The following is a 144,179-nucleotide window of genomic DNA, read 5'->3' as shown; positions in this document are numbered from 1 at the left end:
TTCGTGTTTTAAAAAATGTTGTATATGTTTTGTTTACACACCGGGTCACTCATTTGTGGTCGCATACTCTCTGCTGCTGTAATGTGGAGTAATTAAATCATTATCATATCATGAATGGAACCTCGCACAGGTAGATTAGCTCGAGAGCGACTAGAGTTAATTAAGAAATATATCCCTGTTCGGGATGTTGTCAAGCAGCAACTACATGCACGTCAGGAGTCTCAGGTGAATATGCAGACGGTACAGAACAGTTATTCAAACCATATATCGAACCAACCAAGAAAATTATTACAGCAACTGAAGCGGCTCAAAAAGCACTTGAGACATTGCCTGTTAATACTGCTGGCCGACTTCAAGCAGCTCAACCACCACCCCAGCAACCCCCTCAACCACAACCTGAAGTTCAACCACAACCTCTGCCAAGAGTTAGAACTAACATTACAGATAAATTTACGCCTGAAGGTATTTCTGCTATCAAAGACCCAAACAAACAAAATACTTGATATTGCTGCGTTTGAATATCATGCTAGAGATAAATATGTAAAACCCAAATATATAAAAAATTTAAAAGAATCTGATTGGATTAGGGATGTATATTGCATCGCTACTAATACTCAAAAAATCAGATCTGAGGAAGATGTTAATAATTTCAATACTTTTAACCAGACAGTAGATGAGTGTATTAGACGATCAATTCTGGAAAGGAAACGAAAAGAAAAAGAAATGAAGTCAAAACTGAAAGAGGTTGAACGAGCAGGGAAACAAAAAGATTTGGAATTTTAAACAATTAGAAGATGTAAAAAATTATATTCTTTAGCAAGTAAGAAAAAAGAAGCAGAAGAAAAAACCGGAAGTGGTTTCGTTATTCAAGGAAGTGGTCTTGTTACCTCATACATGAATAATCTTCTTGCATATGTTGAATACAGGCCACCATGTATAGCCTATCGTGTGTTGAAAAATGGCGTTAAACCCGAGAACAACAACAATTAGATCAGTGACAAGAAAATAAGATGATTATACATAATGCTCAGCGTGGACATGTAATGGTCAGGCTGATAATTTCGTGATTACCAACATGCAAAGTTACTTACGGAGATGGACTCGGTCATGTTGCACAAGGTCTATTTGGAAAGATAACCCCAAAAGCAATACCGTTTGCAAAACAATTATCAGTGAAAGCTACTGACGTTGTTCGTGATAAAGGTATTGGTGATATTGGTGATGCTCAGCAATCAAGGATAGACTAACACGATAAATATGAAGAAAACATAAGCCAGTAAAATTATCCAGCGCTGTTGTTATGCCTGGTTGAACGAGCAGGGAAACAATAATAACAAAACTATTAGTAAAATAATAAATCAAGCTGCTAATATTATTTTTAGCAGAGTTGGCTTGTGTACCCATGTCAGAAAAAGAAAAAAAAAAAAACAAACGTAACGTCAAGTTTAATAGCAGGAAGTGGTCTTCCTCTTAGACGATAGTAATCTTAATAAAATATTTGACATGAATGCGCCAGTCCTCAAAGATGAATCTGTGCGCGATTATGAGTATTATTCTGATGACGCACGTGTACCTAACGCACGTGGACGAATCGAATTACAAGTTCAAGATACAAGTATATATTTTTACCTGCTGAAGCGTTTATTGAAGTAGAAGGTAGACTTTTGAAAGCAGATGATACTGTATACTGACTTTTAGATCTACCTGGTTTTGTTAACTATGGTGTTATGGCATTATTTAACAGTGCCATGGTTGACAGAAAAAAATATTGAATCATGCCTGGAAAAGGTCGACGTTGCCACGACGATACTGGGTCTGGCAAGATACAGCGATGATTACTCGAGGTCAGCTGGTCCGTCAATGATGTTTGCCAAGGATACCACTGATCACCCTAAGAGTAGCAACGTGAGACTAAATGCAGTTGGGAACGTAGTTGCATCGATGAATAACGATTTCAACTTAGGATTTGCAGCACGCAGACAAATGTTAAATGGAGAAGAAAATTTTTCATGTATGATTCCACTAACACATATATTTGGATGTAGAAATGTTAGAAAAGTTATATTTTGCGCAAAACACACTGTGGTGCTTGTAAGAAAAACCACCGACAATGATGTAATCTGGCGAACCAACGCAGTTGGTGTTGGTAAAGTTATAATAACAAAACTATCACCGTGGATACCAGGAATCACTCCATCGATCGACGAAGAACAACGATTGTTATCTTTCATGGGTCAAGGCGGTAAATCAACAGTATCATGGTTAATAATGACTACAGATAGCGTTCAAAGTAATGCTGCTGGGTTATTCACATAGCAGATAACATCACAACAGGGAGTTTCTTAACCACGAAATATATTCATCGCATTTCAGTAAAATGCCAGAGAAGATTCGCAGGAACAAAATCCAATGGTGTTTGACACGCTTGGGGTTAGTGAAGTTGCTTTGAAGATAAACGGATATCAAGAACCTTCTGAAGAAGTTTTGCTAAATGTTGATCAAAATCATGTTGCACGAGCTTAGCATCGGTTGATGACATTTATGGGTCGTGATCAGAATGTTGATTCTGGTTTTTGTCAGATATCTCAGCAGGATTTCACAACATTTTGACCAATTTATTACTTTTCGTTTGAACATTTATATTTATTCAGGCAATCTGTCGTTGATATACATTTTCGAGCTCGTGTAGCTCGACTACCTGCTGATGATTACAGAGCAATCGCTGTTATACTCAGCGATAAAACAATGTTACTTGAAGGTGTTGGTTGACGAATGAGAGTTATTGACACCCCAGTAGAAAACATGTAATTGAATCGATCATGATATTATAAATGTCGTATCATCATGTTAGTGTCGATCTGACTCCTGGTCAGATTAAAAAGCCTCAATCAAATTCAGTGAAGAACTGTGGAATAAAAATAACACTAAAAAATGATCAGATCACAGGTGGTCAAAATAAACTATCATTGTCAGAACGTTAACTCAGGCATTTCATTGACGCCAAAACAATCAAAAACAGGTATTAAACTTAATCTTGCTGCGAGGGCCATTACAGATTTAATCAAGACTGGCTGTATATTTCCACTTCTTGCAGCTATACCAGCGTTAATATACGCTGCGGCTCCAGCTGTTGCAAAAGCAGCTGCACTTGGTGCTGCTGGAATGGCATTAAAGAAAGCAACAGGAAAAGGAATAAAGACTTCTATATAAAAAAGGGCAAGGGCCTAAGATTGCCAGGAACCCTTCATTGGTACGGAAAAGGGCTGAGACTTCCAGGAATACTTCGCTGATTCTTCCTATGTCAAATCTTGATTTAATTGATGCTGATAAAAAAATTAAATATAACAAATTTCAGAGGTTTTTTTATGCATGATCAATTACCGAAACAACCAAACAATTTTGGAACAGGCATTATTAATCTCGATAAAAGTTATGGTCCAGGTACTCATTGGGTGGCATGCGTAATTGATGCACGTGGAATCGTTTATTTTTATTCGTACGGATTGGCTCCACCAAAGAATTTTTAAATTACGTAAACACAATAAAACTCCAGTCTGGTATTCAACATCACCAACACAGACAATAATAGATCCGCCAATATGTGGGCGTGAAGTAATAGCTGTAATCGATGATGCGTCGTCATCAACAGTACCATCTCATGAAGTCGTGCACAAGTATACAAGCAGACGGTATCACCGTACACAGTCGTTTTAAACAGATCTTTAACTATAATGTCAGATATTTACGGAAGATCTTCTCTGAGCAAGATTCAGGGCAAACCTCAAGGCCACTTATCTAAATATGCAACCCATGATGAGGTCAAGGATGAACTCGCTAATCTTTTGAGTCTTGCAAATGTGGACCACGATGAAGTCGTGGTTTTTCAAGATAAACAAGGACGATTAAAGACGAGTAATATCCCGTTGACGTATATTATTCTGCGGGTTCCAGAAGTAACAGAAGATAACTTAGTGGTGCTTACTAAAAACGGTAAAATTCAAAAAATCAGAGGAATCAGTCTATTAATCATGGGAGAAATTGCAATACGTATCAGAAGAATTGGATATACTATATATGGCGATCTCAGTTTTAATTAAAATACAATTATATGTGTAACAGGACCAAAATCAGATGATGATATGGTAACGAAAAGATATGTAGACAGCAACAACAACATGATCAGAACTGAGATCAAAGATCGTTTATTAACCGCAGGTGATAAAATGATTGGTTCTCTCAATATGAATAATAATAAAATTAATGGTCTTGGAGAACCGGAATCAAGCGATGACGCTGCAACGAAGAAATATGTCGATGATAGCAACATTCCAATGATGAACTCGTTAATGAAAATCAATGACGGAATGACTACATTTAGATCTGAATACCCTAGTCACGTAAGCGCGTTTGTAAATTTTCGTAGAAACACAAACAGAACCATTAATTATTTTTTTTGGGAAATCCAGCGGTTATTGATATTAAACTCTGTGTCATAATTTTTTTTTTACCGACAGTGTAGTGTGTACGGTAGCATCTGGATCAACATTATGGTCCCCACTTAATAAATCCATTAAACATCGCGCTGAGGTTACCGGTTTATACAGATGCTCAGTACTACGACATTCAAGATATCCACCACAATACCATGGCGTTATCCAATTAACGAGTTTACTGGATATAAACGATAAGGGAACATTCGTGGTGGAACCCGAAGAAAAAGGCAACCCCGTGTTGTTGTTTTGCTTTCTTAAATTAGTTACTAAACTACCACCTACTTAAAATATAATGAGCCCAAAATCAACGTTCAACATTACAGATACAATCAGGCATGTGAATGGCAAACAAAACTTAAAAAATTCGTTGACCAGTATACAGTTAAAGTAAAAAAATATCGCAGACGTATAGTTGCTGTTGATGTAATTATTTATTCAGTGTCTGCTATTATCGCTGGAACCGGCGTATAACTACCAACAATAACAATGACATCACCAGTAGTTGTAATAATTTGTGTTTCGGCTGCAACATCAATTGCTGATATTCTTAATATCATCGCCTTAAAAAAATATGCACGTTTACAAATACAAAATTACACGAGTTTATAAAAAAAACAAAAAAAAAACACACGCATCGACTTTAGCATATTCTAAGTTATCTTAGTTAATATCTGCAAGCCTTAGCGATGGAATAATATCAGATACTAAGTTCACGGAGATCATTAAGATTTACAAAGAAATAATGATTGTGATAGAATCCACGCCCGATTTAAATAATGATAACAATAACAATAAATCCAATGCCGAAAAAGGTTACTAAAGAAGATTGTCCTTAATACAACTCCGTTAAAAACTACGATGATGTCAGCAAGTTCTTTATTTTGATAGTTTGCTAATTAGATCGTAGTAGCTGGCTTCTCACCGATAGACAGCTGAAGTACTCTGACATACATTGTTCCAGAAACGAAAGAAAATGACGGAAAAATGAAGAAAATTAAGGGAAACCGAATACTTCGCTCATCCTTAACAAGCTGGAACCAAACATAAACTGAAAATAACATAAATTAATTACAATGGAAAATAAGAATTTAAACGAAACACACAACTATTTTTGTAAATACGTAACGTGAATGTTATTTTGAGGTTTTGTGAAATATCAGAAATGAGCCAGTGCATATGTTATATCACAGTTGCATGCTGTCTTGCGGGCAGACTTTGGCCAAATGTACACATCATTTACATAATCATCTGATCCATATTTATTTTAATAATTAATCAATGTTTACTATACCCAAATTAGTCTAAGAAATGAAGATAATTAGTAGAGAGTTATGATGTGTTTCCAATTTCCTTATTTGGCGATAAATGTAAATTGACCAATATTCATTTTTGACTATCGAAATTGTCTTTAAATTAATTACAATAATTAAAGTTATACAAAAGAAGTAAACGTGGTTTTACTTACAAGAAGATACTTTTCAAATGTGTATTGAATATGGAATGAAGGATTTGTAATCGTTTAAACGATTGTATAAATGGCACACATTTGCCCCTCTCCGCGGATCGACTTTTGATCACATCTTTGGAATAGAACCCAACCCAACCCCCACCCTCGTAATGTCGTTGCATATGCGTCGTTTGGAAACCTGTTGTTTATTAAACCCCAATTTGCATAAGGCTGTGCGTTATTTTCGGTAAAGTGTTACTGGTCAGAATTCACATGGACCGACCTTTCATTTCAAATTAGCTGCTACTATTAAAAGCATTACTGGAAACAACTAATGTTCGACAAGGCACTAACAATAGAGCTAAGAATCTTTGTCTCATTTCAAAGAAATTCGCAGAGCTGGATGAAAGAAACCTATGGTAATATCAAGTAAAGAGAAAGAAAGAAGAAAGAAAATAAAAACGGTTTGATAAACATTTTGGAGCGGAATTTTCAATGGTGGGAGACAGCAACATTTTTCCATCACCCTCCATCTCCACCTGAATCCACAACCTGTATATAGCAAGAAAGTTGAACGATTCCTCTGCAAGGGATACCGACGTGTAACTGTTTTATATGTTAATCGGCACGTGTGGTTTCTACTGACAATAACAAACATCATATGCAATAATAGTATGTTCTTCTGTAAATTTTCAACCTTTATTATAGCATACAAGGGATCTCCCTGACGAGCGAATCAAACAATTCCTGCATGAGACTTGCTTCAGGTCCATGTCTGCCATATTTCCATGAACTTTAAGACAACGGTAGTTGCAACGTGTAATCTTGTAAAACGCGAAAATGTCAAAAGTAGGTTATTTCTGATCGCCTAATGACCACACATCAATAAACTCAAAATTTCACAATTTCGTCGGTTTTCTTCATGTTTGTATAACCAATCAATAAGCTTTTCCAGGACAAAGATTATTATTTTACGCCATGCACCAAACACGGGACCAAAACATCGAATACAAAGAATTATCCCTATATCAAATTCCTACCCATATACATTGTAGTCTGATAATTCTTTATATTTTCAAATTAAGTAAGGTCCATTTTACACAACTAATCCATCCTACCACAAAGGCTCTTGACTGCCGTACATTATGGCGTCTGCTCCAAGATAATAATAGAGAGAGAGATATATATACATAACATACGCCCCCCCCCCCCACAAACAACAAGAAATTTCAGGGAAGAAAACAAGAAGCTAAAAATGGAATCGTGAATAGCAATAAAACATACCCTAGGTTTATTACAGCTGTCAACTGTTTTAAGGAACTGATAGGGCTGGTTCTGATTCTCCTATTCATTATTCCGTGGATGTTTAGAGTGCTGATTTTCTTCATGTACGACGAGGAAGAAGTCACCAAACGCAGACAGGCCTCCGACAGGGTTGGTCTTAACATGGGTTACTAAGAGACACAACGATAACTCTAACTCTGCTTGCTACACGTGCTCTTTCATGGTCGTATACGTTTGTCTGGGTTTCGAATAAGATTCAGCACAAATTGCATGGCTAACTGAGATAATCATTTTGTGAGGTAAGTGAAATCAGTATATCTGAAATTCTAGTATCGTTCCCAGCCAAACTTTGTTAAAAACCGTTATTTTCCATTCACTTAGTTATATTTTAAATTCCTTCCCATCACATTACTTCGACAGTAAGTAAATTGCTTGATGTTAGATTTAGTTATATTATAATCTTTTCTTTATTCAAATGAATTCTTTTTATGACATGAACTTTTATTTTACTTCAAATCACGTTTTAAAATATACATCTTTGATTAGCATGCTGTTATTTCAATTTGAATATCAGTTGGTCATTCAAATTTTGAATATCAGTTGGTCATTCAAATTGGTTTGTATAGATGATTCCATTTTCGTGTACTTCATTTTATTTCATGTTTAATAAAGTTTAATGCTGCAACATATTTCATTAGGATTACATTTAATTTTGAATTAAAAATTTTCATTCTGTTTTGTTTCTTCAAATCATTTCATTTTATAATATGTCGTTTGGAATCTGCATTCATCATTTCATTTCATAATATGTTATTTGATTAATGTAATTTTGGTGCTGATGGCTACCCATAGTATTTAAGAATCGTCTAGAAATCCTATGAATGAAAAGCACATTTGCTAGTTTCTTGGTTGTTGTTGTTGTTGTTTTAGGGTTTAACGCCATTTTCAGCACACGATAGGCTATATATGGTGGCCAGTATTAATGGTGGAGGAAGAACCCGGGAAAACCCCTGAAAGAACCACCGACCCACGAGAAGCTACTGGCAAGCTTTCTCACATACCCACATTGGCTGAATCCGAGACTCGAACCCACGCAGAAAGAGGTGAGATGGCAGTGATCTGTAACGGAGAGCGCTTTAGACCACTCGGCCACTCGGGGCCCCAGTTTCTTGGTAAATACCTTGCACTGAATGCCTCAGTAACATATAAATGCTGAAACAAATGATACACATAATATAAACAAAACAGATAAAACAATTTAAGTGTTTAATTGAACATGTGAGAGAGAGAGAGAGGAGAAGGAGGAGGAGGAGGGAGAGGAGAATCAGGCGATGAGTTTGTGAAATGTGCAAAAGTTTAAAACAAAAACTTGTATTTTTCTGTTTTCGAAGAGTCACACTGGGAGAATAGTGTTTATACCTCTAGCTATGCTAACCTCTTGAAATATATTATTATTATTATTATTACCCTGTCTTGTTGTGATTTCAAATTCAACTTTCAGTATCAATTGAACAGGTTTTACAATACTGATGTACCCCTCCAGAATATTTTGTCCACTTCAGTTAAAGATTGTATAATATGTATCAATCAGCCAAGTAAAATATCAAAATGAAAATATCGGCATGATTGGGAGACAACTAATGCTGAAAGAAGAGACAGGAGAAAGAACACATGTGATTTACATGGGCGCAGCCATAATGAATACACGTTTCCGGTCTGTCGATGCATCACCCCACACGTAAGATTAAACTAATTACAGCTTATTTCCTAAAATCAAATTAAATTTCATCAATTGATCTTAATTTATACACTACATTCATTAAAATAATATATGATTCATCAATATATCTTGCGTTTAGCTAATTTTATAATTTTATGAATATTTTACCTATTTAAGAAAATAATGCTCCAGCCTCAGAATCAAGAATGGGTCAAATGTATATTTAGAGTCAGGTCTCTTTAATTGGTTTATTTATTTATTTATTTTTGTTTAAACATATTTTATTGTCACTGTATGATACAATGATATTGGCCACAAGTTCTAACAACTTAAATTAGTCCTCTCCCTACATAATACAAGTATTACAACATGCTGAACATGACAACATAATAATAATACAAAATCACGAGAGAGAGAGAGAGAGAGAGAGAGAAACAATGACAGTAATCACTATTTTAGTAAGTTGTTTTAATTTCCTGTAGTGTTTATATGTTTGCATACAAGATGTAAAATTCTATATTTTTCATTTGCATCGCCCATTCCCAAAACAGTAGATTAAAGGTAATGGTTGTATATAACATTGAAAGTAAATTTCTCATCAGCTCATTTCGTTGTCTACTCTGCATGGGATAGAACATGAAGAAATGCATAGTTGTTTCGATCCCACCGCAGGAACAGCAAGGGTTGTCAGCAAGTTGAACACGGTAAAGCAGAGGCGTAGCTATGATATTTTGCGCCCGGGGACGAACTATAAAATTGGCTCCCCAGCCCCCTCCCCGTTTAATCACATTTTTGAATATTACCCTTGTTTACTTATGATAATGTAACGTTGTAAGCCTCATTTTGGCGCCCCTGTACCTTGGCGCCCGGGGACATATGTACCCCCCTGCCCCCCCCCCCTCCAGCTACGCCTTTGCGGTAAAGATCATCCTTTAATAAACTTACATTATGTTGTTACCGAATATGTATACTATCCAGGTTCAGAGTAGTAAACTTGGCATTTAAAATATAATTTTGGCAGATAGGATAGTTGGACATAAACACCTTTTCAGAGCACTGTAAGACATACGACATCGATTCGAGGTTGTTCCACAAAGATTCGGTTGAGGGTATAAAATATGAGTTGGTAGCATTTAGCCGTATTGTTTGGATGTCGATGGTTATAATTTGTTTTATTTGGACACAGGGGGATGGAGTAATTCAATAAAATAGTCTAGAGTTCGGCTCATTTGCAGGTTGCAGAGTATTACTAATTTTTATGTTTTTCTTCTAGACTGCAGACTTTCGCATCCTGTTTCAAATAAGAGAGATTGCCTAGTAGTCTATGTTGGAAGTCCTGTAACTATTCTTGCTGCTTCAAGCAACTGTGTTTCCAATTCGTCTGAATGGATCACGAGCATGTGACACAGACTAAAATGGCATAGTCCAAGATATATGTTATATACAGTTTTGATAACATTTTCCTGATAAGTTTGTAACAACACGGGTATTATTTTTTCTATCCAATCACATGTTTCGATAAAAGAGAAGGTTATCACTAAATACAGCACATATTTTGGTAAGAAAGTGCCTACATACGTAATTATGCAATAGATATATAATATGTGCTTTCGTTTTCGTTCTCGATTAGAACTTTCACGGGCTTTTCCATGTAGTTTTGGTAATAGCTCTGGTTATACAATGCCATCTTCGCTAGCCAAGGTTCTGATAGGATAACCCTATCTAGGGTTATTATATTGGAACCTTGGCTAGCAAAGATGGTCTCATGCTGCTGAATAAGAAAATTGCCTACGTGCATCTCAAAACCTTGCACCGCCACTAAAAAGTGGTAGCAGGTTGATTGGGACCAGATGTATTCGGTCCAACTTGCGGGCTGATTGGGACCATGTGCAAAATTGTTAAGTTTCGTCTGGGATTTAAATGTGTCGTTTACATTTGTTTAAAAGATAATATTTCTCTTTTTTTCCACAGATACTATGAACAGTTTACATATGTATTGAAGGTAACAAAAACTCGATTGTACGCGTGATAATGGGGTTGTTATGTATGATATATATATATATATATATATATATATATATATATATATATATATATATATATATATATATATATATATATATATATATATAATGAAATGAACTAACGTAAGACTGTTTGATCTTACATAAGCCAATTCAGCAGTGAAATATTTTTAAAGCAGCCCATTTACCTTTATGCAAAATTCAAATAGTTAATTTTATTGAGAATTAATACAATTACTAACACTGACAATTATCGTGAAACCAGGGCTCGTGTGTTAATTTTTTTCTATACATGTTGGTCTGAGAATGTTAATTCTTCAGTTAATTTATTTAGAATTAATCTTTATCATATACATTGTACTATATAAATAACAAATATATAGTTAAAAAGGTAACCTGGGATCCTATACAATTTATGATTTAATTCAATACAATATTATACATTTACGGTGTTCTTTAAACAACAAAGTAAAAGAACCAGTATTGCTTTAAAATTCTTTATTGCGACTTGTCTGATTCTACGACCATTGGTGTGGTACTAAATAAATAAGTGAGTAAACCCAATAATGGAGTGAGGGAGTAAATGGAAAGAGTAAGGGAACGTGCAAGAAAGGAAGGGAACACGCCAAAAAAGCAAGGAACACCGTTCCCACAGCACTACACCCCTGATTACAACCCAGAATACCCAAATAGAGCACAAGGCACGTGTTTTAGCTGGGGATCAAATGAATAAGATATGATATCAATCATTTGTCTGACATTAGCGCCAAACTTATCATTATGGTATTAACGAGAATAGCTTTGACGTTAAAATTAAAATAAATATTCAACCCACACAGCCCTGAACTGGCTGCAACTTAGCTGACACATGTTCATCCTCTATTCTAGAAACGTGTATCACTATAGTCTTCTCAAAATAACATTTTAACACATACGCCATAGTCCGATAATCTTGAGGACCTCATAACTATTAAAACAAAGAAAGGAATCAAGTAACAAAAATGGTGGTGTTCTTTCTGTTGAAAGTTGAGATACATTTTTCGAATCTCTCTCTCTCTCTCTCTCTCTCTCTCTCTCTCTCTCTATATATATATATATATATATATATATATATATATATATATATATATATATATATATATATATATATATATATATCTGTGTGTGTGTGCTTATGCTTTTGTTGCATTATTGTTTCTACACATACTGGTTTGGGTTTGTGCTTATGCTTTTGTTGCATTATTGTTTCTACACATACTGGTTTGGGTTCGTCAACGCCTTTATTTGATTAATGTAGAATGTATCGTTATACAGTAGATTGTACTAAATACTAATAGTACTAGATAAAACTTGTATACTAAAAACTGGAAAGTGGGGTCCTATAAAATGTATGTCACACGTCAATAGCATGTCTATATTCTCTTAATGTTGTACACCTCCTAAGACGAAATAGATTTCAATAGCCTTTGTTTAAAAGACCCTTTGTTAATTGTTATTCTCTGAATGTATCATTTAATGTTCTGCCGAATAACTAGTAGCACTAAAAAGTCAGTGCAGTTGATCTGTTTTCATCTATATGTGGGTCTCAGTGTGCTAATGTTTTAATTCTGTTTTTGTTTTCGTCGAGATATACTGGTCTGGGTATTATAATTCCTTTCTTCAAACAGATTTATGTAGAATAATTATTTTTTACTAAAACTTTGCAACCATTAATTACATGGAAGAGTTATTATATGCATAATATAAAAGCATATCTTCAGAATTCAACAATTAATGGATTTAATAAGTGCTTTAAATTAAATATTTTCCAATGTTTCAAAGGTTAAATTGAAAATAAGTATGTTTACTGGTTCGAACATTTACTCACAAGACAACAATTTAACGAGAACAGAAGATATAAATTTAACGATAGCAGAAGATACAAATTTAATGATAACAGAAGATACAAATTTAATGATAACATCGAAGTACGTTATAATATCTTTTCACTCATCAATACCATTTTACAATTTTTTGGGGTAAATCTAATGCGAATAATTTGCAAGTAGTGAATGGGGATACCCTAGGGACAATGGGAATGACCATTAAAAACACCCTTGGGTCAATCTGGGGACTATGTAAATTTAACATTAACCACCCTGGGTCACTCTAGGGACAATGGAAATTTAACATTGGCAAAAAATCCTGGGTCACTCTGGGGACAAGGGAATTTAACATTGGAGAAAGGAAATATCCATGCCAGGGACATTTTAGGGACAAAGGCATTCGAACAATGGAAATTTAACATGGGAGATATTGCTGGGTCACTCTAGGGACAATGGGAATTGAACATGGGGAATAGAGTTTGGGCCTGTATAGGGACAAGGGGAATTGAACATGGGATTTTTTTATTTTTTTTTTTTTTTAAAAAATTTTAAAAAAGGGCTAGGCAATGGAAAGTCAATCTCTTACGAGAAATGTGGGTGGCCCTGAAAAGGGCCTTTGGTTTCACCATCATCTTCTTCTTTTATTTCCTCCACTTCTGTAGCCATCCTCTTATTTTTTCCATCATTCCTTTCTTCTTCTTCTTTTCTGTTTCCGGTATCCAGTCCGGGTGACCCATGGCTCGGAACTTCTGTTGGATTTTTATCCAGTTAGCGTTCAGTTTCTCTAGTTCTTCCTTTTTCTTTCTATTTTCTTCTTCTTTTCTATCTCTTGCCCACCTGTCCTTTATTTTCTCCACTTCTTCATCTATCACCTTTCTCATCTTTTCTTCCCCTTTTTCAATCTTTCAACACTCCTTTTGACAAAGGGCCACTCTGACCTTTTTTCTATCTCTTCCAAAAACCTTCTTACTTCTTCTACCTTCTCCAGGGCCTCTTTTAATGTTCCCGCTCTGACATAAGGGGTATTTATTAGCCCTCTCAGTCTCTTCACTTCTTCTTCAATTAATCCTTCTATCATCTCCCTGGCTAATTTTAGTTCGTTCACATAGTGCACACGGGTTCTTAACCTCCAATCTCTTTCAATCCTTTCAACTCCATATTCACCATCCACCATCCAAAAATAAACATGCCTTAAATCATTGAACAGTTGGGACACTTCCATCTTCTTTTTATTCTTTGTAGAATGGTTTGAACATGAAACCTTGTGGGTTCTTATAGTGAAAGCGCGGACGTGAAGGAAAACATCTCCTACTTTTCTCATTTCATATAATATACTATCCACATAAGTGAAGCAACATTTAACAAACCCCAAATCTACTATTTACACACGCAAATCTTTAAAACCAAATCCATAATCTACTATCCACACAATCGTACGTGAGTGGTTACAAAACCCAAACTATACTCCCCACATACGCTAAGAAACAATAAACAAATCCATAATCTACTATCCACACAATCGTACGTGAGCGGTTACAAACACAAACACACAAACACAAACACACAAACACATACGCTAAGAAACAATAAACGAAATCCATAATCTACTATCCACACAATCGTACGTGAGCGGTTACAAGACCCAAACTATACTCGCCACATACGCTAAGAAACAATAAACAAATCCATAATCTACTATTCACACAATCGTACGTGAGCGGTTACAAAACCCAAACTATACTCTCCACATACGCTAAGAAACAATAAACAAACCCATAATCTACTATTCACACAAACTTACGTGATCGGTTACAAACACAAACACAAACACACAAACACATACACTCACACTATGAAAAAAGAGTCAGTGTTTATATTCACACTACTCTACCTACACACATTGGCAAATCGATTGTTATTTCTTTCCTAGAGTATTGGGGTAGCCCTGAAAAGGGCTGTTGGTTTTTAACTCCAGATGCACCTATCTAATGCTGGCACTTTCCTGGCCTGGCGCCACACACACATCTTCTTCCCCAGTCTCTTTTCACTCTTTTTTGGGGAAGAGCAGAGGCGGGATATGTGGCTTCAGAATCCCAATTTTCTGTCTCTGGGATTCTGAAATTTCTTCTCTCCTTTTCCTCCTCTTCTTTTTTTCTTCTTTCCTCCTCCTCTCTCATCCTTCCTTCTTCGACAATGGCCTCCGCGGCCAGTTCGTTCAACAGGCGCCTGGCATATTCCAGGTGCATCTGGAGTTCTAGAAGCTTTACAATTCTGGTATTCATTCTCTTCATCAATCAACAAGGGTAGCTAGACTGCCCAGCGAGTTTCAATTTATAGTAAAAGCGCGAACGTGAAGGAAAACATCCCCCTAAAACAAAACTGATCTTACCTAGATCATGACCAAAACAACGCGCGGACCTAAAAGAAACACTCACTCACTTTTTTATACTACCCATTACTATTCTAAAAAAAATTTCATTAGTCACTTCAATATACTATCCACATACGCAAAGCAATCCAATCAAACCCCCAAATCTATTCTCCCCACACCTCAAACAGTCAAAAACATGATCTTAATCTACTATCCACACCAACGTACGTGAGCACTTACAAACACACAATCCTATACACAAACACATACCCTCTCACTATAAAAAAGAGTTAGTGTTTATATTTACACTACTCTACCTACACACATTGGCAAATCGATTGTTATTTCTTTTCTAGAGTATTGGGGTAGCCCTGAAAAGGGCTGTTGTTTTTTTTTTTTTTTTTTTGTTTGCTATGGCAATCTTTTAGTTTCTAAGAATGCGACGTCCTCTGAGGATAGACTTTCTGACGATAGGTCTGCTTCTTCGGAAAGAGAAAAAGAACTCTTTGGTGTCGATACGACAATCGACAAAGCCTCTGTCAGGTTCAGGTTCCTGCTGCTGCTGTTGTTGTTGTTGCTGTTGCTGCTGTCTCTGAAGTCTGTACTTCTCTGTCCATTCTTCTTTCTCCCTGTTCACTTCTTCTCTGAAGAGCTCTTCTATCAGGTCTTCAGTGACTTTTAGCATTCTCACATTCTCTATCTCTTCTGGCTTCGGTATCAGACTGTGTCTGACCCTGTGCAAATTCACGTAGGCTTCGTTTAGCTTAGCTAGTTTGGAGCACATCTTCGTAGGAGGATGAGTCGACAATGGATGGTTAGACTAGAAACTGCCCCGGTTCTTAAAGTCGAAGCGCGGACGTGAAGGAAAACATCCCTCTACGGTTTTCGAGCCGCAACGTTCAATGAGTGTCATGAGAGGGATAGTAAGAAGTCAAAGAGCATAAATCAACATTCTTATAGCCAAACAAACCACAAAGGCATTTGTTTCAAAACACAACATTTTTTATTCAAAATCACTTAACATTAACCAACAACTCTAACATTTTTTAACAATAATCCAACAATATAACATCAAACATTTTTTTTCAAATGACAAACATTTTTTCAATTTACACTCTACTTTAAACAGGGTTGGCAACGTTGTGAATGAAATTGTGATTTCCACTGTTGCAAGTCATTGAGTCATGGATGGACACTACGTTTCCTAGCTGAAGACAACAAAATAAGCATACTAGTCACAAAATCAACGATTTACTTTCTCATCGTTTCTAGAAAAATCACGATCAAAATAAGTCACTAAATGTTCTTTTGCTGATAATAAGTGATCAATTTCGATCTCGACTTTCTCTTTGAATCTGTCAAAGAGGGCTTTGATGTAATGGATGTCTCGAGTCGTTAATGGAGGACAGAAATGTTCACGCAAGTCTTTATACCACCAACGTAACACGTCTTTTTTAAACAGACTCCAAGCTTCGTCCAGATATTCGTTGAATTTTTCTTCTTGACTGATGTTTTGACATCCATTGTAATCATGCTTCATCCATATCGTAATTGTGTCTGCCAGGTATGTAGCACAGTAGGAGACCAATTGCTGTTCTTGTTCTGGACATCTCGACTTGATCACGATGTCCTTTTCGTCTTTGTGTTGGGATTCTCCTTCCACGGTCTCCTCACATTCCATCTTCAAAGCTTCTCCACTAGGTAAAGAGGGAGAACAGTCTTCCATAGCTTCTAATAGTCTAGAATGACTTCTCTCAAACTGTTGATTTCTATCGTATTATCGAATTCTGCATACAGGATGACGTTCACTGTCTTGTCCAGTGGTTCTGTAAACTGAAGTTCCACACGAATCTGGCCAGATTTTATAGGGTGGAAATGTCCCTCGTCGCTGCCCTGGTCTGGAGTGAAATCGAAAGCCCACAAAGCATAGCCTCCTGCGTAATCTTCGTACGTAATGCCGTGACTGGTGTTGGTTCCTAACTGTCCGGTGGCTTCGTACAAGGACAAGTACGATCTCAAGAAATTCATTTTATTGAGAGAAAAGTTAGGTTCGAAAGGTCTGGTACACAAGGTCTTGCCATCGCGACTGACTTCGATTTTCTTCACGTTGAAGTGTTGAAAGTTGAAAGGATTTTCTTTGAAGGCTCCGTTGAAGGCTGAATTCAGGACCATACCAAGGATTAAACGCTTGGGTAACTGTCCTTGAAACGGATGATCTTCGATCATGGAATGATGGTTAGCGGGAATGGTGAACGTTTTCACTTCTACACGTCGTATGGGATACTTGGCGGTCGTTCTGCTCAACGTTTGACTGATGTCATTTCCCACTTTGGGTAACACTTCCACGCGTCGTACGTAGAGTTTGACGTCCTCGATTTGGCTTTTAGGATTGCCAGCAGCAGTATCAGCCAACAAATGGAAAGCGGTACTGCTGCGATTCAGTCTCAAGCGAACATTTACCCCGTTCAGCAAATATTTCTCTTGCAACCACATGTCCAAATGCAAACGATCCATCAGTTCATAAACTGTTCTTATTTAAGATTTTTTTTTGTCTTTCCTCAAAGCCGTCATTGCTTCCATCTATTTTGTCGAACTTGCCCGCTTCGTCAGGTTCCCATAGCACACAGGCATTGAGATAAGTATTCTTGGCATCTATTCCGTACATCAAGAGATTTTCCAGGTAGGCACGATAAGGGTAAGTATCCATGCTGCTGCTGACCAGTTTGTTATTAAAGTACAAGTCCAATGAGCTGAACAAGGAATGCATGAAATTGTTGACGGGAGCTATATTCTCAGTGTCTTCTACTGCACCATCATCCTTATCTAGAACTTTGACTTTCAAGTACAAGTAATTGCTATTCAGATCGATGTAATCTTCGGGCTGACCCTTGATTTCAAACTCGATGGGAGCGGAATCGGTCAGTGAGGAGACGGGATGAAATTCCACCCATTGGGATTCTTGCATGGTCATCATGGTGGGCGGCATGGCAAACAGATCCAGTTCCGACTTGGAACAGGCGCATGACTCTCGGTACATCATTTTTTTGTTGCTGTGTCTCAATAATCGAAAACGTCTAAGTCTCGAACGGTTCTTCTTTTCTTGGCCTTTCTAGTTTTAGAAGTGTGAAGTCTGGTGAAAGGGTGTTTTCTTCGTCGTCTCTTTCTGCCTTGTCCTTGCTGAATGCCTGACTCGGTAGCGTGCAGGGCATTTATAGGTGTGTCTTGTTGGCCCAAAGGTCTTTACCCGTTTGCAGCAAGACATTTTTGCCTGCCCTCATGAAAGTTTCTTTAGGGTTTTGTTTGTCGATGATGACATTTTGGAGAAATTCTTTGCCTTGCGTCAGTGCCGCATCTTTCAAGGCGTGTAATCCGCGTGTCACCATCGGTTTCAACACCGGAGCCACCGAACGAAAGGCCGATTTTAACATATCTCCTAAACCGTGTCCTCGCTGTCGAGCAACCCCTCGGTACACTGGATACATGACTTACGAATCGTGAGAGAACCGTTTTCGAAAATGGAGTTTCACCGTGACTTTTCCTTTGGTGAATGGAATATTTTGTCCCAAATCTCCTTTTATAGCAATGTTGACCGTGTCCAAATACGACTTGCTGACAGGCAAATAGTGAGGATGTACAAATTCGCGGTGAACGTGGTAAGTTTTTCCACCTTCCTCGTCAGTGGCCGTGGCAGAATTTACTTTGAAAGGAATGACACGCAGTAACGGCACGGATGTGTGTCCCACCACGTTGTACTCCACCACATCGGCGCTCAAACACAAGCACTTCGTTCTCGGGAGTCACTTCTTGCGGGGCACGTCCGATGCTTCGATGGTAAGATTGGTTGTACGCTTGCACCAGGTGCGGTAAGATGTCGATGTACTTCTACCGGGAAACGAAAATACCTCGCAAAATGCCCGTTGTTGTCAATGTCTGCTATGTGAATCTTTTTGGTCTGCTTATCCGTGACCAAAGTGAGGTCTCCACCCAAAATGTCATACAATTCTGGGCAAAATTTAATACGTATACTTCTATCCCCACTTTCAAATTTGATGAGTAGACGGTGAGACTGTTTGTGGTACTCCATGGTGACACGTTTATTTAGTTTGGTCAGAACTTTGTCAAATGCTGCATAGAATTTGTCAGCGATGGCCTCCACCAGATGTTGACCATTAAAAAATGGCCTGAGTTAATTTTAAAGTGATAAATGTAAAAAGGAGGAGAAGTGTCACTGCTGTGGAGTATTGGGGTCTTGGGAAGTGATTTATGTTGAGAAGTGGTCGTCATGGTTTGCTGCACTGTTGGGTCCAGAATTTCGACGTCAAAAGTGTTTTGAGTTTCAGTGATGTTTTTGATTTGTGTTGGGTGAATCATTTCTACCAAAGCCACTTCCCAATGGGCTTCGTGATCTAATGGGATGGCCTGAGATAATTTGGCCGTGTAACAGCACAACGTGTTGTGGGGAAACACCTCCATGGAACTGTCACTGGGTAAGGTTAAGTAAAATTGGTTTTGGTGACTCATAATTCCAGAGTTCTGTGGCTGTCCGATGGGTTACTGGACGTCAGAGGCGTGTCTCCGCCCAAAATGGGGTTCTGGTTGTGGTTGGAGTGGTGACTGGCACTGGCACTGGACAGAAGGTTCCCCTGGTTCCCGTTCGAGGAGAATTTCAGGGAGGGATTGGGAAGCAGGTAACCGATGCAACTGCTCAATAAAATGGTCCACAATTGTTTGTCTCCTTGTTGCAAACTCAAATTGGCGATGGCTGCCCCGATGACACAATACACGACGAAGATTTGGCAGAAAAAGACGATTTGCGTTTTAGGCACACGTTCTCCACACCACATCCACAAAGGTTGTTTTTGTAAATCTTGCACAGAAGAACTAGGTGAAGGAAGGAGTGGTCGACGTAGCTGCGTCTGTGTGAAAGGGCATGATGGTCACTTCTTTTTATAGTCGATGACTTGCGAAGCGTCGATCCAAGAATCAAAACTGGGTAGATATCCTTTCCAGCGTACTTTGACTTCTTTGACACATCGTTTGCCTACTTTACGGGTTCTGCGTTCGAGAATGCTTTCGATGTCGTACACGTCGTCTTCTTTTTTGGTCACACGTTGTAACTCGGGAAAATAAAACGTTCCTTTGAGCACTTCTCCGTTCATGTGTTCCAATTTATAGACGGCAGGATGACGGCCATGCACTCGTCCAGTGACACGAAACAATTCGGTCGTCCAGTTAGGTAAGTAACCTTTGTCGAAAGTGCGTTTGGTTTTGCCAATGCGCACCCAATCTCCTACGGCCAACTCTCCACTTTTCTTTGGGACAGCCATCGTCGGGGACGTACCAAACAGGCGCTCAAACACAAGCACTTCGTTCTCGGGAGTCACTTCTTGCGGGGCACGTCCGATGCTTCGATGGTAAGATTGGTTGTACGCTTGCACCAGGTGCGGTAAGATGTCGATGTACTTCAGAGTGTGGTGATGCGTAAAATATTTCCACATGCGTTCTTTCAAAGTACGTTGAAAACGTTCCACGAAGCTGGCTTTGGTTTCGGGATTCTCGGTGGTAAAAAAATGAATGTCACGTTTCTTTAATTCTTTTTGGAAAGCTTGGTTCAGAAATTCGGTGCCTTTGTCCGTTTGCCATCGAAGAGGGTGACGACCACTTTGTTTCAACACCCGTTGCAGGGCTCGCACTAACTCGCTGCTCGATTTGGAAGTCAAGGGCACGACCCAGGCAAATTTGGAAAAGACGTCGATGACACAAAACAAATATTTGTAGCCACGATTGTAGCTGGCCAAATGAGAGACATCGGCTAAATCGGCTTGCCATTGATGATCGATGCCTTCCACTCGGGTGCGACTTCTGGCAAACTTGCGTCGAATGGGTTTGTGTAAAGTGTAGGTAGCTTGTTCTTGTAACCATCGTTGCACTTGAGGTAAACGGAGACTTTTCAGTCGCATTTTGGCAGCACGATACAATTTTTGAACTCCTGCGTAACCTGCAGGATGCGAGGGATCGTAGTAAATGCTGGCTAAGACTTTTTCCATTTTTTTTGTGTTTGTGTGTTAATAAGACACCCGCTCTTGGAGGATGCTACTCTTTTTCTCTTGGGGTATTTTCTTGGATTGCAATGCTTTGCGTGTGCGACCGGCAATAGGTGTCGAAGAGGAGGATGTCTGAGCGGGGGATATCGGTTCTTGTTTCACTTCTGTCTTCACTTCTGTCTTCACTTTCTTTTTCTCTTGTGATGAAGAAGGGGTGGCCATCATCTTTTTAATCCATCCAATTCTGGAGGTAGGTGGTGTTGTTAACTTGCATACTTTTTCTGGTGGAGTTTGAAACCCTTCTTCTTCTTCTTCTCCGTTTTCTGTCTTGGTCACTGGTACTGGTGGTACTGGTACTGGTGATGGTGCTGGACTTTTCATCAAGGTCTTAAAATCTTTCAGAGTGGGTAGAGCTGTTTCGTCTAAAGCTTTCTGGTGAAAGAGTTGCAGTCGTTGCAAGAGTTGACCGTACTTTTGCGATTTTTCTGTTTCGGACAAATCTTGGCGATCCATCAAGGACTGCAGTTCGTGTTGTAACTGGGACATCTCGCTCAAATGGGGATTGGGAGGTAAATGCGGGGTGCGTTGTTCTTGCCACCGATGGTATTCCATCCATCGTTTGTAAGGCACTAAAGCTAGTGTTCGTCCTTCCATGGGGTTGTCAGGGGTCGATTCTGAGATCTTGGGACTTCCGAGGGCCTTTTTATCTTGCTCCCACCAGTCCTCCCAACATGGTTCCCAAGACTCCTTTCAGTAAGGGGCCTAACAAGAGGGGTAAAATGCCTCCACGTTGGACCAACATCTTCTTTTTTTGACGAATGGGAATTTTCTTTTGAACCATTTGGCGAAGAACGTGACGATGTTTGCCTAAGCATTGTTTCTGGTGTTTGGACAAAGGGATCGTGCCTTTCAAGACGTTCAAACAGCATTCGCATACGGTATCGATGACCTCTTTGGAGGCCGATTGAATGAGTTTTTTTCGTAGGGGTGGAGAAGCTTTGGACAGGACAGATAACATGTCCCCATGTTTGACTAAACGAGGAGGTAGTCCTTTCCTTTTCTTTCCTTGGGGTTGTTTAGAAGAGGTATGTTTTCTGGAGGGTGACATCTTTGAGTCTTCAGGAGCACCAAAAAAACACTGATACCCTACTTGGTCACACAGCTTTTTTATACTGGAACGCGTCGCCACTGATTGTCTTTACGTCGTATCAATTTGAGGACAGGCATGACACGTCGTGCAGGGGTACGTAACGGACTAAATCGAGCCAGTTCTTGCTTGGACAAATCCAGTAAACTTTGTAACATGCCCGATCTTTCTTGGACTTTGATTTTGGGAGAAGGTACTTTGTGAGCAGCAGCCACTGCCACTAAATTGGAGGGTCCTGCCAATGGGGAAGTTCTTCTTGGGGTCATCAACGGAGAAGTTCTTGGTGTGATCAACGCCTCCAAGTACTCTTCAGTTCTTGGTGTCATCAACGGAGAAGTGGATGAACTTGAGGCTGCCGGAGACGCGGTCACCGTCGTGGCAGGTCGTGGTTTGCGAGTGTAAAGTTGCGTCCTGGCCGAAGTGCCTCTCTTGCGACTAGTTTTCTTCTGTGGACTTTTCTTTATCTGGGGGCTTCTTTTCTTTTTCCGGGGTGGTGTCTGGTAAGAAGAGGGTCCCGCCACTGGAGAAGTTCTCCTTGGGGACCTGGTCTTTTTCTTCTTCTTGGAGCTTCGCTGGAATTTTTTCTTGGGGAGAAGTTTGGGGGCATTAGGATCCCATCTTAAGAGAGAGCGAATGATGACCCCTCCTAGAGTACCGCTCCCTCCAGGTTTCAAAATGATTTGTTTTTTGGTTTGAGTGTCGATGCGGGGATCGGCCAGTTGGGTCAAAGCGACTTTGTTTCGATCAAAAAAGCGTTTGGTTTGATGAGGAATCTGAATGATTCCTTGGAGTAATTGACGTGCCGTCACCGTGAACCATCGTAAGACTTCTTTGAGACTAGCTTCTAAGACACGAGCTCGTGTTTGTGGATTTTTTTGTCGACTGATGCATACAAGGCACGAATCAATTTGACGGGAAGATGCGATTGAAGGGACGTCATGTTCAAAATGTGTGTGAGACAGACGAAAAGGGTCTGAGGTTTTCATAGATTTTTTTGTGGAGTGAAATTAAGTCGAGGACGGAGACGTGTACAGGACAGGCCCTCCGTCTTGGCCCCAGTGGTGAAACAAGTGGGTACGAAATCGCAAATCATCGGGGGTCGTAGGTTTCAAATCGACGAGTAAATAGGCGTGTGGAGTTTGAGTGGCATCGTCGTACGCCTGAGTCAGCCAAGGTGTCCCTAACTGTTTGGCTAAGACTTGCACTTGCGATTTATCTCGAGGGCTTTTAAACAAGACCACGTAATGCGCATTGAGACTGATGGTGCGATGGGCTTTACTTTGTTGAAACAAATTTTGGGTGATGTAAACGACACTGGCATTACGGTGATGCCCTTTGCGCGTGAACCACAGTTTAATTTCTTCTTCGTCTTCTCCTAACATGTCGTAAAAAATGACCAAATGGGTTTGACGGGAGTCAGAGACGATGCCGTCGTCTTCTTTAGGAATGCCTTCCACAAACACGATGGAATCGCCTTGACTTTCTCGCAAGAGGCTGTACGCCGATTGCCACTCTTTGTAACACCACACGATTCGCTGAGGTGGCCAATCGAACAAATGATGTTTATGTTCGATCAAACGTTTGACGAATTCGGTTTTGCCTGAACCGTTACTTCCAGCAATGAGCATGTTAAAGGGATGGCGAAGATACAAAGCCTCCCAACTGGCACGATCTAAGTGTTCGTCGATGACTTTGACAGTAGAGGAAGAGGGAGCAGAGACAGCAGAGGTAGCCATAGTGTCAGGAATGTCACTTGTGACACGAAAACAAACAAGACGAGAGTTTATATACTTTTTTTCAGAACACGTTTATTGAATGTTTTAAACATGAATACGAAAGACAAAAAATACATAAAAGCCAAAGGCTTAAGTACAACGATAAAAGGCACATGATAACCATCAACGTGGAATAAACATAATGTCTGTACAACATGTTTTGTGTAATGTTCTGACCAGTTCTATAGGGGGTAAGGTCATACAAGTGTCCTCCCGAAAAGGCCTTTCAGGCCTGTCCACGACAGTCCTGGGTGACGGGTTCTTCTGGCACCGTCACTACCACAGGTTGAAAAGTCGCAAGGCTCACAATCGCATTCCACTTCAGAAGCCCCACACTTGAATTGTGCCTTTATAAACTTATTTTATGTTTCTCTGAAAGTATTCATCTTGTTCACTTGGTCTTGGTAGTCACAATGAACTATCGATCTTGCCTAGGGTTCCTTTTTTATATACAGACCAATACCGACGTGTTCATACGGTAAGGTGAAATGATTGGAAAGTCGCACTCGCTTGTGGTACACGATTTGATAGACTTTTTCCAAGGGTCGACTGACGATGTGGTGAGTGGGTAAACGTACAATCTTGTTCGGTTGATAGGTGGTCACTTTAAAGTGTTCATCTTCTCCCGATTGCAAGGCTTCTTTCAATACCCCAAAGTTGACCACACGACTGGTACGATAATTCAGAGTCAATCCTTTCACTTTACACGTCGTGTGCACTTCTCCTTGTGGGTCCCGGTATTCGTAGCCGTAATTTTTGGGACCGCCACTGACGAAACTTAGAATCTCGTCGTCGGGATGCTCGTCTGTCCAGGCTCCTAAACGGTCTCCTTCGATGTCAGGGTGATGTTGACTCGGGTGATGGATGTAAATGCAACTGTCCGTGTCAAAGTACAGGACACGTTCCCCTAACAGTTCCAAAGCTTCGTACAATTTTAAGCGAGCATGAGCTGTCACGTAAGCCGCAATGATGACATTTCCAAAAGGGTCGTCTTGTACAAAGTCCAAATCTTCTTCGTAATTGACCAAGATCAAATCCTCTCGAACGACGTCCACGTGTTTCATGTATTTGGTTTTGTCGTGAATCATCTGGAAGTAGCGGGAAGGTTCTGTCAAATTTTCCGTCTTGGGTAAACACGGTCGTTGTGCCATTTTACCCCACAAGCAATTTAACATCACTTTGGCAAACGATCACCTGCCTTCGTTTTTCTCGATGTGGTCTAAAGAGGTGCCTTCTTGTTCATAGTATTTCTCTTTGAATGTCTTTTCGTCTTCGGAAGTGTGACACCAGGAAGGATAGCCGCTGGCTTCTTGCTTCAGTTTCAAAAAGGCATCCACGTAGTCTGCGAAAATGCCTTTCTGAGTGGGGTCACCCTTGTGGTATTGTTGTGTCTTGGGAAAGTGGCAAATTTCGTACACTTCTAACAGTTGGTATCCCATGTCCAGAGCTTTGAACAATTCTACGCTGACCCACGTCCCCGTCAAGGCCCGTTCTTCCTGGGTGTGCTGACAAGGTTGGTCTTGGTTGCACGTTTCGGCACAAGTACGACACAAAGGAAACATCAGTTTGCCTTGGCAGTGGTGAGGTAAGACGGGATGGTACAAGTCCGTGGGAGGCAAAACTTTACACTTGATCAAGCCTTCGTATTGTCGAATGTTTTTCAGGTCGATGTGTTCCGTCAGCAATTGCGGGTGCCCTACAGGAAAGCGACAATATTTGCACACGTAGGGATACAGCGAACACACGTCAAGTATTTCATTTCTTCTCCTTTCTCTTCGTCGGCTTGGTCCAGCAAACAGGTGGCATTGGTCCTTCCTCCATACAAACTATCCCTCGGGTTCAGCGGGTCCATGAACTGGTAACTTTCCACGAGGCGTTTAAATTCGGGATCGGTTTTCATACGGTGATCGTATTCGTGTTCCCACATTTCCACCACTTGGTATCCTTCCTGTTCCAACTTTAGGCGTCGCTGACAAGTGGCCTGGTACAAGTCTTCCATGGTTCGTTGTAAAAACTGATTTTTAGTGCTACGATCAGGGTAACAGACGGGAAATCCGTGAAATAAGCAACCGTTAAACTCGTACACGATCTTGGGGTTTTCTAAGTCCCACCATCGACCGAATACGTTCCGATGGTCTTTTCACCCCCTCCGTTGCGGGCATGCTGAATCCACTTGTCTTCCTTGTCGCACAAGTAATGTAACCAACGTAGGGCTTTGACCGAGTATTGACGTTTGACAAAGTTGGTCGTTTGAGGGCTGATGACAGCCATGGTGTTTTCAGGCATGAATCGTTGTCGATACACTAAGGAACACGCTTTGGCAATGGTGCAAGCTTCTTTCAAAGGATCGACCCCTCCGTGTTCCATGAACAGTTCTCGAAATTTTCCACAGCAACGCCGTAAAATGTCCACGTCGGAACGACAATACTTTAGCATTTCTTCCTGAAAGTCGAAAGGGTCCGAGGCGTGAGCCTGGTACCAAGCGTAGAAAGCTTCTCGTTGTTCGGTACGCATGTTGTCGGGGTCGTAATAGTGAGCCTCAGGCAAATGGGGTAGAACGGCGTGTTGATTGGCTTCCGTATTGAAAAAGTGTGGGAAGTACCCTTTAGCCATTTCTGTCATTCCAAACGTTTTAGGCATTCGACTCAAAGGCATGGCCAAATAGCTCATCGAATCTTTAAACTGCACTTGTCCCACTTGCATGAAAATGATTTTGGCTCCGTTCAAAGTGACTTTAGGACGTTCGGTGCCTTGTTCCGTATAGTATCTCAAAAGAAACTGTCCATCGTATCCGGAGAAATTGTGAGCCATCACTGTGGCATGACGATGACAATCTCCATAACGTTCGATGTCCTCTTGGCTCCACGTCTTGTCGATGGGGTCTAAGACCCATTGGGCAAAATCGGCTAACGTGTTCGGTCCTCGAAAGATTTTTTCACGCCCTCCGGGAATCTTACTGCAGTGAGGACAATGACTGAAGATAGGTTCCTGAATGCACTTCTCGCACGCTCGATGAGCCACGCAGAAATTAGGAATGTGAATGCCGGTCTCTTGCATGCATTCGAAATCGAAAAAGATGAAATTGCCTTTCTTCTTGTGACCGTCCTCTTTCTCTGGTGGGGGTTGGTATTTTTGCATGGAGCATTCGTGTTCCAAGTCCACGATGTGGTGAGAAATGTGACATTTTTTTTCCCTGAACATACGTGTGTCTTGGTACTGTTGGTACGTAGGCCTTGTCCACACGTAGGGCACAATCTCAGCAGTTGACAAGCACATTTCTGCTGTGAACCTTGCGTCTTCAGATGTTGTTGGTAACAGGCAGGGCTGACAAACGTGCGCAGACAAGCAGGACAATGTACTCTTTCTTGTCCTTCGCTCAGACAGGGTGGAGAGGCCAAACATCCTGGGCATTTCCATCCACAATGTTTGTGTTGCTCTCGATTGTTATAGCCATAGTCACATTTCTCACAATAATAACCATATCCCAGGAATCCGGTGATACTGGTAATGGTATCGAAATGGTCATCGTGATAATAGACATGAATGTATTTTCCGTCCTTAAAGTCTTTCCCTCGAAACAACAGAGGTCCGCGCATTTCTTGAGGGTGCACTTTCAAGGTGTAGAGTGGAGCTAGGATATCTTGCAATTTTTGCATCTCAGGAATGCCACAGGGTGTGTCTTTGGACAGTCCGGCTTGTTGTAACAGGAGTTCTGCTTCATTTCGTTGTTTGGCTCGGTCCGATTTTCGAATATTCTCCCAGGCTCTTTTCCATTCTACCGTGTCGTTCTTGTTGGCATAGGTTCGTCCCACCACGATGGCTCGGGCTAAACACATCTGGTCTTGAGAATTGTGAATTCGGACGAGACTTGTTTTGGTGTTGCGAAGGCCGTCCATCAATAAGACCTTTTTGCGTCCAGTCCCTTGAGGAGGAGAGACGTGGGCCATTTTCAGTGTGGCTTTACCATCGGTGATGTCAAACTGATCATTAGATTGTTGTACGTGTTGAATCTTGTCCATGACTTTGGAAGGGGTTAGTTCTGCGGGTCTGGTAAACTCGATCCAAACAGGGGATTTCAAGCTGTCGTGATCTATGGATAGTGTCAAGCGATCGTCTTCTTTTGGGTTGACATTGTCGGTTGAGTGCGGTGAGCAAAGAATTCCACATCTCGGTGATAAACCCTTCTGCTTTCTCCAATGGTACGTCGGACTTGAAATCTTTAAACTTCACTGTGTAGGTGTAAGCCGTGGTTCTAAATTTTCTAGCGGAGCGCTTTTCCGTCTCTCGAATGGAATAGTACTTTCCAGGGTTGACTAAGGGTGGTGAACTTTGTTTAGAGGGTTCGGATTCTGGTTCACTCATGTCCTCTTCAAAATCACTGGCATGAATTTATGCCAAGACTTCAGCTCTGGTACGAGGCGATAGATCACGTTTCTGCCTGTTACTTTCTTCTTCTTTCTTCTCGAATGAATAGGATCGTTTCATCTTGAGTGCAAAACGTCAAATGACTCAAGTTTAAACACCATAGAGTAATTTATAGTCATGGCAAACCAGCGTATATAAAAGGGTGTGTGTCTTGTCCTTTCACTGTTCATTTCACTCTCAAACCGAGCACAACGATGGAAGAGACTACCCAGATGGAACGTTTCATCAGAGTTTTGCGAGGGGTTATTAGAAAATTCTCTTCAGACCAGCCGACGGACTACTCTCCTTCCTTTCGAGATAAAAGTCAAGATACTTGCTATATCTGTCAGAAGAAAGGGCATTGGTCTTCAGAGTGTCCAGACCGTCAAAAAAGAAAAAAAAAAACAGGGGCTAGAAAAGACAAGTCAAGATACCTGTTATTATTGTCAAGAAAAAGGACATTGGTCTCCAGATTGCCCAAAAAAGAAACAAGAGGAGTCAGAAGAAAAGAGGGATTCTTCAGAAGAAGAGAGAGATTCTTCGGAGGAAGAAAGCAGCCAGGTGAAGAAAAAGAAACAGGAGAAGAAAAGAAGAAGGGAAGAAAGTGAGGAGGAAGAGGAGGAAAAGACTGTGACGGTGAAGAAATTAAAAAAAAGAGAGAGTGAAAAAAAAGAAACAGAAGAAGTGAATGTAATTTATAGTGTTCTGTTGTAAATTGTGAATTGGATTGTAACTATGGAGAAAAGAATACATTAATTATATAAGGTAAGTGTCTTTGAGTTTTGATTTTAAATAAGAAGCTACAGTCACGCACTCATACACAGACACGTACTATAAGGGTAAAATGTTTTTTTTTGTTGATTTTTGAGTTATTGGCAAATTGAAAGGCTATCTCTTTTCGAGAGAAGTGGGTGGCCCTGAAAAGGGCCTTTTTTGGTGTAGGGGTGAGTTTAAGCAATCAACTTTGACTGCCTTAAGCCTTTGCCACGGCCGAGGCCTACTTCTGATGATGATGATTGGGTTGAAATCACTAAGGGTGGTACGGTAGGCTTAGTCACAGGGTTGGGGTGTTTAGCTCGGGAAGGTCGTATTCTCTTCGGTCGTGATAAAAGAAGTCTGATACATTTGTTTCAGACTTGTTAACTCCGCTAAAATGTCCAACAGTACCGTGGCCGTTTGATTTTCACCCTCTTGTTTCTTTGCTGCTACTTCTTCTTCTTCTTGTTTTTTTTTCTTACCTCTTCTTGTTGCTGTTGCTGTTGCTGTAGGAGAAAAGCTTGTTCCGCTTCCTTTTGTCGTTGCATAAATTTCTCCAATTCTTCTTTCTGTCTCTGTCTAAAATTCTCCACTTGCGGTAATGAAGAATGAGACGAAGGTTCCGGAACAAATTCTTGCGAGGTAAGAAAATCCACAAAATCCCAATGTACCTCTTCTGAAAGTAAGTCCGAGTTCCCTTGGGCGGTCTCCACTGCTGATGCACCGCAGTGAATCGTTTTCTGAGTTTCCGTCATGTTGAATCACTGTCGCATAGATTGACTGCACACGGGCGCTAGTGAATCTATATAGACCACGTGACGTCACAGACTGCTCTCTTCGGATTGGATGCGGGCTGACTGAATTTTGTCACGCGTGTTTGGATTGGTCAATGAACTCAATCCGTTTCAATCCTGCCTCTCCCTATAAATAAACGCAGTTCAGCGCAATCACTCACCTGTTCTCGGAGCCTCAAGATGTGGACCGACGTTCAATCTTCCACCCTTGTGTCAACAATGATGTTCAGGACGGACATACCCATGTATGTCCGGTCCAAGTGGACTGTTGTCGATAGGACAGATACTAGTCTGTGGATGAGAAGAGTTTACATAGAAAGACAAGGATGCCTCAAGAGAGTACTTGTGTATGGACCTGCAGTTAGAAGGAGTTTAAGAAGAAGAAGATGTGACAGATGCCGTCTATGTTAATATTAACATAAAACCAAAGGCCCTTTTCAGGGCCACCCACATTTCTCGAAAAGAGATTGACTTTCCATTGCCTACCCCTTTTTTAAAATTTTTTTTAAAAAAAAAAAATTTAAAAAAATCCCATGTTCAATTCCCCTTGTCCCTATACAGGCCCAAACTCTATTCCCCATGTTCAATTCCCATTGTCCCTAGAGTGACCCAGCAATATCTCCCATGTTAAATTTCCATTGTTCGAATGCCTTTGTCCCTAGAATGTCCCTAGCATGGATATTTCCTTTCTCCAATGTTAAATTCCCTTGTCCCCAGAGTGACCCAGGGTTTTTTGCCAATGTTAAATTTCCATTGTCCCTAGAGTGACCCAGGGTGGTTAATGTTAAATTTACATAGTCCCCAGATTGACCCAAGGGTGTTTTTAATGGTAATTCCCATTGTCCCTAGGGTATCCCCATTCACTACTTTTGCATGAGAAATCAATAAATATATTCGGTCAATTTATATGCATTACTGTTTCATTCAAGAGTACTCTTAAAACTCGTCTATTTCGACTGCTGCAAGAACAAACTTAAAGACTTAATAATGTTTCCTACCTTAAATATTTTCAGCATGTTTTATGTTTTCTAATTTCATGGCGTTTATTTTTGTAATCATATCATTATATATGTTTGTTTTTTTTTTAAAAAAAATGTTTTAGGTGTTGTCTAATGTTATAAAGCGCATAGAGCTTCTAAAGACTAGGCGCTATGCAACTTTCTCATTATTATTATTATTTGACAGTGTTGATACTGGTCTAATTTTAATGAAAAATAAACTTATATTTTTTTTATTCCAATATTTACAGATAATTTGGTTATAAAATCTAGATGCGATAACTCATAGGTTTTGTTCTGATTTCAGCTAATAACTATCTGATGCAAATTTAAAAGAAAGAATAAACCTCTTACATTCTCTTACCATGCTTGTGAAAGCAGTAAAAAAAAAAAAAACTAGTATAGTAAATCAGGTATGTGTGCTTTATTGTTTTTCTTTTAATATTTCACGTGTTCCCAATAAGCCAGGCTCTATTCCCGGCCCAGTCATACCAAAGACTTATTATTTATTTTTTTTTGTAAAAAGGATACTAACAGCTTCCCCGTTTGGCGATCAGCATTACGAGGTTAGTGTTAGGACTGGTCGGCCTGGTGTCAGGATAATGTGACTGGGTGGGACATCATGCTACATGTCTGCGGCATGATGCCCCAGTGCTAGACATCAGTATAAACTGTCACACTGCAGACATCGTAGCGATATGACTGAAAAATTGTTAAAGCTAGGTTAAAAATCCAAATCACACACACACAAACACACACACTCAGCCAAGCACTTGTGCCGCATCAGCCCGTAATTTGTGCAGAATCAGCCACGGTCCGAATCAGCCAGCATTCCTAACAAGCATATGGTATTCATTAAACTCCACTATGATGCATATTAAACTTTAAGCTATCGTCTGATTTCATTAAAAAATTTTACTTAAATTTCCTTACTCATCTGCTTTAAAAGAAAAAGTTAATGATCAACATAAATGTATTAAAACGGAAGACTGATTACGGACTTTAAAAACATGTGGAAAAAGTTACGGACTTCAAAAACATGTGGAAAAAGTATCATTGAACACCGTTTGTAATGAGCTGGAATAGAAGTTTGAACGCTTTTGTCGCAAATTATTTTGGTTTTATCAGAGAATCAGTGCAAGGGATTATGACGCAAACAGCTGCAGGGAATATCCTAGGTGACCATCTTTACATCGTATTCCCAGACAGATATGTCAAACTCCAACGACATCGACGTTTGCAAGAATCTGCATGCGAAACTGAAACTAAAGCACGACGGCTTTCCTCTTATCTAGATAAAAACTTAAAGTCCTATTTGATCATTCCGAATGGATCATTCATTGACGAAGATAGTTATGTGAAATCTGCAGTTATAGCACACAAACTATACAGAGGATCGAGTGTTTGGACGGATTTTACTTTTGCATTTGTGTTATCATGTCCCACAAATTTAAAAAGCGCGCTCGACAATGGGGCAGTAAAGAGAGGTTTATGGGCTGTTAAAAGCGGTGTAGGTATAAAATCAAACAGCGAGGATGATATACTTAAGTATGTACAACAGACGGAAAATCTATCCGCTTTTGAAGTTTACTTGGAAGCCGAGAGCACATGCATATTTCGAGCAGTGTCAGAGAAAGATGGAGAAAAAAGTTTTAAATTTCATGTTGAAATTACCAGTGAAGAAGACGAGTCATCTTGGATATTTAACAACCCAAGTTTAAGCCCTGTTTTTCACAGCTATGAAGAAGCCAGATATATATTACAGAAGGTGATATAAATTATTCTTTTTATTTATTCATTAATTTAGCAAATGATTTTTATTTACTCAGAAATTTAGAAAATGTTTCTTACTGAGTAATTTAGCAAACGTTTTTATTTAGTACGTTAGCAAAGGTTTTTATTTAGTAAGTTAGTACATGTTTTTTATTTACTCGGTAATTTAGGAAACTTTTTCAGTTAGTAAGTTAGTAAATGTTTTTTATTTACTCGGTAATTTAGCAAATGCTTTTTATGAACTTATTAATTTAGCAAATGCTTTTAATTTATTCAGTCATTTAGCAATGCATTTTACTTACTCAAAATTGTGATAAAAAACAGCACAAGTGCCAAAAATTCTGTGCAACTAGTTTCACATTTATGCTTTTTGAGGCATGAAATTTTTTGAAAGTAATTGATGATGTATTAGAAAATAAAAGATGTCATCCATTTCTTTCAAAACATTTTGTGCATGAAAAAGCAAAACGGTGAAAGTAGTTGCACAGACTTTTCGGCATTTGTGTTGCTTTTGTAATCCCAATTCTGAAATTTTTCAACTAAAGAATGGCATCAGATTGTGATCAGCTGAGAGTAATGACATCTTTGAAATATCAAACATTAATTTACTATCTGAAAAACAAATGAAAAGCAGCCTTCACAGCAGTTTCTTGAACAAAATGTGTTGAGGAGGGGATTGTTCAATCAGGTTTACGACTGAAACTGAAAATATGCATAGGAAATGGAAATAAAGAATTCCAAAATTCAATCAACAGTCTGTTACATAAAGTTTCGCTAAACATATGCAAGCGATTAGCAGAAGAACAACAAAAAATATCACTAAACATAGGAAAACAGATGGAAAATGTTTGGGATGAATTGAAGAAGAAACTAGATGGGCAAAGCCTTTTCAGTTTTGATCAAGAAGTATATCAGAAAACAGAATTAATGAAAAATAATACACCTCTGAAACAGAATAAAAAGCTGAACAATTTACAAAAGAGTAAAGAAGAAAAAGTCAACAAGTTGAAATAACTAGAAAATAGCATATAATCCATAAACAGCTGAAAAAGCAGCAGTAGAAAAGCAGCAAATCATCACAACAACAGAGTAAGCAGCTGCAGAAAAGTAGCATTGAAATCATCGCAACAACAGAGTAATGAACAGCAAGAAAGGAAGTATTCAAAACCCAAAGAAACTACAGCAAGGAACAGTAATACACATATAGCACCTCCCAAAACATCAGTAAACCAGAGTCAACATAAATAGAAATCAACATGATGAACAAGAGAGAAAAAAACTTGACTCCCCAGGGCACAACAATGAAAACTTAAACATAAGCCGTAAAATGGGGCGAATCAGAAACAGTGACCATGAGAAAGACACTAACTAACCTGGTAAAGATTTTATAAGGGCTAATAGAAACAAGATCACAAGACAAAAGAATAGGAGGTTCCGCAGATTCAAAAGTAGAGAGTTGAAGAAAGAAAAAAAATAGAAGAAAACAAATTAAGAGAGGTAAGAAACCGTGTTAAATCTCTTACGTTGAAGATTAATTGATAATGACTATATTCTGATAGGCAAAGGGCTAAAAATTTGTCCCAAACCAATGTCTCAATAAAATTAAATTAGCTGAAGAAATTTGTAATTTTTCTAAATGCCTAAAATTAAAGGAAATTTTTTATGATAAAGCATACAACATTTCAGAGAGTAAATCAAATTCTTTTCATTCTAAAAAATGGGTTATTTTAACACAATTAAATCATCTTATACACCACCTAGTGGATGTGATTCATATTTAGATTTTTATATTGACATGATCACGAAAGAGATATTAACTGGTAATCATCAAAAGCAATATCATAGTAATATTTCTAAGGATAAAATTAAGTCTATATTTAATCAAATGAATGACAACAATATAGTGATTAAAAAGGCTGATAAATCAAACACTGTTATTTTTATGAATGAAGAAGATTACGTTAATGAAGTTGAACGTCAATTAAATGATGAAAAATACTACAAACATTAACGAAGACCCGTCAATAAAAATTAAATAAAAAATTTCAACATGCAGTAATGAGATTGCTAAAAATAATAATTCCGTATATGAGAAATTTGATACTTTCTCACTTAAGATACATACACCTCAATTCCACATATTACCCAAAACTCATAACAATTCTGACTATAATTTACCTTTAAATTATCCAGGACAACCCAATATATCAGGTTGTAATTCATATACTGAAAACCTATCCAAATTTATTGATAGTGTTTTACAACCTTTAATGAAATCACTTCCTTCATACATTAAAGATACTACTGATTTCATTAAAAACTATAGTCTATTCCATAGCAACCTGATAACTCAAATAAAACTCTATCCTGGTGTCTTTAGATGTAACATCACTATATACCAACATTCCACATGCAGATAACAATCCTAATAATAGCACACTATCTAGTGAAGATATTTGTAAAATAATAGAACTTTTCTTACCTCTACTGTTTATAGACCAACTTGCTAGAACGCCTGTAATCCTACATCAGTCTGTCTGTTAGCATGAGTTTAATATCACTTCCAGGGGCCCCGAGTGGTCTAAAGCGCTCTCCGTTACGGATCACTGCCATCTCACCTCTGTCTGCGCCGGTTCGAGTCTCGGATTCAGCCAATGTGGGTATGTGAGAAAGATTGCCAGCAGCTTCTCGTGGGTCGGTGGTTCTTTCCGGGGTTTTCTTGGGTTCTTCCTCCATCATTAATACTGGCTGCCATGTATAGCCTATCGTGTGCTGAAAAATGGCGTTAAACCCCACAACAACATCTCAGTTCCTCCTTAATTATGTGGAGGATTGCCATGGAACTTTAAACACAGTCATCCCAAGGACTAGTTTTTCATAAATGAAAGCAGTGCTGCTCAGACATTCATTGTGTCTGCCATGGTAGCCATGTTGAAAGTCTTGTTATTGTTATTTTTCCTGTACAGAAACCATATCAACATGGAGCTTCACCAGAAGACTACTTATGATGTATATTTGGTCATAAATGGTTATACCCAGACATCCAGTATGGCTGCCACAGGTGCCATCTTGAAAATCTTGTCGAAGTAAATCCTCCAGAATGGATGGTCATCTTAACATTGGTTTTTACTTAAAGATATATTATAATGTCTGGCTGGTCACAAATGAAAATGATGCTGATGTAATGTTCAATATGGCTGCTACAGAAGAAATTGTATTGCTATTCCTCATAAATGGAAAGTCATACCAACATGTGATTTTCACCAGGTAAGTTCTTATAATGTCAAGTTGCTCCTGCATGAAAATGGTTTTGATCTGGTATTTAATATTCCACCACAGCAGCCATCTTGAAACTCTTGTTATCTTATGTCCTTGTAATACCACATACCTGTGATTTATTATTTCAGTGTTATGACATGCCAGATGTAAAAGAGTTATTGGAGATAGCCGACAGGAATCTTCTTGCTGATTTCAAGAAGCAGTCAGCAGAAATGAGCTTAAAGCATCCCTTTGTGGTAGTTGAAGGGCTGGATGCCACAGGTAACAGTAGCTGTGCTTTTTAGTTTTAAAAACAAACTCAGAACATATTCTTTAGGCCAGAAATTGAAATCTGTAAAATTGCCATGACGTAATCAGCAATTTTCCTTTTTAAACTGCCCACCCACCATGATCTACAAAGGAGATGCAGATACAGACAACTTGAACTTTAACAAACATTCATGCTGAGGTGGCTACACAAGTACATATTCTTGGAACCATTGAGCTAAAATGTCCAGGAAATTCCCTCACGTTTTATATATATATATATATATATATATATATATATATATATATATATATATATATATATATATATATATATATATATATGATGCATGCAATTTGACTTGTTTCACAAAATTTGTAACTTGTCTTTGGGCAGTCAGAACAGGTTTATTTTTCTTTCTTCTTTTCAGCACTGATACGTATATTTTTAGGTTTTACCTCTGATTTGTTGGCACTACTAGTCATAGATCAGGAGGGCTTATAGAACGGTCTGTTGTATGTTTTCCATCCATCTGATGGCGCAGGTTTGTTATTACTACTCCTCCATAACTACATGGTGGATTGTCATGAAAGTGGCACCACTTGGCCACCCAATATGGCCACCACAATAGCTATCTTGAAAATCTTGTTATTGCTTCTCCTTCTCCAATGTTGGCTTTTCACCAAAAGACTATTTTTCATGTCATATTGATCTTAAATGAAAATGTCTGATATCCAATATGGCTGTCACATAAGCCATTTTGAAAATCTCTGGCATTCCTCCTGAATTAAAAAACATAGTGGCATGTGGTATGGGATCAAAAAGTTGAGATCCTGATTGCAATATAAAAAAAACTGGTATTCACACTATGACATTAATTTTGCCCCACAGACCTGAACCAAACTTTATAGATAACTTAGCATTAGGAAGAAGCCTGTTGATTTGGGGGTTAAAAGGTCAAAGATCAAGGTCACTGACAGTAAAAGGAGGCATCCCTTTGGAATAAAAATTGATGTTATTGATTTTGGAGTCTGGTCAAAGTCACTTTGACTAAAAGTAGAAACATATTTTTTACAGAATACCTATCATTCTAGACTTAACCAAAGATTCTGAAGGGCTTTGACTTATGGCTGACTGATATTGTTGTCAAACGGTCAGTGGTCATGGTCATTGTAGCTCAGTGAAAAATGGGTTTAGAGAATAAATATTTCCTGAGTAAGTTCTCCGATGCATAATACTTTGTGCATGATTTGCATTTAGAGTAATAAACATACCTATAGCTTCTGGGATTTAAAGGTCAGAGGTAAGGGTTATATTAAGAGTAATAAGAAAATAATGGCTTATGCATTATACGTTTAGTTCATGGCAGCACTCAAATTTTGTCACTACTTCCATTTTTTCATGATTGGGGAAGATATCAGTTTGCAAGGATCAATTTCAACTGGCAGTTTATTTTTACCAGTTACTTTAATAATCTCTATTGTGACCCAAGCATTTTGGAGAGAGAAGGAACGATGTAAGAGAGATGTAATATATTTCTATCACTCTCATTTGTCACTTTAATCATTTTGACAAGAAATTTTTTAACAGGTGCAGATGAATTCCTCTTGTTTACAACTGAAGTCAGCTTTATAATGGACATGAAAATAGGCTGTGTGATTCCAATGCTAAAAATGCAATAAAATGCAAATAAAAAAACTCATAAAATTAATGTCCTATTGCTTGGAAGAAACTTTAGAAAAACTCAACCAAAAAAATTTGTAGACATCATGATTGCTAGTGATCTAAAATGAACTGCAATATTGAAGAAATATGCCTCAAGGTACCACTTTATTTGATGGTTTGATACATAACTTGTCATTTGCTCACAAAATATGAAAGAACAGGCTTTCAGAAGTTGAGTTAGATATGTTTGGACTGTTGGACAGTTAGATCTGTTTGGACAGTTTGAGAGTTAGATCTGTTTGGAAAATTGGACAGTTAGATATGTATGGACAGTTAAATCTATTAGGACAGGTGGAAAATTATATCTGTTCAGACAGGTGACAGTTAGATACGTTTGTAGAGTTGGACAGATAGATATGTTTGGACAGTTTGAGAAACCCTAGTAGTACAAGCTGAAACTTTAATAAATCCAGAAGTGAGCAACTAGGTTATAACTAAATACCAGGAAGTACGTCAGAGAGAACAGTAAACATTAAACAAACACACTCACTTAATAAACGAGAAAATATTTAATAGCTAGAGGAATTATGTAAAATTCAAATATAAAACAGATGCTCTCCTGAAAATCCTGGGAAGATTCCTTGTCCTACAAAGGCATACATGTACTTAACAAATTAACATTTGCAAGTAAATAATTGAAAAATAAAATTTTTTTTCTTTATAAGATCTGAAATATTTACAAAACTTTAATTTGGCATGAATATCTTTCACAACATCCCATTCACCTGTCATATTTGCATACATGACATGTGTCAAACCAATTCAAGGTTAATAAATCATAATTATTTTTGTATCATTCAATAGTCTGTGACAAATTCGTCCATTTTTAAATATTTTTGGAATCACTGACACAAAGTACTGGTGTTGTGGAGAAGTACTGTGACCAGAAAAAGAAGCACTGCAATAAATTGGTATCTGGGCTATACTGCTCACCTGTACCAATGTTACATTGTAAGAGGCAGCGGTATATTTGGGGGTGTTATAGTTAGGGATTATTGTAATGTTTCATGTTACTTAATGCATAGACCGCTCCGGTGGCCTAGTGGTTAGAGCATCTGCCTTGGATGTGGGAGGTCGCGGGTTTGATCCCTAGCTATGTCATACCACAGAATTATAAAAATGGTACTAACAGCTGCCTTGCTAGGTGCTCAGCATTAAGAGGTTAGTATTAAGACTGATTGGCCTGGTAACAGGATTTTGACTGGGTGGGACAATATGCTACATGTCTGTGTTAAGATGCCCCAGTGCTAGAGATGACTTTGAACTGTCACACTGCAAATATTTGATCAAAGAAAATTTTCAGCATTGAAATGTATCCTATTGAATAGTATGATTTTTTTTGTGTGTTCATGCTCAGAATGAAATCACAGACACACTTGAGAAATGTATCATTTCAATTTCAGGAAAGACAACTCTTACTAAGATTCTAGAGGACAAGTTAGGTGCTGCCAGATATTATACTCCGCCACCACTTGTCCAGCATTTGAGGCAGCCTTTTGATGCTGTACCGGAGATTGTAAGACGAGCTTACTACAGTGTTGGCAATTACCTTGTTGCCATGGAAATAGCCAAAGAGTGTCAGACAAGACCTGTTATAATGGACAGGTAATGGATCCAGAGCCCTCTTTAAGATTTTGAAAGCATGTGTTGACATTGTTAAATGAAGGGGAGTGCAGTATGTAAACAAGAGGCCTGACTCACAGTAGTGCTAATTAATTGGCACCATTAACCTTAACATGGAGTTTTTATCCTGTCAGTTAATTGGTTCCCTTCTTGCTACAAAGACAAATCATTGTAATCTTTATGAAGTTTGTGGAAAGAAGATGACATAGAATAAAAACGGTTTAATAATGTTGAAATGAATTTTCTGTATTTGGGTCATTGTGACCTTGACCTTTAAGTTGTCATGCCAAATATCTATAGCTTATTTCTTTCACATGAAAGAAAGAATCTTGATAGTTTGGTGCCATTGTATGGATTGTAGTTAAAGAGTACTGTACATTCAAAGGATAATTTTTTGTTTCTTTTTTTTTGGTCTAATGTTTGAAAAATCAATATTTTAGAAAATATTAGATTTAAAGCATTCAGAATATAGTTATTGTGCTGGAAGAATGTTTTCTAAAAAGTGTTTTTAGTGAGTGTTAAGTAAAAAGTATTTAAAAAAAATGATTTCCAGACAAAATTTTCAAAATTTTTTTGTTGTGAGGGTCACAATATTAGCCACCATATTGAGTGATTGTTTGCTGCCATTGATTTGCCATACCTTCATATCAGTATAAATAATTTTAATATAGGACAACTTATATGAGGTTTGTTCCATTTAAGTATAGATTGTTCCCATTGAAGGCACTTTTTTAAACATATATATGCCAGGGTGGTCTGGTTACTCATAGTTCAAATTAAAATGATAAAAAATTCTAAATTGCATCTTGGGGTGACTACTATACAATGAAAGTTCCTTCCCTGGGTCCCAAGTTAGTTTCACTGGAACAGCCTTGAGAATACGTATGACTGGAACATAATTAATATAGGCCATTTGGGTTATTATTCCTGATGATTTTCATTCTAAAATATGTTAAGATTATTTGGTGAATAGTCAGTAAGTGAGTCTCATTAAATTCAGTTAACTTGACTTAATCCAAGGATCAGTTCAAATTTGGGGGTTTTTGAGTTCAAGTTTTTTTCCCTCAAAATATTTGAGAACTTGGGGCCATAAATAGCAACTAACGTTATTATCTTGTGTTCATGCAGGTATTGGCACAGCACAGCTGCATATGGTATTGCCAATGAATCGAGTACTGCCGATTTACCTGAACTGGGTCATATGGTGTATAAGTGGCCCAAAGACCTGCTTCGGCCCAGTGTGGTTCTCTTCCTTTCTGTGACAGAGGAAGTCCGCAAGCAACGACTTAGTGGAAGGGGAGAGGAGAGCACATTTGAAGAAAAACATCTTGACAGGGACAAGTTGTTTAGAAAAAGGTTAGAAGAAATCTTTTCCATTTATTTCACCAAAAATAATTCATAAAATATCTTCAGTACAGTATTGTTATTGTTCTATCAATATTTATAATAAACCTACTATTTTATACAAGAGTATATATAGCTGGCTTGGTTGACCTATTAATTCCTAGTAACTTGTACATACAATGTAGGTTACTATGATTTACCTACAACAGAGATAGTCAAAATGATGGTGGAAATACCAGGCTAGCTTACACAAGATTACTGTAAATGGAATCAGTTGGTGTTATTGTATTTTTTAAAAAAATCAAATAAATTCAGGATGTCATTATTCATCTCTTTACGATTTTGAGTAGGGGCCCCGAGTGGCCGAGTGGTTAAAGCATTCTCTGTTATGGATCACTGCCATCTCACCTCTGTCTGCATGGGTTTGAGTCTCGGATTCAGCCAATGTGGGTATGTGAGAAAGCTTGCCAGTAGCTTCTCGTGGGTCAGTGGTTCTTTCCGGGGGTTTCCCAGGTTCTTCCTCCACCATTAATACTGGCCGCCATGTATAACCTATCGTGTGCTGAAAAATGGCGTTAAACAACAGCAACAACAACAACAATGATTTTGAGATATAATGCCTGTTTGTTATTCACATATGATCGACATGCCATTTGTGCAGAATCACAATGTTTGATAAGTACAGCATGTCCCAGATGATACAAATTCACTAGTCTAGATAGTTTGTCAATAAAGGTGGATCATTCTTAAATTTTCAGCCAGTCAATTTGTAAAAAAAATACATAATTCATGATGAATCTTTAAATAGGCTGCAATTTTACACATTATAATTGTAAATTACAAAATAGAAACCAATGCACAAATGCTTTGATTACAAAACATTTCAAACTCTTCAATAGTGATAGCAATGTAAAAGCCAAAGATTGAGGAAAATTATCAATAAAAGTTCTGAAGCTTTATTTTTCTGGCTTTGGTACTGATGATTTATCTAGCGATCTGGACAACTCTGAACCCAAATCATAGATTTTATCTATGTAAACACCGAAAATGAGAATGTGCAAAATGACAGCCATCACAAACTACTTGGATGTAATCTTTCTTGGGATCCCAAATAGCTGGCAGAATTTTAATCTTTATTACTTTTCTCCTTCATAGACGACAACTTATCTGAGCCCATAAAGCAATTTAGATGCATGCTGAAAGAATGATAATCACTGGTTACCTGTAACACCTGGCATAATTATAGCTTTTGTACAGTAAAGTATCATCATTGGTATTTTGAAAAAATGGTGAACGTTGCTACCATGACCCCACAAAAGTACTTTTTTGCACATGGTTTTCATTAGGTTAGCCAAGTGGTATAGAAAGCGCATGAACTATGCAAATTAAAGACATCTGGTCATTTTAATTATTTATTAATTATCTTTATTTTCTTTATGTTTAGGAATAAACTCAAAACATACTGTATCAGATTTGTAATAAATATGCTCACCATGGAGATACCTCGTAACTATTGTATGTCCAAAACGTCAAAAATATTTTAAAACCTTTAAAAAACTAAAAATAACCTAAACTTTTAAAATTCAGTTTCACTTCTAACCTGTCTGTGTGACATGATAGGATAGACAAACTCGCTGCCAGTCTGACCTAATTCCTTCCTAAATGAGGTTGCCAATTTCTTGCTTGAATGGTCTGTCGAATACCCGAAAGGCATAAAGATGCGAGGCCTTGTGACATTACATTCAAGATGTGACATCAGTTGCATAAGGTTGTGTGTACTGAACAGACATGTTAACAGAAAGTCTTAGTCCTTTTATATTATTTCCTTTAATGGCAGCCCTATTCCTCATGTTACATGTGGTTTTTTATGCATGCACATGTTACATGCGGATTTTTATGCATGCACATATTACATGCGGATTTTTATGCATGCAGCCAGGTTTTAAAATAATTAAATTGCTGTAACAACAAAAACACAGTACTTGTGTAACGTGTTGATTATTATATTTTATTATAAAGTTTACCATAAAAGTAAACTGATTACTTCAGATTTGAATGTTTTTGTTATTTGCATGTCATTTTTTATGGAAATATACACGAAAGTTGTTTTGGTAATCAAATTGTCTACATATAGTGTATTGTTCATCAACCAATCCTCCGTTGCAATTTCCGTATTTAAGTTTTATTGTTGGTCTATCTTAACAAGGGAAAATACTCTTGAATAAAGTTTTTCTTTGAAAAGTGAAATAACTAAATCTTTTAAAATTAAGTTTTTAAATGTATTATTTTAAGATTTTTTTTTACATGCATTTAGGATATTTTTTGTAAAATTACATTTATTGCTCAAAATGATTAAGCTTAGGAGTAGTATATGCATTTGTATATGTGTATGGTATCAATAGTTCATTGTAGGCAAAAGATATACGCATTTGTATATGTGTGTGGTATCAATAGTTCATTGTAGGCAAAAGATATATGCATTTGTATATGTGTGTGGTATCAATAGTTCATTGTAGGCAAAAGATATATGCATTTGTATATGTGTGTGGTATCAATAGTTCATTGTAGGCAAAAGATATATGCATTTGTATATGTGTGTGGTATCAATAGTTCATTGTAGGCAAAAGATATATGCATTTGTATATGTGTGTGGTATCAATAGTTCATTGTAGGCAAAAGATATATGCATTTGTATATGTGTATGGTATCAATAGTTCATTGTAGGCAAAAGATATATGCATTTGTATATGTGTGTGGTATCAATAGTTCGTTGTAGGCAAAAGATATATGCATTTGTATATGTGTGGTATCAATAGTTCATTGTAGGCAAAAGATATACGCATTTGTATATGTGTGTGGTATCGATAGTTCATTGTAGGCAAAAGATATATGCATTTGTATATGTGTGTGGTATCGATAGTTCATTGTAGGCAAAAGATATACACATTTGTATATGTGTGTGGTATCAATAGTTCATTATAGGCAAAAGATATATGCATTTGTATATGTGTGTGGTATCAGTAGTTCATTGTAGGCAAAAGATATATGCATTTGTATATGTGTGTGGTATCAATAGTTCATTGTAGGCAAAAGATATATGCATTTGTATATGTGTGTGGTATCAATAGTTCATTGTAGGCAAAAGATAGACGCATTTGTATATGTGTGTGGTATCAATAGTTCATTGTAGGCAAAAGATAATCAGATACACTGTGGCACTAGCAATAAAGAATCGCAATAAAACTTTTCATCTATGAGTTCATTTCATTATAAACATTTGGCTGGTGAAAATTTTGAATTGTGCTGATGTCTACAGATATTTGCCTTGATGTTGATGACATAAGCATGTGTCAGGTATTTTTCAGTTTGCATAAACAATGTAGGGTGTTATATATACAGTAAAAGCTGTTATGAGAGACCGTCCCTTCTGCCAACAACAAATGGTCTCTCAAGACAGGTGGTCTCTCATAACAGTTTTGTACAAAAAAAAACAGTTTCTAAAGTCCAGTTTCAGTACAATATAAGGAAAACTAACTACAATCACTGTACATGTCAGAGGTCTTGGAAATGCTTAATCACCTGTATTTGGATGCCAGTTTTGTCGGTGGGAGTCCTTCAAATGCATGTAATAGGTGTGCAGCAAAATTTAAAGACTTGCCACCTGCTGAGTGGGAAAATGTGTTGATCAGTTAGCTGTGCTGATATTTGCAATGACATAATTCACTGGCTGAAAGACCCTATGATGTACATGTTGCCATTATAAGAGTACATCAAAAGAACATGATGCAATAGCTGGGCAGTAAATTAAAAGGCTTTGACTGGCAGATGGGTGGGCTCACCTCTGTCTGCGTAGGTTCGAGTCTCGGATTCGGCCAATGTGGGTATGTGAGAAAGCTTGCCAGTAGCTTCTTGAGGGTCGGTGGTTCTTTCTGGGGTTTTCCCGGGTTCTTCCTCCACCATTAATACTGGCCGCCATGTATAGCCTATTGTGTGCTGAAAAATGGCGTTAAACCCTACAACAACAACAGCAGATGGGTGGGAAAATGTACTGATATTTACAGTGATTGAATTCAGAGGCAGAAAGACCCAGAGATGTACATGTGGTTATTTATAAGAGTACATCAAATAAACAACTTTAGCTTTCATTATTGTGTTAATTTCCGAATGTAGCGGAATAAGCAGTGCATGTGACCTCAGAATCAAGATATGCTTAGGCTTAGACAAAATGCCATTCAAAAATTTCGATAAGTGTTTTGGGGTTAAATGGCAAACTGATGAAGATTGTAACAAGATTTGAAAGAGTGCTAAAGTTGCTAGAACTGTTAGTTTGGGTGGAACAGTAGCTAAGTGTAAGAAAGTGTGTGATGCCTTAGGTTAGTATTTGAAATAAGTCTTTACATGGATTGACAAAATTCAGTCTCACTCTGAAGGACAAAGAAGAGCTATTTCTGTTATAAAGAATGTAGAAATTAAACTCAATGGCAAGCAATAGTTCTTCTAATTTTCTTAGTTTTTGGGAGGGGACTGCAATTTTTGCTGGTGGGACTCCTATTTTTACCAAAATGTGAGTCCTGGACTCCTAGTTTTTAAATCCTAGCAAGATCTGTGCATAATACTCTATTCTTTATTAATAGTTCTTTCTAAAGTATTGTATTGGCAATTAGCGATATGTACATTAGCTTGGTTTACAGACTGTATTCTCTCACTATATATAAACTGGTAGCCAGACTCCGACTCTTACTGTATTTAATTTGTATTGTGTTGTTTGATGCTTGATCTTTGTCCATAATTGAAGGCAGGAGTTTTGGGCCTACCTGACTAATGCTATTTTTATTTAAAGATATTTACTTGAATTTGAATTAAAGACCTAGCCCTTTTTATGACCTTAGAAGGTTCTGGAAGAGAACTTGTTTACAGGTTTTTGTAGTTTTCCATTGAGTTTTTTCAGAAAATGCTATTGTGACATAGATCTAGTGGGGATGCATATAATTAGGCTTTTGTCAAGAAATACTTCATTCCTATTTTAACAACAGTCTGGAATCACATTTAGTTGTGTTCAGATATAATTAGAGAGGAATGACTTACATTATTCATTGGAATTACAAAGTGCTCATGGACTTTTCAGACTGAAACACTACTTTGGGATTATTGAGGAATCATTCAGAGACATTCTGGATTGTATCATTATGATACACCCAGACTTTGGTACATCAGAACATTCAAGATTATTGGAATTCATTTGGAATATTCTAAACTTTTGTCTTGTGATAGAACCTTTAGGATTATCTGGGACTTAAAATCACAAGACTGTAAGTTCCCTTTAAATTTTCACTTTATTTTCTAGGGAAATAATAAAAAAGTTGTTGAATTTTACAAAACTGATTGGTTTCACTTTTTTCTATTACTTAGTTTAACATTATAGAGTCATAACAGGGGGTTTAATATTTTTTATAAAGGAAAATGCACACGTTAGCAATAAATCAAACTGTTTTATTTGTTTGGAAAGAAAAATTTCAGAGATTGAGGGAAATTACATTATGTAATATACTTGCTACTAATGGTTTATTAAGACTGAATTTAAATAGGAGCTTGAGTCTTCAGAGAAAATTCCATAGTGCAGCCCTTGTTTGTTATAGTCAAATATGTTAGTAGTGTTCTGGAAAAGGTTTTGTATCTGCATGTACTTAAATTAGAATTATATGTTTTCATGTAGCTGGCAATACTAATCATCAATTCTTCATTTACAGATTGTGTGAGGCCTACAGGAGAATGGAGGACCCATCCTGTATAGAGATAGATGCATGTGGTTCAGTGGAGTCAGTTGTACAGTCAGCTCTAGAAGTGCTCAGCAAACATGACATTACCTTTAGTCAGAAGACTTAGCTACTCAAAACCCTTATTTATTTACTTGGTCCAATTTCAAATTAGGCCTGGTTTAATGATGATTTGTCACTGCAGCTTGTTTTCACATAACTGGTCACATGAGCGGTCACGTGAGCTAACCCAATAAATAACGTATGGTGTATTTATAGTACTGTTTATATAATTTAGAATAAGACTGCACACATATTGCATTTTATCTGTTAATGCTATTCAGATGGAGAAACAAAATGGTGCCAAAATCCAGTGATGATTTTTTTAGAAAAAAAAAACTAATTAAATATATCGTTTAAGATAATAATAAGTTACCAGTTGCATGTTTTTGTTGGTTTAAAATGTAAGCACATTTAAGCAAAATTTACTTTGGGAGAACACAAAATTTGGTAGCCATTTTCTATTAATATAAAGGTGACCTCATAAGATTTTTGGGTCATTGGTACTTGTTTACTCTTCGGTCATGCCTAGCATCCTTGGTTATGACGTAAAGGGCATTGATGTTTAACGGACAAGACATCATAATACAAACGAATATGTGTTTGTTACTTACTGAGTGTAAACAGACAAGTGATGCTTATTAAATTGTATGATAACTCTCAGTTTTTGTCACTGGTTACAGAGTACCTTTTTGGCATTCTGAACAAGCATTGATTGGTCAGAATTGTCACATGACTATTTTCCAGAGAGCATACATAGGAGCAAAAGTTGAAGATTAGCAGATACCTGTAGAAGGTCATAGCATCCATAGTTGTATATCTCCATCTAAAAAAAAGATAACTGTCTTGAGGTAGTTTTAATTACAAATTTACTAAGTCACATTAGTTAATTTTTATTTCTTTATTATCAGAATAGACTAAAATTAGATCTATAGTACAATACAGTAGTCCCCCTCTTATAAGGCCACCCCTAATGCAGCAGGGATGTGGCCTTATAATGCGGGTGGCCTTTCTAGAGGGGGATGACAAATGTGAATAGTAAATACATATGAAAAAAGTCACAAGTACATTTAATTTTAAATATTTAATATTTTAATTAAAAAATCACATGCATGATGTGAAAGAAATGTAAAACAAACTTTGTCATCATTTTCAAAAGATTGCTATGAATAACCATTGATATAGTTTTAAAACTGTCTTTATAACTATGTTACAGCTCACATCATCTGTCACTTTGTTGGTAACAGTCTAAAAAAACAAACCAGTCTCGCCACATTAAAAATATCCTTGCTGTCATATCCCCTGCATATATCGTTTAGTCTTTTGTTCCAATCTTTGACAACTTCATTATTAACATCAGCCGATTCGCCACTTAGGAAAGAACACTTGATATTGTGTCGCACTTGAAATCTGTGCAACCATCCGTTACTTGCGGTAAAGTCGTCATATCCCAATTCAACTGACAAAATTTTTGCTTTTTCTTGTCTTTCAAATCAGGATACAAACGTCTCCTGGCTCAAACAATCTTCCTTTCTCCGTCCATTTCACCTTTCCACTTCTGCAGAATTGTTTCATTATCTTTCACGATATTGTTTATCTTAGTCTTCCCGACGTTAGTTTTCTACAAGGATCCTCGACGACCCCCCCCCCCCCCGTTAGTTGAATTACTTTCACGTTCTCCTCTAAACTGAGAATTTTTATTTTCCTCGATGACATGTTGATCTTTTTGCATGAAGTTATTCATGTTGCCAACTACAATACTGATAAAACAATTTTGTATGCATCTAAACAAATTGCCGTATGATTTTAAAGGAAGTTATCTTGTCACGTGATTCGTTAGTCGCAGTCTGGTACCCTATTGTTTTTATACATTTCTTTACACTAAGTGAAAGAAGCCAAAACGGCTTCGATATGTACCATTAACATCACGCAGATTTGACCTCGCGGCCACTAGGATTTGTAATTTTTTGACAATTATTGTCAGTAGTAATAGCCACTGATTATCAAAGTGAACAATCTCAACATCTTACTTAGGGAAGCCATAAAGGCTACCAAACCATTTTCCTGCTGACTTGTGTATTGTACATCGATGCTGCCACTTCTCAGCTGTTATGACTGTTCAATAATTGTAATTTTAACAATTATCAGAGTGACGAAACCGGACTTCTTACTATAACACAGCAGTAAGGCTAATTGGATTACATGTACGTACCCTTTTGTATGGATTAAAATTTGTGTCTTTCTCGGTTTTTATGGAATAAATTTGGCTTCTCGTGAGGCGTAAATGATATAATATTAACCTTAGTGGTAAATGTACTTTACTCAACACTTCTTTCAGTAACGAAAACCTGACATCGGGAAACAGAAATCGGATTACTTAACACACATTATGAATAAAATACTTGTTCTGGATACATATTCAAATAAAATGCGGCCGCTTGTGAGGGGTAAATTTTATAATTTTGCACTGATATGCTGGCCGCTGGTCGCGTTAACCGGGTGGCCTTTCGCGAGGGGTACTTTTGAACACAAACTCGTCGGTGCCAGCGGATTCTGGCCGTAAGGAGCGGGTGGCCGCTGGTCAGGGGGGGCTGTTCAAGAGGGGGACTACTGTAATTGGAATCAGTTCAGTTAAGTCAGTTTTATTGTCTGCTGTTGATTCCAGCTTCATGCAAAAGTAATATTTTGCCATACTAAATATAAGCAGAAACCTACCCCTGCTCTGAATTTAAGGCTGAGGTACAAAGTACTTTCCGTATTTTATGTATTTTTTGTGCCCTTTAATTTTTTGTCCACAATCCAGTTATCAGAATAGTAATATTTTAAATGTATCATATTTTTTTGACATATCATTTTGTATTTTTTGAAAAATAAAGTAAATTATTTACATTTGCAAAAGAGTTTGAAAATACTGTATTGCCATTTTGTTTTTGCAAAAATTAATAATTATTTGTTGGTGATAAACAGTGTTTCCCTTTACCCTCATTTGCACTTCAGAGACCCCCAAATTTTTAATTTGACCCCCAGTTTTGATACCAAAGTTAGACTTTTACTCAATCTGACCCCCAGTTTTGACACCATGGAGATTTTTGACTCTCAGTCTTGCACCTCTAGGGGATACACTGGATAAAATACAGTGATTGATGCATAAGCTTATTGTCATTACAATATCTACTGGTGTTTATTAACAAATGGACAAAGGCCTTCACAAAACATATTGTTAAATATTATCATTAATTAGTTCTCCTTATGAAGTCCATCACAGTAACAAAACACAACATGCATTTTAAAATGAGTTTGGAAGCCCTTTGATGTTTTCTTGTCCAACAAACATTATATCTCAGTGCATGCTAAAGTGAAGAACACAGATCAATGAGTCTTATTGTTTCATTATAGTCGTATGAAAATAAAATATAAAAACCTTGTCGTTTTCTATCGTAAATGTGAAGGTCAAGGACTATGTCAAATCAATTTGTATATACATATAATAACTTTTAATGATTGTACTGTTTTATCTTTGATATAATTAACATTTTATTACAAATCTATTCTTTGATATACCACTCTATTGTTATCTTTATTGGTGAGTTCAAGTAACAAGTAATGTGTATGATCACTTGTCCTTACAACATATGCTGTATGGACAATGGCTTCAATAGCACATTGACAGATTTTACTTTCCCTAAAGAGAGCCTCATTTCCCTACTGGCAGCCTCACTGATTTGACCTCTCCTGTCGATTCTTGCCCTCTATTTGGTTTCAGCTGGAATAACCAAAGCGCTAAGCATGTTTAACTACTGTGTAAATAACACTGCATAGCCATGTGGTTGTTGTGACAATGTATATCATAATTAAAACAAGAATGAATACTTGATTTAGGGGTGTTAATTGATAATGGAATATAGTAGGGTCTTAATACATGAGGATTATCACAATTGTCAGGTCTTTTTTCTCTTTGGAAAAGCTACAAATAAAAACTGCCCTGAATAAATACATTTCTGATGTGAAATCATGGATGACATGTAACAAGCTGCAGATGAATGATGATAAAACTGAGGCCATTCTAATCACAACACAAAGACTTTCTCATTCACATCCTTTACCTCAAACAGTAAATATCAGCAATGCCAACATTAAATTTACACAATCAGTACAAAACCTAGGTGTTACTCTGGACAGGACTCCCACATTGCACCAACATGTCATGAACATATGCAAGGCTACATATCTTGAGCTGAGATGCATCAGCTCAATTTGCAAATATCTTTCAGTTGATGCCACTAAAACATTTGTGTGTTCATTAGTACTTTCAAGACTGGACTATTGTAACTCAATTCTGTCTGGTTCATCTCAGTATCTACTCCAGAAACTTCAAAAAGTTCAAAACACAGCTGCTCGGATCATACTTAGAGTACCACGATCAGAGCACACCTCCCCGCTGCTCTGTACCCTACACTGGCTATCCATTCGATCCAGAATCAAACACAAAATTTGTTCTCTGTGCTACGTTTCACTGTTGGACTCAAGTCCAACATACCTATCTGATCTCACTCATGTGTACACACCAGCAAGATACTTACGCTCCTCTTCTGACAATTGTATACTCATTATTCCCACTATGAAAACAAAGTCATATGGACAGCGTTCTTTTGCATACCAAGGCCCAGCAACGTGGAATGAATTGCCCACTGAACTTAGACACAGACACAGTGATCACATTCAAGAGGGCTCTCAAAACTCACTTATTTCGACTGCAAGAACAAACTTATGGACCTAATAATGTTTCCTACCTGAAATATTCTCAGCATGTTTTTTATTTTTTAATGTTTTTCTAATTTCATAGTGTTTGTTTTTATAATAATATTATTATATGTTTTTTATCTTATAGGTGTTGTCTAATGTTGTAAAGCGCTTAGAGCTTCTAAAGATTCGGCCCTATACAAAGTCCTCATTATTATTATTATTATTGTACACTTGATAAAATTTTGTTTCATCTCTCTCGCTCTTGCACACAATACACATATGCACGCTCGCGCACATTAACTAAAACTTGATTTTGTGTTGGTTTTTTTTTTATTGCAATTTTATAATGAGGTTATTATTGCTGTAAGAATACAAGTTTCACTTAATTTCTTGACAATGTGGACTCCTGTCGTTGTGCACAATTTACCAATACCCATAACTAATACGTGTTCTAACCATCTTAATCATTTTGCCAACATTACACAACATAACAGCTACAAAGAAGTATGCTCTAAATGCAGACAAGCTTTTTTGAGTACTTTTATTTTTATTGTAATTATTTTCTTAAGTTTAAAGCAGAATGAGACAGAAAATATATGTTTACTTTGTACGTTTGTACCGTTAGGTTGTCAAGTAGCGTGTGTTCAGAAGAACTTGTTCGGGTACAATCTTTATTTTTCATACACGGTCAGTACCACAAAATGATCACTATTTATTTATCATATAATTTTTCATACAGTACACTGGAATTAATAATTATTTTTTTATGTACAAAAAATTCCATGAAATACAGTAGACTGTATGTAACCATTTCTTTATAATGATTAAATTGGGGATATGAAGGCCAGCATATAATAGCCTCATTGTGTCACATATATTTACATTAAATTGGGGATATGAAGGCCAGCATATAATAGCCTCTTTGTGTCACATATATTTACATGTAATCATATATATTCATATTTTAGACATATTTTCTTTTTATTGAGCATTTAATCATAATTTTTTATAATCAAAAAATAAAAGAGGTCCTGAACTGAAGCGTTTCTTTAAACGTATTATATTTATATATCATTTAGCACATTCCCCAGCCCACACACACACCTGTTACAAACAGTGTCAGAAAATGAGGTGTCTTAGGTCTGTGTGACATCCTGGATCAAAAGTAAGTCTTACAAATCATTAGTTTGACAACTGGGACAAAGATATGGCAGTATAAGACAACAATGCAGATGGTTGTCACTACGAATCCTGTGCTTTTCTGGGGAGCCAGTCGCAGAAATAGCAGTATAAGACAACAATGCAGATGGTTATCACAATAATTATGTGCTTGTCTAGGGAGCCAGTTGCAGAAATGGCAGATGATTTAAGACAGATGTCACAGAGGGTCATCCTTGACTCAAAAGCTCAGCTAGCATTATCTTTAAACCAGCTTTATAGATGTATTTTGTTTGAAATGAAATGCAGATGCATAGTCAGTGAAATAATTGAGATATGAGGCCATTATGGGTAACCAAGGTAGAAAACCAAATGTCAGAGAATGTTAAGTCGAGGTGATCCAAGAAAAGAATGCTGACAGAAAGTGATGGGAAGCATGAAGTCTCTTAGATCACTTACTGAATGACTCAAGTAACTAGAAAAGAATGCTGACAGAAAGTGATGGGAAGCATGAAGTCTCTTAGATCACTTACTGAATGACTCAAGTAACAAGAAAAGAATGCTGACAGAAAGTGATGGGAAGCATGAAGTCTCTTAGATCACTTACTGAATGACTCGAGTGACAAGAAAATACCAGAGTTTCTAGGAAGGGTCAAATTAATCTTTTAGTAAGAATACCGAATATGTGACACATTTCAAAAGCAATGCACCAGAAGATTTTTTTCAGGAATTGTTCCATATATAAGAAATGTCAAGGCCATGGAAAGAAGCCAAGAACAGGAAATGCAAGAGGAAAGAAAACTTCAAGCAGCCACCTCTGTAGGTCGGGAGTTGATGGATAAGGAAAAGCCTGTTGAATTAACAGAATTTACATATATAAAAAAAAACTGTATACATTTGGGGAATATTGGAAAGAAAACAAATGGAACAATGGTTTTTTTGTGAGGTTTCTGCTAAGTATTGGCCAATTCCACAGAATACCAGAGAAATTATGAGTATTCTTGGGCTGGCCTCCTACTATATGTGATTTGTCATGGAATATGACAAAATTACAAAACCATGGCATAATATATGCATAAAGTTTAAGAAAAATAAGTTGGTCTGAAGAATGTGAGAAAGAATTCAACCAATTAAATTAAGCTTTAATGTTGCCTCCAGTCGTAGCATATCCAAGGCCAGGATTATGATTAATACTGAATACATATGCCATTGACCTGTCAGTGGTGGCAGTCTATTCCATGAGCAGGATTACACTGAAAAAGTTATTGCTGACAAGTTGATCAAGAAGCACAAGGTCTATCACCCAAAACGAGATATTAGCCCTACTTCCTGTGTGGTCAAAATGTCCTCCTTCATACCAACAATGCAGAAGTGAGCTGGATGCAAAACTTAAAACATCCAACTAGACATGTTGCAAGATGGTTGCAAGAACTAAGTATTTATGACATGGATGTTACTCACAGAGCTGGGTACACTCAAAAATGATGACACAGTATCGAAAAAACCCATGTAAGATTGATCACAGACAGCAAGATGGGAATAAAATATCTGAAGATTTGACTTTTTGTTTTAAACTGTTAGTCAACAGAACATAAGGCAGTTACAGGTGACAGATTATCCCAAATATGAAGCTCTCAGAAATATTAATAGAGGTCAGCAAAAGGATAAACTGGAGCAGTTAAAGAACAATGGCTTGCATACCACTCTTTTCACTCAAGCACATCGCAGACACCAAATATGAGGACTCTGGGACAAGAAGTTGTCATGCCACTAGAAGCAGTAATTGGGCAGCCAAATAGCATGGATATGCCTGTAGAATGTGGAGTGTATGCTTGTAACCTAAGGAAGAAGTTTGAATGTGTTCATGAAATGTCTGAAATAAAGGGCAGTAGAAGAGATACCATTTACTACTCAACAAGAGATTTTTCCAATCAGGACAGGCTGTGGGTGCATGAATCAGTCAGGAAAGTGGAGTCTGTAAAAAGCTTACCTCATCTTGGAAGGGGCACTTTGTTGTTGGTAAGAAAATTGATTATGTGACTAATGATATGAAGAAGTTGTTAAACAGCCATCAAAATTATACTACATTAATCATTTGGCACCCTGTCATGGTAGGAACATCCCATCATGGGCAATGCAATACCAAACATTGGAATCACACCATTTTAGTTGGAGGCTTGATTTCTGCCATGAGGTTTTATGTACAGTTCAGGACTGAACGGATCACCCAGTTGCCTCTCCATTGATGGTATAATCTTGTTGGCTGGACAAAGTAAGATTGTTCCATTATTGGACATGATGGAGGTGGTGCACCCATGACAAACCATTTGTTTTTTGTTTGTAATAAAACAAATATATGTACTATAAAGTTGTTTTCCTGAAGTGATGTGTGAAGAGTGCTTACTTCTCATTTTAATAATATGCTATCCTACGACTATATTTTTGTTAAAGTTCAATTACATGTATCCAGATTTAAATGTATTGAGCAGGTGCTTTATGAGAATGACAACCTTCAAATCATGTGTTAGTAAAGTTTAAAGGACAAGCCAACTTGCAAAGGAGAATAGCTGTTAGTTGATTAACTTATTGTCTTATCACAAGCGAATTATAAATGCATGATTTTAAAGGAACCTTTTATTCCTTTCAGTATTTGTCCTTTGGTTGTTGTTGTTGTTCAAGGGTTTAACACTATTTTTCAGCACAAGATAGGATATACATGGTGGCCAGTATAACTGGTGGAGGAAGAACCCTGGAAAACCCAGGAAAGAACCACTGACCCACGAGAAGCTACTGGCAGGCTTTCCCACGCTAGCCGAGCCTTGGACTCGAACCCATGCAGACAGTTGTCCTTTGGTTACAGAATGACTGCCTCCACAGTAAGACTTGTTTGATGGATATGTCCAACAACATTCAGCTTCAACAGGGATCTAAAGAACCACTTCATGGCTAGACTACATAAGGGTAGACTGTCCATGGTGTATCCAAGAAGAGACCACTAATTGGAAGATAACCAACCTTTAAAATATATCAAGAGATGACAGTTCTTTCCTCAAGACTCTGACACTGGAGTTCTTCAGCAAGAGCAACTGATTTCTAATGCATGGTTTACAGCTGCAGTGACCAGAACCAGAGTAACAGTATTAGGATGGCTAGGAGTTGTAAAAAAAAATCATCGAAGTGATAGCAGAAATGGGAATCTAGGTGGGATGCCATGCTTGGATGAACATCAGCACCAGTCCAATCCTAAAATCTGACCATATACACTGCTGTCTTAGTCGAGATTCATTTCAGATTATGAAGAAAAGATATGGAAGCCAGAATACAAAAAAACTTTGATGCGAGTCCTACTCACCCATTTGGCCAGAGATCCAGATGGAGTTGGAGGTGCATTCCTTTCATGTGACTGGAGGAGGCATAACTATAAATTTTCTATCAACAAATAGGACACCATGATACAGATTTTAGGTGAAGGCAGAAACTGAGAGATTGCTGGATACACTCCAGAGGAGATTAAAGCAAACACTCTCACTTATCCTATGATTAATTTTTCTAAGATGACCACTCTGGAAGATGTTTACAGGGAACTGAAACAAAAGCTTGCCAAAATTATTGGAGTGAACAAAGACACCATCACACGTGTCAGCAAAGCATCGGCTTTGTTTACTCCACCTCATGCTGTTAAGGAACCTCAGTGTGCCACCAACACTAAAATCACTGAAGCTAAACATACCAGTACCAGTAACAGCCATGTACATAGTGCCAGAAATGTCCATGATAGCTGAGGAAGCGCCAAGTGTCCTGACGCTATCAATAAAAGATTCATCTTTATCATGGATGCATAGCGCAGCCTGTAATAACCTGAAGGTGTCTGGACACCAAAAAGAGAATTCTTGTAATCATAGAAACTGAATGTAAGCATCTTTTGGTGCCAGTTCACTGTGACTGGAAGGAGATGAGTTTCACCTTCATGGAAGAGTCGATTGGCCACCTGAGGGATGGACAAGTATGACACCTGACCAAAAGCTTCTGTTCGGGCATACATTCCTATGCTACTCGAGACAGGGGCAGGAGCAAGGTGAACCCAGTACTTGAAAGGAGTCATCTCCTGGACAAGTACAATATGCTTGTCTTTCCTGGAACAGCCTAACCTGGGGTGAAATGGTGCCAAGAAAAGCCAGATTATCTTACAGCTATAAATGGCTTCGACAATTTACCAAACACACAGTTCCAGATCAAAAGCTGATGAAGAATTTTAGCAATGGTTGAAGGATCAGTCACTAGAAGAGACCAATTTACTCAAAGTCTTAAGAAGAATAAAGTCAGTTCCCTTGTGCATCAAATAAAATTTAGTACCTTATAATAAAACTACGGATATCACTGAAATTCAAAATTTGGGCTTTTGATTCAGGAGAATCAATTTTGTTTTAAGCAGTGGAAGCGTAATAGACCTGGGGGCTCTAAAGCTTTAATATGATGCATAGGGAGGGTGATTTTTCTGATGTAAATTAAAAATACTGAAACTGTCAATGATTATATACTGTAGAAAGAGTTAATCTGAACATTGCAATGCGACTAGAAATGAAGATATTTTGATATACTCCTAAATTTGTATGCAGCTGTTCATGTTATGTGTCAAGTATGATCACCAGTCATGTGCACTGCACCGTCATCAAGTTTGATCTTGCACACTGATAAATACTCATACAATGTTCTGACTTCTCACTTCATATGAATTTATCACACCAAGAAATATGTTTATCACACCTAAAATCCCATCCAAATCAGCACTTGAATAGCACTAAGCTTGATGACTTCATTAACACGAAATACATGATGCTAATTAAACTGTATGATAACCCTCAGTTTCAGTCACTGGTTGCAGAGTATCTGTTCAGTACAATCTGACCTGTTTGATCTCCCAGATGAGCAACGATTGACCAAAATTATGTCACATAACTATTTCTTAAGGGCATAAATAGGAGCAAAAGTTTAAGATTTGAAGATAGCTGTCAAGTGTCCATAGTTACAGACCTCCACAAAATAAGAAGGCTATTATCTTGAAGTAGTTATAACTATATATTGACAAAAATCACATTAAGAAGCTAATAGTTATAAAATAATAGAATAATATATATAATAAAATAATAGAAGCCAATGAATAGATTGAATCTGTAGTATATTAATTGGAATCAATCAAATTCGATTCACTGCGTTTGATTCTGGCTCAATCAGTATATCACCTTTGGGCATAAGACTGAGAGCCCCAAAAAAACTCTTTGGTGTCTGAATTGGGGTTTGAGTGACAAATATCTAGAATGTACAGGAAAATATTTATCTTGCCCCCTAATTATTTCAGCCGAACATATTAATTATAACTTGCATTAGATGCTCCTTTTCTCTCTCTCTGAAACTTAAAAATCAACAAGCATTCACAATATTCAAACAAATGCATTGACCAGTCATTAGGTTAATTAGTTCATTTTAATTTAGTTTATAGTTGCACTTTTAAGTCTCATTCTCCTTTTTTAGCACACTTACAAGCCAACACATTTTATGTAACATATGTAAGACAACACAAAGACAATAAACGTTTTTAAACAAATGATTGACGGTTTACTGCCTATGTCATGAAATTTGTATTTATTTTACTTCTTCCTAGAATACATTTATCAAAAAGTCATGGAGTTTAATGGTTAATCTTATTATTCATAAGTTGCACTTTGACTTTTAAGTCTTGGTCTTACTGCAGCAAAGTTACAAATCAACAAATTCAATTTCCCGGGTTCTTCCTCCACCATTAATACTGGCCACCATGTATAGCCTATCTTGTGCTGAAAATGGCGTTAAACCCTACAACAACAACAAATTAAATATAAATCATTGCAAAAACAACAATAATTTCTTTGTAATCCAAACAACACATTTTTCTCTGCAAGCTTCTTGATATCTCATGAAAGAATGACTTGGACAATAATTTGTAGTCCAGATACCTTGTGGCAAACAAGGACAGATTTGTGAAAACTCTTTGACCTGTCACCAAAGAAATGCTCCCTTTTGTAGTCTTCACAATCGCATAAAATCAAGTCAAATGGGTCATCCCATTGGATGTGCCGTATTTCAACCAAGGGAATTCTTTCCTCCATTTTTTTCACAGTTACTATGCTATGATCTGCTTCTTTCACATTCTTGGCTGGCAATTCTGAGTGTGATGTTGTTTCATTGGGAGATCAGTTTTAGTTGGAAAAGCTCAAGGTTCTTTTTATCTGAATGATGTGTTGCTGAGCCTGAAGGAAACCATGCAGGAACTCATGGGAAGCTACTCTGTCATAACAATGCCTAAACTTGAAGCAGACACAATGCCATTCCATGTCCTATGTTGTTGGAGAATGAACAATCCTCAGGGCAGTGTGTGAATTCTCTGCATCAAAAATAAGCACAGCAACCAAAGGTGTGTCAAATTTGTCAAATATATGTCTATGATTTACAAAAGTGCATAATGGGTAACACTGCTCAACATAAAAAGTATTATTATACCATACTAAATATAAGCAACTATCTTCTGCCACACAAAGAATTTAAAAAATACTTGCACTGTAGGCTATCCATTTCTTGCTGAATGATTAGATTGGAATTATGAAGGCCATCATATAAGTTTCTGTGTATATTACATGTAATCATATATCTCTGTTTTAGTTGTATTTTCCTTTTGTAAACCATTTTATCATAATTTTATGCAATCATAAATAAAAAATGTTCTGAATTTAGATCAAGTTTCGATACCAATCCTTTTTGGTGTATCACACAATGAAGAAGTTACAGTTCTGATTCATGGCTGTCCTGAAAGGGGCACTGAACCTACAACACTTGGATTACAAGTGAAACACTCAAACAACTATTTTGGTCACAAAGAATGAGTCAATGATGAAGAGTAATAATAACTTTATTCCATTTAGAAATATAGACCACTGGCCTACAGGATACTACATATAAAATACCTGATTCTGTCTAACAATAAAGTTATTAATACTAAACATTTGGTTGGTATTTCTATGCATGTTAAATTCAACATAATCTTCAGACCAAATTATTTACAGTTAATATACAACATTTTGCTGAGAGGTAACATCCTAGCACAGTTTCTTCAATCAAACAGAGATATATAGCAAAGAATATGATAGCAACATAACTAGACATCCTACATTCAAAGTATTCTTTCAGTGCTTAACTGAATATCAAATACAGCCTTCTCATTAGCGAAGAAAGTAAAGATCATATATTGTTTACATACATAGCTTGATATATGTAATTCTGTCAAGGCTGCCAGTTCTACTTGGAAGGGAAAAAGTATTTAGTCTCATGCCAGCTAATACTGAGAACTCAAGAATATGTACATGATGTATTCAACTAGGCATGACGACTTGAATCACAAAAATAAAAATAGTGGCCAAGTTATCTGAAACTTTAGTTTTATTGGTTTTACTAGTTTGAAAGCTCATGTAAAAGAAGAAAAAAGGTCTTATTGGGAACAAGGTTTCAGCTGAACTTTTTTATAGCTACCATCGTACTCTCACCCAGGAAAGGAAAATTCCATTGTCCACCAGCATGGGACACATTGCAAATTTTGCACAGAACAATTTACTGCTACTTGCCCACAACTTTTTATTAAATATTATGGGGTTGTCTATTTTTCAAATTTCCGAATTTTGTCAAAATTTGTTTCTGGGAAGAAGATCATTTGAAGATGTTTCCCAGCCCTGTTGACCTAAGTATGAACCTTGCCTTTGTAAGTGATACCTGAATCAAGTTAAATCTTGGTTTACAAAAGAACTTTCTAACACCATTACTTCTCACTCCTTGTAGCCATGACCTTTGACCTCTCCTGTAATCTTGTACTTTTACAAACACTTGTTGGATTATGCATTTAGTATGATACACATTGGTTTGCAATTATATTTAAGCTAACAAACTTTCATCCCTAAAATGGTTTAAGAAATTTCAAAGGGACAAGAGTGCAAAAATGTCAACCCAGGAATCTTGGCATCAATTTTTCAAATCCATCTAGAATGGACATGTTCATTAAAAGTAACAGGCTTGTATGATTATATATGCACTTCTTTTCTCTTTGATCCTGACTATCAATGTACAAAGTAACAATAAAGGTCCAATAAGAATAAATGGTGTAGCCACTACTCCCATAGCAGAACCCTGAATTCCTTAAACATTTTGCGCAAAACAATATATATAAACCATAGACATTAGTTTTGCTTACAAATAATCCTCAATGACCATTTCTCTTTATCTCTGTCACCATTTTTCACCTACTGACATTCTAAATGATTGGTTTCTACTGCAACCCTTTGTGAAAAAATATTTTTAAAAAAATAAAAAACACAAAAACTGAAAATAGGCACAATTTAAGAGTAAAACTGGTAATAAATTTATGTAAATTACAAAAATATTTTTTCCCCCTTTACTTAACATTATAAACATGGACAAAATCATGCTCTTACATACTTTTTTTTATACAGACAGGTTGCATCTACTTAAACACCCAGCTCCATCACAGAGACTTGATATGAACTTGCTCATTTATGGCTGTTCAAACAGTGTGTAATTGATTTTCAACATAAAATTGAAAAGAAACACAGATAGCAGGGACATTTTGGAAAAAGGAAGGGAAAATGGGAAGCATGACATAAAACTAGGAAAACAAGGACCATTGAATAGGCTGTGTTGTATATTCTTTTGTTTACACTAACATTCTATTTACTATTCTCTAATGTTGCTACATAAGTACTTTTCTCCAAAACTGTACACATATTAAACGCCTGTTCCAAATTTTATTCCATAAGGTTCAGACTTTACCAAATTTCATTAATTTAATTTAAAATGCAGAATTTTCACAAGTCTGTAAAAATTCTTCAAATCCAGAATGGTTGACATCTCAGAGCGGTGATTGAAATGGGAAAACAAATTCGTATATTTTATCTTTTACTAGTTTTATAAATTTGATTCAAGTAATCATTTCAAATTAAAATATTTTAACAACTTTTGTTTCAAACAAGGTCAGTAATTCATATGCAGAACACAAATGAATCAGTACTATGGGTAATGGCAAGTTCATCTAGCAAACAATTTTGTTATAACATCAACAAAACAAATATGAATGGGATTTCTCAAATATACCCAAACAACTGATAAACTTATCATTTCTTTTACAAGATATGTCAAGTCATTACACATAAGCAATGCCAGTTTCATGAAGAGAAACAATTACGGAGTTGCAACATACATTTTCAAACAACATATATACAATTTTCAAACATGAAGACATCACACCAAAGTACTTATATGACAGCCAAATCAAATAATGGGACACAAACGTTTGTCACGAAACAAATGCATATACAATTTTATCAAGATATCTCAAAGGTTCATGAGATATTACATGTGACAGAGTGAGACAGACCGAAATAATTTGTAATTAAATGGGTTTCAGTCTTAAAATGATGATCAAACAGATTCCATTTGTATACTGGGTGCATGTCTGTTGAAGGTGACAAACAATGCAAAGTGTCATGAAAATAGCTCAAATGATACAGGAGTTATTAAGGAAACAACAGAGTGATCTTTGTAAATACCGATGAGTGGAAGTAATCTAAATGTTATTTCAATTTGTATCATATTATCATTACAATTTGATAGCATGCTGAGATCATTCTCATCCATGAATATAATACATGATAATTTCTAGATGATCCTAAGTTTCACCACATAATCAACTGATAGAATTTTGTAAAACAGGTTGAGCACAGTGACCAGTACTATCAAAAAAAATCACTTGATGAAATTTGTTCATTTTCTTTTTTTTAAAATTACATTAAAGGTAGAAAAAGCCGCACACCTTCATCGTTTTGTTTGTGCCACTTAAGGCACAATCTCTTTTTATACAGGACTTGGTGTTTGTTTTGCATAAATCGCACAGTTGCATGTCCTGACTGAAACACTGCAGTAAAATGAAACTTTTTCATACAGCCAATAACATTGATGCAACATGTAGAAGAATTTGTCCATGTCTGTCTTAAGCAAGATAAATTGTCTCATCTTTTCGCTTCTTATGCGTAACAGCACCTGGTTTATGCTGGGCATCTGGATGGTTAGCAAGTTCTGGTGGACAAGAAGAACTGGAACTGGTCATTAACAGTTGCTTCAGATCGTAAAATACAGCACTATCTTCCTTAGTCAGGAAGGTAATTGCCACACCAGATTTTCCAGCTCTAGCAGTTCTACCAATTCTGTGTGTGTAATCTGAAATAAAATGCATGAAAGACTCAAATTAATATTCTCCAAGTGTCATCTCTTTGTAATTTTCTTTTTAAACAACACATTAAACAGAAAATAACTTTTTTTCTACAGTATGTTTTGCAAAACTGAAACATGCCAACATTTCACACTTTTTGGGATGGAATTATTTTGTTATCCATCCATTCCTTTCAACATTCAGTACTTCTGAATGTTGATAGCCTGATTTTTTATTCTAAATGGTAAATAATGAAAGATCAAGAACTAATTAATAAGGCAGCAATATGTCCAGGTGCTTGGATTCTTACTGATGGAAGCTGGCAAAATCAGTGACCATATAAATGAAAATACACATGATCTCTGCTTAATAAGATTTTTCTGTTAATTATGTTCTTAAAGTATGTGCCATCACAAGAAAAAAGCTGAAGTTTATGGGAACTGGTTATAATGGGCATTACACAACATTTCCATAGGTTTATTTACTGATAGAGGTATGTTGTATTACCGGTTTACCATTTTACCATGGTATTTTTGTTTCCAAAGTACTTTTTCACTGTGCCAGTACTTTGGTAGTTTCCATCAGTAAGGAATTCACAGAAATTCCCAAGTAATCTTGTTACATATTTAATGGTATTATAAACATATTTTGAATTTTCATGACAAATTAACTAGAAAATATCTGTATTTGTCAAAATTAAAGTTGAATGTTAAAAATATATTCATGAACTTTTAATCACATATTTGACACATGTTACATATACAAATATGGTGGCCAAATGAAAATATTTGTGAAAAATCCAACTTTTAAAAAATACTAGATTTGTTAAATAAAAGAATTTGTCAAGTTATTTACTAGTGTATGTTGATGTGTCAAGTATATTTATTCCTTTGTAGGGCTGAGAATGATCTTAGGATTTTCAGGAAAGAAGAAGTCTCCATGCCTATTATATCAATAGTATTAACAAGCTCTCAAATGTCAGTACGACTACTTTTGCAGTGTAAACTTAAACATTCCACATTAGTTACGTGTTTAGGTGCCAAATTATAAAACAAATAACAAATACAAGAAAACAAATTCACCTACTCTCAAATACTGATCATGAAATCTGGGAGGGGAGGACTGCGATTTTCTTTCAAGCCAAGATATTTAATTTTCTTTTATCTCAAGATAATTTTTTCATGCAATATATACAGGATTTCAAATGGGTAACGATTTAATATTAAATTTACTCAACTAGTTTCATAAATTTAATATTAAATCATTATCCATTTGAGATTCTTTTTATCACATAGTTTTTATTTCAGTGGAAAATATTTAGACAGAAAGAAGAACGAATAATTTCGTTCATTCTGACAGATGGTGCACCACCTTTCATTTGTTGTGCATAAAATATAGTCCCAAACAAAGCTGAACTAGTGATGTGTCAAGTATATGTATAAGTAGATTGTACATTTTTACAAACTATAAATCAAAGAAAAAGCCTCCATCCGAATAAACAGAACATTTTATAAAGAAAAAATCATTTTTCAAAACAGAATGATTAATGCTATGTGATGCCACATTGATACGTTAACAGTAGGCCTAGAGTACATGTTTACCCTAAAATGTCACTTGCAGAACTAAATGTTACATTGTTGAGATTTTTATGTGAAATAGGATCACTGGATGCAGAAATTCCCACATTTACTGTACTGCATTTGTGACTGGATATTTACAGTATTTGACTGGAACAAGAGACTGTACAGAAGACGTAAACAAATTTCTTTTTTAGTCGGATTTGCAACTCATATATACTGCGTAAAGATGCTGTGGTTGGATAAAGTTTTGTCAGGAGATCCATTTATGTCTTAATTCTTCCGTGAACAGAGGTGAGTTTATTTACTTCTGTTAGTTACATTTAAACCACGCTTGTATATATGGTGGATTCTATATTTATGTTACGGATATACCGCTCCCTCACCTCACCCTGCCATCAAAAAAGCAATACCCTTAGTTTTACTTCTTATTGTTGTTCTTGTCTTGCAGTTTTATATCATTTTTCTCATTATGATATTGTTATACATGACATAACAAAGCCCTGTAGGGGCAACATATCCATATTCAGACATCTAAGATAAATGTTCTTTTGCAAGTCAAGTTCAAAAATGGCCACCAAAATGTTAATTCAAAACAAAACATTCCAGAAGGCAGGGTTAAAAACGTTTTCCCACGATCCCAGCCAATCAGTAAAGAAGATACTGCACAATAATTTCAAGGGCTTATTTGGACTAATCAGAATCACATCAAGTGATATGTTAACATGTGGTAATATCAAAAAAATATGAAACTGCACATACTATAGGAAAACTATACCTACTATGTGATAAAACAGATATATTATGGTGTTACTTTGTATATCAGAATGAGATAGTTTTTTCCAGCTATCTGATAGCCAGAAGTATAAAATAAAATTCAGACTTGCCCCAGAAAATTAAATGGTTAGTCCCTAATGTAATTACAGTATACTATGGTATGTATCATGGCATGTACAGAAATATGAAATGCTGACACAAGTTATTCAAACTACACTATTTACCTTGAAAAATCGGTTTGTTAACTGAACCTTTGATGACTAACATTTTGTTTCCAAGAAATACTTTGCAAGTTTGTAAGCTGCCACACTTTATACAAAAGCATCCCATGTGCATGTCTGAATAATACATTCAGTTGCATTATCCATTTTTTCATGCACATATATGTAGCCGTACAAAACAATCTCACACCAATCCAAAGATAGTGTTCCCTCAGTTGTCAGATATATTCAACAGAGGTGGGTGTTAAAACAATTTCGTAACTGTCCAAAGGATATTCAACAGAGGTGGGTGTTAAAACTCAATCCTGTCATAATAGGACAAAAACAGACATAGAGTTCAGCATGCACATTGTGTGGTCTACAGATAAACAACTATCAGCTGTAAGTCTAAATGTGCAGACTTAAGGAAACGTCAAGTCTTTAATCTTCTGGTTATTGTACACTGAATATGTGTATCAAATTTTGTAAATATTGCAGCCTTACTAATGTGACATAACATTTGTTAAAATTTGATTTCTGACCAAGGATAATGATGTTAATACCAATTTTGAAAACAAAGAACAAAACAAGTCTTGAATCTGGCAATCTAATCTTCATGGAAAACTGTCATGCCTACCAACAACCACTACTTAGGACATTCATCATAAAAGCATGGTATCCATTCTTAGCACCTATACCTATCTTTCTATGTCCCTTGCAGATATAATTTGCAGATGTGAGAAACCTATGTGGAATTCACCCTTCTCAATGTGACATTTAAATCTTATGAAGTTCCTGGTTTTAGTGTCTCATCTTAAGTTGCTTAAATCATGTCCACTGTATTGTTCTCCTCTTTAGAAGCACATGCTAACAAGTTTCAATGTGTCTTCTAACTGTAATTGACATCTTGTAGATTAAGAATAAAATTATGTCAATTTCATGAAAGTAGATGATTACATGTGATTAAGGACACCCATCTTACATTTAGAAAAATACATTATATAGATAATTATCCAAATGAAATATTAAACACAAAAATGAGAAAAATAATGTAGATTTTGGCACTGAGTTAAGGAAAGCCCCATTAATAGGTTACTTTATTTAGCTTCAGAAGATAATGTAAACCCTCAACTTAGATTTCCTGGCTTGGTACCAACAATGAAACAGATTCATTAACCACACTCCTTGAGTTAAAATTTGGCAGCAGAACTTGGCAAGATCTGACCCCTGATTGGAGTTTTCTTATCCACACCAGTGCATATCATTGTCTTGCTATCTGATACTGCAAAGAAGACAAACACTTACCTTCAATATTCCTAGCCATGTCATAATTGATTACATGAGATACGTCCTTGATGTCGATACCACGGCCAGCCACATCTGTGGCAACCAAAATGTCCTTGGTTCCTCCTTTAAGGCTTGCCAGGGCAAACTCTCTCTGTTCCTGACCCTTGCCACCATGAAGGGTACAAGCATTGTACTGGAAGGGTAAAAGAACCATAGATGACAGTGTATCAAGACTTTTCCAAAATTGCTAACTTTCAAAATAAAGCAATTTATAATTCTAGTGACTTGTGACTTTGAAAATTAGATTATCAACATAATATTACTTTTCAGTTTATTTTAATGGGCAACAAACAAAATTTGAACAAAAGTATCTATAACCATTGCAAAAACTTTATTGTGGTTTCAATTTTGTTGTTATGTTACTGTAGCCCAAAAGAATTTGAGTGTCATGTTATATTAATACTAAAGAGTAAACAAGCAGTTGTGTGTAAGCTATGTACATATCACAGACTCTTGTCTCAAATAGGGGCTTAAGTACTTAATGAACTTGGGGGTGAAAAGATGAAAGAGAAACTACTAGTGTAACCCAACGAAGATATACGGTTTCCTTTAAACTGAAATTAAAAGTAACTTAACAGCAATGTACTGAATGAGTTATGAAGCCTAATTTTATAGCAAAAGTCTGTTTTGTCTATCTCTATCAAGAATGTGTCAGGAATGTTCATATGGTTCTCTGACCTTTCTAACTCGATAACAGGCCCAAGTTCCAAAAAGGATTTTCATTCTGAAAAGCCTGTCTCTTACTCCAGCACTGACTGCAATTATCTAGGCCATCAATCAAAAGTGCCTGTGTAGATTTGCAAAGCCTGCAAACACATGACTTGTTTGCTACACTAGTTATTATAATACATAATTACATAGGGTGGAAAGTGTGTTTGTGTCTGTGCATACTTCCAATCCCAAAGACCACTCCGGTGGCCTAGTGCTTAAGAGCGTCTGCCTCGGATGCGGGTGATTGCGGGTTTGAAACCCATCCGAGTCATACCAAAGACTTAACAAAATTGTACTAACAGCTGAAGCCCAGCATTAAGAGGTTAGTGTTAGGACTGGTCGGCCTAGTGTCAGGATAATGTGATTGGGTGGGACATCATGCTACATGTCTGTGGCATGATGCCACAGTGCTAGACATACTATAAACTGTCACACTGCAGATATCGTAGTGATATGACTACAAAATTGTTAAAGCTACATTAAAAATCTAAATCACACACACCAATCCCAAAACAGCTCAAGATGGATTTCTGCACTTCATTCCATATGTGTGCAATGTGTGGTTGTGTCTGTGCAAGCTTCCAATCCCAATGCAGTCCAAGAAATGTTGACATACCTCTGGAGAGTCCTATTATACTGTGAATTCATTTATTTTTGGGTGGCTTTGCAGAAAATCAAATTCTGATCTGTATTTAATTTATGGATTTGACAAGAATCCTCATATTTTCAAAATGAAAACGGTTTGTTGGGCTTTTAAAGTTGTGGTTTAATAGCAGCAATAAAATTTACAATCAAAGAATTGTGAATACTGATGGATTGGAAGGTTTAGATAACATAAAATTTAAATGTTCAAGTGTTTTATATCCCTTTATTCCTTAACAGATAAATGATAAGAAAAAAGTCATAAAACATTTTATAGAAAATATTTAAGCAAGTTCTTTTTTTGTATGTATTTTGCACAAAAATGATTTCATTTGACACACTACACACAGGGTTCATACAAATCAGGAGAACTGAAATTCAATGAGTTTTTAATGACCAGTTTTCAATTTTCCAGGACTACCATACATACTCGCTTATAACACCAGTCCAACTGCAAATTGCAAGGACTCAGATCTGCCATTCCATAATGTACTAGCAGATCTGGGTGTGTGCAGTTTGTTAGGAGTAATCTGACAATACAGACCCTGATCTGCAGGAGCATTATGCTATTGCAGATCAGGATATTTGCTGTTTGCAGTTTGACTAAACTTATAAGTGAGTACATATGGTAGTTAAGTCATTTACTTCAAGTTACTAATCTAAATACAACAACCAAAAACCAAAAATAATAGAGATATAAATACACGCAATGGAATATGAAAGGCCAATGATAATAATCTCATATAACTGGACCCCAAAAATAAACACTGCTCTTCAGCTGCCATACTTTCACCTGAATGCAACTCAAGTACTTTCAACTGCTCTTTGTTCTTGTTTCCTTTTCTTCTGAGTCCAAAGTAATGAGACATTTTTCTTGCAGCCAACTATCTGCTGAATGTTCGCTTTCCAGGCATTTTGTGATGATCACATGTTAAAAAGACTCTGTTGTTAATGAACCATCTTCATAGCTTGATGGAAAAACATGGAGAAGTGGAAAGGTGCACATGTGTTAATCATGTGAGAGGGCCGCTATTTACAATGCCTGATTATTCTGGAAATGGCTAAATGGCTAGCAGAGGATGAAAAAATCATCACTCCATGTAAAATACATTACCTGACAGCAAAACTTTCCATCATATTTTATTTTTAAGCAAAATCTCTCAAATTCAAGGTCGTTGAATATCCTGGAGGAAACATCAAGGACTTTCAAGGCCTTGAAATGAGGTGTTAATTTCTCAATGACATTCAATGATCCTTAATGACTGCATGTACCTCATACACAGGTAATGTCAAATTATATTAAATGAGGTGTCTAATGTTTTCCTTTTAGGAATAAAATTTTAGTTAGGTTCCTTGACATAGCTAACTCTCTTTTCAGGGCCAATGGTCAACAGAGCTAAATATAGAAAAGTGCCTCTCATTAGAAACAAACTAATCTTAGTAACAGAGATTAGAAAGCATGCTATGCTATAGGATTGAGAAAGATAAATCTCTCCAAGCTAATAATAAGTACCTCACAAATAAAAGTTGAAGTTAGGTCTTGAACCCCTCAAGTGAAGAGTCCAATCCTAAGGCAACTTCCAGTAACCTCTACTAAAGGCACTTACCCCAAGCTTTTCCAACGATTTAGCAAGAACATCGGCCCCCTTCTTCTGGTTCACGAAGATAATGACAGGTGGATCTATGCCTTCAGCGAGAATATTCAGCAGCTTCTTCCTGTGGGGTAGCAAATGAACAACTGAATCAGATTTCTATCGGGTGATGCAGGGCTTTATGGACTTTGCATGAAACACCTGCAGTACCTGCCATAATGGTGGTAAAGAGTGCAAACCTGTGCATAACTCATGACCATAAAATTAAATTTGTGCATTAATGGATAGGACTATAAAAATATTTAAAAACACAAATTGCTGACAAGAAATATTTTAAAATGCTACATATTCTCATTGCATAGGGGGTCTTGCTGATCAAGAAAGCATTATAGTGTTTGCATGCTTTCTTCTAATTTCCTTTAATGAATGGAAATTACCAAAACACATTTCTTTATGTATGCATGTATGTATGCATGCATCTATGCATCTATGTATGTACACACTCACACACACACACACACACACACACACACACAGAGGAAATTATAAGTAAATATGTAAATTTAACCTGGACAATTAAGACCAAAAATGGAACACCACTTATGATCAGAAAACCTCTATTTTTGAAACCTATGAACATTTCAAATACAAACCTCTTCTCTGATTCTGTGACAAGGTAAACGATCTGTTCCACTTTTTCTACAGGTTTGCCAGCGGAACCAATATACACAACTGCTGGTCGTCGTAAATATGATCGTGCCAATCTTTCTACAGCAGGTGGCATAGTAGCTGTAAACATAACCGTCTGAAATGGACATAATAAATAATAAACCACAGTTACATTTGCTGCACACCATATTGTGTTGTCATTTTTCCTAAAAGAACTATAAAAGCTAACTCTTTAAATATCAAGTCTCAAACAGCAACATGGCATTTAGAAATCTTGTTGATGGCTGTTATTGAGATTGCTTCCAAATAAACAATGCTAATCAAGGTACAGTCTGATATATAGGTTAATATTCATCTTTGCAAGATGAAGGCTCCAGTATGTTTTAACATAACTGAATGCTGGTTAGCAAAGATCCTCTGACAAGCAAGTCAATCCTCTGACTTCCTCAAATAAACCCATTTTTGGAGTTGAATGTTTCTTTGATACCACTACATCCTAAATCAAGCTCTCCCAGCTAAACTTATTGAGCCATGGCAGTCAAAGTGATCTGCCACTGATACAGACATTGGCAGCAAATCCCACGTGTACATCAGTTACTAGTGGAGCAGAATTTACACTCTTCTAGTAGAATGCAGCTGCGGAGGGGTGGAAGGATCTTTACATATTATGACTGGATAAGTATTACGGAAGTGGGTTTTGATGAAAATTCCAACCTGTGCATTGTATGACTCACTGATTTCAGGCATAACATGGCATAATAAATCTTCATTTGCCTCTGGCATAATTTCTTAATGAGCATACACTGTTCATAATAAACTGACTATGCGCCAGTGATCAATATTTGGTAGATTACTATTTACACCTCATCTGCACCTACATAAAATCAGTAACTGGGAAGAGCCAACAAGTCACTATTGTCAGGCATAAATGGGCATAGCTGAATTAAAGTTAGACTGTTTCATGATTATCTCCGACATTTATGATAGAGGAGGAGGGAATCAATCATGACTTGAGTGGATTAACTTTCAAATCAAATACTGGCATATCTTTGATTGCCCATCAACATACATGCGATTCTACCTGTGGTTGGACATAATTACCTTTTTAAATGCTGTCTACTGCACGTGCCATTTTATAGTTACAATCTCTCACTTTTGAAAAATAAAAAATTATTTTTTTAAGACAAAAATAATCAGTGTCTTTGTGTGTATTCTCCCCAGATTACAGTAACCAGTGGGAATCAGTCTACTAGAGACCAGAAGTCTAATACCAGCACAATGATGTGTGGTAATCAGGTTACAATGCTGACATGTGTATGCAACAGGCTGTTAACTGATTATTTTACTGCTGTAATTTGGAGAGTTTAAGGCCAAATTGTGATGTTTTAATAAAGGAATCAAGGTGGTTTTGATGGCTTTCAAGTATTTAAATAAAAACTAGATGGTCTTTGATTTTTTTTATTTGTGTCGTTGAATTGTTCTTGTATTGTTGAAGATATTTAGCTGTATATTTATGGGAAGCTGATACATGTTTTAGTTCAATTCAAGTCAAAATAAGCTTTCTTCCAGTGCTGAAAGAAAATACTGGTTAAGAAACACAAAACTCTGGAATACATCTATGTTGAACTCAGCAACTTTCTCCATAGAACGAACTTGGTTTGGGGGAGTATTGGAGAGCAGTCAGCAGTTTTAAAAACCCAACACAGAAAATAAGAGGGAAAGAAGACATGCCATTGTACACATGAGGAATCAAGCATACAGGTGCTGCCAAAAGAGGCTGGAGCTGGGCCTATCACAATCACCAAATGGGATCTCCTGATACACTTACTGGCTAGTATTCTCTTTCATTTGTGATACTCATCCCTTAGGAAATTATTGCTAATGGCATCCTCATCTGAAAGTGCATTTCTCCACTTTCCCTTTCTGTTTAGGCTGTGTACCAAATACTGAAGCCCACAGACTCTCCATCCATAGAGTACATATCTGTCATGTATTCCCCTTGTAACAATACACATATGCTAAATATGTGTCATGGTTATCGTCTGATCCAATCAACTGTCAACATTTAGTCCTGCCCATAACAGAAATAGAGCAGTCAATGTTACAGTTTTAATGAACTCATGCGCTGGACATTACTGAGCATAAACTGTATCATCAGAAAGTACCTGTAAGACAACGGCCCAAGAGGCAGCCTGTACAGGTCAAGTCATTAAGGCTTCACTTTATGACACTGAAGCAGACACTGACAATAAACTATATATGGAAAACTTACCTGCATGTGATCAAACAGAAACAGAATTTTGTACAGAGTCATGAGTGCAACATCATTTAAACGGAATTGGATTGTTGCAAATCAATTATAGCTTCTATAATATATACTGTATCACAAATATAGAAAAGTCAAGTATACATAATGCATGTACTAGTGACCTCTGCAGGAAACTCAAAAGGATGCCTATATATTTATGACAAAGTTGTAATTATGCAATAGACAGAAAAACTTCGTCTCAAAGAGAAATGAGCAAGAAATAGTTGATAACACAGACGAAATATACTTTTCTGAGAAGAGATATTGCTCCAAATTGTTCTTTTGTTGAAACCCCAAAACTTGTGACTGCTTTATGATGTCTCTCATAAGAGATTTTACTACTCAGCATGAGCAGAAGTAGTGAGTTATACAAAGGATTTGGCACCAATCCTTATATCAAGGGGAGATCACTCTCTCTACAACATATGGGGCCCGATAATGTTTGGCTCCTATAGCTAAAACAATTTATATGGGAAGGCTGGATTTGTGAGGCAGCAGTAGCACTCCTAAAGTATTATGACTGGGTGACGTATTTGAAGAAACTGAATCATAAATTTGAAACTAGGAAGGAAATTCTATCGTAAATTCCTTCTCCGAGAATACTTGTTGGATCATATTAATGTTAAGAATTAATTTCAACTACCTCTTGAATCCATCCCACCCCACAGACAAACACAAAATCATCTTTCCTATCTATATACAATTCAGATGCTAAAATAAATACATATGGGAATTCACCTCCAATGTGTGGCATTTTCTTACCAATGATATTTTTGAAGGCAAATCATGCAAAGACTACAAACCCAATGTTTGTGAGGAAGTTGTACTGCTATTAATGGGGTCTGGTTAACATCTTGGCAGCTGCCAAAAGACCCATCAGATTGAGTTCCATCTTCTGTCATAACAGAACATAAAGGTACAACCATTAGAAAGTCAAGTAAATATAGTGGCTGACAGCCTCACCAATGTCTTGAAACAAAATCTTGGCATCCGAATGCAAAGCTTGCACAGCTGGCTTTAATCTCATAAGCAACAATTTTCATGAGATGTATATGAAGCAAATAGGCCATATCAGCCAAGAGGCCAATGCTTGGGGGTTTATGTCTTTTTTTCCTCTGCCTTCACCAGGAGGAAGATTTGCTTTTAGGTCCTGCAAATGCTTTCTGTGTGCATAAGGTAGCACTTAAGAGCACAACTAGCCTCAATGACACTGAGCTGCCTCTTGTGAAGGGTTCATTGAGATTAGAGAGCAAAGAGTCATTATTCATAGATTGTACTTGGCAATGAAACTCAGCTGCATCATCAGAAATGAACTATCTCAACAAATTGGAAATTGATTGAATTAACCATCAGAACATGCAATTCAATCACCATGCAGGCCAAAAGGTAATGCTATCATCAAAGTGCTGAGAATAGGGACAGCTTGAAGGGCTTAGTGAAATTTGCATAAAATCAGACAGAAGAACATGACTCCAGATATATTTCTATTCATGGTCCTTTTTACTATTGTAAAAATACTGCTCAAAATAATAATCTAAATTTTCTTTTCTTGATGTCAGTAGAAATTTTTATCAACATCTGAAATGGAAGAATTATTATGGTGATATCCTTTTAAAAACATTTACTGATTCAATACTGCTATATAAGTACAAAATCCAAGAGAATTTTGAGTTGCCTACCTTGGCAAATAGAACTGACCTGAAAGGCAAATGGAGCTATCTTTGTTACTAATTTCAGTAAGGTCATAAAGTTCATTATCATTATTCATAATAGTGTGACCCTGCTATAACACGCTCCATTATAACATGAATTCGGATATAACATGGTTGTGGATTGGCTCCCGATATTTTATATATATGTATTTTTCTCGTACATGAAACAAAAAATACTTTTTTAAAGTATGAGAAAAAAAAGAAATCGTGCATGAATAATACAAGATGATTGTTGCATGGCTCCTGAAATTTTATATGTATTTTTCTCGTACACAAAAAAATAGTTTTTTTCTTCTTAAAAGTACGAAGAATAACAAATAAAAAGTTTATTCTGGGATCACATAGCGCTTTGCCAATGTTGCAAACTGCGATTTCCTTATTAACGGCAAAATATACCATCTGGCAATTTTTTTATTGGCAACATTGTTGGCTGTTTAAACTTGTATATACAACTATTGGTTTGGAGTGGAGAAATTCAGAGGCCCCATGAAAGGAAGCCACAAACTTGATATAAAATGCAATGAAATTTATATATTGTTACATAAAGAATTTCTTTGTTCATATTGACAAACCATCTTAACAGTGAATTGTTATATCATAATCTGCTTATGTTGACATCAAGCATGAGTACTGTATGTTGTGAGATATCCACTTTTTTTTTGTTTGTTGACATTTTCTGGTATTGGAGATCAACCAGACGAGGCATTATCTCATAATCTATCTTTTGTCTGATTTTGAGCAGCTCACTAGTGATTAATATACTTATAAAGACTGACATCTGTGTGTGGATGGTAAGTAAAATTCCTCTTCTTTTCACTCAGAACTAAATCCTTCAGAACACTCATATTTTCTGTTCTAATCCTTGTCATCAGACCAGAACACCTGCATCTCTATCGTCCGTTGACCCTTTGTTAAATTTCTCATGCATGCATGGAAGGCAGCATCACACCACTACCACAAATGTAAAAAAAAAAATCTTGCGAAACAACGGCCAATTTCTTTTTTAAAAATGTACCCAGATAAAATAGTTTGCTGAAATTTCAAAGAAAACAGATTACCTTTGAAGCACCGACTGTTATGAAAATGTACTAAGAAAATGGAGGGAAAAAAAAAATCAGTCTCAATCATGCAGTACAATTATTTCATATTGCCGCCACAATTAGAAACAGGCATTTGTTTGTTTCTCCAAAGCTGTCCTTTAGCAGTGACTTCAATAATGCTGCACCTTTCATCAAAGAAAGCCGACTACAATCTTCAATAAAAACAAAGAACTTTTCTTCAAAGAAAGTCAGTACCAAACTTAAAAAAGCAATGGAATCTGATGAATTTTTTCTTTTTCCAATGTGACTGGAACACATTTAATGTGCTGTGAAAGTTTCTTTTTTGCAGAAAAAAGTTTATGCTTATGAATGCTACCAACAGTGGCTTAAAACACAAACTAACTTTTACCGAAGTAAATGTGCTTCATCATTCATTCCGTGATTGTGCTATGTTTATCCACTGAATTCAGACCTATATGACCTGTGACAAAATTATTGAATATTTTAAATCTGTGTGTGCATATTTACAATGAAATTACTTGTATTGTGAATTCAATGTATGTGATGAGATTTGCGGGTGAGTACACGGCGTTGATACTTTGTTCATGTTATACATTAGACATGTATATATAAACAGCATACATGTATATGTACCAATCTGTGGTTCTCTATGTGAAATATTATACATGTCTTCTCTATTTTCACTACAGGTGTATTTCCCATTCAATATGCATCAACTTAAGATGGTACCTGCCCGCATTTATTACTACCCCCCACCCCTGCAAAAAAATTTGTTTGGGTACATGCATGATTTTCTTCAGCTAACTGACCTAGTTGCTTATAACATGATTCGGTCTATAACACAATCAGGTTCTATGGCTCCAAACTACTGTGTTATAGGAGGGTCACACTGTATATACTATTCTTAGCAACTCAGAGTCAATAGAATGTGATAGGCCTGAGAGGAATAATCCTGCAAGTCAAAAATACTCCCCACCAGGATGTAGCTTCAGAATGTTTTGGATAAGAGCTCCAACACTGAAAAGATATGTCAAGAACCGAAGAGGTTCCATCTGGAGAACATTACAAGGGTTTCAGAAAATGCTGGATCAGGGCATTATGCCTATTTTGCAATTAGCTCAAGCCTTCAAAAATATAAACATGTCTTTATGATTGGCAAGGAAATAATTTACTGATTCACTTACCATTTTGGAGAATGCTTTTCTTGAGTTCTCAACGTGACGTACATCCTGGTGAAATTTCATTTACTGAAATATTAATGGCTTTTATGTGGGTTGAATCTTCCAGTCTCAGAAGAAAATATTTTTGGGGCCTGATGCCATCATCACAAAGTGCATGAATGAGCTAAACAAACTTGATAAGTAAAAGGGTCACAATAATTCCCATGGCAGGAATTTATAATCAAATTATGGGCATTTTTACTAAGCTGTCCCAAAAAAAAAGGGTCTGTACCAGTACCAGCCTTGCTGGAGAAAAAAAGGCAACATCAGATGCAAATACCAACAGGTCCAAAAGAACAAGTAAGGTAAATCTAATAGTCACTGTAGTGTACTGCATGCACATAAAATGTTCTAGCAGATCTCTGATGTGGAGTTTGCAAATATTTTTAAGTGATAATAAAACTGAATATACTTCTAGACTAGTAGATACAGCACTGCCCAATCTGATAACTTGTTTTTCTTACAAACAACAATGGAAGCTGATAAGTTTGCAGATCTTTTGCAAAAAGGTGCTGCTGTACAATCCATCTATGTAAACTCTGAATCCATTTCTAACATTTTTGTTGTGAAGAAAGAGAATTTCAAGTATGGCCTGTGATCAATTTGACACTTCTTAACAAACATGTAAAATATGCTGATGTTAAACAAGAAACCATTAATGATATTATTGTCTTTATGGAACACTATCTTCAGTCTGTAGATCTCTAAAATGCCTACTTCAGCATACCAATCTAATTTAATTCTAAAATGTTTCTGAAGTCTATTTGAGAAGGAAAAGTATATCTGTTTAACTTTCGGTCTGGCATCTAGTCTCCAGAATGTTCACTAAGATCTGGAAACCTTTTTTTTTAAAGAGTAAAGGAATTATGTCCTCTCGCTACACAGACAATTCACAGGTTAGGAATCATGAGAGATCTCTTTGTGAGGGCCGTAGACAAGTTTTGTTGCATGTCATGCAAAATGCAGGTTAACAAAGATATCCTGAGAAATTTATCTTAACTCCAACTTACATCATAATGCATCTGTGTTTCACTCCCAATTCCAAAGAGCTGACCATCTTTGCCAGAAGAGAAAGCAGACAAATTAATTAGGAGATGTAAACAGATTTTATTCTCATCAGCATATACATTGAGAGGTTTCGCATCTCATCAGCCTCTTTACTTCTTTATTTTGAGTGGTTTTGCTTGCCCCACATTTTTACAGAAATTTAGAGTGGGAAAGGAAATTTTTTCTGATTGAATCTTCATATTATCTTCAGAAAGTAAAGATAAAAATTCAGTGGTAAGTTAAAATATGAATGGGGCATATATATACCTACCAGACCCTGAGGTTTACTTTGAAACAGATGCATTGTTGTTTGGCTGGGTGCAAATTTGTCATTTCTTGTATACAGAAAACACAGATCAGCTAATGTTAGATGGAGTTCAAAGGAGACAGCCATCATATAAATCTTTTTCAGCTAAGAACAAATTTTTATGGCTCTCTGTTTCTTGAAACAATGTTTACATTTTGATTAAAGCTGACAACAGAACAAATGCTGCTTAGATAAATAGTAAAGGTGGATCTAAATGAGATTGTTTACTTCTGGCCAAAGATATTTGGCTCAGGGCATTTGAAAATAACATTTTTCTTTCTGCAACTCATGTTCAAGGAATTGCAAATTCTTTGTTCTTTGTCCATAAATTTTAATGATTCAACTGAATGGAAAACTCAATCATAAGATTTTTGACAGATTCTGCAAAGTACATTTAAAAAAATCCCCAGATTTGTTTACTTCTTGTTTAATTTCCAAATTAAACCTAACATGTCCTGGTAACCTGATCCAGAAGCTGTGGCAAGAGCTTTTTCATTACCCTGGGGAGTTTTCTCCCCTTATGTTTTCTCTCCTGGAGTCCTAACCAAAATGGCTCAACATCAGATAAGGGAGACATTCAGAGCAGTTCCGCTTTGGCTAACTTGTCTGGTGTAGGGTAGAAAATGAACTCAGATTTATTCTCAAGGTGTGATTCTACATCTAATTGATCCAGGGATGAATGCATAGTAGCATTTTACATCGTCAGCCAATTTTTACCTGCTCATGAGGAGTACTTTTCCTGAGCCCTGATAAACTGTTTTAAGTTATGCTAGTAAATCCTTTGTGCACTATTCACATCATGCATGTCTTCCAGTTGGTCAAAATATCCAATATTCATTTGAGTAGGAAAAATATTACACTAACCTGCCTATACTTTTTCTTGGTGTTAAAGTTCTCTAACATTTTTGATTCATCCTCTGCTTCGTCTGTGTCCGGCTTCACATTTGATACTGGCAGGTGCTCAAGAATCTTCTGAACATCTGGCTCAAAACCCATGTCAATCATCCTGTCTGCTTCATCCATTACAGCATACGTACACTGATTCAAAACCAAGTAGCGGTTCTCCAGCACATCTATCAATCTGCCAGGAGTTGCTATGACAATCTGCAAATAAAAAGGAATACCTAAAGCCCAAATGATGTTTTGACCACTAGGTCATCTAAACTTTAGTCCATTATCTCAATATTGGCATCAGAATATGAGCTCCTTCATGGGATTAATCCTACTTTTCTTCACACAGATTGAAATTCAATTCAGAACAAGGTTAAAAGAACAAGACTAAGAATGGTGGCTCAGGTGTCCTTCATGGTACATTGTGACATCTGCTTCCATGCTCCCTTCTAATATTATTGACCTTGTGTTCCATCACTGCAAGAGAAGAATTTCTGACTCGTTCCTCCTACATTTTGAATTAAATCTTCACATTAACACTAAAGCCATTGTAGAGACAAGATAACAGAAAATGCACCCTAAATTGAGTGTAAAGTACAATTCTTAAAGCATACAATCTTTTTTGCATGTGGCATTTTATCGTCATACTTAAGTGTTTTGGTAGTGGCATAATCATAGCTGCCAACCTTCCAGGCTCACAATTAGTGAAAATAGGCATAAAAAGTCGTGAATTTGGGCATGAATTAGTGAAAAATACCATGATAATAACTCCATCCACTCTGAACGTCAATATTACACTATATCAAGATCACAATATAAAACTAAAACACTACATATATGCAGAAATATTTGTTTATCAAGACATAATACTGTGGCAGACTTGAACTTCCTCAACTGCTTGAACGTAAATTTGTTTTCTAAACAGTTCAGACTTCTCGCCTGCTGGTTGATCTTGGTGACTAAAATTGCTGACAAATTTTCTGCAGCTAAGGAGGTCCTAAAGTCATATTTTTCCTCACTAAAGCAAATACTCTTTCGCTGTCACTGTTGCTGTGAGGAATGTACATGAGCTTTAGACCAACCAGTTGTTCTCCACCTTTTTTTTTTTGTTTGACTGGCTGTGGAGAGACCAAAGGATTTATGCACTAATTGTGCTGAAGGGTCTGCAAGTGTATTGGCGGATGATCGGACCGCACGCTATTAATTAATAAATTTATTTAGTCTAACCTCTCACCCAAGCATTAGTCAGTTCCCAGTGATACATGCCTCGCTAGACGGTTTCCACGCGTTACTCTTACCATGTGGTGATGCTGCTTTACACACATGCGTGGGTAATTCAAATCTGAAGTCAACAGCCGATGAATACACTGGTGTTCTATTCTGACAGGGATTTATACTAAAAAAGTGAGTGTTCTAAAGGATTTAACGCAGTGGATCATTAGAAGGGGGATTATACATACCATCTGGATACAAAGGTTAGTCTAAATAAATTTATTAAGTAATAGTGTGCAGTCCGATCATCCACCGATACACCTGCGGACACTTCAGCACAATTAGTGCATAACACCATTGGTCTCCACCACCATGTGATGCTGAACGGTAACTCAAATCAGTGTTAGTGATGCATGCGCGGAGCAAAATTCCGGTTAGGCCCCAGTTTCTCTCAAAAGCATTTGTAAAACTACTCTTATACATATAAATTAAAATAGGCTAAAATGCTTGCTACCGGGTCAACTGTACTAATCGGCTGTAGATCTACTAATATTGCGACCAGCAGTACCGGACCATTTTGGTAACTGTGAATATCACGACTAGCACTTAATGGGAAATCGATTATTTTATTAAAGATTTAAAATAATTGAGAATTGGAAAATTCGTGAATTTTTGGCTTGCGGCGTGAATCTGTGAATCGCTAAAAAAGTCGTGAAATTCACGCCAAATTCGTGAGGGTTGGCAGCTATGCATAATCCTACTAAAGGGAGTGGTATGTGATTTTACCACCTGTTTTGGATTATAGTACAAGAAAACTCCATTGTCACATTAATTGGTGAAATATCATTAACTGATAATTTAATGAGAACGTGGATTCCTACAGTGTGATATATCATTGAGATATTGGATATCAGATTAAGTTGTTTTAGATATATACTATGAATATCACCAAATTTTCCCCTTCTAAAGTACTGTCAAACCTGTCCAAAGGGTTACATTTATTTATAGCAGTCACCTGATCTCAATGTTCACTCTAATCCACCCCCATATCCCTTGAACAAATTCCCCCATACAAGTCATATCTATATACCATATTTACCTTATATAATGGGACACAGTATTTGTTGGGACACAATAAATTATTTTTTAAAAGTAATTTTTGTGTGCACTGTATGTTCTGGGACATATCATTTTCTTTGAGTCGTATATTGTGGGACACCGTTTACATCATTCGAAAAATACATGTCGCAAATGCACTCCAACTGAAACTTTATTTTAAACATATAAAACTGTGTACTTGAGATAACACTCCTTAATCCACTGCAGCATCATCTCATCAACACAACCCTTCTCCTGCACACATACCATCCATTCTTTCGGTACATGAATATTTTGTTAGCTTTCACACGATGTGAAAAATTATCAATGGAGGCAACACATCATCTGAAGCAGTAACTGCAAGGACTAAAGTCAGATTTTTAAAAATCTGTACCAGTCATGCTAATTCTCACACTTTTAACCCCCATCTTATTGTCAGTCTGACCAGGAATGAGGTCACAGTACACTAGAATTTCATCCATGTTAATAATCATATTGTCTGAGAAATCAGGATACAGTGAGCTTGTGTGGAACACATGTTTGGGAGAAAACAACATATATCTGTAATTTATAATCTTTTTGACAGTGCATTGATCTAAATCTGTTAACAGCTTATCAATAATAGTAATAATAATAATAATGGAATCACCCATGTAAAAAGGGCAGCTCAAGCTTTACCTATGGGTGGCTGCAATTGACAGGTTTGTATTATAAAAATTCTGACTTTCAAGTTATTGTAACTGAGTCACTATTCTGTGAAACTGCTGAAATAAGCTTGATATTCTTCAATAATTTTTTCATAAACATTTTCATTGTTTTGCTATGCTAATTAAATGGAGAACAGTCAATGATCAATGATACCAACCTCACATCCTTGCCTCAGTTTAAAACCCTGTTCTTCTCGGGAAATACCACCAATTACAGCAACTGTCCGAATTCCAAGAGGCTTGCCAAACTTGATACATTCTTCTTCAATCTGCTGAGCTAACTCTCTGGTAGGGGACAAGATAATGGCATATGGCCCTTGATCTATAACATCCATCCTGTAGAAAAGCAACATATGAGTTAAAAATAATACAAGTCCTCACTAAATGTGGATATTTGATTGGTCCTTCAATTACAAGACCAAATTAAATATGCCTAATGTGTGTTTAACTAAGTCCATCTAAACAGAACAACACCCCACTCCAAAAAATTGAAATACCACTAGCCCAAAGGTTTTGTTTGAATTTGAGGTAGTTACAATTTGTAGATGTCACAGGCAAGAAAAAACTTTATGTCTGCACTAAGCAAGTCATCTGAGTGCTCCTAAAACATCCACAACCATAAATGTCTTAACATATATATAATATATATATATATATATATATATATATATATATATATATACACATACACACATACATACACAAAACTGACTACACACTGGCACAACATTTAAGATCGTCATGTACCAATTTCTTTAAGGAACAGACCTTTTGAAATTAGGTGGGAAAATAGAAAAATAATCTTCATGGACAAGAGTTGCAGTGTATATAGTTAGAGCACCAAATTAGTGACAAAATTTTTTTTTTAGTTTGAACCTTGCCTAGACACGGTCAGTTCAGTTCAGCCAGTGTGGTGTGTCCTTGGGTGAGGCACTTTACTTCAAACGCTTTAACATGATATAGGCTTTCCTTGCAGGTGGACATAACTTACATATGAGTATATACTGTACAAGTTTGTTGGCAATTGGACATTTAATAAATCACGTGATTGTCCAATGTAAAACCAATCAAGTGATTGTCCAATGTAAAACCAATCAAGTGATTGTCCAATGTAAAACCAATTACAGTAAAAATCTGTATTCTATATTTTCCTTCTAATTAATATATGAATAAAACTTCATGACAACATACACAGAACTGGAATGGTTTATATTTTAGGGATATGAAAGATCATTTTATTGGGAAAAGGAAGTAAAATGAATGTTTGGTATAAATCAATGTATCATTTGAGTATGAATGATTTGTTTAAAATTTATCAAACAAATCAAGTTATTTTTACAATGTTTAATACACTAATTAATGTTTGTGGACTAATAGAAAAACCATTATTATTAAACATTAAATACTTCTTTCATAATACTTATCTGCTCACAGTACATTAGGATTACATCCACTACCACACAAATCCAGCCCTTTCAAGCATGTTTTCAGCAATGAAATTTCTCAACCTAAGGATATGTCAGACAAGTGATATTTTTTTGGATATAGGGATTTGCACTCAATCTCATCCATACTTCAGTTAGTACTGAGGCAGAAATGAATGCCATCAGGTTTTGAAGTTTAACTGCATCAGGCAGGGAGGGTGTGTCCACATAATGATCAGGTAAGTATTATTTAAGAAAATATGTAACTCACATAATTGGTTTCTTCAAATAAATTACCTGAACATAATATGTAAGGAGAGCAGGTATGAGGTGGAGGCCATTGCTTTCCGTGACTATGGAAAAGGCCCATTCTCTGTAATTTGTGTACAGCAGCTTAAAACCTCATGAGAAATAAAGGTTACAGATATATTATAGATATACCTGTATGACGATTGTAGTGTAAATTTCAACCCCAAAATCCAGTAGAAGTTGAACGGCCACATCAATGAAGCTGCTGAATGACCCAGGAAGGCAAGCTGTTCTGCTGCTAGTATAGGTTCCGCCATGTCAAACTTGAGCCCTTTGGGATGAAAGATGTCTGAGGGAAGTTGTCTCTGACATCTATCCCATGACTTGGATATGGTTCTGACTGACCAGCAAGGTGGGTATCTCACTGATTCTGCCTGCTGCAGCTAGAATAACTAGGAAGCAGGTTTTGTACCAGTGGTAGGTAAATGTAAATCTAGACATGGGTTTCATGTGTTTTATTAAACCATATTAGAACCCACAATAGATTCCATTTGGGACCAAAGCCTTTGGCTGAGACAAATCAAAGTTTACCAAAAGTTGGGGAGGTCTTTGATTTTGCTTTTATCCTTCCTGCCATGATGATAAACCATGAAATGGTAGCCTTTAACAGGGATGTTGGACTAACTTCTATTTGAAGAGCCAAAGAAGAGTGTGTGTGTGATTTGGAATTTTAACATAGCTTTAACAATTTTTTAGTCATATTGCTATGATGTCTGCAGTGTGACAGTTTATAGTGATGTCTAGCACTGGGGCATCATGCCGCAGTCACATTATCCTGACACCAGGCCGACCAGTCCTGGCACTAACCTCTTAATGCTGAGTATCAAGCGTGGCAGCTGTTAGTACCATTTGTATAAGTCTTTGGTATGACTCAGCCAGAGATCAAAACCATGACCTCCCGCATATGAGGTGGACGCTCTAACCACTAGGCCATCGGAGAGGTGCCAAAAAAGAAAGATAGCTATTTGTTGTGATAATGAGGCTTTTAATGAAGTGATGTGTTTCCACTTACACCACTGGAAGAACACTTTCCACTTAACTTTGAATGCTTTCAAAGTGGTGGACATTCTTTGCCAAAGCAATTCTGTCCCAGTTTGCTTGATACTAGTCAAACATGCAGGTTCAATAATTATGAGTTTGTATGAAACAACTTGTTATGTATATTTGATTTAATTTATATTTGATTTAACTGAATTGTAAGTTTTAAAATCTTTTTTTTTATAACAATTTCATTACATGTCCAAGTAATGTCATTTTGTTTACTAGAAATTTGATACTTTCTAGAAATTAGTTTGACTTGATTGTTTAGTCGTAAACACCAAACTTTGTACCTTTTGCTGACCTAGTTCCTGACATTGATTGAGAATCAAGTAAACAACTTCTTTTTTAAATTCATAATTAATGTGTGAATGATAATAGTAAAATCGAGGCTGACTGGGACTACGTGACTTAAGACGTAAATACTTCTACGCTGTTCTCGAAATTCTGGAGGGTTGACCCTCATCCAGGTATTTATTTTGCGTTCCAAGTTACTGTATAACCTTTGTTTATAGAGAATTTAGTCAGTTGGGCTTCTAAACACTTGGACATAAAGAAGTTCCTTTTGTTGTGACCAGTCTGGAGTTACATTTTAATTTTTATTCAAATTATTTGGATTCTAAAAGATTAATTCTTTTTCCTGGAAATATTTGAATGCTCATACAGAATTCTTCGATAAAGACATTTTTTAAAAATTTTATTTGGAAATTCAAACACCAGGATATTATTGTCTGTGGAATAACAACTGTAGACACTACAGAACCATACTGACTACAGTATACATCATCACCTTCCAATTTTGTATTTTTTGTTAGGACTTGAACTTGAATTCATTAGAACATTTCATTACTAGGACTTCTAAAATTTAATTCATGGATTATTCTTGGATTATTTTTGAATCTGATTCTTAAAAACATAAGTTCTTATTTTTCATTTTTACAGTGTTTTTCCAGGGAAATAAATTATTTGTTAAATTTTTCAAAGCTTGTTGTTTTCACTCTTTCTTTTGTTACTGTTTATTAGAGCCTAAACACGTAACATAAGAAACTGCATTTGTTGTTGCTTGAGTTGGTGAGGAAATTAGGGATCAAAGGGATAGGAGGGAAGACAGATGTATCTAGTTCAGTTCATGCAAAGAGCATTGTCTGCCCCGATATTTGGATCTGGGACTGGAGCAATTTTGTTCCACATTGCTGGAAATAGATCCAGGATCCATTTGGTCTGAATTAGTTGGTTCCATAGGTAGAACTAGAACAATGAGTCTCCTTGGGAAGTGGATCTGATGATGAAGACACTACCTGAGAAAATACAAATTTTGAAAGCAAAAAGCTGAGGTCTGGGTATTGGGTTCCCACTTGCCTTCTGATATAATTTACCTCAGTGGACTTGCTGATAAAAATGCCCTTTCCAAACAACATTTGCCATGACTGAAATGCATCTACCATGGCCTTCATCTTCTTGAGACTTATTTGCAATGAATTTATATTTTAAGGTAAGAAAATAAAGTGTAAATTTTTAGTCTATGCTCAAGTATGGTAAGAGATAGAGAAAAAGCTAGAGTATGCTTCCCTGTGTGGAAAAATTCATTAGAATCAATTAAATAGTGAAAAAGCAAAAGTGGATATTGATCTCCTAGCACAAATAACAGAAGTAGTATGGATGAGAGCAGGCACCAATCTGTATATCTAAGGAGAGATCACTTTGTCTGACCCATACCTAAGTGGGCAGTTGACTTTTACCACTTTTTTTGCTAAAAGTAAACTTGGGAAGGCTGGATTTACAAGGTAGTGGCTGTACTATTAATGTATTATGATCAGGTAATGAGTTTGAAGAAATATGAGCAAATGTATTTCATAAGTAAGTGATTACAGTTGAACAAGCATTAAAACTTAATAGCTCTGCACAAAACTGAGTAACTGTAATTGAAATTGTGATCATAATTTTCAAATAGAGTTACATTTTCATTGATTACAGCTGAAAGACGATGACCCCTTGCCTGCTGATGGATGGATGGGTGAATGAACAAGACAAAGAGCAAGCTGCCCTCTTTGGAATCTAATTTCTGCAAGAAGAACACTGAATACTCTGTTGTTAGTGGTTAATACAGTGAAATCTGTGTAATGTGGACACAATGGGAGGAATACATGTACTCTGGAATGGGCAGTGAGTGGATGTACACAGCGTAAACCTGTACGATAAGAGCATGAGGAGAAGAAAAAATGTACACTTTATTGGGCAATGAGCTGTATGAATTGTAAACTATGTAATGTGGGAATGATGAAAAGAAAGAATGTCTTCTGGATTAGAGCAGTGAGATGATTTTTGCAGTGTAAACCTATATATTGTGGGCATAATGGGGAGAAAAATGTACTCTGAATTGGGCAGTGAGCTGGTATATACAGTAAAAGCCTGAGTAATGTGGGAATGGTTGGAAGTAAAAATGTACTCTGAGTTGGGCAGTGAGCTGGTATATACAGTAAAAACCTGAGCAATGTGGGAACTGGTATATACCGTAAAAACCTGTGTAATGTGGGAATGGTTGGAAGTAAAAATGTACTCTGAATTGGGCAGTGAGCTGGTATATACAGTAAAAACCTGAGTAATGTGGGAACTGGTACATACAGTAAAAACCTGAGTAATGTGGGAATGGTTGGAAGTAAAAATGTACTCCGAGTTGGGCAGTGAGCTGGTATATACCGTAAAAACCTGTGTAATGTGGGAATGGTTGGAAGTAAAAATGTACTCTGAATTGGGCAGTGAGCTGGTATATACAGTAAAAACCTGAGTAATGTGGGAATGGTTGGAAGTAAAAATGTACTCTGAATTGGGCAGTGAGCTGGTATATACAGTAAAAACCTGAGTAATGTGGGAACTGGTATATACAGTAAAAACCTGAGTAATGTGGGAATGGTTGGAAGTAAAAATGTACTCTGAGTTGGGCAGTGAACTGGTATATACCGTAAAAACCTGTGTAATGTGGGAATGGTTGGAAGTAAAAATGTACTCTGAGTTGGGGAGTGAGCTGGTATATACAGTAAAAACCTGTGTAATGTGGGAATGATTGGAAGTAAAAATGTACTCTGAGTTGGGCAGTGAGCTGGTATATACAGTAAAAACCTGTGTAATGTGGGAATGGTTGGAAGTAAAAATGTACTCTGAGTTGGGCAGTGAGCTGGTATATACAGTAAAAACCTGTGTAATGTGGGAATGGTTGGAAGTAAAAATGTACTCTGAGTTGGGCAGCGAACTGGTATATACAGTAAAAACCTGAGTAATGTGGGAATGGTTGGAAGTAAAAATGTACTCTGAGTTGGGCAGCGAGCTGGTATATACAGTAAAAACCTGAGTAATGTGGGAATGGTTGGAAGTAAAAATGTACTCTGAGTTGGGCAGCGAACTGGTATATACAGTAAAAACCTGAGTAATGTGGGAATGGTTGGAAGTAAAAATGTACTCTGAGTTGGGCAGCGAACTGGTATATACAGTAAAAACCTGAGTAATGTGGGAATGGTTGGAAGTAAAAATGTACTCTGAGTTGGGCAGCGAACTGGTATATACAGTAAAAACCTGAGTAATGTGGGAATGGTTGGAAGTAAAAATGTACTCTGAGTTGGGCAGTGAACTGGTATATACAGTAAAAACCTGAGTAATGTGGGAATGGTTGGAAGTAAAAATGTACTCTGAGTTGGGCAGTGAGCTGGTATATACAGTAAAAACCTGTGTAATGTGGGAATGGTTGGAAGTAAAAATGTACTCTGAGTTGGGCAGTGAGCTGGTATATACAGTAAAAACCTCTGTAATGTGGGAATGGTTGGAAGTAAAAATGTACTCTGAGTTGGGCAGCGAACTGGTATATACAGTAAAAACCTGAGTAATGTGGGAATGGTTGGAAGTAAAAATGTACTCTGAGTTGGGCAGCGAGCTGGTATATACAGTAAAAACCTGAGTAATGTGGGAATGGTTGGAAGTAAAAATGTACTCTGAGTTGGGCAGCGAACTGGTATATACAGTAAAAACCTGAGTAATGTGGGAATGGTTGGAAGTAAAAATGTACTCTGAGTTGGGCAGCGAACTGGTATATACAGTAAAAACCTGAGTAATGTGGGAATGGTTGGAAGTAAAAATGTACTCTGAGTTGGGCAGCGAACTGGTATATACAGTAAAAACCTGAGTAATGTGGGAATGGTTGGAAGTAAAAATGTACTCTGAGTTGGGCAGCGAGCTGGTATATACAGTAAAAACCTGTGTAATGTGGGAATGGTTGGAAGTAAAAATGTACTCTGAGTTGGGCAGTGAGCTGGTATATACAGTAAAAACCTCTGTAATGTGGGAATGGTTGGAAGTAAAAATGTACTCTGAGTTGGGCAGTGAACTGGTGTAATCATAAGGCTAAGAGGTACTAATATTTGGAGTCAAAAGCAGGCAGGGATTGAAACTACTCAGTGGCTGGTTTAGACAGGTTCCAATATTACAAGATCAAGAAACTTATCAATTTCATATTGACATGACCTTACCTTTCCATCTTTGGTAGTGATTGGATCCACACAAGAAGAGGAATCAGGAAGGCAGCTGTTTTACCACTACCTGTCTCAGCAACACCAATAATGTCACGATTCTGAAGACCAATAGGAATGGCCTGCCTCTGAATGGGTGTGGGTTCCTATCATAAAAAGATATAATATTCAACTGATAACTATGGTTGTCTCTGTAACTATAAAACCACTTATTATACCATATTTACTCATAACACATACATATGGTAATTAATGAATTGTATTTTAATGGTCTATGTTCTGTAATTTCTACCTCATTCAGTTTTTGTTTCACTTTAATTCCTGGATATAAAAAACCAATGATAATGAAATTTCAGATTGATCAAGACAGTATTATTTTATGGTGTAGTAAGCTCCATTATATATGTACAAGGTGGCCTTATCATGTGATACACTGTTTAAGGCTCATACTTATAATATAGTTCAAAATACACAATTATTTTGTGGTGTCATATGCAACATATCCCATTATGACATAGCCTTGCTTTTAATGTGGTAGACTGCAATAGCCTCCCAATTATAGTACTGTTCCAGGTTATTACTTTGTGGTGTCATATGCAACATATCCCATTATGACATAGCCTTCCTTTTAATGTGGTAGACTTCAACAGCCTCCCAATTATATTACTGTTCCTGGTTATTACTTTGTGGTGTGGTATGCAACATATCCCATTATGACATAGCCTTGCTTTTAACTGCAACAGCCTCCCAATTATAGTACTATTATAGTACTGTTCCAGGTTATTACTTTGTGGTGTCATATGCAACATATCCCATTATGACATAGCCTTGCTTTTAATGTGGTAGACTGCAATAGCCTCCCAATTATAGTACTGTTCCAGGTTATTACTTTGTGGTGTGGTATGCAACATATCCCATTATGACATAGCCTTGCTTTTAACTGCAACAGCCTCCCAATTATAGTACTATTATAGTACTGTTCCAGGTTATTACTTTGTGGTGTCATATGCAACATATCCCATTATGACATAGCCTTCCTTTTAATGTGGTAGACTGCAATAGCCTCCCAATTATATTACTGTTCCTGGTTATTACTTTGTGGTGTGGTATGCAACATATCCCATTATGACATAGCCTTGCTTTTAACTGCAATAGCCTCCCAATTATAGTACTATTATAGTACTGTTCCAGGTTATTACTTTGTGGTGTGGTATGCAACATATCCCATTATGACATAACCTTCCTTTTCCAAGTCAATCTTTCTTATGGAAGGTAACAGGTAAGCACTACAAAATCCATTTTCCAATATGTCAATTTCCAAGCAAAAATACGTTATACATGTCATGCTGAACAATACCCACATTTTACTAATAAACCTACTCCAGTCAAAAATGTTTGGAACAGCTTAATTTCTCAGACAGGCTTACTACTGGATGCCATATTTATTGCATTGTCTCTGCGGGTAATATCCTGGGCCTTGAATACTGACAGTTGAATCTGATAATGATTACAGTGACAAGGAAACAGATAATTAACTTCAAGGTGAAAGTGTCAATTTTTGTGTATCATCTTGATCATACAGACCATACTTAAGATAAAATATGCGGACAGCAGAGTGTCCTGTGCACAGCCATTTTGAATAGTTTACACTGTTATCCACCACCATACAAGTCAATATTTTTCTTGAGCTTATCCTTAGGTTTTCTACACATACCTGAATAAGCATATGTATAATAAGTACACTTACGCTTCTGTGCACTAAACTCCAAACAGTTTAGCTATTAAGCATCCAGAATATTCATCAACTTTCCTGAATGTTCGCAAGCCCACCATAAGAAACAAATCATGCAACCATTTTCTTTGGCACAGATGTAATATTATTATCTCCCTTGCCCAACAAAATAAATATGTTTGGCTATTAACAAAAGGATCATGATTAACTGGAAAAAAGTTTGATTGTTTACCACAAGCATCCTGCTAATGAAGCATTATAAATGACTGTAATTATACTTAAATTGTGAAGTTATTTCTAAAAATAGTCAAACACTGAAACCTGTGTTTTATGATGAAACTGAATCGAAAATCTGAATTACAAAAAGGCTATAATATCAAAGATACTAAAACATAAATATTTTGCTCCTGTTTAGCTGTTAAATCTAGCTTGAGAAATGTGATGATAAGATGAATTTTTAAAAAAATCTATGTTTTCCTTTCTTTCAGGAACTGTTATATTAAAGTAACTGATATCTGGTAGTGATAAAATGTACTGAAAAGTTATCCAACAGCATCACCAATCCTACGAAAAAAATATTTAATTTAGCTTGGGAGGGCTGAATTTGTGCTCCTAAAGTATTATGATGGAGTAACATATTGGAAGAAGAAATATGTTCGTAGACTGCTGTTAATTTTTTAAATTATACTATTGACAGACTAAAAATCAGAGCAATATTGCCTCATAATAATAATAAAAAGAATTCCTTGAAGGAACTTACACTCTACAGTCTGAAAAGAATCTGCAGGAATTCAAGATAAGATCATTTTTTTTTCTAACTGCAGAGTGTTCAAACAATCTGATATTCTTCAGTGATAAGATTCTTAAATCAGCCACTGTGGTGGCCATACTAGATAAGATCAGCACCATTTTTGTTTATGATGAACTAGATACCATCAGAAGACTTTTGATGAAAACTCCATGCCAATAAGACCTTAAATTCTGCAGCAATAACAAGATCTTTAATATGACCATAATGGTGTGGATGCTTGATGTCAGATCAGGTTCATTCTCATTCAAGACCAACTGCACATCCTATAAATATCCATTATGGAGAGGTATCTTCAAGAAAATTTTCAAGATGGCAGCCATGGTGGCCATATTTGGCATCAGGTAGACATGACTTTCAATTTAGGAAAAGTAACGATAAAAACAATTTCAAGATGGCTGCCATGTTGGCCAAAATGAATGTCAGAATGGCACTATTTTCATTTGGTAACAATCAGACCTCATAATATGTTCTCTAGTGAAAACCCAATGTTAATATGACTTCCCATCTAGGAGGAGCAGTAATATTTTAAGTTGGCACCACAGGTGCCAATATTGTAGCACAGTTGTATTTGTGACCAACCAGACACCATAAGAAGTATTTAAGTGAAAACACCACAATGATATGTCTTTCTATTCAGGATATTGTATTTCTTGTTGGCAACATCTTTATTTAGGACCATCTAAATATCATAAGACGTCTTTTGGTGAAAAACCCATATTAATAAGACCATCAATTTAGGTGGAGTAGTGATAACAAAATTTGCAAGATGACCAATGTGCTGGCCATATTGGATGTCTGCATGGCACCATTTTCATTCAGGACCAACCAGATATCATTATAAGTCTTCTGATGAAAACCCCATACCATTATGACTTTCTGTTCAGGAGGATTAGTGATATCAAGATTTCAAGACTTCTGCTATGGTGACGACATTGGATGTGACAGAGTAACCATTCATTCAGGATGAACTGGACATCACAAGTCAGTATGACTTCCCACTCAGAAGGAGTGGCGATAACAAGATTTTCAAGATGACTGCCATACCACTCATAATGGGTATCAAATCTGTACCAGACATCATTAAGAAGTCTTTTACTGAAAACCTCATGTCGATATGACTATCCATCCATGAGGAGTAACAAGATTTTCAAGGCAGCAGATGTGGCATCTATATTGGATAGCTGGGTTGCACCATTTTCATCTTAATATTAACTACACCTGGGGATGAATGTGTGTGTAAAGTTTAATAGCAAAACTTAAGGTAGTTTTAGTAGGAGTGGCAGTAACAAATTTGTGCTAATGGATAAAGGGATGTCAGAAGATGGAGAGACAAAAGGCAACATACCATCCCATAAACTCTTCTGGCCTATGACCAATAGAGCTAAAAACTGCCTTGATCAAAATAATGAAAATTAATTCACCGTATATCCAATCTTCTCAATAATATCCAGAATTTCTGAAGGTATTCCTGATTCCTTCCACTTTCTAATGGGAGGTGGGATTTTTCCTCCCTTACAGGAAATGTTGTAATCCTCCTTGAAGATACGCCAATCTCTTTCTGTCATCTCTTCCATTGATTTCTCTACCCAGTGACGATCATCCCAACGCTGTTTAGCCTCTTTGCTTTTTATTGTCTTCAAACGTTTTCTGCAGTAAAATGATGCATCAGACATTTGTTCTCATCAATGCATTCAAAATTGTTGACATGGAATTCATCAAAACTTTAAAAAAAATTATGATAAGGAAAACTTTATATATTGAGCTAAACTTTGAATTGAATTCTACTTGAGCCGACTTTGCTACAGTAGAAGAAGAAGTTTTGAAACAGTCAGCCAAAATCTTACATGTACAGTGAAATTTTGAAAACTCAAATGGCAGTAGGACCAAAATATTTATTTGGATTTTAAAGTGTTTAATTTCCATAGTTGCAGATGAAAGAATATTCTACACCAGGCGTGAGCAACTCACTGAAGTGATGTCGTTATTCAACTGATTGATGTTTGGAGTTATCAAAGTTTTAGTGTATAATATTTGGCCATAGCACAAAGAACGTTACTACAAGTGACTGGAAAATAGACATATTACTCAATGTGGCAACATAATAAAATTAACTCCTTTTACATAGTATTACCCCATGAAGTGAATTTATATGACGGTTAAGCAATCATGGGCATTAAAACATTTTGTTATCAATGTTTACTATAAATTCTAACTGATTTATGCATGTACTAAATTATGTCTGCAATCAGACTTCTACATATATTTATACCATGAGGTAAGAAAACCCTATCCAGACTTCTACATATATGTATACCATGAGGTAAGAAAACCCTATCCAGACTTCTACATATATGTATACCATGAGGTAAGAAAACCCTATCCAGACTTCTAAATATATTTATACCATGAGGTAAGAAAACCCTATCAGCAAATCAGCCAGGATAATGTATGAGAAGATAACGATTTATATGTACAAGTAAGTTAAATAAGGTACAAGTTAAATAAGGTACAAGTAAGTTAAATAAGTTACAAGTAACTTAAATAAGGTACAAGTAAGTTAAAAAAGTTACAAGTAGCTTAAATAAGGTACAAGTAAGTTAAATAAGCAGCTCCATAATTCAAGGAAGGGGTGTTACATCCATACAGTAATTATAGATGACACTGTCAGCCCTTATTTCAAGGAAGAGTGTTACATCCATACAGAAATTATAGATGACACTGTCAGCCCTTATCTCAAGGAAGAGTGTTACATCCATACAGTAATTATAGATGACACTGTCAGCCCTTATTTCAAGGAAGAGTGTTACATCCATACAGAAATTACAGATGACACTGTCAGCCCTTATTTCAAGGAAAGGTATTACATCCATACAGTAATTATAGATGACACTGTCAGCCCTTATTTCAAGGAAGGGGTGTTACATCCATACTGTAATTATAGATGACACTATCAGCCTTTATTTCAAAGAAGGGTGTTACATCCATACAGTAATTATAGATGAAATCAGCTCTTATTTCAAGGAATTGGTATTACAACCACACAGTAATTATAGATAACACTATCAGCCATTATATCAATGAAGGGGTATTACGAACATACAGTAATTATTGATGACACTATCAGCTCTTATAGCATGGAAAGGCTATTACAACCACACAGTAATTATAGCTGTGACTATCTGCCCCTATTTCATGCAAGTGGTATTACAACCATATAGTAATTATAGACGACGCTACCAGACCTTATTTCAAGGAATTGGTATTACAACCATAAAGTAATTATAGATAACACTGTCAACCCTAATTTCAAGGAATGGGTGTTACAACCATACAGTAAATATAGATGATACAATCATCCCTTATTTCAAAGAATTGGTATTACAACCATAAAGTAATTATAGATAACACTGTCAGCCCTAATTTCAAGGAAGGGGTGTTTCAACCAAACAGTAATTATAGATGACACTATCATCCCTTATTTCTAGGAATTGGTATTACAACACTACAGTCATTACAGATGAAACAATCAGCCCTTTTTTCAACAAAGGGGTATTAAAACCATGCAGTAATTATAGATGACATTATCAGCCCTTATCACAATGAAGGGGTGTTACAATGATACAGTAAAGTTAGACTGACTTTTCCTGCTCTTTTTCTGCCTCAGTCCTCCTCTTTTCCAGCAGGTCTCCATAAAATTTAGACTGGTCTTTCTTCTGGGCCTGAAAGATTAATAGAGATTAACATAAGTTTTACTCACTTCTGCATATTCAAATTTTAGAATATCAGCAATATGTGGAACAATATTATCATCCTTTTCAATCATCATTAAGATTTATAATGCACTTACACCAGCTCCGTTACCATGGAAGTTTGCAAGTTTTAGCCCCACATCAATTCATGAATACACGAAGATACACATGTACATACACATTAATAACTTCAGTTTAGAAAAGCTACTCATTTTATATTTATTTAGTTTGTTATCTAATTTAGAGCAGAATTTATATATTCTTGAGTTCGCAATATCAAACTATATGCAATGTAACAAACTAAATGTGCCGTAACATTTCATCATCTTGGATGACTTCTGTTTGGGAAAAGTTTATATCATGCTTTTTAAAATGTATAGAACCAACCAGACTTTAATAAACAATTATACAGCTAACTTTTGCAAGCTTTTAGAAGTCTCCAGCAACCATTGTAAAGATTAATTACAATGCACAAAATAAATTCTTATCAAACTGATCCTGACAGTGAAATGTTGACCAATAACAGCAAAAGACATAAAACACAAAAAAACCCATTCTTTTCTATCATATCAAAGCAGAAGTGCAATAATGAGTTATGAAAAACCTGCGAGTTATTGTGCCTGAGAAAGGAAAGAAAATTCCATAATTTTTTTGTAACACAGGCCAATGAAGTCTAAAATGTCTGTCACAATGACCTACATTTGCAATGAGAGAGTAGTACTCAGTATGTTTCATGATTTTAGATAGTATATAAATCATGCCAAAAGCTATGTGCTTATTGAAAAAAGTAAAAATGTGAAATATAGGTCACCATGATCTTTTTTGTATTGGCATGGCACTAACAGACATTTATATGAATATGAATGATTCAAATGTGAACAGTTAAAACACAAATTTAGTAAAGTCAGTGGAGTATGAAATATGGATCAGAGTCAGATTTGTGATGAGGGTGTAGATAAATCTACTCACCAAGTTCATAATTCTAAATGCAACAGTACCAATATATCCAGGGTGTAGATAAATCTACTCACCAGGCTCATAATTCTAAATGCAACAGTACCAATATATCCAGGGTGTAGATAAATCTATTCACCAAGTTCATATTTCTAAATGCAACAGTACCAATATATCCAGGGTGTAGATAAATCTATTCACCAAGTTCATAATTCTAAATGCAACAGTACCAATATATCCAGGGTGTAGATAAATCTACTCACCAAGTTCACAATTCTAAATGCAACAGTACCAATATATCCAGGGTGTAGATAAATCTATTCACCAAGTTCATAATTCTAAATGCAACAGTACCAATATATCCAGGGTGTAGATAAATCTACTCACCAAGTTCATAATTCTAAATGCAACAGTACCAATATATCCAGGGTGTAGATGCATCTATTCACCAAGTTCATAATTCTAAATGCGACAGTACCAATATATATGCTGGTTGTACAAAAACTAGGTGTCATTGAGTTTAATGCAAAAACATTTAAGAAAATAAATTGTGAAATGTATGTCACAGAGACTTGAACTAAAACATGTGAAAGATAACCTCCAACTGGCACTACTTGATATCTTCTAAGTTATTGTGCAAAGCTGATTAAATGTGGAACCACAATAAGGGACAAACTAAGTTCAGCCACAAAAATTACAATTAAAACTTCTGCAGTATGCTAATAGTTTGGTTTATTGGATTGTTTACCCATTTTTGCACATTATACATTAAGTAGTACTCCATAAGGAACATTACATACTGCACCCTTGTTAGCTGAACTACTTTCTACCCATTCTTCCATAGTGCTAGTAAAAGCAAACATTGTGGGAATAAACTGGTATGTTCTTTTTACTCTCATATTTTAACCATGCTTTTCTAATTTTTTTTTGTACAATTCTTTTTCTTCTTCATAATGATCCACACATAACTGCACATCACACATCCTAGGATGTTTAGCCTCTAATGTAGTTTGACATAAATACTTCAACAGTCTTTATCCAACTTCCATTCTCAATCAAACGAGGTTCTCATGCCATTTTTGAGTGATCAGATGTCTAACATACATACTCATTAAAATACAAGCTGTAATCAAAATCAGTGGAGCTTGAAATCAGAGTCAGAGTAACCTAATTTTAAGAAGAGGGTTTAGCACTCTTCTAGATACACCATCTCATCAAGTTTCACGATATCAGGTATAACAGTATGAATACAAAATGCAAAAACCTGTGCTAAATGAAAAAACTTGACCAAGAATGTACACATAATGTATATGTACATACAAAGTTAGACACCTTAGTTTCCTCCATAGAGGTCAAGTGCTTAGAAACCCACTCCAAACTATTACTTAGGACTTTGGAAAAAAGAATGGGTGAGATGCAGTGAGATTTTGATATGTCTGTGCCTTAGTGTGTGTATGCCAAAGCCAACTCAGGGGATAGTACATTATCTCCCCTCTACCTCTTCCAGTTACAAATATGTAAATTTATTTTCCTTATTCCAATGAATCATATATTCTTGCTAATAAGTCGGGTCCAACTGAAAACAACATAGATCCAAATCTACTGTCACATAATGTGCAAACAGATCAGTGTCTATTTTCATCATTCTACCGATTACTCCTTAAAAAAATCTGCCAATGCCTTATTCATTGGCAGAGCTAGGTCTACACAGTTTGCAGCTGAAAAAAAAATTCCAATGGGGTGTGTGTGTGTAGATTTATCTCTGCCTGGTAATCTAATCCAACTGATGTGATGTGATGTGATTTGGATTTTTAACATAGCGTTAATAATTTTTCCTTTATATCACTATGATGTGTGCAATGTGGCAGTTTACAGTGATGTCTAGCACTGGGACATCATGCCGTGGACATGTAGCATGATGTGCCACCCAGTCTAATTATCCTGACATCAGGCCGACCAATCCTAACACTAACCTCTTAATGCTGAACTCTAAGTGAGGCAGCTGTTAGTATCATTTTTAGAGTCTTTGGTATGACTTGGCCAGGAATTGAACCTACGACCTCCCTCATCTGAGGCAGATGGTCTAGCCACCAGGCCACAGGTAATAATCCAACTGAAATGCTTTCTTCACTGGATGTAATAGAACTATATCAAGACGAGCATAACATAAGCTATCAAGACGAGCATAACATAAGCTATCAGTTAAATAAGTTAAAGGAGGTAACCAGCCCACTCCACTAAACCCATCCCACTACTTCCAAAAAGTATCCTGCAATGACTTCAATAACCAAAGAGTTCATTATATTTCTTTTTTTTTCATTAGGTACTTGCTGAGCCCAAAATGGACTGAACATTTTATTCCTTTTAAAGTATCTAACACTTAGTATGATTTTTCCTTTTAAATTATCTCACACTAAGAATGAAGTAATTTACCTCGTAAGTATAGCTTCTTCTAGATGATCTACATGTTATTTTGCTCAATACCTATAGTCCATGCCACGAATCTAAAGCAGTCGGTTTCCAGGCAACTGGGCTGACTCAATACATACATTACAAATCTATGTAACTGTTGCTCTTACAGGATGCATGAATTCAAAAACATTGGTGGCATCATATTGTTTATCCATATCACATAAACTTAGTTCAAGTTTCAAACAGCAATGTAAGAAAACCAATTAGAACGCAAAACTTAACCCAGATGTGATGGACAGAGAGTGAGACAACATTAACATTAATAGGCCCCCTGCAACATTCATTGTGGGGCATGGAAAATATACATACCTTGATATCTACACCTCCTATGTGACCTCTACCATAGAACTGGATCTGATGTCGCTCCTTGTAAATAGGATTATAATCTTTTGAAGTATCATCACCTGCATCCCAGTCAAACACGAACTTGCGGTCATTAAGTCGACGCACTCTCTTCTTCTTTTTAATGATACCCAGATATCTGTCCTACATAAGGAACAACACATTTAAATAAGGCCACCACCAATTAGTATAGTATCAAATTTAACTTTTTAAAAAACAAGATTTTTACTCCTAAACAAGAATCTCCTTAACTGCAAAAGCACCTTTGAAGCTGACAATAATATAAAGACAGTAAAGGAAAATACCAGTCACACAAGCCTAAAAATGATGACAGTGGCCTAGATTTAGTATGGTTGAGTTACATGAGATATATCAGCACAATAATTTTCATAAGTGTTAAAGAAATAGGATCCCAGATATTGAGGTGTAATGAAAAGATAGCTAGAAACACAAAAGTCATTCAGGCATGAAAATTAGTTCACAGTAACCTATGACTGAGTTTCTCTGTGCGAGATTGTTCCACATGCCATTTTCTTATGTGTAGGGCAAATATGGTCCAAGATACTGTGTGGGGTAACAAATGGATAGCTGAGAACACAAACATCATTCAAGTAAGTAAAAATTAGGTCACAATGGTCTTGTTTGATATGATTAGATTGCTTGGCTTGATATGCAAGCAAAGTGCAATTTTCACAGTGTGTTGGTAAAAATGGTATAAAATATTGAGGATATAACAAACAAATAGCTAAATCAAAGAGCCATTTTACAAAGCAGTCTAATGTAATACTGCCAGTAAAGGATAAATGTTTACACATGTGAATGTCTTAATTTAGTTCCTGTAAAGGCTGACAAAATCAGTAACTTTGTAATCCAACATACACTCAGTGATGCATAAACCATCTGTTCCAACTAAATGTTGTATTTTCAGTCTAACCTATACCATAATATAATAAAATACCTTCCCAAAAAATAACATAATTAATACAGATCTTGCTCAAAATTTAACTTATCCCAGATCATGACGATATAAAACTATTTAACAAGTTCTATCAAAGTCTGAAAAGTTCTACTGAAATCAGATTTTAAAAAAAGACTCTTTAAAGGTAACAAGCTGGATTCAAGATCACCTCATTACTGTGCACAGATTTCGTATTTTATTATAAGTCAGAGACTATGATGCTTAGCTTATTTAACAGGCTTGAGAAAAATCTGATCAAAATTCCATCTCCAAAACAGTAACAAACTCCTCAAATCAGACACAAGATTAGCTCATAAACTTGGGATCTCAAGTGGCTGAGTGGTCTCAAGCACTCACATTTACCAATCACCACCATCTCACCTGTCTCTGTATGTGTTCAAATCTCAAGCTCACCAGAGAGGTGGGGGTGGGGGCTTTGCCCTTATCTGACAAAGCCTGTACATTTACATTCAATATCTGATTGGTGTATGACTCCATTTACAACAGAATGGATGGATGGCAAGCAGCACATTCACAAAACTGACTTTGGATCAAAAGATTGGAAGAAGGTACAGCATAACAGTTAATACATCGGCTGGTGGTGATGATGGCTAGACATATCTGAACCATACCCTATGCTGCCATACAGACCCAAAGGCCATGCTTGCTAGGCTGCCTAAATAACTGAGGATAATCTCCTGCAAAATTTATGACACTAGTTATGGCTTGCCAAACAATGGGCAGACACTCTCCCAGCCAAACAAAAGCAGTATTAGACATAAGTCGACAAGGAAGGGACAACTATTCCCCAAAAGAAAACAACAGCAATGTTGCCTCCTTTCATTCTTCTGCATCCATGGATACTGCATGATCCATCTCCAGCTGACCAGATGTAATGTTACCCACACACAAATTTTCATGAGTGTAGCTAAGTAGGGTCCAAGTGACTGAAGGTGTAATAAATGAACGGCTGATAATTTCAGTCACTCAAGCCTACAATTTAGGTCACATCAATCTAGTTTTGGCATGGCTGTATTACTCTACCTCAGATACATCCACAACAAAATAATCATAAGTGTAGATTAAATAGTGTCTGAGACATTGAGGACACACTGACCTAATCTGATGTGATGCAGTAGTCAAGATTTCAGATTAATTTACAAATAAGCATGACTACATATACTACCGGGATTCAAAGAACTGAAGGTCATGAAAGTGAAAGTGTATACCAATCCAAAGAAATAAAACAAATAATGTACCATTTCAGTTATTCTTGTATTCTGTTTCCTTACTACATATCTAGGAAGCCATTTCATTGTCACAGCATAAAACAAAGACAAAAGCAACAGTGAAAATTATCATTGTCTTCATTATAATAATCTATATGCCATTCAACAAAGACAAAATTATCTCTGTAATCATTATAATAACCTTCATGGCACTCAACAAAGGCAAAATCATCATTGTCATCATTATAATAATCTGTCATCATCATTTCACATTTCAATATGCATGAAAAGGCCATACATCAAACAAATTTTAGATCTAATGAGTCAATAGATCACTTGATAAGTTATTTTGTTTTCCACATTATGGTCATTTCTCTTCTCACTTCTCTTCACCTGATTTTTTTTTCTCTCATTTTTAAACAACATGCTTATAGAAACTTGAAAGCAGAGTTTGTTTCGCTCATTTTATATTGAAATTGTCTTCCATTGCATAATCACTAATTTTATTATATAAATTATTGGATTAGCAACAACAATAAACATAACCCACATTTTCTATAATCAGTACTCACAGTTTGGACCAAGAATTGTCACAATTTCAGAAATCAAACATGCCAGTCATGATGGTTTTCACACTTTGGAAAATGCATCACAATTTCAATAGGGTCTGAGGATTACTTTGATTAAATGGGTGTACTCGAATAATTGATAGTCAGAAAATATATGTAAAAAATATATAAACAAAGAGCAACTTTAGCTGGGACAAAACAAAGAGTTTTGATAATACTGGGTATTCAGATAACAGGAGTTCAAATAACTCAAGTCTTCTGTAGGAGAGTCAACTTTAAGCTTCTTTCAAATTACTGTGAAAAAAAAGAGTGCATGGGATGGTATCAAAGTTCAGTCATAAAATGATCAACACACACAAGTAAACTTGAAATGTACTTGAGCTATAAACTTACACCTTTGATCTTTATCTGTCTCATCTCACACCTATGCCACAGCTGCCAAGGTTAGGGATTTTAAAACCACCAAACCATTTCCTGTCTAGCAACAAGCCTGTTAACTGAAAACAAACTTCATTTACCTTTATGGCCTGAGACTCCTGATCCTTGTCTCTAGTTCGTGGTTCTTCTACCCTGTCTTTCTCCTTGTCTCTATCCCCCCTATCGCCCCTATCATCACGCTCCCTCCTTTCACGATCTCTATCCCTTCGATCCCTTTCTCTTCTGTCTCTGTCTCTTTCTCTATCTCTGTACAGGTCATCTGCAATTACATGAGAAAGACATCAATACTAATATAAACTGACATCAACCTTTTGACTAGGATTATGAAGAAACCTGACACACAGATATTTAGCACACGTCGTCAAGTTTCATAAAACACTTTAATACACTTTTTACATTATTCATTTGTAATACTTCTTCCCAATATCAAAATAGCATATGCCCGATGTAAAATGCATCAAAATACAACGCGCACAAAAATTTGGTATGGTGCTTTATTGAACAACAACACAAGTAGTTTATTTAGTTTCAAAGTAATTAAGAATAAGGTGCCCAGTCAAGGTTGGATACCTATTTAGACAAGACTGGGTCACCTCTTCAATGTACCTCAGGGAAAAGCACATTTTATTTCTTTGGCATGATAGAGATAAATTATTAAAGTGCCATTAACCAACCAACCAACATATAAACATATTTATATAGGTCCGCAGGTAAATGGCACCTGTCACCTGGCCTGCACACACCAGCCCATATTCCATAATGACCCAGCATATAGTCGTATATTTGTAATTCTTGTAATTCTTTCTCTCTGTCTCGCTATATATATATATATATATATACTACTGACATTTTCAGTGATAATTTAGTTTATATGGTAATGTTTAAGTGATAAATAAGACACATATTAATTAAATATGCTACATATTCGCAAAGAAAAAAGTGTTAGCATCACTAAAACCACATTTGACAGTCTCTAAGCGCCATGAGATTTACACTGGTAACCTGGAGCCATATCTGTTTTTCAAAGACTGCATATTTAATTCTCATTCACTTGAATATAAAAATCTGACCTTGGTACCAATCTGACAATATGTATGGAATAAGTCTAAGACAAATGATACTGTAAAGATGTTGACTGAATACCATTGTAAACTTCAGAGAGACTATCAAATGCTATTTTAGAAGAACTAAACATAGCATGTACACATTCCACTCTGCAAAACATAATGTCAATGTATCTGACTGATTTCTTGTTCATACCTCAAACATTACTATAGGAATTATATTAAAGCAGAAAATTGCCTGTATTAGCTAATCTCAAGTGTACCATATATGTATATATGTAGGTATATATGTATGTATATATGTATGTATGTACATATATATATATATATATATATATATATATATATATATATATATATATATATATATATATATATATATATATATATATATATATATATATATATATGGTCTTCTAGTTTTTATGAACTAATGTTGATAAAGATACTACTAAATTCCACACTGACAAATCCAGTAAGACAACGAAGTACAAATAGGTTCTAAATGATTTTAGTTATGCAAGTGCTGTCATCTTTGATGTGCAACACTTTGAAAAAATTTGGGAAGCATATTAGGTTTCACTTTTCTATAACTGTTGCTGTACCTCATTGCTGCTTTAAGCTTTTTTTTAATGGAAAAATTTCTCAATTACTATGCGATCTTGTGCATGCTGAGAGGAGTTTGTCAGATTACAAAATCTGAACCGGAATGAACTTTCTGACTTTATTCTTCCAGTCAAACTCAAAATGTGTTCTTTACTGAACGAAACAATTTAAGACAAATGATCATTCTTTTTTATGTGCAGTTCATAGTAATATTTTGAGTAATAATTTTGTGCTTCTGCTGCACTACAACTCTGCCATGGAAAGGGAGGTGACTCTAGCAATTATTTCCTCTGATTATACTAAAGCAGTAATAAGACCTGTCAATTTGAAATTCCAAGATGATTAGGTGAATTATCGTGTTTTCTTTTACTAACCTCTTATGGCATCCCTTCCAGCTTTCAGGAATTCCATCTGCTTTTGCCTTTCTTCGTCCACTTTCTTCCGTTGTTCATCAACTTGCTGCTGACGCCTCTTCAAAGCCTCTGCAGCCCTCTCTTCTTTAGTCAAAAACTTGGGCTGAAACAAATATGGCTCAAACTGTATATGGCAACCATAACTCAAAACAAGGAAAATGGGAGGTCTTAAAACACTTTCACATTAAATAAAGAATTTCTCTGGACAACTTAATTTACATGTGAGCCGGGCAACCAATCTGATTTTGTGCTATACGTGTTTTCACTGAACACAATGGCCACACCAGAGTGCCTGAAAAAAGACCTAAACACAAATCAAAACCAAAGTGTGAACAGTGGGATGGACAAGGGTATTCACTGCATGCTCTTAACACTGATATTGTCAGTTATACAAAAGTTGGACCCTGAAGTAAATATGTATTAATGTATGTCGACACAAGCCCCTTGTACACAAACTTTGTACATAGGCAATTGTTAAAGGCAGCTTGTCACTACATCAGGTTTGGTTGTAAATGTAGAAATGAAGATGAATACAAGCACTTTTCAAATTTGGACAATTTTTAATAATTCAATTAATGATTTTGTAAATTTTGTCTTTAAATTCAATATATGCAAAATATACTTGAGTGTATATTTTTATAAGAACTGTAAAATCAACTGAGTACTGAGTACCATATTTACATTATTTTTTCATTTGTTAATAAATAATACATTTTTTTGCTTTCCCAAAATGATTATAAGACTGTTGATCAAAGGAATATTGGCCAAAACCCACTGATCACAAGGACTGTCGATCATAAGAACTGCTGATCATATTGTGATTGATGAGAGATCATTTGACTGTATGATCCTGAATCATATCTAAATGAACATATGATGTTTGATTATAGGACATCTGATCATATCAAATTGATCATATGACATTTGATAATAGAACATCTGATCATACCAAACTGATCATATGATGTTTGATAATAGAACATTTGATCATACCAAACTGATCATATGATGTTTGATAATAGAACATTTGATCATACCAAACTGATCATATGACATTTGATAATAGAACATTTGATCATACCAAACTGATCATATGATGTTTGATAATAGAACATTTGATCATACCAAACTGATCATATGATGTTTGATAATAGAACATTTGATCATACCAAACTGATCATATGACATTTGATAATAGAACATTTGATCATACCAAACTGATCATATGATGTTTGATAATAGAACATTTGATCATACCAAACTGATCATATGTTTGATAATAGAACATCTGATCATATCAAACTGATCATATGACGTTTGATAATAGAACATTTGATCATACCAAATTGATCATATGATGTTTGATTATAGGACATCTGATCATATCAAATTGATCATAGAATGTTTGATTATAGGACATTTGATCATATCAAATTGATCCTGGATGTTTGATTATAGGACATTTGATCATAGGATGTTTGATTATAGGACATTTGATCATATCAAACTGATCATAGGATGTTTGATTATAGGATATTTGATCATATCAAACTGATCATAGGATGTTTGATTATAGGACATTTGATCATAGGATGTTTGACTATAGGACATCTGATCATATCAAACTGATCATAGGATGTTTGATTATAGGATATTTGACCATATCAAACTGATCATAGGATGTTTGATTATAGGACATTTGATCATAGGATGTTTGATTATAGGACATTTGATCATATCAAACTGATCATAGGATATTAGATTATAGGATATTTGATTATAGGACAATTGATTATAGGATGTTTGATTATAGGACATTTGATCATATCAAACTGATCATAGGATGTTTGATTATAGGATATTTGATTATAGGACAATTGATTATAGGATGTTTGATTATAGGACATTTGATCATATCAAATTGATCATAGGATGTTTGATTATAAGACAATTGATCATAGGATGTTTGATTATAGGCCATTTGATCATATCAAACTGATCATAGGATGTTTGATTATAGGACATTTGATCATAGGATGTTTGATTATAGGACACTTGATCATATCAAATTGATCATAGGATGTTTGATTATAGGACATTTGACCATAGGATGTTTGATTATAGGACATTTGATCATATCAAACTGATCATAGGATGTTTGATTATAGGACAATTGATCATAGGACAATTGATCATAGGATATTTGATTATAGGACATTTGATCATATCAAACTGATCATAGGATGTTTGATTATAGGATATTTGACCATATCAAACTGATCATAGGATGTTTGATTATAGGACATTTGATCATAGGATGTTTGATTATAGGACACTTGATCATATCAAACTGATCATAGGATGTTTGATTATAGGATATTTGATCATATCAAACTGATCATAGGATGTTTGATTATAGGACATTTGATCATATCAAATTGATCATAGGATGTTTGATTATAGGATAATTGATTACAGGATGTTTGATTATAGGACATTTGATCATATCAAACTGATCATAGGATGTTTGATTATAGGATATTTGATCATATCAAACTGATCATAGGATGTTTGATTATAGGACATTTGATCATATCAAATTGATCATAGGATGTTTGATTATAGGACATTTGATCATATCAAACTGATCATAGGATGTTTGATTATAGGACATTTGATCATATCAAAATTGATCATAGGATGTTTGATTATAGGACATTTGATCATAGGATGTTTGATTATAGGACATTTGATCATATCAAACTGATCATAGGATGTTTGATGATAGGACAAGTGATCATAGGATGTTTGATTATAGGACATTTGATCATATCAAATTGATCATAGGATGTTTGATTATAGGACAATTGATCATAGGATGTTTGATTATAGGACATTTGATCATATCAAATTGATAATAGGATGTTTGATTATAGGACATCTGATCATATCAAACTGATCATAGGATGTTTGATTATAGGACATTTGATCATATCAAACTGATCATAGGATGTTTGATTATAGGACATTTGATCATATCAAATTGATCATAGGATGTTTGATTATAGGACAATTGATCATAGGATGTTTGATTATAGGACATTTGATCATATCAAATCGATCATAGGATGTTTGATTATAGGACATTTGATCATATCAAATCGATCATAGGATGTTTGATTATAGGACATCTGATCATATCAAACTGATCATAGGATGTTTGATTATAGGACATTTGATCATATCAAACTGATCATAGGATGTTTGATTATATCAAACTGATCATAGGTATGGTTGATTAAACTACTGTTGATCACACAAGATGATTGACAATTAATAAACAACAATAAACCATTTGATGATACTTGTATATTTATTAAACAAAAATGTTATCTAGCATGCATATATATGATTTTTAATAATAATCTTGATAGTTTAATAACTCTATGTATGCAATAGAAAAGCAATGCCTCAGAGATATGATGGTACATCAAGTTTACCATAAGCTGATAAGGATGCAAGCATTTTCTTTTGATAATGTCTCAGAATTCTCTTCACTGTTGTCTTCTTTGGAAGTGATACCAGGACATGATCCAAGAGTTTCTGCAACACTCCTTGTGTTTCACTCAGATTACATAGCATTTTTGTTAATCTCTCCTTCATCTCACAGGGGCCCTGAGTTGCCAAGGTTTCTAAAGCGCTCACCATTACGGATTACAGCCATCTCACCTCTGTCTGCATGGATTCGAGACTCGGATTTGGCCAATGTGGTATGTAAGAAAGCTTGCCAGTAGCTTCCTGTGGGTCAGTGGTTCTTTCCGGGGGGGGGGTCTGGGTTCTTCCTCTATCATTAATACTGGCCGCCATGTATAGCCTATCTTGTGTTGAAAAATGGCGTTAAACCCTACAACAACAACAACCTTCATCTCGTTGACGACCCAGCTAGCAAGCTCAATTGCCATGTTCCTCTTGTGACTATGCTCTCAGTTGTACTCTTCAAGAATTCATAGTCCATCAGGTATAATAGTAGCTCTGCCTTCAGAATTCAGTTCTGTGTATCAACACATTCTGCCTGACTCTGAACCTCCATATGTTCCCTCTTTCCCTATTTCTATCATGGATGTGGTTCATGGGCTTAACAACACTATTAAAATAGTCTTGTTGGACAGAGTGTTATACTACCAGCTTATAAAGCTACAAAAATATAAAACATTAATCTACTATCACAGCTATGTTTACAATCATTTCTGTAAAAATATAATAAAGCAACAACATGGTTTTAAGTTCATACTTATGGAAGTATTTGTTGTATTGTCACACTCATTAAAAACAGTCCTGCTTTATATTATCAGGTTCATTACATCTTTTGTATCAAATTAAATAAAGGTGGTGACAAAAATGGTAAATAAGATATGATCAATATTCATATCATCAACCATCCTTGTGAACAACAGGTTATGACTAATTGGCCTATAATCACCAATCCTATGAAAAACCGCTCTGGTGGCCTAGTGGTTAGAGCATCTGCCTCAGATGCAGGAGGTCATGGGTTTGATCCCCTGCAGAGTCATACCAAAGGCTTATAAAAATGGTACTAACAGCTGGCACTCAGCATTAAGAGGTTAGTGTTAGGACTGTCATCCTGGATAATGTGACTGGTTGGGACATCATACTACATGTCTGCGGCGTGATGCCCCAGTGCTAGACATCACTATAAACTGCTACACTGCAAACATCGTAGCGCGATGACTGAATTGTTCTTTTTAAAGCTAAATTAATAATCCAAATCACACCCCCACACACACCAATCCTATGATCAAACATCCGAATAACCCCCAAAACATACAAATATATTTCACTTGGTGTCCATAAACAAATGAAACAAAGAGCCAACCTAATGCAACAAAATACTGCACCTGTGACAACAGCTTATTCCTTTAGTCAAACAGCAAATTAATCACACTTTACACACTGGTTAATAAATGAAAATAGGTACTACCAGCCTTGTTTCAAATAAAAGGAAGTAAAACTGGTTGAGTGCTGATCATATTTTCCACATAGTTAAATTCTGGAAATCAGTTGGACAGTAAACCATGAAAGTTTATATATTACAAACAAAACTAATCAACTGGTTGATTTTCTATTTTTGGCAGTTCTGTACCAATACTTGTACAAGACTGATCACAGAATTAATTTATTACATACCAATACAAACAAATTCATAGCATTTAATTAGTCAATAAATAATGATGTTTGTTATTTTTCAAACCTGAATAATTTATTAATAAGTTTAAGTCATTTCTAAACACAAGACCTGTATGTATTGAAAAAAAATGTATTTATCCACACTGGAGATGTTACACATTTCTCATGTTTTGAAGACTTGAACTTTGATCAATTTCTCTTTTCTCTATGTCATCTAATTCTTTTTTTTCTTCTGAACAGGTAAGTAATTTAGTTAGAACAAAATGGTCTTTGTTACAATAATATAAGCATCAGTCATCTTATGAATACCGATGCATCGTTATCCCAATATCGTCATTCAACAAGTGTCACTTGTCAAGGCAATTCTCATCAAATGCAAGCCATTCCTCTGAACACCATGTTAGTCTTTCTCTCTTGTCTTATCATTTAAAAATAATTATACCTGAAAACATAACTGCATAAATACAACTATTAAAACAATGAACAATATGACACTAGTAATATGAATGACATGTTGCTTGGCCACCCTAGGTTCAATAGTCTCATATACAGGTAACTTAAATGTTGTGCAGAAAGCATTGTCTTCTTTCAATCAAAATGGCCTTGACCACTAGCCTTTTAATCCTAAAATCGACCAGCTTCTTCCTTACTGCAAGTACAAGCCATCCATAAAGTTCAGTTCAGGCATATATCATAGATAACTATGTTACTGAGCAGGAACCATTTTTATTCTGTTTCAGTAACTATAACCCTTGACCTTTTGACTCTAAAAAATCAATAGGGTTCTTCCATACTATAAGTACCAAGTTGATATCAAAGTGTACTAACCATGTTGTTGTTGTTGTTGTTGTTGTGGGGTTTAACGCCATTTTTCAGCACGATAGGCTATACATGGTGGCCAGTATTAATGGTGGAAGAAGAACCCGGAAAACCCCGGAAAGAACCACCGACCCACGTACTAACCATGTTATTGTGTGGAAACCAATTTTCTTCTTTCAGTCATGGCAGAGTGTATAAGAAAGCATGAAAATATATTTTGCCAAAATAAATATGGAGTCTGAAAACATACAGCGTCCAAAAACAGATGGTACAATAACTTGCACACCAAGAATGTTTATTGAAAGATAAAGAAGTAAACATCTAAGAACCAAACTTAAGGACACATTAAATGTCGAAGTTTTATCAGTTAAGTTTGATTTTTATTTTAATAATATCTAGGATACCTTGCTCTGTGACACTTCCTCTGCCTTTTTCTTAGCTAGAAGTTCCTCCAACGATAGAGGCATCTTTTTTCCAGGATCTTCTTCCTTTATCTCCCCTTCTTCCATTCCATCTTCATTCTGACTGCAAAACAAGGCTGAATATAATAAATGCATGCCATTTGCCTACATACAGTATTAAAAAAAACACTGGCATTCTACCTCTCCATGGTAAATTTACATGAAATATTAATCAGCACAAGGATTTAGGTCTATGATGTTTTGTTTTGTAACATATTTCAACACACCCATCTTCAAACATATTCATATTCCAGCATATCCTTTATCAAACATATCCATCTTCAGATATATCCATATTCCATATCTTTGGCATTACTGAACATATTCCATATGTATCCATCTTCAAACATATTTATATTCCAGATATCATCAAAAACATCCATATTCCAACATATCCATCAAGAAACAGCTATTTTCCAACATATCCATCTTCAAACATATTTTTAAATATATCTGAAAATAACCTTTCAAAGAAATCCATCAAATGAGTAAATCAATTACAAATCAATTACAAAATTATCACATTTTACATTTTATTATCTATGCAACAAATGAAACAATTTGTTCTGGCAAATTTTTCCAATGCATGGCTTTGCATAGGTTGAACATAAGCATTATGTCATTTCAAACAAAGCATGCATGTGTTAACAAACTGTTTGAATATAAATATTATCCCATGAGAAATACACAGAAACACACTTATAACAAACTCCAATGGACCAGAGAAATATGTTCAATAATGCCAAAGATCATTTAAAGTGGAAATAAATTAATGAATTCATAATTATTCAGATCTACACATGTTTATCTTATGATAAGCCCACACCAAAAACTTCTACAAAATTGCTGGCTGATATCTACTCATTATACTTTGTCTTCTAACAAACCTATCTGCTGTATTTTGATAAATTTATTAGGTGGATCCCAAGGCTTATCGTTGGAAAAATTATATAACTTATTACTTTGCTGAATCTGAAAATTCATTAAATTGGAGTTCAATTCAATTATAAAAGTTCCACTGTATAGATTTTCAAAAACAATAGAGAAACCATCATTTTATTATAAATACAAAGTCAATCTAAAAATATAATTTTGTCAGAGGCATTCTTACATGCTTGTAAGGATTGCAGACTCTGGATCAAAAGTTCTTAAGTCAAGGTTTCTCTTGGTGTTTTACAGAACAGCAACACAAGTTATTCAGTACAGAAGCAACTGAAGAAAAGTGTCTTGTCCAAGGACACACCATGGTAGCCAAACCAGGCCAATTCAATGGTAGGACTTGAACTCACACCCTTTTGGTCACAGCACATGAATGCTAACCACTAAGTAATCATAGCTCCTGCCTCAATTAGTCACCTTTAATGATCTGCCGGAGAGTGCACTGCACCTAATCAATATGTTTCAGTAATTAGGAGTTTTAAAGTGTTAAAATAATAAAATTAAGATGAGATATTGCTACAAAATGTTCTTCTATATCTTTATCTGTAGACTCAGAAAATGAGATTAATTATCAATAATTAGGACACCTTGTAAAAGCGTAAAGGTTGCACTATAAAGTGACTACTCATCTCATCAATGAAATGATTGTCATGAAAAAGGTTAACTTTATTCATTACTTTATTCATGTGTGTGTGTGTGTCATTTTGATTTTTAACATAGCTTTAACAATTTTTCAGTCATATCACTATGATGTCTGCAGTGTGACAGTTTATAGTGATGTCTAGCACTGGGGCATCATTCTGCAGACATGTAACATGATGTCCCACCCATTTACATTATCCTGACACCAGGCCGACCAGTCTAACACTAACCTCTTAATGCTGAGCACCAAGCGAGGTAGCTGTTAGTACCATTTTTGTAAGTCTTTGGTATGACTCAGCCGGGGATCAAACCCATGACCTCCCACATCCGAGGCAGGCGCTCTAACCACTAGGCCACTGGTGCAGTATACTTTATTCATGAATCTACCAATAAGCACAGTTAAGGTTTACTCTAAAGTCAGCAGCTATTCATGTTTAAAATCCTACCTTTACAGACGACAATGGTCAGTCAGAAAGTACATGTACTCACAATTCCAAACAGCCACTGAAAGGTCGTGAACTTTGATGTTATTTTTAGCACTGATGTTTCGAACCAAACATTAAAGTTTAAATGAAAAGTTAGAAGCAACATGTGATTTACAGGCAAGCTGAAAGATTATCAAACATTTAGTTCTTGCATCCATCACCTACTGAAATACCACTATATCATACACAAATTCAAACTGCGGTAACTTCAACACTGTGCAACCATTTTCATTACAGTGTCAGCATACTATAAAAAATTAACATTTAATTCACAAACGTTATCTGACAGCAAAAAATGTACGACATGCTAAGCTAATGATCAGGTGTAGTTATCTTTACTCTAGCAATATGTCAAATCGGCAGTTACGGTATCTATACTAACTTATAAGTCGACTCTAAATGCAAACTTCACAGACCCACTTCTGCTGTCACATGATGCGTAACCAGACATGGGTCTATGTGATTTGTTAGGAGTAACTTGAAGAACAAAAGTACAGACCCTGATCCACCTGTTGCATTATTGTAGGGGGCCCCGAGTGGCAGAGTGGTCTAAAGCATTCTCCATTACGGATCACTGCCATCTCAACTCTGTCTGCGTGGGTTCGAGTCTCGGATTTGGCCAATGTGGGTAAGTGAGAAAGCTTGCCAGTAGCTTCTCATGGGTCGGTGGTTCTTTCCGGGGTTTTCCCGGGTTCTTCCTCCACCATTAATACTGGCCGCCATGTATAGCCTATCGTGTGCGGAAAAATGGCGTTAAACCCTACAACAACAACAGCAGTATTGTACGGTAGATCAGGATCTGTCCTTTTTGCAGCTGGACTAGATTCATAAGCAAGCATATATGGTAGGTTCTTAAAATGCAGATACCCGATTTTGTCTCTCTTCCTTTCCTTTGATTTATCACTGTCTTTGTTTCTGTCTTTATGTTTACGTTTCATCCTTTCTTTGTTTTTATCATGAGGTCTTTCCGGACTTCGATTTTTGAGCTTCTTTTCACGGCTGCGAGATCTACTCCTGTGCCTAAAACACGAAAAAAGTAATAACAACATGTAAATGTAATACACAGTACAACTTTTCAAATGAAATAAATGATACACAATATACAGTATAATGATTTTGTTTACTCCTGACACAACAGCCTCACTAGATTTTGTGACTAGTTAAACTGCGATATGCATGGTTGTAACCACATGAAAATTTAATAATAGTAATTATAATAATAATAATAATAATAATAATAATAATTATACTGCTGCAAAAGTTGATGGCTCAACACAAAAAATAAATCACAATATGGCTAGCTGCCAGCTGAAACTCTTTAACAACCTTATCAAATATAACTTCTTTCCTTAAGCTCTGCACATGAGGGCTTTTAGCACATATGATGCCGGACTTTCAAGGTCAGGATGTAATTATTTATGGTACATATTTAGTTAATCACATTGCTGTACTATTTAATAATTGACTCAAGATAAAACCACAAGGGGAGAAAGAATTTTTAAACACTTTATTTAACAAAGATTCCCTCAAAGGAACTGACAAGGAATAATTATCAGGAATGCAAGATAAGACCAATTCTTCTTTTTTAACGTCTCAGAGATGAAATTATCTCTGATACTTTTTAGCAAAAGGAGGATTTTCAAATGGCCACTGTCACAGTGGTGGCTATATTGAATGTAAGATCATAACCATTTTCAATTAGAGACAACTTGATATCATTAAATGTCTATTGGCAAAAATTAATTATCATTATGACCATCCATTCAGAAGAAATCATAATAAGGCCTCAGAACACAATTAGCTCCACTTACCGTTGAACTCAATCAGGAAGATATTCTGAAAAAAGTCCCAAATTCAGGGGTATGTTCCACAGATGAATTGTCTTGAAATATTACAAGCGATGTTGACAATAAAAGGATAGACTTCAAAGTTTACAACACTATAGATCGTTAAAATTGCCTGCTCTGTAATAAAGACACTGATATATTAAACTTCACCTAATTGCATGTCACTCAATCACATTTTTGTTATTTCCATTTAGTCAATCTGTTTACCATATTCTTACACAAAAATAAGCCAATCAACCCAAGATGAAACTTTTACAATTTCATGCACTATGACGAGTTAACTTGTACGGATAGTTACAAAGGTCTCTCAGTTAGTGCAGTGTTTCCCAAACTTATAACATTTGTGCACCCCTTTTCGGACATTGGTCATATCAATGTACCCCTTCTCCCAGTGCTGTAGTGGGGTTATTTTAGTGTGAATTCTAGTGATTTACTGTCTGCAGTGTACCCCCTGAAACCCTTCTGCATACCACCTGTGGTACAAGCACTAAACTTTGGGAAACACCAAGTTAGAGTAACAAATGCACAATAATGAATGAATATACATAACAAGGAATATGTGGTCTGAACATTTTCAAGATTGCTGTTTTGGTACCTATATTGAGTGTAAAATTTGTACCTGGTTCATTTAGGACATACTAGATATTGTACTAAATCTTGGCCAAAACTATGCTTCAATGTGCTATCCTTTGATGAATAGTGAAAAGATAATCGTGACGGCTACCATGGTGGCCATATTGGATGTCAGACTGGCATCCTTGTAATTAAGGACCAACTCAATATGACCATCAGAGTGGAAATGTAATAAAAATATTTTCAAGTGGCCCACCATATTGGATGTCAAAACCACTACAGATATCGCACAATAATCTAATGTGAGTGACAGGCAAAAAGAATGTCCAGGAATTCTAGATAAGACCATTTCTCTTTTTACTGACTGTTTAGTGTTGGAAGTATTCCTGATATTCTTCAGCAATATTGAGATTTTCAAATTCACTGCTGTGCTGGCCATATTGAATGTCCACCACAGCAGTTAGTTTGCATAATTTTTAATTATGTGTCAAAATTACTTTCCATTCTAAAGGAATAGTGATAATACTATTTTCAAGATGGTTATACTGGACACTATTTAATTTAGGACCAATAAGTCAATTTAAGATTTGTTTTTTTGTTGTTTTTGTGGGGTTTAACGCCATTTTTCAGCACACGATAGGCTATACATGGCGGCCAGTATTAATGGTGGAGGAAGAACCCGGAAAACCCCGGAAAGAACCACCGACCCACGAGAAGCTACTGGCAAGCTTTCTCACATGCCCATATTGGCTGAATCTTAGACTCGAACCGCCGCAGACATAGGTGAGATGGCAGTGATCCGTAACAAAGAGCGCTTTAGACCACTTGGCCACTCGGGGCCCCGTCAATTTAAGAAGCCATCTGGCTATTACCATATGGTGATATGACCAGCTATCTGGGAGAAGTAGCAATAAAAATATTTACGAGATGGTCATAGTCAAATCAGCACCATTTTCGTTAATGACCAATTAGATGCCATCAAGTCTTCTAGTGAAAACAGTTTCTCCATCTTGATATGACCATTCATTCAGGAATATTTAAAATGGCCACTGTGGCAGTCATATTGTATATCTGAGAATTACCATTTTGATTTAGAACTAACTAGATATCATAAGAAATCTTTCAGTAAAAACCTAACCATTTTCATTTAGGACCAAACCATAATGTTTAAAGTCTTTTAGTGAAAGCCCCATGTTAACAGGGCAGGCCCTTGGGTGGGGTTAAGTAGTCTAAGGCACCATCCTTTACAGATCACACACACATCTGACCTCTGTCCACATGAGTTTGAGCCTTGACTCGACCAACATGGGTATGTGAGAAAGACTGCCAGGTAGCATCCCATGGGTAGGGGGATGTTCAAAGGCTCTTCCACCACAAACTATACTTGCCATAATGTTTTATGTGCTGAATCCATACAACTGCCATCATATCTGGGTCAATGTCTTAAACTGTAATGCTAAGTAAATCCTAATTTTCCTCTGATCTTGGATGTTAAACCAACTACTGGCAATTTTATTTGCATTTCAGTTTGGAATGGTTGCATGGTCACACGTTGTTCTGAAGATAAATTTCCAGGTCATTTCCAGGATGAAATTACTTTTTTCAAGGTTCACATAAGATCTTAAATAAATGGAATTAATGAACATTTTAGATTATAAAAATGCATTTTCTAATTCTAAAGCTGTTTCTCTTTCAAGGCTCTCCAAAAATATTGAAGTCAGAAAAGATGATCATGTACAAAACCACAAAATGTATCACTTGAAAAAAGTTTGATTATATTCCTATAAATTGGCATGTAAAATCATTTCAATGTACAGAATAAAAATTCTAACTTTATTTTGCTGCGTTATGTTGCTAAGTGGGAACAACATAATGAACATAACTTGAGTTTTGTTTCCTTTCAAACCTTTAATTCTAAAGAATTCTATAGCAATGTATATATGCATCTCATAGAAAGTAATATTTCCTTTTATAATATATATAAAAAAAACAAACACAAATAATTAGAATCTTGTCTTGTAACATAAAGAGTTTAACCCTGAATTTTTATGTGTCAATAAAATCCCAAACAAGATTTTTCAAACAACCTAATCTCCTTAAGACGAGCTGGTTAAAAGTCCTTCATTTAAAAAATATTTTCAAAAGGGTTGATTTAAATTTTGACAAAAGACCTTAAAAATTATATACTACTGTATAAATGAGGACTGAATTTTCTGTAAAATCAACTTGTCTTCTTGTAATTTGTTAAACCAGTCCCCCAACCTGTACTGATACAGGGCCTCATATAGATTTTTAATATGTAAAACAAGGAACAACAATTTCTCATTGCAGTTCACAGGGGCTCATATCGGTGCTTACAACTGACCTGTCATACAAGTACTAAATAATAACTACAATGGAGGACACTTGTCTCCTTGCTCGCATGACCTATGACCTATTTAAGAATAAACGCTGGTATTTCAAACTACACCTTGCATAGCTTAATAAATTTGGTACCTATATTTTGCTCAGGCATTCGACTGTGTATTCCTATCAAAAGTTTGACTTAATATCAAACCTTTAAGGAATGCCAAATCATTTTCCCATGCTAGTGCTCGACATGGCCATGATCGCGCCTGCTTAATATTCAAGTTAAGATCCAGCTGAATGGAATACTGTCCTCTCACTGGTTAAAAGAAAATGACGTCCTGTATTTATTTATAACTTATTTTCAGTTGGCCAATGAGAAGGTAGTTTTCCATTTAGTGCATTGTTCTGGGTTATAACTCAATAAATTTCACTCAAGATCAGTTCAGTTATGATTTAATCATGTGATTGTTTCAGGCATCAAATGGTGGCAGAAAATTCCTGGGTTTTCCCCAACTTTCATCAATATTTGTGAAATTCGTGGATTTTTCATGGTTGGGAAAACATTTATCATTTCTCCCGACTTTTTCCTGATAGCAGAGGAACCCTGTGGTTGATATCTGGAAGCTAGACAGAGTTTTTAATACTCCTTGCATGCTAGTCCCAGATACAAAGAATACAATTCACGTAAAATGTTTAACATACAAAGACCCTTTGCTGTGCTATGTATAAATAACACAAGGACTCCTGGCAGATCTTTTAGTACTAAAATCCAAAGAAAAAACTTCATATTCATTCTAAGAAATCTTGAGGTAAATTGCAGAAATATAATTCAGTGACATCTTTTGTACCATTGCTGTAAACACTGCACCGTTGCTGTCTGGGTTCAATCCACAACTTTGTTATTTGACTTTAAAAATGTTCACTTATCTAAAGCAGGTTTGTCTGATCCAAGTTCTCTACTTTTCTCCACATAAATACATGCCAACATATAATCCATGGGATCAAAAAGGAGCAGGGCATGTGCAACTTAACCATACAAGTGTTTCCTTACCTGTGCTTCTTTTTTTCTCTTGGGTCTCTGGATTTAGATTTATCTACATCTTCCTTTTCTACTGATTTTTCCATTTCCCTTTTTGGTTCTGAATTGCCATCAATCTCCATCTTTTCTTGTCTAATGGGAGAACGAGATCTTGATCGGCTTACTGCTGGCATTGTTACTCTGTTACCTACAATGAAAAATAATCTGAGTGACCTCACAAGTTTTGGGAAAAATGTTTTAAAAAAATCACAATTTTAATAGGAGTCAACTAGAAAAAGAGATTCAAATTGCTTAAAAAACCATGTACTGGTAGATAGTTTCTTTCAGCTGCTCCCAATCAAACAGTCGAGCAGCTGACACTGGTTTGATTGATATATACTGGGTCAATATAAAACAAAGTGGAGTGATGACCCTTGACTAGTGAAGATGGGTGCCCAGCGGGCACTAAATGATATAACTTCTAATGTAAAACATAACAATGCAATCTTTTACAAAGGCAAATAATTATTAATGTCTAAAGACAAGGGAAAAGAAAATCGTAAATCTTAAATTATCTAATTTTGGTTATGTCATTTATGTTTAGCCAAGAGATTCTTGTCCTAACATCCAAGTAGCCTATCACTGGGCTCTTAAATCTGCCCCCCCCATTCTATTTTCAGTGAGATCATATGGTTTTAAAAGGTGTACTACTGTTTGAAGATTGTGATTTTTAAAAAACTGAGTCCATCAATGGGGCTAATACTCTCTCACTAAAATTTTCCTAGGAATTCAAGATGAGACCACTTCTTCCTTTTATTGCTGAATGTTGAAACCATCACTCATATTCTTCAGCAACAACAAGACTTCAAGTTAGCTGCACACGAATGTCAGATTGGTACCATTTTCATTCAAAACCAACTAGGCATCATAAGTCTTGTTGTGAAAACATCGAGGCAACTGTGTTTTTCATTGAGAAGGAGTAGCAATAACAAGATTTCAAAGATGACCATCTTACATCAAATCAAATTTGATTTAAGATCAACTAGACATTACAAGACATCTTTTAGTGAAAGCCCCATGTTATTAAGACCATCTCTATTCAGGATGAATATAAATAGTAAGATTTTCACAATGGCCACTGTGGCAGTGATGTGGTATCAGATCAGCACCATTTTCATTTAGATCCAACTAGGCATCATAAGAAATCTTCAGGTGAAACCCTCATGTCAATATGACTGTTCATTCAAGAGAAGCAACAATAACAATATTTTCAAAATGGCTGATGTGGCGGCCATACGGGACATCAAATCAGCATCATTTTCATTAAGAATAAGCTTTCGGTGAGAACACTTTATTGATATGACCACTGGAGAAGTAGTGAGAACAAGATTTTCAAGATGGTCACCGTGGTGGCCATACTTTACAACAGATCTGCACCATTTTCAGTTATGACCAACAAGCCGCCATACCAAGCCTTCTGCTGAAAATCCCATGTCAGTATGACTTTCCATTAAGGAAGAGTAGCAATAACAAGATTTTCAAGATGGATGCTGTGATGGTCATATTAGACATCAGACTGGCAACATTTTCATTCAAAACCAATTAGACACCATAAGAAGTCTTTTGGAAAAACCCATGTTGACACAACCATCCAACTGTGAATAATAGCGATAACAAGAATTTCAAGAGATGGCAGTTTTGGATAAAGGTGAGCACTTTAAACCAAACTGCCACCTAGGGCCCCATGAATAAAATGTTGCAAGTGAAACCTTTTGACTATACAAGATTATGGAGGAAATGATCAAAAAGGCCTCAAAGACACTTATCAATTTGAACTGATGCCTATTAATACATAAAACAATGAATTCGCATTTACTATTTAATTTTTTACACAGAACTAGGCACTGAAATTTTAAGTGTACAATACCTGAATAGTGTAAATAGTTCAAGTGCATGCATACTTGCCAACCAATTTCACTGTATTCATAATAGTAATTCCATTTAAAATGTCCACAAAGAAGCATAATTTCTGGAATTTTCCCTCAATGCGTCCAGGAAGGTCTGACAGATTGTGTTGTTGCCTGAGGCAAAATGTATGCAGAGTTGATACCAAGGCAATCACGCCAACAAACAAACTCTTGTATATTCACAGGCATGTGCTTCAATAGCCAGCTGATCATTAACCCTTTCCAGAGCAAGATCTCATCCACTGTTCAATTTCCTCAAGTTAGGCCTACTGTACTATTTGATGATAAAAATATACCAACTTCTATTTAGAAATTTAAGCATCAATATGTAAACAGTAATTTGTTTTTAGGAACATAATTGGTAATGAACACATAGTAATTTAAATGTTTTCAAAATGAAGATTTTAACTGCAGTGTTTGCATTATTTTCTTCATAAAATCAGTTTGAACCCGTAAGAGAACCTGTAATGGCAGACACCACTGTGTCTGTGAAATACGTCATTAGACTATATGTTTTCATAAATAATTGGTCAAATAGATAATAGAAAATATATAATTCAATGAACGCAAAGTCTAAATATGTCACAGAAGATTTAGACTAAATGTTTAATCATGGAAGTCAGAAACACATGAGACAATGCTATGTTGTGGAATCTGAAAAACATTGCAAAGTCAAGGTTGTTTTCTGACATTATTCATTTCTGTGAAAAGATAATGAAACAAATACTATTTAACCTATGCATGATGTTACTGCAAGTATATAGGCAAATAACAAAACCATAAATTTGCAGTCTTATCAATGGACTATTGTAACAAAGCATGAAAGTGAGTGGTTATATTAAGAAAATCTCTCTTTCTAAAAAGTAGATGCACTCACATGGCACAATATATGTTCTTGGTCGTGCTGATTTGGTTGAAAATAAAGTCACCTGAAGAATTATTTTTTTTGAGGGGGGGAAGCAAGTGTGTAGTGGTCAGCCTTCAAGTTTTACTGATGTAGGCCAAGATTTGGAAAGAAGGATCTAGTTCAGTCATATATATCAATTTTAATGCTTTAGTGTCTTGTCTATGAATAGTTACAATAATGTTTCATCAGCATCAATGAAATTATGACAAGCAATATTGTATGAAGTTGCATTTGTTCTTATGTACATGTTATAGGGGATGTTTCAGAGCAGTTTCAAAACCTTTTTGACTACAGTTTGATACAAATTTTCCAAAACTTTAATAACAAAATAAAGTGGTAGTTTTTTAAGCATTTTTATTGACTTGCAATTACAAGACTCTAATCTCTTTACTCCTCTCAGTTAAAATTAATTACCATGTATAATTTATGCTGTGCTCTTTTAAAGTCACATGACCAAAATACAATGCATGTATCTCACTACAAACATACACATATGAATACAATGGGTATGAATTTAATAATATTTATACACAGACAAAATGTGTCAACAATAAGCATATATTTTAACTTGAAAATGAAGTATTGCTTAAAACTAATATTAAATGCATACTGAGTAATAGAGAACATAATTCAAACTAAAATAAGGAAAGAACACACACACACACACATATAAAAATTAAGTCTAGCTTGACCTCTGGTTACATGATGTTTGTTGTCAATAACCATCTTCCAGTCCTTGAGTACATGCAAAAGCATGGTCTGGCATCTATGGCCTTTTGAAAAGCACTCAAATATTTATTAAGACTGTCATCAAATAATGGTGTCAACTGGGTTCTCAGTTATTTCCACATCAAAACCAGTCTGGTCAATGACACAAACAGCTAGCAGTAACCATTACCACCCATGGACCAAAATGCTGTGATTAATAATAAGCATTTATTCATTCTATTTAATTTAAAAACATAAGTAACATTGTCCTTTTGTTTATTACCATATATACTCATTTATATGTAGAGTCAAAAAGCAAACATCACAGACCATGATCATCCATTACATAATGCACCAATAGATCAGGGTTGATGTTCTTTTGATTAATCCTAACAAACTACATAGGTCCAGATCTGCCAGTACATTATATGACAGCATATCTGGGTCTGTGCAGTCTGCAGTTGAACTCAACATATACAGGAATACCCAATCAGTTGCCCTGGTGCCAATAGGAGTTCATGTTTGCTGCTATCCTTTGAATAGTATTATTTAAAAATAACATCCTGTCACCTAATTCCAAGCCCCATCACTCAAATGACATTTTTTCTTACTGCTTCTTGGATATGTAATTGAGATGATTAGCTGTTTGCCTAGCCATTATCTTTTGTACAAGGACTGACCCAATTGCCAGTGTGGGAATTTTCATGCTGGTTTTGTTTTTGCCCTGAAGGAGCTTACCAGACAGTTATATTTTAGTCACTTTCACTGCCAGATGTGTAGGTTTAACACATTATACTTTTTGATTTAAAATCCTTACAGGTAATTCAGTAAAATCAACACAACGCCATCAAAAAGAATGTAAAATTAGCACCCAGCTATCTCTCTGTTGACCTAAAATTTTTACTTCCTGATGCCTGTTTGGAAGGTAGCATCACCCCAAGGTGTGAGTAAAATGAGAAGACCGTGTAGCGAGGGATATATCACTAGGAACTACAGCTTGGGAGAGAACCCTAATTAAACCGTACCATTACCTTGGAGTGATGCTGCATGCATCAATAATTTAAAATTTCAGGTCAATAACCAATGCATACACAGGTGTTCTGTTATGAGAGAGATTAATACTAAAAAACTGTTTTGATTGATCAAATGCCAAAAGTCAAAAGAAGGGAGATTTTATTTTGATATCCGCATACGAAGGACAATCGAAATAAATGTATTCATTACCAGCAAGAGGCCGATAGTCTGACACTATTTGGGCGGAAAACTCCATCACAAATAGTGACAAGCACCGTTGGTTTCCACCACCAGAAAAAAAGGCGGAGAATTATTTTGTTTAGGCTTTAAATATAAATAGATTTTTAAGAAACAAAGAAGGTTTAAAAGGTGTTAGTCACAAATATTTATGCAACAAAATAATGGTATTTAAGGACCAGGTTTTCATTCCTGGACAAAGTGGGAAATTTTTCATGATTGCGGCAACGTTGCCGAATTTCGAGTTCTCCAGAACTTCAATATTACAAATTCCAATCGGTTTAATAAAAACTCTGTATTTATCCATCTGATCATAATTCTCATTGAGAAAAGAAAACTGACATGTGGTGTAGAAAAACAATCATCTTAAGTGCCGACACAAATGAATACCTTGTAATGCAAAATACGTTCAGAATTCGTTGTAAACTGTTTTGCTTCTAACTACCGGAAGTGTAGCAATCGTTTTGGGTTACACTAAATTAGGCACAAGAAAAAATACGCACACGCTGCAGAGAGGAAATATGGCTTATTGACAATTCGGCCCAGGACAATTCGGTCCGACTTGGGCCGAAATTAAGACAATTCATCCCAGCTTGAAAGACAAATTCGGCCCAACTTAGCGATTGCTGCATCAAGTTCTTTTTCTTCCAACAACAAGTAGATACTATGTACGATATATATAATTTTAGATGGACATAATGTTTTTGACATTGTTTTTTAGGTTCTAAAATGCAATAGGTTTTAGGAAAAATTTTAACAATTTTTCAGAAACATTACTATATTGATATTCTTTAAAAGAAAATTATCATACTTCGTTACATACATACATACATACATACATACATACATACATACATACATTGAGAGAGAGAGAGAATTATAAATATACACCAGACAGAATGGAAAGTGCTATCCCTGGATTCCTATAGAAGAATGCTTGATAATAGTAGGCAGAACTAATGTTTTAATACAAATAATACTATCATACAGGTTAGAGAATTTTTAATTCGTACTCTATGGAGATTCGAAACCCAAGTCTGCGGGTAAATGCCCATCGCCTATGTGTGTGTGTGTGTGTGTGTGTGTGTGTGTGTGTGTGTGTATATATATATATATATATATATATATATATATATCAGACAGAGAGAGAGTACAAAAACTGACATATTGCGCAGCAGCAGGGAGGGCGAATCGTACAACTTTTAGAAGGTTCCAAATGCCGAAATAACCCCTTTTTAAAACCGCGATGACGCTTTATGTAAACGCAATTGTCGCCGTCGTTGCTGCCCTTTGTTGTCGTTGCCCTCCCTGCTGCTTCCTGCGTCCCTTTTCGAAAACTAAGGTCTTTGTCTATGTACGAAAAATTATCCAAAAATCGTATCTAACCCAACTCGATACCGTGTTCGAGGATCATGTAGATTTATTGTTATAAATCCGTGCGGGGTTGACTGAGCCTGACTAAATAAATTTCTAAACTTATTTATATCCATATCGCCACTGCACCAAGTCTGATGAATATTTCGTAACGTGTGTGTATCAACTCCGTTAAACACATAAAGAATATTACAATTATCCCTGATCACTTTAGGAATTTGTGTATATCGCTGGGTTACATAAATCACATCTGTGTTTTTGTGCCTGTCTCGGGAAAATATCCTGGCAGGATTTGATTGTTTATCCAACATCACATCATCGTAAACAACTAAATTATTAATAAATCCATCAATATCATCAATACTTGGCGTTTCATTAATGTCAGTTATAAATTCAACAACATCATCACCGTCGTTTAATGATTCTGCACTTTCATTAAAATCTTTTAACACTTCGTAGCATCGATGATCGTGTACACTTGGTGCTACCAAATACAACTTGTCCCACTTCATCCACTGCATTATTAAATTAAGTAACAACTGTGTCTTACCACTCCCAGATGGTCCAATTATAATCATACGAACAAAATTTGGTAGTGCTGCGTGATGCTTAACTGGTTCTTGTTTTCTTGTTGCAGAAAAGTCAGTGATTTCTATTAGAATAATATAAAATAAATATGGATTTATATTGTGTGAAATGCAGGGCGCGCACGCCAACAAGTGATCTAACAACCATTACAATAACAAATAATAGATCCGCGGTTTCGGGCAAGTGTGAGCGATGCGGTACAAACAAATTTAAATTTATCTCCAGTGGTAAGTCAACGCAGTCAGGTGAAAAACCAAAACCAAAGCCAAAGCCAAAGTCAGCGCCAAAACCAAAGTCAGCGCCTAAACCAAAGTCAGCGCCAAAACCAAAGCCAGCGTCAAGTAAAAAAAAAAAGGAGGTGATAGTGCCGCCAAGTTAGGAAAATTACCAGGAGCTCCGTGGGCTAAATACCCAGGAGAAAAACATCTCACAGGATTTAATTATTGTGGTCCTGGAACCAGACTTGATATCAGACTCGATGACCACGATCAACCAAAACCAGGTGAGTATCAGATAAATGCTATCGATAAAGCGTGTCATGCGCATGATGTAGCTTATAAAAGTAAAAATCTACAAGATAGGCATCTCGCGGATGTGAAATTAATTCACGTGCTAAATTCCATTACTGATAAATCTTTCAAGGAGAGGTTAGCTAGTTGGTTAATAAAATCCGCAATGAAAGGTAAATTAGCGCTAGGTGCTGGTAATTAATTATAATGGAGTCGATTTATTATTCCCCAAGAGGATACTGGAGGGGTAGCGCAGCAACTAGTAATCTTGCCAGTGCAGCAAAAGTCACACGTGATACTGCAGCAGATTGGTTATCCAAACAGGCAATATGGCAAATTTATCTACCGCGTCCTAGAAAAATTAATTTTGCACATTTTAATGTTAGTGTTCCTAATGAAGTTCATCAGGCTGATATATTATTTCTACCACATGATACCGTTCGTCGTCTAACATACAAGTACGCGTTAACTGTAGTTGATGTTGCAAGTAAATACAAAGATGCAGAACAGTTAACGACTAAAACAGCATCTGAAGTAGCCGATGCTTTTGAACGAATTTATCAACGAGGTGGTCTACGATGGCCAAATCTATTACAAGTTGATCCTGGCAAAGAATTTCAGGGTGCAGTATCATCGCTAATGAAGCAACATAATGTCAAAATCAGACGAGGGCATACTGAAATTCACCGTGATCAGGCACTTGTTGAGCGATTTAATCGAACACATGCTGAGCGGTTATTTGGATATCAGTACGCGAAGGAATTCATTCAGGACAAGAGATCTCGCGAATGGGTTGCAAGATTACCAAGCGTGATAACTGCATTAAATAATGAAAGAACTCGAGCAACCAACATGAAACCTATTAATGCATTTACCAAAAAAAATATACCACAGCGACGTGATTTTTCAGCACAACCAATACTGGGTGATGTCACTATGAGATATTTATATGAACCAGGTGAACTTGAAGGTGGTAAAAAAAGAGCGACTGATCCTATCTGGAGCATCACCACACACAAGATATCTAACATAACTAGATCTACTGGTAGACCAGCAATCTACAGGCTGGATTCGATTGCTCCTCAACGTGGATTCACACGTGAACAATTACAATAATTCCCGAAGACACACAATTACCGCCCAAATCACTTAACTAGCTCCAAGGGTGCCAGCACCACGACTTCGATTACATTCAAGACAGGTCAGCATCACATTTTGTCGTGTATGACCGCGACTATTATCTTTTCTATCTACGGTGAATTGTCTTGGATTATTACTCGAATACTGCTACAACATTATACAATTACAGTTCACACAGTGATTATTCTGCTGTTGCTTCAGTGTCATGATAAATTCAACATCGAGATCAAAATCGCGATTATTTTTTTTTTTGTCGCTCTGTTTGTAACCGGCGAGTTTTGTTCTTATTATATCGACTTGACATTTATCGTTGTCATCAGCCATTGACTCGTCCAAAACAATTCTCCGCAATTGATATATTCTTCTGACTCTGGACACTGCTAAGTAAACTAAGTTTGACCACTCGATTCGATCATCAACGATCCAAACAACTGTATTAGAAATAGTCAGTCCTTGAGATGAATGAATCGTCATTGCGTATCCTAGCGTCCACGGGGATTTGTTCATTTTTAGTGCATCTTCAAAAACATTGACATCAACTGTGACAATATCATTTAATACGAAATTTTGTTTTTCGGTCTGTCCTGGTATATTAACGTCAATATTTTGTAGTCGTGTATCAGCTGGTCTATAACACAATGGCACTGGCAACATTGGAAACTTCTCCCGTTGCAGTGAAAACAATTTCATCTGAAGTGTGTCTCTGACTATCTTTCTACTTGCCACTATCAAATCGTTTGGTTTCCACATTTTCAGAAAGTCGCTCATTGAAGTCTCTGGAATTATTTTACGCATAATTTCACATTGAATTTTATTCGGTTGCAATCTGATTAATGTTTTAAATTCCTTCAACGTTGCATCAAGAGATCTATAATCATCAGACACTTTTTCATAATAATCAACAAAATCTTTTAACCACAAATGCGGAGATGGACCAACAAAAGGTGGTGGCTGACCGTGATCGCCGCACATAACGACTGTAGTATTTTTTGTTAATAGCCAATCAAGAAATATTTGTAATATATCTAACGACACTGTGCCTATTTCATCCCAAATAATAATCCGCGGAATATATTTCTCTCTCATTCGGTCAGGAGTCCATACATCACCGCTGTATTTGAAAAAGCTGTGATAAGTACAAGAATTGACTCCTCGTTGTTTCATCTCCCTGGCGAGTCTGTGTGTTTGTGTTAGCACAATCATATCTGAATTTCGAAATAATTCAATCGCTCGAGTTGTCTTACCAGATCCTTCCGCCCCGTTCAAATAAACGGTTTTGTGTCTGGTGATTGGATCATTCACAGACGGTGCAGAAGACACTTCTGATAATTCTGATTTGCAATAACTATCCTTAACCGCAACGTCAGCTGATTCACAATAACAATGTAACATTTCCTTTTTTATTCTCCACGAGCCCCATGATTCATCATTGCTTATAAAACGAGCCAATAATTCTGAATATCTTTTATCGATATAAAATGAATCCGTTGCAACTCTAACTGCAGTGTCGGGAAATCTATTTATCATTGATAGCAAATTTATAGAAACATAAGCCAGCATCGAAGATCTTAAATGTGTGTATTGAGGTGATTCACCATTAATATAACTAACAATTGTGCCCAACCTGTTACGTCAGACAAGAAAGCGTCCTCCCGATTACAAAATATATTTCTCGCAGCGGCATCAGCAATTATAAAATTTAATTCAGCATCATCCATAATTAATCGTGAGTGATGTCGTTTATGATCATATGCACCACCTTGAGTAAATTTACCGATTATTCTTCTACCGAGATCTTTTGCTGTTTTTTCACTATTGCTGAGTTTAATCTTAAGAATATTAGGAGCGTTATTGTTAATGACATCAGCAGGAGTATTTGGACACTCTCGTGCATATTCCTCAATGACTTCATCGAGACTGATACGCTCCGGTGTTGGTAACCAAACCGAAGTCTGCGGTCGATATGATATGATTGCTTCACTGACCGTCAACGATACCAGTATTCGGCTGTCAAGCATATATCGCAACAACACTATTGGTACCCAACGTTTCTCTGAGAAATGTCTGCCAAACCAAACATAACAAATTGGATGAAGTTTATCAGCTAGCGCAAACGACGTTACACGAGTAAATCCTGTCAAGTCAAAATCGGGTAAAGGACCATTTATAGCAACTCGCGTCATCGAGTTCGTGGGATGTCCAAATCTTTTAAAATATCCACTACACTCGCCCATCCCAAGAAAGCTTCCCGGATAACACGCAACCATATCAACTGATATCATCTCGCTTGCGGTCACACTTGGTATTCCACAAACCGCCATGTCCATACTCGATACAACTTAACTGAACATCTTCAAGGAACTCGGCGCGTGTTGGTCTCCATACATTTCTCTCTGTGGCAGCGTGGGCAGCAACTGACGAAACTGTAAAACAATTAGTTAATAACTGCTCAGTGTTTTCTGAATATTTCTCTGCGAGTTTTTTCATTTCTTTATGCAGAGATTCTTTACGATATAATTCACCGTTAGGTCTCACAAATTGATCATACTCACCATCTTCGAAACTTTTAAACAACCACACCGACACAGGGTCGTTTTTGCTTATCCGGCTGATAGCATCAAACATTCCACCCCCGACCCCCCCCCCCCCAGAGAACTCTGGGGAGTAATATTTCACAACACGATCCCGCGGAAATATCGTAACTGCGTTAGTCCAAGCGCGAGCGTTATGATCAATGATATTTATTGGAGCTCCGTTCCGATTATATTTCGATTTGTATAATGCTTCATCTGTTATCGTTGCTACGGTTATGGGAAATCTTAGTGTTTTTTCTAGCTCGACAACATCGTTTATTGATGCTCCTGTATCCTTGACTTTTTCAGCCCACGCTGATATCTTGGAACGTCTTAGATCAGTTAGACCGTTTCCGCGCATCGCATTTTTGAAATGTTCCATTACTCGCTCGGCTACACAATTCAGCTTTGAGAATCTCACTGGGGCAAGTTTGTTGATTTTTGGTTTATTTATCGGATAGATTCCATAAATGACCGCGGTCACAGGATACGCTCGAGTGTAATATGGTTTATCAATCCCAGTCAACATTCCTGGTTTGGAATCTTTACTTAACAGAGCGGTTTTTCCATTAGCAAGGACAGGGTCACGTTTGTCACGGATAATCCACGTATCGGAATCTGCTTGCACAATAAATTTTATTCTGAAAAAATATTTCTGATTATCAAAGAGGTAATCGATAATCGTTTTCGCTCGTGCATCATTCATTGTAGCGTCCTTGACTTCGTCAACATTGACAGAGTCAGTGTCGCGTATAATTTTAAATGTAGACCATACGTGAGATGCTCCATCATTACGAAATTCTTTTTTGGCATTCCTGATAATATCAAACAGATCAGTCAGGGCTCGTCTCCGCGAGTCAGGGGTTAGTCTGTCAAGATCGAATCTAGAAGCTTTCCAGTGCTTGATTACAGATAATCTTTCAAACTCCTCCATATTATATGTAAGACAAACATTTAAATAAGATATATATATATATATATATATATATATATATATATATATATATATATATATATATATATATATATATATATATATATATATATATATATATATATATAATGAATCAGTGCAAGTGGTTTAAAGTTGGATCTGTAACTGTTTGTAACAAATCCTGCAGGAAAGAATTCTGCGGGGAACATTCCCAAAATATTAGAAGGGGAAGTTTAGGACCAATACCCTGCCTGCGATGTGGTGTTGGGGTCAGGGGTAAAACACAGTTATGTGCAAGATACCGGGGAAAAAAATACCGTGAACTTAAAAGATATTATAACAAAAAAAAAAAACAATGATGCGCTAAAATGTGAGCGCGATTATATAACTAAGTTTTCAGACAAATTATAAATTAGACAAATACATTATATATATATATATAAAATGAATCAAGAATTTGTCCCGCACCCCATCATTAAGAATTACGAAGCGAATCGTGAGGGAATAGTCAGAAATTGCAGGTTGAAAAAAACAATTGGTGTTGTTAGTAATTCTGGTTATCTAAGGTTCAACACTGGGAATAAAAACTATTATAATCACAGGTTCGTGTTCGAGTGTTTCTTTGGGGAGATCGAAGACGATCTTGTAATTGATCACACTGATGGACAAAAACTTAATAATAAATTATCTAACCTACAAGCTATCACGCCGAGTGAGAATTCTGCACGAGGAGGTACCGGTAAATTTAAGAGCGTTACAAGGAAAGCTGTCAGATCTTTTAATATAAGTACCCGTGAAGAGAAAATATTTCAGTCAATGGCCGCGACTGGCAAGTATTTCCGTATTCACCCGATGTCAGTCAAACGTGTTGCAGAAAATATAATCAAATCATCGTTCTCATACAAGTTTAATAGCTGGATTTTATTTCGTTATGTAGATGCAGATAACTCCGCAACGATTGTGTAAAAGTCAGTTATGGATTTCTCTCCCTGCGCAACAAGTAAACAATTCTCCGTGTACAGGTAACACGGAAGTAAAACACCTCCAATTACTTCCCCTTGATTTATCAAGGTGATTGCACAACACCTTGGGTAATATTATCCAGCGCGGTATACAGTTTTTTTTTTTAGTTTTTTTTTACAGCTAATTGTATACACACTGCGCCACAGTCTATTCACTTCCGCGTCTGTCAGTACAGAAAAGTGTTATTTTTTCACAAATCCAGTTCAGAACTTAAATTTAGTGTTTAAAATCCAGTTCAGAATTTAAATTCAGCAGTAATGTTTCAGAACTTGTTAACTGACTGTCAATAGTTACCTATATGATAATTTTTAAATCCTGTATTATCAGATAAGACCGTGGTGCAGTTGTAAAGCGTTTGACTCTCGTCCCCGACTTTATCAAATGCCAGCGGTTCGAGTCTCGTCACGGACATACTGTCGACGGTCCCAATTATAGGGTTTTATAATAAAATTGGGGGGCTCCAGCAGGGACCTCGTGTACATGTCTCCCCCACGTCGAATCGTGGGGGGGGGGGTTCACCCCTGGAATTTTGATCTTGGGGTGAGGTATGTACAACAGACAATTTCACTTTCGCTTAGGCGAAACGCAGCCCCCCCCCCACCAAAATAAACAGTAACCTTGGATGCAGAAAGCTCTACGTCACATGGGTCCAACAAAGAATCCGGCCCTTGACTCTGTCACGAGGATGCCGAGAAACCATTAGAAAGGTTCTGTAAGACTGAGATAAAATCTCCGAGATAAAAAAAAGACAAAAGTCTCAAAGACAAAAATCAAAGTCTGAAAGGACCTCGTGAAACACATAGGCCAGTGCAAGACCCATGATTGATAACCGCTCATCATGGTTAGTGTTTATTTTTTTTCCTTTTAAATGTATAATATTTATATATATATGAATTACGAAAATATTAATGACGTGATTGTTGCTATTAAAAAATTAGAAAAGCGCGGATTTAATACATCCGATGAACTAAATCCTGAAACAATCATATCTGATTTTGAAACACTACATGAAGCTACATGCGCAGGGTGTTATATTTTGCCTGCTCAGTACAAATTTATATAAATCGCTAGAAGAAGCACAAATAAATGAATTTGTTTCATTGTCTCGTGCAATTGAAAAAAATTAGGTTGGAATTAGCCCAAGAATATGAAACAAGGAAGGTGATAAATACTCGTGTAAGACAGCTAAAAAATTGTATGTCCCTTGACGAAGTCAAGGAAGTAAATACCGTGAAATGAAGTCACCTTGATGAAATCAAGTACTTGGAAATGAAATTGAAAGTAAAAATAAGTGATACAGATAATTACTTTTTTTTACTTCCCCTTGATAAAGTCAAGGATTTTATCAAGGTGATAAAAATCAAGGTGACTTGTATCAGTCCGATAATATTTCCCTTAGTCGATCGGATTTAATGCAAGAGTGTACATAATTGAGAATTTGATCTCGGTCACATACAATTGAAATAATATGCTCGCGTCTGAGACTATCTAACTGTTGCCGTGTTAGTAAGAAATCTTCGTCTCCGTATTCGTCAATAATGAATTTAACGTTAATTTCTTCTTGGGTAAATGCGGCCTTAACTGCTTGCTCTAGCGCTTGTTTGTCATACACGAAAACATTTATGTGGTGGTACATATTTAAGATCTAAGATCTAAATATACGTACATACTCTAAAATTTGAGGTATACTGCAATGCGTGATCACAATATGATCTTTTTTTAGTCTTTTCAGTTGCGTATCAGTCAATATAAAATCGTCAGTGCCATATTCGTCAACAATTATTTGTTCCGGGGTAACTTTTCCGGTATTGACAGCTTCATCAAGAAGTTCTTTGTTATCTATGAAACATTTTACGCGGTGGTACATTATATATTAATTGGGAAGTCTGTAACTTCTTGGATTTAAATTGTTGTTTGTGAAAAAATAAAATAATTTTTTACTAGCTAAGTCATCGTGCACAATTTTTACTAGACTGGATTGATCGGCTCTTGCACGATTAGAAATCCAGGTGGTACATCTTTCGGGGTGAATGAATAAAGAACAAATCCTTGCCGGACTTGATTTGATACTGTCATGTCTGTGCTGTAACTGCCATCAATGACATCACACACAAGATTGACCGTGACCACTTCAGTTATGTTTACGATGCCCGGAGATACATGTCATCCTTCTCCAGTTGGGCTTTTGTTGTGTCTGAGAATAGTTGGCTCCGGTAGCGTTTTTCTCCATTGTGTAAGTATGTCAGGGAAGAACTCATCAATAATATCATTGACAGATTTTCTTAGCTCATTTGCGTTATAAATTTAAAATTCGGCAGCGTAGCTTCTGTTATTTTAAATTCATCTAGAAATTTTTGTTTATACCGTTTTTCGTTATCAATGTAATCAATTGTTGCCTGAATTACTCGCTGGTTAATATATTCCATGTCGGATACAAGCTGATTTAACATTTCAATCTGCATGATGATTTTGCTGCGTGAACTTGTTATATCAAAAAGATGTTCTTGGAAACTTTGTTGTAGTCGCTTTAGTTGTGTTTTATGTTCTTGATTAATGATTTTAAAATATTCAATAATTTGAGGTAGGTCAACAGCAACGGAAAATGCTGAAAATTCTTCATCAAAAAACCACTGAATAAAATCCTTATCACTGAAGTAAAAATCAGTGTTTAATAATGATATTTTTATGCCAAGTAGATGTTGTTTATACGACGGGGCGATTTCGTGATATGATTGTTTGTCAGTGACATAATCAGACTTTATCAGCATTGGTGGTATTGGCGGCATCGGCGGAACAGTTTTAGGCCATCCTAACACTGTTCTGATCGAACTATTATATATATCCACGGCGTAGTCTGGAGAGTTTATTTCAATTGCAGAAGACAGCGTTGGCTCATGAACAGTTATTGTTATCTTAGATTCTTTTCCTGTGATATTTTTTATTCGACGTAGTAATTCTTCATTGATTTCTTCGATTTTGATAAGACCTGGTTGGTAACCCAATGACGTTCCAGTCTGGTGTACCATCTTCTTTATTTTTATTTGCAAACACAAACGAATTATTTGCTGGTAATCCACCAAATGATTTTGATCTGATATTGGGCCAACTGTGATATACTCGTAATTGTGCTAACGCGATCTCGTTTACTGGAATCGCAGTTGGAAAATTAATACTGAATTCTGGTTCAGTCGAGATTACTGTTATCGAAGAAGTTCATTTTGGGCTTGTATTTTTGACTATATCGAGCAGAGCTCGATGAAGTAATTCTGTCATTATTTATCTTTTGTCTTTTCAAATGACTGGTGTAGTCTTCGTATATCTTAACCATTTGCGCAAATTCGGAATCTGATATTGCTATATCGTCGAGACTTGATGATATCAGCGATGATAATTTTGAGTAGGCACTCATGGCCACATTGTTTAACTTTTCATATTCGTGCAATTTTGTTAGCGCGCATGAAAAGTTGTCGTTGATGCTGACGCCATTTATTATTTTACGCAGTAACCAATTGAGGTGTTTCAGCTACAAATTCCAAACACCACCAGTAAGATGTTGCAGTTAATTTCTTGTCGGCGGATTCCAATATAAATGTTTCTTCGGTTCCCTTGATTAATATGATAGTCACAACCCCGGAATACTTGTCGGTGGAATGTCGCCAGGGATATGTTGTAAATATCTCAAATTTAGTGGCACTGAACATAGACAACCTGTACACACCAGTGACTGTTGCTGTATATTTGATGGTGTTGTTTTGTTTAGACCATGTTGCAAATTTAGATGATGCTGTGTATACTATATTGGTAATATGTCCGGGAGTAACTCCAGATGGTATTTTAATCAAACTGGTTTTGTTAACGATATCAAGAATTCCACTTTCGATATCTTGCTGTGTTTGTTTGATCGTGTCAATGTTAGTTTTGATATCAAAAAGTTTTATGTCAACGGTGAGTGGATCACCAAAGAATTCGCTCGTGGTTTCATGAGTTTTTTGAAAGTTTCTACGAAGTCTTGAAAACGCGTTTACCTGAACATCATACTCGGCCCGCAACATGGATAATTTACTGTCAACGGTGTCAACATAATTTTTCATCGCGGCATCTTCTGGGGATGTTGGATCCGCTAACACCACTATTTTATTTTTGTTCATGCTGAGTTCACCTGTCATTGTATCACCGGTCTTTTTTACGCGTTCCCCTGCAGCTTTTTGTGTATCATCTCTTAACGCCACGATTGATATCAGCGAATCTTTGATTTTTCCGCTATCAGTGAACACAGGGATGTCACCCGGAGTAGCTCCAATAACCCTACAAATTATTTCATGCCATCTGATATCGCTGGTTTTTAATTTTCCGTGTTGGTCCTGAAAAATAACAACCTCATCTGGGTCTATCCTGGTCAGGCTTAAAAGATTATCGATTTCATCCTTGGTCACATATTTTGATAAATCTATATCGGTGCGCTTCACTTTTCTGTTGAGAAGAGATCTTCCATCAATATCAACCATTATTCTTTAATGATTGTTTAAATTGACCCGCGGTATACTCGTGCACGAGTTTGTGAGGTGGTTTGGTTGACGCTGATATCGCATCAAGGACATTTAATACTTCACGACCACATATCGGAGGATCGGTCAGTGTTTGTGTTGGTAGCATTGAGTACCAAACTTTCGATGGGATGTCTTTTGTATATTTTAGAAATTCAACTGGCGGTGCTAACCCATACGAATCGAAATAGATAATTCCACGTGGATGTATCACGTAAGCAACCCAGTGAGTTCCTGGTCCATTACTGTCATCGAGATTAATAATTCCGGTTTCTGGATTGTTTGTTTGTTGTGGTAACTGATCTCGCATAAAAACACCTCTGAAATTTTTTATATTTAATTGTTTAACAGCATCGAGTAAATCAAAATTTGACATTGGTGTAAAACCTAGAACCGTTTTGGGTACCGTGAAGGCGGAGTTTCTGGAAGTCTTAACCCACGTCCCTTTTTTTTGTATCCTTTTCCAGTTGCTTTCTTTAATGCCATTCTAGCAGCTGTTCCATCAGCTCCTAACGCGGTGGCCTTAGCGACAGCTGGGGCAGCAGCAGCTATCAGTGCTGGTATCGCAGCGAGAAGAGGAAATATACTACTGGTTTTAATCATGTCTTTAACGGCTTTTGGAGCAAAACTAAGTTGAACCCCAGTTTTTGCTTGTTTTGCTTTATTGAAATGATTAAGTTGGGTTTTAGTCAGCGATAATTTGTTTGGTCCACCAGCAATTTGATCATTTTTTAGTGTTATCGTTGCTCCACATGTGCGCACGTTTTTCGATTGTAATTTTTTTCGCCTGATCAGGAGTCAGAGTGACATTAACGTGACTGTATGACATTTTATTTAATACAAGATTGATCTAATTGTCTACATGTTTTCTACTGGTGCATCAATGACTCTCATTCGACCACTAGTACCTTCGAGTAACATCGTTTTGTCACTGAGAATGACTGTGATTGCTCTATAGGGACCATAAATAATTGGAAGACCATCTGCAATTTTGAGTAATGCACCTACGTGAGCTTGGAAGTGTATATCAACGACAGATTGTTTGGATAAATCAAGATGCTCCAGCGAAAAGTAAAAAATCGGGTACAAATTTGTAAAATCAAACTGTGATATTTGCATCCCAGTATCTATATTTGTGTTACGCAACAAAAACGTCAGCCAGCAATTATATGCGCACTACATGATTATGTGTAAAACTTAATGATATATCTTCAGATGGTTCTTGTTGCCCGTTTATTCTCAATGAAACTTCGGTGACGTCGAGTTTATCAAATATCATATGCGAACGTTCCTGTTTACCCACCCAATGATTATCTTGCAGCGCAATAAAAATATGTCGTGGCACAGAAACCCCTTGTTGTGATGCTATATGCCAAGTAAATATATCTTTGACGGAACTTTGGATAGCATCTGTGGTTACTGCTAACCACGATAACAGTGATTTACTGCCTTGATTCATAAAAGAGAGTAATCGCGGTTCTTCTGTGACCGATGGAGTTAATACCGGCATCCACAATGAAAGTTTTGTTATATTTACCATACCAGCATCAGCAACACCAGCCCCTCGCCAGATCGTATCATTGTCATCAGTTTTTTTACGAGCACAACTGTGTGTTTAGCTCCAAAGATGACCCTTCTAACATCTCTGCAAAATCCGAAGATGTGAGAAAGTGGAATCGCACACGAAAAACTTTTTCTATTTCCCGACAACATTGCTTGGTGTGTTGTAAATCCCAAGTTGTGAGTCTCACTAACTTTTGTAACATTAAAAGCAGCATCCGGTTTAGCTATGACCTTAATGGGGGCATGAGCTGGTCGATCAGCTGCAGAAGTGTCTTTTAATACCACTTCAGTATACTGAATATGATCGACATTGTCGGTAATATCTTTAGCAAACATCATTGATGGACCAGCTGATCTTGTGTAATCATCAGAATATCTTGCTAGACCAATTATTGTTGTAGCAACATCGACATCCTTCTGAATCGATTCGATATTTCTTCCATCAATCATGTAGATAGCACTATCAAATAATGCCATAATTCCATTATTGACAAAACCAACTCGTGTATCCGCCTTTACAAGTTCGCCTTCTACTTCAATAAATGACTCAGTGGGCAGGAAATATCTACTTGTATCATGAACTTGAAGTTTGATACACCCTTGTTGATTTGGGTTTCGTGCGTCATAGGAATAAAATTGATAATCACGCACTGAGTTATCTCGCTGGACCGGCTCATCTATATTGAATGCTGGGTCGGATATGTATTTGAAAATTTTATACTATTGCGTATTTTCCAAATAGTAATCATTATCGTCTCACACGAAGTGCACTTCCTGCTATCAAATTTGCTGTAATATTTCTTTGTGCGTCAGATTTCTGATCTATCAACGCTGCTAGTTTCTGATTTACAGCCTGATTTATCACCTTACTAACATCCGTGGGCATAATTTCGGTGCTTGGTAATTTCACCAGTGGTGGCAAACCTCTTTGAGGTTTACGCATTAGTCGCGCTAGTCTTTCTTTGATTGCCGAGAGTGCCTTACCAGCAGCACTAACAATTGCACCAGGAGCTTTTTCACCAACAACATTAATGGCTTTCATTGATAACTGTTTTGCAAGAGGACCCACTTTTGGTGCTAACCCCGCAAATAAACCCTGAACCACATCACCAAGTCTGTCTCCATAAGTTGCTCTATAGAATGGTAATTGTGAGTTTACTGCTCTGACTTGTACGGGTGTGTAATGTTTGTTGTATATAACCATATTATGTTATTTGTTATTATTTATCTAATCGCTGTAATCATCAACGAGTTCATCGACGAGTTCTTGGTATATATTAGCATCCATAACACCACCTTGAAATAATCGCTGACAAATATCAGCGGCTTCATTAATTATTTCTGGTGAGTTGTTTCCAGCGCGTTTTCCTCCTATGAGAACTTCTAACCGCGAAACATCATTGAAAATATTATCAGGCAGGGAATAAAACCACTCCCCAAACCCTTGCCGGATATTTTTTTTATGCTAGTCGGCTGTGTTATTATCGGGGGTGTTTTTAATGGTGTTGACAGATCTGCAGTCACAACAGGGCTTGCAACTCTCCTTGCTTCAACATCTTTCTTAAATTGTTCAAACTCATTTTCGTATTTTACCGTGACCTGACTAATATCTTTATGTGTAGTAAACACCAACCGTTCCCACTGGCCATACTTTAACGATGGCGAACCCGGCTCCAGGTAGTTTTTATGATCATTAAATTCACCTACAAGATCAACTGCATTATCGTAATTTTTCATCTTAATATTTTTTTCCACACTCTCCTTGATTGTTGCTTTACCAGGTTTGTATTCCGGCGGAGCTTCGGCTCCAGGTAGCGTTTCTGACGCATCTACGAAAACTTCTTCCGGTGGCCTTGTTGCAACTCCCCTGATAGCAGTGACCGCCTTAGCAGTCGCTGAAGTGGATCATTCAGCTGTGGCTGCTAATTGTCTTGTCACAACATTTTGTTGTTGAGCAGTATGCAATAATGATGTGGTAACAGGCTTAAACAATAGTTCAGTTGATTCTGTAAAACCTTCTTTAGCGTCTTGCTGTAATTGTAAATTTTTTTTAAAATCCTCCTTTACAGGGATATATTTCTTAAGTGCTTCTTCTCGCTCTCTGGCTAGTCTAGCTGTGTAAGATTCTGAGTGTACCATTATTTAGTATAACAATTTTTAAATTTATGACAACAGACATGCGAATGTTTTTTTTCGTACCTCAATAAAGACCTTAGTTTTTGAAAAGGGATGCAGGAAGCAGCAGGGAGGGCAATGACAACAAAGGGCAGCAACGACGGCGACAATTGCGTTTACATAAAGCGTCATCGCGGTTTTATAAAGGGGTTATTTAGGCATTTGGAACCTTCTAAACGTTGTAGGATTCGTCCTCCCTGCTGCTTGTGCATTCTAATTAAAATACTTATATACATGCATGACATTCTCAATTTAAGTTGTCCGGTCAAATAATCTATATTGATTTATAAAACAATAATACTTAACAGATACCATTCTACAGAATATGTTTCCATTTTTCTAAGAGTAGCGACACCGTACAGAGATATTATAACAAATATATTTAATTTTATGCTTTAGATTGTAACACTGTTTCATATATGACACACTCGATTGCATATGGCTTTATAAAATAAAAACGATCTGTTATTACAAATTAGCGACAAGAATAGAGGCAAGGCATACCTCTTGAAAAGAGTAATCCAACATTGAGAGGGATACTTGAAAAGGCTTTCTTATTGTTCAATGATCACTTACTTGTTTTGTTAGGCAATCTGTTATTTTATTAATCGGTGAATAGAGTAGAAAATCAAGGACCCTTGATACCCATGACATACGTTTCATCCAGGCTTCATGGATGCACTTCATAGGGGCTATAGTAATTGTTATTACATCTTTTAATTGAGTCTTCCTTCAAATTCATTTTTTGAGTAATGTGTGTTTAGCGTATATACATATAGAACCAACCAAATGCACATTTACTATTTATGAGTTATAGTGTTGTAGATTTATAGTGTTATACTGTGTGTCTATATCATGTATATTCCAACAATGTACTACCCATGTATTCAGTGCACTAAGGAGGTGACGACTCGTCAACAAGCTGTGGAATGTGACTGCTGCCATTGATGGCAATACAGGACATGTGGCACTTGTGAGACTAACTTTTACATTTGTTACCTAAATATTTGTTAATAGTTTCAAATGAAAATAGTACGTACTATCAGACATCATGAAGTAGATATGGACAAAGCAAGGGATTAAATAAAGATTGAAACAACATAGTAGAAGCACTATATTTCCACTTGAAATGTGAAATGAGCAACTTTTCTTCATGTACAAAGATAATTATATTACAATTTTGGTACCAACTGTATTGTGACTTTTGTTTTCAATAACATAATCATAATATTTTTGTCAGGAATTTCTTTAAAAGTGTATAAGGAGGCACTGAAGTTGGGTAGGTTGACCTTTGTCTGCAGTCCTTGCATTTGGCCCATAACAGAAAAAAAATGCAAGCCAGCAGATGACATCTATAAACCACTGACGTTTGAGCTTAGTTTAAGTTAAAACAAATTCTAGGTTTATTGTATTCTAATACAATAACATTAATAACTTCATGAACTTTAACCAGTTGCTGTCACAGTCATATGATGAAGATCCACCGACATGATAGATTATAATAAAAACCCGTACAGATTTATATACCCTAATATGATAATAACTGCATTAAATCTACTACCTATATAGTTGTACTGCATATTGTAAGAATGTATTGGTTTTTATAACATATGATAAAATATTAACTTGCTCTAGTGACCATTGCTTATATCATTACACCTTGGTGAGCCATTAGTCTAATTTGGTTGAAATTTTCAATGTTTGTAAATCAGCATTACACATATATATGTTGCTTTTTGTTTTTATGCACCTTTTGTAATCTGGACTCATTTCATCAACAACATAAAGAATAATGAAATAAAAACTCCTTGTAATGATTAATTAGTACTCGTACCTGAACGATTTGTGAACACTGAGTGAATGAAGAAAATAGTATTTAAATCTTTCAAAATTGATGCTCCCATTGAAAATCTTTGTAATGTGAAACCAAGCGCCTTTGTTTATTCACAGCTATATGTACAGGTACATGCAATGGCATTTCTTTTTCTTATTGTAGTTCTCTGACAGATGATTCAATCCAAACAGAGAAGTCTACAACAGAGGCTGTTGTTTACATACACAGTTGTCGACATGGGGCTAGAGAAAGGCAAGAGAAAACTTGTCACTCAGGTGTTGTTTATTTTCAATTTTCAGCTGGACAAAGACCATATGTCGAATGCAGTTACAGAGCCCTTCTTCAGACAAGATTTAATCTGCAAAGACAAACACCACTTAATGTTTGCTACTGATTACCAGCTGGAACTCCCTGAGTAAAGCTTAAATATGGTACATGAATGGTACCTTCAAGATTGTGAAAAAAAACTTTTTATCAGTTACTAACGGTTCACAGTTTCTTGAAGTCCAGAGAAAATATGAAGCAAGTACCGCTAGTGTTCATTGTGATATCTGGCAAGAACAAAAAATATTACAAGAAGGTAATTTATTATTTTGCTCACCACTTTTGATAATATTCACTATAAATAAAAATGCAAGTAAATTTACAATGTCTTCATTCTGCAAACTATGAAGAAAACAAAAATTCGTTCACATTTTAAGTGTTCTCTGTTCGTTACATATTTTTTCTCTGTATTGAAATCAATTTACATAATGTTTCATTATTAGATGCTCGAGGCTCTGCTTTGACTTCTACCCAGAGAACCGTCAGTCAAGTCATTTGTAGCAGACATCGAAAGTGGAATATGGAAGTCACTCTGCTTGGTATTCTATAATCCATATGTAAGTGTATGTGCCTTCCACTGGGGCCAGGCTGTGTGGCAAAAACTTTACGTAAAAGGACTTCAGGTATATTTTGTTCTATTTTTTTATGTATTACTGTTATAGTCTATTTGTCATATTTAGTCAATTCATGACAGGTTAAATTTTCATTTTATATTTTTATCAGTTCTTCACTATTTGAAGATAAGATTGTTCATGATGTTCATTTTTAAAATTTTTCTTATCATGGTAATGGTCTTGTTATTTGCATCAATATGAAGGCTAACATGTATATATTGTTTATTTATTGGCGTGCTTTTTTCAAGTTTTGTAGAAAGGTATTCGTTTTGCCCTTTCCGCCAGCTTTTGAAAAATTTAAAGGAAAGGTCAGAATCACCACATTAGATGAATGGATGATGTATTTTAGTGATAGGTGGATATCCAGCACAATTTGGCCCATATCCACGTGGAGTGTCTTTGGAAAAACAGTACGAACAAACAATGACATGGAGGGCTAGCACAGTCTGTTGAATCGCAAAGCATGTAAAAGCAACTTTCAGTTTTATCTTATGCTTACTCTACTATACAAAGAAGCCCAAATGATACCATCTCAAGTAAAGATGGTTATGGAAGGAAAACTGACAAGACACCAAACTAAGCAGATCAGTACCATGCATGTAAAATGTTTTAGGATTTGGAGAAAGTATACAAAAAAGGATATCAATGTCAATGGTCTTCTAAGAATGTGTGTAAGCATCTACGGACCACGAAGTTGAAAAACGGAGCTGTGTTTCAGAATCATTGATCAAACTATTCCTTATATTGGTCAATGATCACATACGTTGATACTTTCATATCAGTTGCGTGTATGTGTGTGTGTGTGTGAGTGAGAGTAATGCTGAGTATTTTGTCAATGTTTAGTTGCTGCAATATCAAGCTCTTACCAGTTAAGTTTATTGTTTATTTTTATTTTTATTTTAAGTTTTGTTTTATTTAAGTTTTTGTTTTATGGTGTGCATGCATAAAATGAAAGCTTGACAATGCCAGTCAATATCATCAACCAT

At 36.2% G+C, this 144,179-nt stretch overlaps 2 protein-coding genes across 3 annotated transcripts; one reads left to right on the top strand and one right to left on the bottom strand.

Moving 5' to 3' along the window:
* The first annotated feature begins 32,185 nt into the window (after nucleotides 1-32,185).
* LOC149776597 (UMP-CMP kinase 2, mitochondrial-like) lies at nucleotides 32,186-52,710 on the top strand. 2 transcript variants are annotated; one of them, XM_089941080.1, is made up of 5 exons: nucleotides 32,186-32,890; nucleotides 36,303-36,435; nucleotides 39,550-39,751; nucleotides 40,898-41,125; nucleotides 46,861-52,710. In XM_089941080.1, the coding sequence occupies exons 1-5, from the start codon at nucleotides 32,195-32,197 to the stop codon at nucleotides 46,994-46,996; spliced, it is 1,395 nt and encodes a 464-aa protein (XP_089797206.1). In that variant the 5' UTR covers nucleotides 32,186-32,194; the 3' UTR covers nucleotides 46,997-52,710. The 2 variants fall into 2 exon arrangements, with proteins under 2 accessions (XP_089797206.1, XP_089797207.1); XM_089941081.1 differs by lacking the exon at nucleotides 32,186-32,890 and adding an exon at nucleotides 33,651-34,392.
* Nucleotides 52,711-59,749: 7,039 nt separating this feature from the next.
* LOC149776596 (putative ATP-dependent RNA helicase DDX23) lies at nucleotides 59,750-124,491 on the bottom strand. The gene is made up of 16 exons (XM_089941079.1): nucleotides 124,389-124,491; nucleotides 119,199-119,373; nucleotides 114,246-114,398; nucleotides 111,256-111,376; nucleotides 104,789-104,930; nucleotides 102,825-103,003; nucleotides 99,518-99,694; nucleotides 95,673-95,752; nucleotides 93,455-93,680; nucleotides 89,491-89,636; nucleotides 82,364-82,541; nucleotides 79,162-79,401; nucleotides 70,627-70,778; nucleotides 69,989-70,097; nucleotides 66,987-67,161; nucleotides 59,750-63,135 (listed from the first exon to the last, which is right to left on the bottom strand). The coding sequence occupies exons 2-16, from the start codon at nucleotides 119,357-119,359 to the stop codon at nucleotides 62,909-62,911; spliced, it is 2,466 nt and encodes an 821-aa protein (XP_089797205.1). The 5' UTR covers nucleotides 119,360-119,373; nucleotides 124,389-124,491; the 3' UTR covers nucleotides 59,750-62,908.
* Between the last annotated feature and the right edge of the window lie 19,688 nt (nucleotides 124,492-144,179).

The sequence above is a fragment of the Sinohyriopsis cumingii genome, chromosome 18 (assembly GCF_028554795.1).
Source record: "Sinohyriopsis cumingii isolate HCF-2022 chromosome 18, ASM2855479v2, whole genome shotgun sequence".
NCBI lineage: Eukaryota > Metazoa > Mollusca > Bivalvia > Unionida > Unionidae > Sinohyriopsis > Sinohyriopsis cumingii.
Note: the sequence above shows the minus strand (reverse complement) of the source record. Positions and strands in the feature narration are given on the sequence as shown.

What these genes read in the sequence shown, in the direction of transcription:
- LOC149776596 (XM_089941079.1), bottom strand. Translation starts at nt 119,359, where the DNA reads ATGCCAGCAGTAAGCCGATCAAGATCTCGTTCTCCCATTAGACAAGAA. An exon ending in AGGAGTCTCAGGCCATAAAG is followed by an intron (nt 99,695 to 102,824) that starts GTAAATGAAGTT and finishes TTCCTTATGTAG; the next exon opens with GACAGATATCTGGGTATCAT. An exon ending in TCACTACCAAAGATGGAAAG is followed by an intron (nt 82,542 to 89,490) that starts GTAAGGTCATGT and finishes GCTTTTCTACAG; the next exon opens with GATGGATGTTATAGATCAAG.
- LOC149776597 (XM_089941080.1), top strand. Translation starts at nt 32,195, where the DNA reads ATGAGCTGGAATAGAAGTTTGAACGCTTTTGTCGCAAATTATTTTGGT. An exon ending in CCAGATATATATTACAGAAG is followed by an intron (nt 32,891 to 36,302) that starts GTGATATAAATT and finishes TTATTATTTCAG; the next exon opens with TGTTATGACATGCCAGATGT. An exon ending in GACAAGTTGTTTAGAAAAAG is followed by an intron (nt 41,126 to 46,860) that starts GTTAGAAGAAAT and finishes CTTCATTTACAG; the next exon opens with ATTGTGTGAGGCCTACAGGA.